We start from the raw sequence: 129,086 nt of genomic DNA, 5'->3' as shown, positions 1-129,086 counted from the left end.
TGGATCATAATAAACTGTGGAAAGCTCATAAAGAGATGGGGATACCAGACCATCTTACCTGTCTCCTGAGAAACCTGTATGGGAGTCATGAAGCAACAGTTTGAACCCTGATTGGTTCAAGATTGAGAAAGGAGTACAACAGGGCTGTCTGCTGTCACCCTGTTTGTTTATACACTGAGCACATCATGAGAAATGCTGGACTGGATGAGTTTGAAGCTGGAATCAAGATAGGCGGGAGAAACATCAACAACCTCAGATATGCGGATGATACCACTCTAATGGCAGAAAATGAAGAGGAACTAAGGAGCCTCTTGATGATGGTGGAGGAGGGTGAAAGAGCTGGCTTATGACTAAATATTAAAAAAACTAAGATCATGGCATCCGGCCCCATCACTTCATGGCAAATAGAGGGGGAAAAGGTGGAAGTAGTGACAGATTTCCTCTTTTTGGGTTCTAAAATCACTGTGGATAGTGACTGTAGCCATGAAATAAGAAGACAATTGCTTCTTGGAACGAAGGCTATGACAAACCTAGATAGTGTGTTGAAAAGCAGAGACATTACTCTGCTGACAGAAGTCTATATAGTCAAGGCTATGGTCTTCCCAGTGGTCACGTACGGTTGTGAGAGCTGGACCATAAAGAAGGCAGAATGCCAGAGATTTGATGCTTTCAAACTGGTGCTGGAGAAGGCTCTTGAGAATCTCCTGGACAGCAAGGAGATCAAACCAGTCACTCTTGAGGGAAATCAGGCCTGAATACTTGTTGAAAGGACTGATTGATGCTGAAGCTGAAGCTGAAGCTCCAGTATTTTGGTCATCTAATGCAAACAGCCAACTCATTGGGAAAGCCCCTGATGCTGGGAAAGATTGAGAAGGAGAAGATTGAAGGAGAAGAGGGCGTCACAGGATGAGATGGTTGCATGGCATCATTGATGCAATGGACATGAACTTGGGCAAACTTCAGGAGATGGTGAGGGACAGGGAGGCCTGGTGTGCTGCAGTCCATGGGGTCACAAAGTGTCAGACAGGGCTGGGTGACTGAACAACAACAATAATATTTATTGAGAGCTAAGTGTCAAGTACTAGGCCAAGCAGCCTATGCACTTTATCCTGATGGCTTCTCATAAACAATATAATGATAGTGGCTACAATTATAATTTCTACTTTAGGAATGATGAGAAAAGAGGCACAGAGAGGCTTAATAATCTTCCCAGAGTAACAAATTACATAGTGGTGGAGGCTGCCAGTTCAGGTCCATTTCCAGAAACTAGTTTCCTAACTAGACTGCAGTCCCAGCCTGGAACATCTTGTCTGTGTGCCTTTGAGTCAGGAAAATTGGTGGGAGCTGTACCTGCACTCATGGAGATGCTTCCCTAAGCTTTGGATGAGTCTCTGTCCTCCCTCTCCTCTTCGTGTTCTGTCCCAGCAGCAGCAAGTGCACCTGAAGGCCATCTTGGCATTTAGTTATCACGTCTCCTTAGGCTCTTCTTGGCTGTGACAGTTTCTTGGACTTTCCCTGTTTTTGATGAATTTGACAGTTTTGAGGAATATTAGCTAGGTATTTTGTAGAATATTTCTCACCTGGGACTTGGCTCATATTTTTTTCATGATTAGATTGGGGTAATGGTTTTGGGGAGGAAGACCACAGGGATAAATTGCCGTTCTCATAGCACATTAAGGGTACATGCTATCAACGTGAATTATTACTATTAATGTTAATCTTGATTACCTGGCTGAGGTGGTGTTTGTCACCTTTCTCTGCTGTGAAGTTACTCTTGCCCTTCTTTGCCTGTGTTCTTTGGAAGGAAATAATTGCACAACCCACCCGAGTCAAGAGTGACGCTCCACTTTCTTAAGGGCATGGTATCCACATAAATTACTTGGAATTCTTCTGCAGGAAAAATTTGTCTCTTCTCCCCCACTTATTTATCAAGTCATTTATGACATCAGTATGAACTCATGAACACTTATTTTATACTTTGTGCTATAATACAATACCACTTTGTTACTCAAACTGTTCCCACTGTGGCTGTTGAGAACTCTTTCTATTGGCTACATTGTTTCTTTGGCATACTTCCATTATTGTGTTTTACTGAGCGCTTTCTTACTTTCTAGCATAAGATGCTCTCAACTTGGTATGAGCCATTTCCCCAAGGAGCGCTGGTTCCTTTTATTGGAAAATGGTATTAGAAACCAGGATCTAGGCACCAGGTATGCTCATTGCTACTGGGATGATCTTGCTTCTAGGTTCTCTCAACTGGCAGAGCAATGAGTATATGTCCTGGGAAGCCATACATGCGAATACTAACCCTTTTATATCCATATGGGCTTACCCTGATAGCTCTGTTGGTAAAGAATCTGCCTGCAATGCAGGAGACCCTGGTTCAATTCCTGAGTCGGGAAGATCCCCTGGGGAAGGGATGGGCTACCTACTCCAGTATTCTTGGGCTTTCCTTGTGGCTCAGCTGGTAAAGAATCTGCCTGCAATGTGGGAGACCTGGGTACCGTCCCTGGGTTGGGAAGATCCCCTGGAGAAGGGAAAAGCTACCCACTCCAGTATTCTGGCCTAGAGAATTCCATGGACTGTATAGTCCATGAGGTCACAAAGAGTCAGACACGACTGAGCCACTTCCACTTCTATCCATATATCAATGAATATGTATGTATGCAAGCATGTATGCTGTGTGTCTATGTAATAACAAGTGTATATACATAAACATGCATATAAACATAAACATATATATCTCCATCTGTGAATTAAACATGTGCATATTGATGTCTTACAATGCTAATGCATTACTGCTGGATCATTCTTGCTTACCTGTGACCTTCCACTACTCCAAAAGTGAGAAGCCTGGCTCCCACCATGTGCCATCCATTTACTTAATCATCATTTCCAGTATACACATACAGTGGTTTCAAAATTGTTAACCCATACACCCATGGAAAACAACTTTATCAGTTACACTACACAACTTACATGCAGGTCTTTTGCCTTTGGTCTCAAAGACTTAACTCATTTTCAAAGTTACTTAGGTCAGCACCCTTTTCCCCTACCTCCTTCAGAGAGGCTGTTTCATACAGTTAGATTATTTTGCCACCATCTGCATTCTATCTGAAATTCCCTGACTGCCTAAATGATTTTTTAAAATTTATAAACTTCAAAGTTTCACTCTTTTGAATGCAAAGCTCTACAGGTTTTGGCAAATGTCTAGTGTCATGCATAGCATCACAGAGAATAGTTTCATCACCCTAAAAAGATCTCCCTTGCTTTAGGCATTCAACCATCTCCCACGCCTGCACCTTACTTGTCTTATTTAACTATATCACAGCCATCACTGCCATAGAAGTATATGCACATTGTCCTCCTTCCCTTTGCAGGTTTATGTTCCTCCACTGTGCTGAGGTACCACTGTTTGTTGATAAATACCTTACTGTATACCTTACTGATATACAGTTGGGTTCTTTTCAGTCTTTCACTATCACAAATAGCCCTGCAATGAATCAGTAGGTACATTTTTGAGTACCTACTACATGACTTTTGTATATTACCTTACTTGATTCTCATTTACCATCCTGCACCCATTTACATGTGAGGAACCTGGGGCTCCTGGGTTGCCCATGATGTCATTACCATGAGCTTCTTGAGGGGTTATGTCTTATTTTCCGTTGCATTCCTGGCATTTTTATTGAATCAATGAGTGACACTCTACTAATAATGGCAGCACAGGGGACTGAGTCCAGGGCTGTGAGGCTGGGTCTGTGTAACCCCAAAGCTGCATTCATTATGGTCCAGCAGCGGTCTCTAAGGTGGGATGTCCACATCTCAGGGAGTGCACAAGATGGGCCCATTTGCTTGTGGAAAGAATATATCAGGATGTCTAATTAGGATTTTATCCTGTTCTTTTTAAAAATGTCCACTTTGGGGACTTCCTGGTGTTCCAGTGGTTAAGAATCCTCCTACCAATGCAGGGGACCCAGGTTGTATCCCTGGGCTGCGAAGATCCCATAGTCATGGGGCAAGTAAACCCCTGGGCCACAACTTCTGAGCCCGCACTCTAGCCAGCGAGCCTCAACTACTGAAGCCTGCGCACCTAGGGCCTGTGCTCTGCAAAAAGAGAAGCCACAGCAATGAGAAGCTCAGGCACCGTAACGAAGTGTGGCTCCCTCTTGCCCAACTAGAGAAAGCTTGCACGTGTAGCAACAAAGACCCAGCACAGCCAAAAATAAATAAATATTTAAAATGTCCACTTGTGTGAATACTTTTTACTTACATAAAAGAACATAGAATATGTGTAGACTTTACATGAATAAGTAAATATTCATTTATGAGACTGTATGCTCAGACTGCTCTGGTGCTAAGAGTGCATGATGAAAACAGTTTGGAGTTACTGCCTTCTAAGATTTGGGGTATTTATTAACTCAACTCCTCCTGTGAAGTGAAAGTGGCTCAGTCGTGTCCTACTCTTTGTGACCCCATGGACTACAGTCCATGGAATTCTCCAGGCCAGAATATCGGAGTGCGTAGCCTTTCCCTTCTCCAGGGGATCTTCCCAACCCAGGGATTGAACCCAGGTCTCCTACGTTGCAGGTGGATTCTTTACCAGCTGAGCCCCGGGGGAAGCCCCAGAATACTGGAGTGGGTAGTCTATCCATTCTCCAGCAGATCTTCCCAACCCAGGAATCAAAACATCCTACAAACAAGATAGTCCCCACAATAAGAATTATCTAGTCCAAAGTGTCAATAGTGGTAAGGGTAAGAAATTTTGCCTTATACTCATCCCAAGAGGGAGAAATGGAGAGAGCAAGAGAGCAGGATGCAGATAAGGAAGTAGGGTGTTATCTCTATCTGTGGATCTAACACCTGTCTCACTACATACACCCAATTAGTGTTAACTGAACAGAGTCGAGGAATGTTAGAGTTGGCAAAGGAGAGGTTTGGGGAATGGGAAAGGAAAATGACAAGAAGAAGAAGTACAGGGCAGGAAGAAGAAAAGGAAAAGGAGGGGATAAATATGGGGAAAAGTGCAGCAGATTGTTTTCCAAGATGATTGCAACAAGATCACCCATGCCCTGCACTTTCATAATGTGACATTGACATTCCTCACATTGCAAGATGGCATCTCTATTTCCTTCCCTTGAATCTGGGTGGGTATGTGACTCCAGCAGAAATAATGCTATGCCATCAATGGTGATATAGCTTCCACCTGGCTTTTTGGGATGCTTTTAGAATCCAGTCAACCATGAGGAAGTGGAGAGGTCACCTGATAAGGCCACATGTACATTTTCTGGCCAATAGGCTGAGGTCCCAACTAATATGCCAGACACAGGAATGAAGTTACCCCCTAGGGGATACCAGTCTTTGAGTCATTCTGCTGAGGCCCCAAACGTCATGGTCAGTCAGTCAGTTCAGTTAGTTCAGTCGCTCAGTCGTGTCCGACTCTGCGACCCCATGGACTGCAGCACAATAGGCTTCCCTGTCCCTCACCAATGCCTGGAGCTTGCTCAAACTCATTTTCATCGAGTCAGTGATGCCATCCAACCATCTCATCCTCTGTCATCCCCTTCTCCTCCTGCCTTCAATCTTGTCCAGCATCAGGGTATTTGGCCAAAATATTGGAGTTGCAGCTTCAACATCAGTCCTTCCAATGAACACTCAGGACTGACCTCCTTTAGGATGGACTGGTTGGATCTCCTTGCAGTCCAGGGGACCCTCAAGAGTCTTCTCCAACAGCACAGTTCCAAAGCATCAATTCCTCGGTGCTCAGCTTTCTTTATAGTCCAGCTCTTACATCCATACATGACTACTGAAAAACCATAGCTTTGACTAGATAGACCTTTGTCAGCAAAGTAATGTCTCTGCTTTTTAATAAGCTGTCTAGGTTGGTCATAGCTTTTCTTCCAAGGAGCAAGTGTCTTTAATTTCATGGCTGCAGTCACCATCTGTAGTGATTTTGGAGCCCAAGAAAATAAAGTCTGTCACTGTTTCCACTGTTTCTACATCTATATGCCATGAAGTGATGGGACCAGATGCCATGATCTTAGTTTTTTGAATGTTGAGTTTTAAGCCAGCTTTTTTACTCTCTTTCACTTTCACCAAGAGGCTCTTTAGTTCCTCTTCACTTTCTGCCATAAGGGTGGTGTCATCTGTGTATCTGAAGTTACTGATATTTTTCCCGGCAATTTTGATTCTATCTTGTGCTTCATCCAGCCCGGCGTTTCTCATGAGGTACTCTGCATTTAAGTTAAATATGCAGGATGACAATATACAGCCTTGACATACTCCTTTCCCAATTTTGAACCAGTCTGTTTCTCCATGTCCAGTTCTAATTGTTGCTTCTTGACCTGCATACAGATTTCTCAGGAGGCAGGTAAAGGGGTCTGGTATTTCCTTCTCCTTAAGAATTTTCCAATTTGTTGTGATCCACACAGTCAAAGGCTTTGGCATAGTCAGTGAAGCAGAAATAGATGTTTTTCTGGAACTCTCTTGCTTTTTCTATGATCCAATGGATGTTGGCAATTTGATCTCTGGTTTCTCTGCCATTTCTAAGTCCAGCTTGAACATCTGGAAGTTCTTGGTTCACGTACTGTTGAAGCCTAGCTTGGCAATTTTTAAGCATTACTTTGCTAGCCTGTGAAATGAGATGATCCTAAAAGATGATGTTGTGAAAGTGCTGCACTCAATATGCCAGCAAATTTGGAAAACCCAGCAGTGGCCACAGGACCAGAAAAGGTCAGTTTTCATTCCAATCCCTAAGAAAGGCAATCCCAAAGAATGCTCAAACTACCGCACAATTGCACTCATCTCACATGCTAGTAAAGTAGTGCTCAAAATTCTCCAAGCCAGGCTTCAACAATACATGACCGTGAACTTCCAGATGTTCAGGCTGGTTTTAGAAAAGGCAGAGGAACCAGACATCAAATTGCCAACATCCATTGGATCATTGAAAAAGCAAGAGAGTTTCAGAAAAACATCTATTTCTGCTTTATTGAGTATGCCAAAGCCTTTGACTGTGTGGATCACAAGAAACTGTGGAAAATTCTGAAAGAGATGGGAATACCAGAACACCTGACCTGTCTCTTGAGAAATTCATATGCAAGTCAGGAAGCAACAGTTAGAATTGGACATGGAACAACAGACTGGTTCCAAATAGGAAAAGGTGTACATCAAGACTGTATATTGTCACTGTGCTTATTTAACTTATATGCAGAGTACATCATGAGAAACACTGGGTTGGATGAAGCATATGCTGGAATCAAGATTTCTGGGAGAAATATCAATAACCTCAGATATGCAGATGACACCACACTTATGGCAGAAAGTGAAGAAGAACTAAAGAAAGTAACTTGATGAAAGTAAAAGAGGAGAGTGAAAAAGTTGGCTTAAAGCTCAACATTCAGAAAATAAAGATCATGGCACCCAGTCCAATCCCTTCATGGCAAATAGATGGAGAAACAGTGGAAACAGTGGCAGACTTTATTTTCTTAGGCTCCAAAATCACTGCAGATGATGACTGCAGCCATGAAATTAAAGACACTTGCTCCTTGGGAGAAAAGCTATGATCAATCCAGACAGCTTATTAAAAAGCAGAGACATTACTTTGCTGACAAAGGTCTGTCTAATCAAGGCTATGGTTTTTCCAGTAGTCATGTTTGGATGTGAGAGTTGGACTATAAAGAAAGCTGAGCACCGAGGAATTGATGCTTTTGAACTGTGGTGCTGGAGAAGATACTTGAGAGTCCCTAGGACTGCCAGGAGATCCAACCAGTCCATCCTAAAGGAAATCAGTCCTGAATGTTCATTGGAAGGACTGATGCTGAAGCTGAAGCTCCAGTAATTTGGTCACCTGATGGGAAGAACTGACTCACTGGAAAAGACCCAATGTTGGGAAAGATTGAGGGCAGGAGGAGAAGGGGACAACAGAGGATGAGATGGTTGGATGGCATCGCCGACTCAATGGACATGAGTTTGAGTAAACTCCGAGAGTTGGTGATGGACAGGGAGGCCTGGCATGCTGCAGTCCATGGGGGTCCCAAAGAAGTGGACATGACTGGGTGACTGAACTGAACTGAGATGAGTGCAATTGTGCAGTAGTTTGAACATTCTTTGGTATTGCCTTTGGGATTGGAATGAAAACTGACCTTTTCCAGTCCTGTGGCCACTGCTGAGTTTTCCAAATTTGATGGCATATTGAGTGCAGCACTTTCACAGCATCATCTTTTAGGATGTGAAATAGCTTAGATGGAATTCTATCATCTCCACTAGCTTTTTTGTAGTGATGCTTCCTGAGGCCCCCTTGACTTCACATTCCAGGATGTTTGGCTCTAGGTGAGTGATCACACCATGGTGGTTATCTGGGTTGTGAAGATCTTTTTTGTACAGTTCTTCTGTGTATTCTTGCCACATCTTCTTAATGTCTTCTGCTTCTGTTAGGTCCATACCATTTCTCTCCTTTATTGAGCCCATCTTTGCATGAAAATTTCCCTTGATATCTCTAATTCTCTTGAAAAGATCTCGTCTTTCCCATTCTATTGTTTTACTCTATTTGTTTGCATTGATCACTGAGGAAGGCTTTCTTATTTCTCCTTGCTATTCTTTGGAACTCTGCATTCATATGGGTATATCTTTCCTTTTCTCCTTTGCCTTTAGTTCCTCTTCTTTTCTCAGCCTTTCTTTTCTTGGGGATGGTCTTGATCACGGCCTGCTGTACAATGTCACAAACCTCCTTCCATAGTTCTTTAGGCACTCTATCAGATCTAATCCCTTGAATCTGTTTCTCACTTGCACTGTATAATCGTAAGGGATTTGATTTAGGTCATACCTGAATGGTCTAGTGGTTTTCCCTACTTTAAGTCTGTATTTTGCAATAAGGAGTTAATGATCTGAGCCACAGCCTGCTCCCGGTCTTGTTTTAGACATCATGGGGTAGATCTAAACCATCCCTGCCATGCCCCATTTGAGTTCCTGACCTACAGAGTTTGTGCGCATAATCCAATGGTTTTGTTAAGCCATTTAGTTTTGGCATAGTTTTTTATAGTTATAAAAAATTGGAACAGGAAGGGTGTGTGAGGGCTACCTTAGGAGAATTGTCTGCTTTATACAGGCTTCTCAGGTGGCACTAGTGGTAAAGAACCTGCCTGCCAATGCAGGAGATATAAGAGATGCAGGTTCAATCCCTGGGTCTGAAAGATCCCCTGGAGGAGGGCACGGCAACCCACTCTAGTATTCTTGCTTGGGGAATTCCATGAACAGAGTAGCCTGGCAGGCTACGGTCCATAGAGTCACAGAGAGTCAGACATGACTGAAGAGACTTTCCACATACACACTGCTTCATATACTAGTTAGGGTAATGATTGCTGCTGTAACATACAAACCCCAAATTTCAGTGGCTCTACACAATAAGGTTTATTTTTTACTCAAATAATTACTCAGTGCAGTGTTCCTGATTGGGGGACAGCCTTCCATTAAATCACCCAGAACTCCAACAACTTCTATTCTGTGGCTTCTCTATTCCCCAGGGCTTGGGTTCATTTGCATCTGGAAAGCAAAACAGGGGAGGAGAAAGTGGAGAAGGCACACCTACTTCTTAATGGTCTTGTTGCAAAAGGGATATATATTTTACTGGAACTAGTCACATGACACCATCTACATCCAAGGAAGGCTGGAAAATGTAGTCCCTGGTTAATCAGCCAGTTTCCAGAAACAGGGACAGGGCCTCTGGGAAGGGCAGCATGGATTTTGGTAGACAGCTGTCACTGCAGACTTTAGAACTCAAATTAATGAATTAAAATGATTTGATCATAATGATCAAATCTTTCTTTCTCTCCACCTCTCTCATTTCCCTTCTTTTTATCTCCCTGGAATAGAGGTGGTGTAAAAGAATGGTGTGTAAGTGATTGCCTTTTGCTGTGTTTTTTTGTGAGGCCAACCCCTACTCAATTCCTTGGTAAACCAAAGGCTACTACAGCATGGTAGTGAGGTGTGTAGAGTCTGGAGCCAAGTTGCCTGGGTTCAAATCCCAGTTCTGCTACTTATTAGATGTGAGATCGTAAGTTACCTGAACTCTCCAAGCCTCACTTTTCCCATTTATAAGATGAGGGTCATGAAAATGATGGCATTAAACTTACAGGGTTGTTGTGAGAACTGACTTGGTTTTGGCTGCGCCTCCTTACAGTAGAAGTGTGGAGTCTTAACCCCTGGACCACCAGGGAAGTCCCAGAATTGATTTTGTTAATACCTGTAAGATAATTATGCTTGGTACATAGTAAGTACCAATAATTGTTAGCCGTTGCTATAGAAAATGGGTTTCCCAGGTGACTCAGTGGTAAAGAATCTGCCTGCCAATGCTGGAGATGCAAAAGATTCGGGTTTGATCCCTGGGTTGGGAAGATCCTGGAGAAGGCAATGGCAACTCACTCCAGTATTCTTGCCTGGAAAACCCCATGGACAGCGGAGCCTGGGGGGCTGCAGTCTTTGGGGTCACAAAGAAATTGGACATGATTGAGCCATAGAAGAATGGTCAGTTTCTGCAGAACCCACCCCCTGCAGGTAAAAACTATCTCCTTACACCTTTTCTACACTCCCTTGTCCAGACATAAAAACAAGATGTTTTCTTCTCTTTTAATTGGCAAGTTATAAAGTAAAAGTCCCTTGAATCAATTTTAGGCTCTTTTATTACCCATCTCCAGCATGATGGGTTTTTTAAATGTCTAAACCAGAGTTCCCTCTGTGAGCAAGGGTTGATCCACTCTGGGGGCATAACTCTGCCAACTGATTTGAAGCATGGTTCTCCTTTGAGAGGTTCAGTAAGGGTGAGGTGGGACTTTTTCATAGCGTTTTTCAAAAGATAGAGCAGAGAAAAAAGGTGTCTTGATGTAGCATCTTAAGTGAGGTCCTGTGTTTCTCCTTAAGGACTCTTTAATCTTGAGATCACAGGTCAATTTTTCAATAGACTGCTACATTTAGTCACCTTGGGGATGGGGTGAACAGTAAGTGCACAACTGAGTCTCTTAGACTTGGAGGAATTCAGGGTGAGTGACTGTTGGAGAGATAAGGCCCCAGATAGGATGATCCAGCCTTTGTCTCTGGGGGTAGGGGGACAGGGGTGGCGACGTGGGGCTGACAGCTCTACATTCTCTTTCATTCTACTTTTCTCTTATTCATTCATCCTCCCATCATCTCTTCTCTGTCCATCTTCAAAATGGAAGACTCTATGCTGGAAGAATCAAGGAAAGATGTCTTTTATTTTTGAAAGGAAACTTTTTAGAAAACCCGAAGTAGGCGAGGAGGGGGAAAGGGACCATCTGCCTTGGATGGCTTGTTTATTAAGTGCTATTTTATGTAAACATGGGGCTTCAAGTATAGAGCTGTAATATATTTCTGAAACCTTTAATCAAGTTTTATTATATTTTGGTAGTACTCCGGAGTCATTGAATTTATTATATTCTGCAGTTATCTGTAATCAGTAATTAGTGTGGATGATTTGGAGGTACTTGAAATTAGTACTGTAGGAAACGAACTTCCTCCTTTTTTGTTGGGGCCCTGGCTGTTTCTTTAAGCATCTACAACCTGGTTCAAATATTTATTACCCATCTGATTCTATTAAAGGGGGGTGAGGAGGTAGGCAAGAGAGAAGGAAAGAAGGCAGTGAGAATCAGCTATCAATAATTACCGCCTTGTTTTCCTCTCATTGCAGAGTTGGCTTCAGACGGTTATTTTTGGAAGTAATACATGGTATCAAGCATCTAATATAAAATCAGGCCTGGGATGACTTACAATTGAATCAGATCACTGTAAGTTGGCTACTCTGGGACTACAAAAATCACAAAGACTCATAACTTAGTGCACCTTTGTCCAGGGTTTGGGGAAAGGGGCAAGAGTGGGGCTGTTCATCATTTGCAGAAGCTTGGGTTCTACAAACCAAGGTAATAATGCAATTTTCATGACATGTTTTTGGACTCATAAATTTATTGCACTAGTATTTATTATTCAGGACTTATTGAAATGTGCTTACATTTATTACAGCTAGTAGCAGCCTTCTCTCTTTCATTTCCATAATATTTGGAGTTGTGTTTTTCAAACAGGTTAACATTCAGTAATGAATCTTTTAAAACTAAGTATTAAAAAAACCTAAAGATCATGGCATCCAGCCCCATTACTTCATGGTAAGTAGAGGGGGAAAAGATGGGCATAGTGACACATTTCCTCTTTTTGGACTCTAAAATCACTGTGGATGGTGACTGCAGCCATGAAATCAGAAGACTGCTTCTTGGCAAGAAAACTATGACAAACCTAGACAGTGTGTTGAAAAGCAGAGACACTACTCTGACGACAAAGGTCCGTGTAGTCAAGGCTATAGTCTTCCCAGTGTTCATGTACGGTTGTGAGAGCCAGATGGTAAAGAAGCCAAAGCACCAAAGAATTCATACCTTTGAACTGTGGTGCTGGAGAAGACTCCTGTCCCTTGGACAGCGAGATCAAACCAGTCAACCTTGAGGGAAATCAACCCTGGATACACATTTTAAGGACTAATGCTGAAGCTCCAGTATTTCGGTCAGCTGATGCGAACAGCAGACTCATTGGAAAAGTCCCTGAGGCTGGGAAAGATTGAGGGCAGAAGAAGAAAAGGGCGTCAGAGGATGAGATGACTGGATGGCATCACTGAAAAAATGGACATGAACTCGGGCAAACTTCGGGAGATGGTGAGAGACAGGGAGGCCTGGTGTGCTGCAGTCTATGGGGTTGCAAAGAGTCGGACAGGGCTGGGTGACTGAACAACAAAGAATCTTGACCACTATTTTTGAAAAATGGAATATAATAGAACAGGTCAGAGGCCATCACAAATAGTGAGGGCAGGTGCTGTTTGTGAAACGTTGCTCATATTTGTGTATGTATCTATATGGGTCTTAATGTAAAGCGTGGTGTTGTTTTCACTAAAGGTTGGAAGGGTTTTTGGTTCTGGACAAGATGGAATAAGCCCACTATAGTTTCTCTGTCAACAGTTACAACTAAATATTCTGGACAAAATACAACTACCTGAAAACTCTGCAAAGTAAACAAGCAGGCAAATTAGGGAGCTGGGAGAAGCTATCTGTAATCGCTGAGTGTCTCAAAAATGTTTTCCTTTTTTTCTTCACAGCTTTGATCAGAGAGTAGGCCCCCTGCAGGGGAGTTCACAGTAGCAGAGTCAGCAAAAACTTCAAGAGAAACCTACAGGAAAACAACTCTTGTTTCTTCTACTCTTCTCACAGCTTTACTTCTGACACCAGACTTGTGTGGGTTGTTTTCCATACCAACCAATTCTCTTAACTCTCCGGACACCAACTGGGTGTCCTGCAGTTCAGTTCTGACACTAACTACCTGGAGTTAGTGCAGACCTCAGAGGTTCCGGGCTCATGCCCAAAAGGATGTCCGTTTCAGATGCCAGTCACACATCTCAGGATACCACCTTTACTTCTGAATAACTAGCTACAAATCAGGGGTTCCCATAACCCACCTCTTCCTCAGGTTTGATAATTTGCTATATCAGAAACTCAAGAAAACAGAACTCAAGGAAACACTTACTTACCTTTACTGGTTTATTATAAAGTAACAGCCAGATGAAGAGGTACATAAATGAAAGTCTGGAAGGAAGGGAGCTGAACAGAGGAATTTCTGTCCCTGTGAAATTGGGGAGCACCACTCTACCAGCATAGGGATGTGTTCAACTGGAATTTCTCTGATCCTCTTTGGTAAGATTTTTTATGAAGGCTTCATCACATAGGCATAATGATCATTAATTCAATCCCCAACCTTCCTCCCTTCCCCAGAGGATGGGTGGTGAGGCTGAAAGTTTCCAAGCTTTTAATCATGACATAATCTTTCTTGTGACCAGGCCCCCATCCTGAATCTATTCAGGAGCCCACCAAGAGTCACCTCATTAGAACAAAAGATGCTCTTACCACTCAAGAAATCCCAAGGGATTTAGGAGATCTGCGTCAGGAACTGGGAGGTCAAGATTAATTGTCAGGAAAAAAGATAATCCTAAAGCCTAACAAAATCCTTGTTTTTCGGTTGCTAAGTCATGTCTGCCTCATTGAGACCCAATGAACCACAGCCTTCCAGACTCCTCAGTCCTCTACCATCTCAAAGAGTTTGCTCAAATTCATGTCCATTGAGTCAGTGATGCTATCCAATAACCATCTCATCCTCTGTCATCCCCTTCTCCTTTTGCCTTCAATCTTTCCCAGCATCAGGGTATTTTCCAATGAGTCAGCTCATCAGGTGGCCAAAGTACTGGAGCTTCAGCTTCAGCATCAGTCCTTCCAATGAATATTCACGGTTGATTTCCTTTAGGAGTGACTGGTTTGATCTTGTTGCTGTCTAAGGGACTCTCAAGAGTGTTCTCCAGCAACACAGTTCGAAAGCGTCAATTCTTTGGATTCAGTCTTCTTTATGGTCCAACTCTCACAGCCATAAATGACTAGTGGAAAAACCATAGCCTTGACTATATGCACCCCTATCTCTCAAAAAAATTAAATGACTTTAGGAGCTCTGTGGCAGGAACCAGAGGCAGAGACCAAATACATATTTCTTTCACAAACCCCATCTCTCTGACCAGACTTGGGAAAAGGGTCGTTCCAAGTCAGAATTCTCATTAACATTTTTTTCTCTCTCTCCTGGACTGGTCCCAAGGGTAGCCCTCAATTCTGGAGCAGTGGTGGCAGCAATATGGGCACCTGAAATTTCAAGAGAAACACTGTCATTCTGGTTAACTGATTGGGAAATGAAGCCTTGGTGAACCAAAGGGGATAGGGAGAATCCAAAAGAGGGGCCAGCTAGAGAAGGGGGGGGTCCCCTAATTTTGTGAGTGAACTGGCACAATTTTTGCATCATCAGAACAAATCCTAAATAGCCGAGCAAAGCCTCTGAAAAACTGAAATGACATTGGAACGACAGCCCACAGCAAAAGTGACAGAACCTGCAGTTTGAACCTAACTGGATTGATTCCCTGCTAAAACAAAACAAAATCAACGTTTTCTAGAGCAGGGGTCAGCACACTTTTTCCATAAAGGGACAGATATCACATAGTTTAGGCTTTGTGAATCATAGCCTATCACAACTACTCAACTCTGCTATCGCTATGCCAAAGCAGCAATAGGTAATATGTAAATAAACAGGCAGGGTCGTATTCCAACAAAACTTTACTTATAAAACAGGAGGAGGGAACTCCCTTGTGGCCCAGTGATTAGGACTCTGCAGTCTTCACCAGGTTTAATCCCTGGTCTGGGAACTAAGATTTCAAAAGCCTCGCAGTGCAGCCAAAAACAATAAAGAACAAAAGAGGAGGAGAGCTGGATTTTTAATAAGACCCGGAGTCTCATTCAGTAGCTCAGCAGTAAAGAATCCGCCTGCAATGCAGGAGACGTGGGTTCAGCCCCTGGGTCAGGAAGATCCCCTGGAGAAGGAAATGGCAACCGCTCCAGTATTCTTGCCTGGGAAATACCATGGACAGAGGAGCCTGGTGGGCTACAGTCCATGGGGTAGCAAAGAGTTACATAAGACTTAGTGACTAAACAACAACAATACTATACATATATATATATATATATAACCATGCCGTGTGGTTTGTAGGATCTCAGTTCCCTGACCAGGGATTGAACCCGGGTCCTGGCAGTTTTAACCACTAGACTGCCAGCTCATTCCCCAGAAATGATTAAGAAGGCAAATTTTATAATATGTATATGCACATTTTGCTACAATTTAAAAAAAAGCCAGTCTGGTAAAAATGGTTAATTAGGTATAGAGCAATGATTTCAATTGCTAGGGATTTCTCATCAGAAATTGTGGAAGTGAGAAGACAGTGGGGCATTGTTGAAGTGCTGAAAGAAAATAACTATATCTAGAGAGAATAAATTCAGGAATGAAGGCAAAATAAAGTCAGTTCTCAGATGAAGGAAAATTTAAGAGGACTACATACTTCCTATAAGAGAAGTGCTCAAGGGAGTTTTTCAGGCTGAAGGGAAATAATAGCAGAGGGAAACTTGGAACAGAAGGAATCAAGGAAGAACATAAACGCTAAATGTCTCCTCTTAAGTTCTTTAAAATATATGTAACTATTAAAAGCAAAAATTGTAACAGTATCTGGTAAGGTTTTCAATGTATCCTGACATAATTTACATAACAACCCTAACATAAAAGGTGAGAATATATGGTTGAGAGGCATCTACGTTTTACTCAAAGTGATAAAATATTAACTGTAGGTAGTTAGATTTGTGTATTATAATCCTGAGAGCAATGTCAGATACAACCAAAAGTGAATAGACATATTACAATGAAATACTAAAAAATATTCATATAACCCAAAAGTGGCAGGAGAGGGGAGAGATAGAAACAAAAAACAAACAGAACAAACAGAAACCAAATAAAATGGTAGACCTAAACGTCAACCACATCAACATCATTTGTAAATGGCCCAAATGCATCAAATTAAGAGACTGTCAGATTGGATTGGAGATCAAGACCCAACTATATCCTGTCTCTAAGAATCCCACATTAAACACAGGTTAAAGGGCTGGAGAAGAAGGTTGGAGACCAGTGGCTTGAAGAGGCCTGGGTTCTCCTCTCTCCAACAGCTGGGTTGGGTAGGACAGGTGTGTTAGGGTCACCACAGAGACAGGCTTGGTATCCTCAGAGCAAGTTGTGGGGCCTCGGGATCTGGCTTCCAGATTCCCCACCTCCAGCTATCAGTTCAAGAAGGGACTTTCACATTCATCACTCAGGAGCCAAAGCTCACAGATCACCTGCTCAATCAAAATCAACATGGATTCTCCTTGCTTCTAAGAATGCTAATTGAACCTTTGCCAAAATAAGGAGATGCTCTGATCGGCTGTAGCTGTGGCTATCCTGGCAAGTTGGCACAGGCTCCAAAGAGTCTGGTCATGTACAATGTGCTGGATGTTCTCTGATCCTGTGTGAATCTCACCTTTTTCATCGTGAGTCTAATAAATTGACTTCTTGGAGTCTGCAGCAGCTTTCAAAATGGTCTCCAACCAGGAAGGGTGAACTGGAAGTCCTGAGGAGAGGTATGAAGGGCTCAGTTACAGGGCCTTAGGTTCTGACTCCAATCCTTGAAGCTTTACAAAGCTGTCTCTGACGTGCAAAGTCCAATCCAAGACAAGCCAAACTCTCAACATGAGATTCACGCCTCTAGGAGCAACAAGGTCACTAGCTGAGGAATCTGTGCCACTCTCTCCTCATGGATGAATAAAAACAGAAATAGGGCCTAGTTAACTGTAGAGGTTCTGATCGCAGAAAGAACAGATAAACTGCAGGTCAGAGCATGCCAAGATTTGTCTGAAAAGTTTTCACGTTTCCTAGTCATGATTAAACATATTTCAGAAAATGCTTAACTTTCTACATAAGTGAAAAACAGAATTTTTTGAATGAAGCCAAGTCTAGGTCAGTTATTTTTTCTACCAGTCTCAGGAACAATGAATGACCTCAGTCCAAATAATATCATATAGAAGTACTGTCCATGTTTCATGAAAAAAGTTAAATTCTAAGTCTGAGCATGAACAATCACTTGAATTTCAGTCAGATCCATCCCCTATGCTTATCAGACAGTCTGGTCTCCCTTTTCAAAAATTCTTATTATAAATAATGCCACTCGAATCCTAGTATCTGTTCTTCCCTTCCTCCATGGTTTCGAATCCTGATTCTGAGCCAGGCATATGGTGTCCTGGAATAGACTAATCCCCTTACCTTGGGACTAAGTCCTAGCCTGTGAGTTGTAAGAGGAGATATTATGGAGCGGCCTTCAGGAACCTTATATAAAATACTGCTCACACATTTCCTACATTTTTTCTCCTTTCTTTAATCCATCTTGTTGCTTGGAAAACAGATGTAGTAGCTGGAGTGCTAGCTACCATCTTGGCCAAGAAGACCTAGAGGAGTCCAGGTTCCTAAAGACTTTGTGAAACACATTCATCATACCAGCCCTGGGTTGCCTACTTTTGGACACTCATGGTAGCGAGAAGTGAATCCCCATGCTGTGTAAACCCAGCTGTTATTTCTGGTTTCTGTTACAAGTGGCTGAATTTAATCCTAATATAGCTTCTAGTGACTGAAACCAAGCAGCACTCTCCAGTGAATCCTAGGGAGACGTTCTCAGTGGAGAAACTACCATTCCAGTCCATTCTTTGTAGAAGAAAAATGCAGTCAACTGCCTTTCTTAAAACATATCACAGTAAGGTTCCCAACAGAAAAACTACCTACCACCACTGAAATCTCAAAAAAACCCAAACACAAACAAAATGACTCCAAGCCAAAACCTAATTAAGACCCTAAGTGAAGGGCCAGTCTGTGGAAGAACTGTCCTCTGGTCCTCACTCTTGATGACCCTTCCTTGGCCTTGGCCTGGGTTGGGTTTTCCTCTGTGAACAATGAGGTTATTGAACTAGATGTCTCCAGGCTTTCACCTAGTGCTGAAATTCCAGTCCATTTTCTAACCTCCATTAGATTATATACTCCTTTTGCATAAATGAAAGAAACCTCAAGTGCTTTTCACAGTGCTTTGCACACGGCAAGGTGCCCTATACACATGAGCGGTGAAGAATCACGAATCACGTTTGCGTCCACAGTATCCGGCACAGAGGAGGCGCTCGCAAGTGTTTACCGACATCCTCTGAGGCTGCCTCCCGCCCTCCCGTCGATCCTGTGCTTGCCCTACAGAAAGCTCGCCCCCCATGCTTACAGGCATCAGCACGAGGAGTCTGACAACAGGAGACCTGAGGTTTGGGGTTACGCAAATCCATGGCAGAAAGATCAGCAGTGGAGGAGGAAATACACTATTTATTTACAGTTCTTTCACTTTATCCACAATTTCCCATACAAACATAAAAACTAAAAAAATAAAACCACCACTTGGGAACACAAGTGTCTTTCTTTAATTAGTCCGGTCGAGGGAGGACCACAGCCCTCTCACTCTGTGAAGGAGGCTATTGAGGCACACGGACGGGGAGGAGAGGGCTGGAAAGAATGCCTGAGAAACAGCTCCCGGTGAGAAATGGAACGTGCCAGCGCCACGGGGGCCACTGGGAGACTCAGGGCCTCGCCCACACGGGGCACCGCCCAGCTTCCGCAGAGGGTGCCGGCTGCCTGCCACCTCCCCCTCCACCAGCATCCAACACAGGTCGCCCACCTCGTGAGCTGCGTGGGGTGTGATGGTGACAGTGGGGGGCACACCAGATGCCTCTCTCTGGGAAGAGCCCCAGGCCCCAGGAACACACAGGAAACCCTCTCCCTTGGCACTGACAGTCAGTCACAGCTTATCTTGAATACAATGCTGACTTGTAAAAAAAAAAAAACGTGAAAACCAAAGCCCTCCCCCAATTCCGGGGGAAAGGCAGGGGGCTAGAAACATGCAGAGGGGCTTCTGCCTCTGCAGCCCTGTCCCTGGGGGCGGGGGGAGCAGCTGGGGTGGAGGGAGGGGAGCTCTGACTGCCGAAGATGGGTGGGGAAGGAACAGGGCAAGTGCGTCTGGAGGCCTGGGGCTGGGGAGGGGAGGAGGAAGACAGGAAAAACTCAGAGACACTGATGCTGGGGAGGGCTCCCGCCATCATCAGATCAGCTCCATCTGTCGGCTGTGCTCACCGCGGCCGACGCCCCTTCTCTTCCCTCACAGGATGGGCGCCCAGGAACCAACCTGGGGGCGCTGAAGTCACCTGCCTGGCAACTTCCTCTGTGCTAGTGACCTAGATTGCTTTCACATGTTGATGCACGTTATAAATATAAAAATCATATCTGCTACAAAGAAGACATATATTTATACATCTTTACCCATATACATAATAACACAATTTACACATAATAATATCTTGGAGTGGGTCATCACGGAAAAAAGGGGGGGGTTTCGGAGAGGTAATAAGCCCCTTCTCCCTCCCCTGACCTGATCCTTCTCAAGGGATGCGTGTATACTTGGTCACTGGGGCCCTTCCCAGCTGGCTGTTTGACGGGGCTGGTCCGGACACATACGGACATTTGGACGTGTAACTAAACGTTGATGGCTGTGTACACCCACATACACACACAGACGCAGGCACACGCACAGACATCTGTGTGAGAAAAGGAAAAATAAAATTCCGAGCCCTTGGCTGTAGGTCTCTCCCCAGAGTTATAAGCATCAGTGCCTCCTCTGACTGAGAACAAAGCTCCTAGGAAGCTGCCCCTCACTGGCTTAGACTTGGGCGGAAGGGGAAGGGCTAGGAGTTGGGGGTAGAGGGGAGGGGACAGGAGTCTTTTGAAAACATAAGGCATTTTTGACCTATGATCAAATCAAACTATGTCACAAAAAAGCAACGGTGTCAGTTGGGGCTGGGAGGCAAGAGACAGCCAGTCCACGTAGGGCAATGTGAGTTGAGACCCTGAGCCTTCCCCTTCTTCTCTCTGGTTTCTCTTAAAGGGGCAGACAACCCTGTACCTCCTTTTCTGTCCTCTCCCAGAGCTGAGCCCATCCACGTGTCATGGAATACTGATAGTGGTCCAGGAGACCCGTCCGGAGACATGGAGTGGTGGACAGGCACGCCAGAAAGTTAAGACCTGGGCGGCGGATGTGAGCTTTTTACAGCAGGAGTGGCTCCTGGCCGGAGTCCACGGCTCGCACAGTGGCCACAGTGATCAGATTGCCATCAGAGATGGGGGCAGCCTGGGTCCCCCTGGGGAGACAGCACCTATCGGCGGTAGTGATTGGGGGCGTCGGCGAACATGTACTTGAGTCTATAGGCCTCGGCAAGGAGCAGCCCAATCTCTTCGTTGCCCCAGTGTATCGTAGGTAGGTTTTGCAGCAGCATGAGGAGACCCTGGAATGCAAGAAAGGACTTTTATCATTTGATCACTGCGGGACTACTGACCAAGGGACCCGCAGGCCGTGGAATGGAGCCCCTTCCTCCTGGGTCACCCATCCCCAGGGTCTGGCCTCCCTCCTCCCCTGTGGCACACGGCCCTTGGCCCCTAGTTCTCCTTCAGGAAGCCCTGAAAAGCCTCTGCTGAGTCTCTGATCCACTAACACCTGCCTCTTTAAAAAGATTATTAAAAAAAAAAAAAACAAAAAAGATTATAAATAGAGGATGACAACAATACATGAGCATCTTTAAAGGAGAAAAATAATCACCCATCCAAATATACCTCTCTTAATTTCAAAGTATTCCTTTTCTGTCTTTTTTTTCACATGCACATTTCTTTAAATAGCTGTAATCATAATTATGATTTTACATGCTTTTTAATCATCCTTTTTTCCTATAATTTTTGTGTTTTTCCGCACAGCCTTCAAAAATGATTATTCTCAATGTTAGTACTCTATCATGTGGCTATACTCTAATTTACTAAAACATTTCCCTTTTATTAGACACTTCATTTATTTCCTTTAAGGGAAAAAACAAAACAAAACACCTTCATGGATAAGACTGCTACAAACCTTTTTGCATTGGACAATCTTTCGCCTAATCCCAATGTTTGCTTGTTAATCACTGTATTTATCCTCTGCTCTGTTCCCCAGAGACTGTCCTCAACCTACCTGTCCAGCTTATGTCCCACTATTCCCAAGGTATGAGCCTCATCCAGCCGGGTCCACTTCAGCCACATTTATCTGCGCCTCCAGGGTTTAATTTAGGTTGTTCCTTTTGCTTGGAACACCTCCTCTTTTTCTCCTCTACCTATCTAAATCCTATTCAGTTTTCAAAGCCCAGGTCCCTCAATCAGCTCCATGGAGAGAGCCTATTAAAGAGGATATTAGAATAAAGAATGAATGTGAAATTTTAGGTTATCTCTATAATTTAGTTACCCTTGCCTTTGCTGCCACTTTGTGTTCTTTCTCTGCCTCTCTTTCAGAACTGGATCTTCTTATTTTTCTGATTATAAAAGAAACAGTAGCAAGACAAAACCCAGAAAGAGACTGACGGATTTGATACAGTTCTGAAACCTCATTATATCAAGGCACAAAAACAAGGTTAAAATACAAGAAAATTGAATACAGGAAAATATTTATAACACTTATAAAAGACAAAAGGTTAATATCTACAATAAAAAAGGAGTACCTAAAAATCAGTAAGAAGAAAAGGAAAACCACTAAATGGGGAAAAAAAAAAACAAACGGGTGCAAACAGGTAATGTACAAAATGCCAATGGCCCATCAACATGCTGTAACCCTACCACTGGCCGATGTGTGCCCTCTAGCAATGCTTTGTAGTTTTTAGTGAAGAGGTCTTGTGTATCTTTTATAATATTTCTTCCTTTAGTAACAGAAGTTTAGCTGGGCACAGAGATACACGGGAACATCACTGCTATGTATGGCCAGTATGATAAGTTCTGGCCAATCTGGGGGGCAGTGTAACTCCTGGGTTCTGCCCTAAACTACTCCTCCCCTTCCTAGAAAACGGTGATGAATGGAGGAGTTTGAAGCAGTCACCTTAGACCCTAAGAATAAAGGTATGTGTTGAAGATGGCAGAGCAACAAGAGAGAAGAAACCCGAGTCCTTGCCACCCTGGAGCCACGTTAGCCCTGGACTCGCACTCAGCCTCTAAATGGAAGAGAAGCAAACAGCTGCTTTGTTTGAAGCCACTGTTATTCTCTGGTCTTAGTTTCAGGAGACAAGTTCATATCATCTTCACAAACTCAGGCCACATCTGTCAAAACCAGAGATGCAGGGACTTCACTGGCAGTCCAGTGGTTAGACTCAGTGCTTGCACTGCCGGGGCCTGGGTTCCAGCCCTGGTTGGGGAACTAAGATCCTGCAAGCTGCACGGTGTGGCCAAAAAACAAAACCCCAACCAAACAAACAATACACCTCTCCCACAAAACAGAACAAAAAAATAGAGGGGAAAAAAAAAAAACACAAAGGGGAAAAAAATAAACCCAGAAATACACATGGTCTCTGATCCAGCAACTTAACCTCTTAGTACTTCTCCTTGGGAAACATTTGCACTCCTGTACAAGGGCCAGCACCGCACCATTGCTTCAAATAGTAGGGAAGAGGACATGAGGGAGGCGCCTGTCAGTACCGGGCACTCAGAGAAAACAACTCTCCAAATTCTGAAATACAAGCAGCACCTATAATACGAAGCAGGACTACATGTGTCAAGGTGCAAAGATACCAAAGACATTTTTAAGGGCAAAAACAAGCAAGTTGCAGAAAAATAGAGTTATGATCCCACTCAGGTAAAAGAGAAAATACAACTATATGTTTGTATATGCACGTATGTATGTAATATTTTTAAAAGGCTAGGTGGTGAAACTGTTAACACTGGTTACCTTTGGAGATGCGAGACTTGCTTTCTCTCATTATATTTCACCTCATTTTCAATTATTACAATAAAGTCTTTGTATATTACTTCTGTTACAGAACATTTTCCCCCTAGTAATACACATTTTGTGGAAGCTTGTTTACTTTGTTGAAAATAATAGAGCACAAAATAAACCACCCTTAACTTCATAATCAAGAGGAAGCTACTTTTAAAGCATTTTGGCATATTTCCTTCCAGTCCTTTTTCTGCACATTTTTATACAGATGAAACATTTTCTCTAAATACTTTTGAATCTGTGTAGCACTTAGCATAAGCATTTCCTCTAATATTAAAAACTCCTTTTAGACATTTTCAATGGTCAAAGAATTTTCCATGATGCAGAAGTACCCTAATTTACTCAGTATCTTCCTGTTTTGAGCATTTAATTATTTCTGGTTTTTCACTATAATGAAATTATAATGAACAGCCTTGTGCATAAAGCCATATTTTAGATTATTTCCTTGGGCTAAATTCCTAGGAATGAAATTACGTGTCAAAGGGCATGAACACTTTAAAGGTACCTAAGACTCATCCAGAAAAAAGTGCTCATGTCCCTGGATCTCGAACAGGGCTTAATACTCTCATTCAACAAACTTGGCTAATTGTAAACGCTGCCCCTGGGTTTCCAAGCCTGAGAATCGAACTGAAAGCCCCAAGTCAAGGGAATTCCCCGGCAGTCCAATGGTGAGGACTTTATGCTTTAGCTGTTGAGTGCACAGGTTAGATCCCTGATCAGAGAACTGATCAGATACAGCGAGCTGCACAGTGTGACCAAAAAAAAAAAAAAATTTAAAAAGATAAATCTGTAAAATGGAATACCCTGCACTCAAGTTATTAATGCTTTCACAGTTTTTGTATAAGCATGTACTCATGTAATGTGCAAAAAATGCAAAAATGGGAAAAAATTATACACATCTATGCATTCTGACCTTATGGAACATCTACTATATTTTGTACCAATGACAAAAGGAGGTTACAAAAACAACATATTTCACAACACCAAATAGAAAAACCTGAACAGGACTTCCCTGGTGGCGCAGTGGATGATGAGACTCCGCCTGCCAGTGCAGGGGAGATGGCTTTGATCCCTGTTCCAGAAAGAGATTCCACATGCTGAGGAGCCAGCTAAACCTGAACGCCACAACTACTGAAGCCTGCACGCTCTAGGACCCGCGAGCCACAAGTGACGGGCCCCTGCGCTGCAACTGCTGAAGCCCTGCGCCCAGAGCCTGTGCTCTGCAAGACAAGACACCACAATTAGAAGCCTATGCACAGCAGCCAGAGAGCTCCCCGGCTCTCCACAACTAGAGCTGTGAGTGCGGAGACGAAGACCCAGCACAGCCAAAAAAATAACTGAAATACAGCGGTGTGCACATGTCAGGTAAGTAAATAAATAAAAACCTTAAAAAAAGAGGAAAATCCAAACAAACTTTCTGGCCAACCCAATATACAGAGTATTTCCATTAAGGGTTATGTTCAGACAGTATGTATTTATTCACACAGATCTGCATGGCAAAATGTCTGGAAGGAGATATATCACTTTTGTATAGTAAGATTTCAAGTACCTTCTTTTTCCTTATTGGCATTTTCTAATTTTTCTATAATGGTTTTTGTTAGTCGCTCAGTCCTGTCTGACTCTTTGAGACCCCGTGGACTCCACCAGGGGGACCCCACCAGGTTCCTTTGTCCATGGAATTCTCCAAGCGAGAAAACTGGAGTGGGTATCCATGCCCTTCTCCAGGGGATCTTCCTGACCCAGGGATCAAACCTGGGTCTCCTGCACTGCAGGCAGATTCTGTAATGGTTACATACACTTGAATAACTCATAAGCAAAAACAACCAACAGTTGATGTGTCTATAGGAGACTATTTTCTTCTAGGAGAGAATCTACCTGTAATTTCCAGTTTTTCTAGTCTTGCTAGAAACCTCCCAGAAGCCCTGAAATAATTCTACCCTTGAATATGTCAGCTTCCTACTACCTCTCCCACTAACAGTTGAGGCTTAGGTGGGAGGAACCATTCTGCCACCTGGTGGCCGTACCCAGGAACTGCAGCTCCGCCCCCCCACAGCGCTGTAAAAATGGGAACCCGGTCCATGCATTGATAAATCAGGGATAAAGAAGTAGAAACTGAATTATCACGGGTGGGAAAAGACGCTGTCAATTACAAATCAGGTACGTTAATCAAGGGGTAGAGAAGAGACACTGCTGGGGTGGGGAACCGAACATGTGTTACAAAGCCAGCTCATGGGAGCATGAAGCATTAATAAACAGTCGGCGAAACACCACAGGTGTGAACAGACGGCTTATGGGGCAAGCAGCTGACAGTGATTACAAGTGAACGAGAAGAGGCGGTGGCTTTCAGAGAAGAAAAGTTTGAAATGGATAGAGAAGGTACCTGCTGAGAATCCAGATTCCAAGGGAAAAAGAAGAGGAAGGATGAGTCATGTGTGAGGGGGCGGAGGGGAAGACAAGGGGGCCGAAGGAGAAGGGGTAGTGGGGAATAAGCAGAGTCCTTGATAAGAAAACGTGCAGGGGAAACTCTAATATTAGAGAATGTTCAACAGATGGAAGAACTGAAGAGCAAGAGGGGACCATCAAGGATAATCACCATCATAGTGGCAATTACCGTTTATTGAGCACTTACTACTCACCAGATGGGGGTCTTTACATGTACTCTAGCACATTTAAGCCCCATATCAACTCTGTGAGGCACATCTTACTATGCCCACTTTACCTACAAAACAAGTGAGTGTGAGGAGTTAAGGAACTTGCATAGATCACATAGTGCTGGGCTAGGATATGAACCTGGGTAATCTGGGCTTCCCTCGTGGCTCAGACAGTAAAGAATCTGCCTGCAATGCAGGAGACCCTGCTTTGATCCCGGGGCGGGGAAGATCCCCTGGAGAAGGAAATGGCCACCCACTCCAGTATTCTTGCTTGGAGGATCCCATGGACAGAGGAGCCTGGTGGGCTACAGTCCACAGGGTCGACACGACTGAGTGACTAACACCAGACTCGTCTGGTTCCAGAGTCTGTGCTTATAACCACTATGCTAAACACCGTGTGCCTAAAACAAGAGAAGTGGGGCACGATGCAGAAGGGATGGAAAGAAAAGAAGCCACAGAAGAAGCTGCTGAAGGAGATCTGCAAGAGCTGATTAACGTTACTTGGTAATAAGGGCCACGGACAACCAAATAAGACGTGAAATAATTAATAACAGAGAACTTAAAGGTCACAGAAAATATATACCATTAAATATGACACCGTGGGTGGAATCACCCAGGAAAACTGGCACATTCTTTGCAAACGTTAAATGTATTCAGGCATGTAAAAATACTTTCCTAGTCAAATAAGTTTTCTGTGTGTGTGTGTGTGTGTGTGTGTGCACTCAGGGTTCTTTACCTCTCATTGTGAAAAATCACTTCTGAGGAACTGAAACCCCAGAAGGTAACCATGACAAAAACATGTTAAGTGCTTTTTTCTTCTTTTTCTGAAAATGGTGACTCAAAGGCAGACTTGTAGACTTGTGGCTCGTAAGGAGACAGAAGGAACATGCAGCCTCTGAAGGGAATTGTTCTAATCATTGCCTAAAAAAGTAAAGTTATACAACTATATTCAAGGACATAAGACAAAGCACTACTTTAAAACTAGGATGACTGAACAGTTAGGTGAAAAACAGCTGAAATAGGAAAGGGAAACAGACTTAAGAATAATCTGAGCTGGGACAAGGATCCATCAGTCCTGGATGCGCCTGGTTATCTGAATATCTTGAATCACAGGGTTTCCTGTTTTACCTTCCACAATGTCTTTGCTGAAATCTCAAATCAGCATTCTCACAGAACTAAATAACAGGTATCATTCTGTTAGGATTCCAAATTTCACTCCAGAAGCCATCAGGATTGTGAATAAATGCCAGGCCTTTCGTTTTCCCATCATCAGGTTTCTTTACACACTGGACTCCCAGTTTTTCAAACCTTTTACAAGCCCCGTGAACGTCAGGAACAGCGATTTCAATGTGACCGAATCCCCGAGGGCCTGAACCGCCATTGTGGTAACTCTGATTTCAGTGTCTGCACTGCTCCAACTGTGTGTCAGCTCAAGGGCAGCTTTTCCGGAGATGGCCCAGGATGCATCTTTTATTTCTCACCACACCACGTAGTATGTGGAACTTCCCTGACCAGGGATCAAACCTATGCCCCCAGCAGTTGGAAGCGTGGAATCTTTACCCCTGGACCACCAGGGAAGTCCTTTCATCTTATCTTCTGAGTGTCTTTTTTGCCTTCCTAAACCAAGGAACTGGAGAAGGAAATGGCAACCCACTCCAGTATTCTTGCCTGGAGAATCTCAGGGACAGAGGAGCCTGGTGGGCTGCCGTCTGTGGGGTCGCACAGAGTCGGACACGACTGAAGTGACTTAGCAGCAGCAGCAAACCAAGGAACGGTGAAAATTTCCCAGTGGGAAAACCTAATTCTGGGAGTAGTCTCATTCCAACAATTCTAGCACAAAAACCCAATGACTTCCTAGGATCCCTAATTCGCAGCATCGTCTGCTGCAAGAGGAAATCCTCCCTGCTGGGATCTGGGTCGCAGCAGCAGCTGAGGGTGGTCTTGTCCGTGAGGCGGCTGGATGCAGGCTGTGGTTCTGCCACGGCCTCACTGCTATATCGAGGTCGCCAGGAATGCTGCAGCCACCCACACTCATCCGGCCCCCTAAGTAAGTATTCTGAAACAAATCCCTCTTGTTTTGAGAATCAGTGAAACAATTCCCTTGGTCTCAATAAAAACTTCCAAGACACGTCCTTGTTATGTAAACTTTTTCAGCATCACACTTATTCATAGGTTTCCCAGCATCAAAAGTACCCAGGACATTTAGTACAAGACTCCCCCTAGAGAAAGTGGAGTCCCCCTCCGATGTTTGTTTTGTTTCTATGTCGAGGAGTCGTGGCCTGCTCTGGGTGGAAGATCTTTAGTTCCCAGGGTACTAAAATCCGGGCACTTTCTGGGGATGATTCAAACTGCCGATTTACTGGATGTCTCTGAAGATGGGGCCTGTGTTGTGGGCAATGTTCCACAATCCCACCCTTGAGTTTCTGCAGAAGTGGTGGGTGGATGCCATCTGGTTCAAGGGCTTTATTTACTCTTAGTTGGGTATTCAGGCTTGGAACAGCCCACAGGCTTACCACTATTTCATTTAACAACTCTGACCTGTCTCCTGCAAAAGTCACTTTCAGGGTGGGAATCTCTCCAAGGTTTTCTTCTATAAGATGAAAGCAAAGGATTGAGACCAGCTGCTCCTCTGGTTTAAGGGTCATCAGCAGGTCCCACCAACTCCTCTGCCAGTTCCCTTTTTATGTATTTAAAGGAACTCTGGTTATTAGTCTTGGAGCTCCCTACACAGGGCTTCTAAAGGTCACTTCTGAGCCATCTGAGGGCTTGTCAGCGCCTGCCCTGACATCTCTGTGGGGTCCCGTGCTCTCCTGGACTCCCAGAGACGCTGCTTTTCCCCGAGGAGAATTTTTAGGTTACATGTGACCAGGCATTTGTTCAAATGCCTGTTCTCTCTGACTTACATTAAATAATGTATCTAGGAAATCACTACCTCCATAATAGCGGAGGAGGGGGAGGAGGATGCAAACTGAGCCCCGGTGGCCCAGGAGGTCCCAGACCAGGCCCCGAGGGAGCAGCAGGACACACAGTCCACGCCCAGAGCCCGGCTTCCGGGGCTCCCCCATTTGAGTCAAGCCAATCCTTGACTCCCTGGGTGACCCTGGCTTAGTCACTTCACCTCAGGTGTGAGTAGGCACACACCGTAGTCCTACTCACCGTGACTCAGTTTCCCCATTTGTGAAATAGGGGTAGTTACTACAACGTTTCTTGTGGGATGGCTGCAATGAGCTAACACAGAGAAGCACTCAGGATAGTCCCTGCTACATTAAGTGCTGCAAAGCCGCTATTATTAGATTGAACCTTATTAAATTGCCAATACTTGACTGTGTGATCTATAGACAATGTCATAAAATGCAACTGGACATTATCATCATTATTCTATTCAGGCAGCCCAGGCTGAGGGCCAGAATCGCCAAGGCCCCCTCTACCAGGAAAGAGCCCTGGCCCAGCTCTGCCGGAAGCCCGTTTCAAGCAGCCTACGGCCCAGAGGACCGGGCCATTCTGCCCCTACGGCCCCCGTGCATGGACATGCCTGAGGTTCCCTTGCTCAGAGGTCTCAGCAAGGAAACCTGTTGGAGTGATCCTCCTGTGTGTGTTTTCGGTCCCCCACCCCAGGCAGTGTGACCCCAGACAACTGCTCAGCCAGGGAGAAGCAGGTGTCCTTCCCTCTGGGGGCTCACCACGGCCGGGGCACCGCCCTTTGCCCCTGCACCCTCTGAACCCTCTGAACACCTCCTCCAGCCCCACTTGGTCATCCAGCTTGGTCTTACCCAGGATTAGCCTAGTAGAGCTAAGTTCAAAGTCACTAAAAGACTTGGGTTCCTGAAGCTATCCTCATTTCACTGCTTCTTAGACTCAAGAGTACACTGCAGGAACTAATAATATTAGGGTTAATAAACTCACTGCTTTGAAGGCCACAGGCTGAGTATTCCATTCTGACAGCTTCAAGTGCAGCAATTTGTATAATCCTCATTAACAGCTCTAGAAGGTAAGTACTCTCATCCCATTTTTCCGGTAAGAAAACTTACAGGGCCAGGTTAGTCTGCTGAAGGCTGCAGACCTAGAAAAATGGCACAGCCAGGATTCGACCCCGGGCAGACAGGTTCCAGAGACTGCGGCTTAACCACTGGACTATTCTGCATAGCCCCCAACTTTAGAAGGGGGCGGGGGCCGCTGGTTCCCCTGGCATATGCGGCACTGGCTCCCTTTACAGCTGGGTCCCTTCCCCTGCTCTTTAAGGGTGATACATGCCTGGTCTGCCCAAAGTGCCGCAAACTCACTTATTTCTGCACCTACTTCACCTGGTTCTTCTTTGAGTCACTCAGCTTTCAGCCCTAAAACCTCTCCCATGGGCTGGGCATGTGAGGCTCTCTGGGACACCTGTATTCATGGACAGAGCCTCCTCTCTGTTTTAGCTGCAGGCGGCCCATCAGCAGCTGGGCAATGCGGGCTGTCTTTCTCTGCAGAGGTCATGGGCCCGCATCTCCCAACGCCACACGATGCTCTCCTGCCCTTGTTGTGTCTCCTAAGGGACACCGATGGCCTGTCCAAGCACAGCCAGGCACCCTTCCTCTTTCATCATTCATAGAATTACAGATCTGTGGAGTTGCGGGGACTCTGCAAATTATCGTTTAATCACCCATTCCATTTTGTCTCAAGGAAAGAGGGGAGATTCCTCGATTGAGGAGGACTAGCTGAGGTGTTAATGAGTCAACAAAAAGCCCATTGTCATTCTGTGGGTTACTGCAAAAAGGCCTCAGATCCATCAGATAGAACATCTCTATGTCTAAGGTAGTTTTAAAGTCTCAGACTACGATCCTGTGCTGTCGATGTTGTGAACTGCTACGCACCATTCCAGGAGTCACCTCCCACCCCTCCCAATCCCCGAGCTAATCTGGGAAGCGCTTCTATCACATGTGACAAGGCCCTCCGAGCCTGGCTCATGATAAACCAAATTACACTGCGGGCTCCCGATAGCTGCACCTCCTCAACCACAGTATCGAAACTGACAGCTCACCCAGCGCGTGCCCAGCCCAGCCCAGCCCTTGTTCATCCCGGGTGCCGCACATGCTTCTGGCTGGCAGAAGCCTCAGCGCTTTGCCCGCCACCCTGACACCTACCCGCAGAGAGGCCCACTCCTCCCTTTCTCTCCCAAAGCCCTTCCCTGGGCAAGTTGGGTCCTGTCTTTCCACCTATTTGCGGGACAGGTTTCTTATGCTTTAACCACCTAACACCAGTTACAGAGTGGGCCTGCCTGGGGGTCACATGGAGAGGCTGCTGTTCCTGAGAACGCCCGCGGTATTAGTTAGAACCTAGAAAAATACCCAACTGGCTATTCTCTGGCTTTCCCCACCTCGCATTTTTTAAAGGAATATATGCCCATTAAAAAAAAAACACCCCCACGCCCCCCAGTTTAGCAACATACAAAGCAGAAAAATAAAAGCCCACTGCCGCTGCCCCAAGAGATTATGACCACCAAGTGCCCTCCCTCCCCGGTCCTCTCTGCAGACGGCAGAGCCTGGCAGCCGTTCCCCGCAGTCCCCACGCCCCGTCCCCTGCTCCTGGGCCCCTGCAGCAGCTGGCTGGCTCCCACCACTTCTTCAGTCTTCCTCGCATCCCCACCTCGGGTTCCAGGACACTGCATTCCCACTGGCCACGCTCCCCCCCCCCTTGCCTGACCACCTCTCCTCCTTGACCTTCCGTGAGGGGGGCTGCCGGGGCTCAGGCCTGGTTCTCGTGTCTCTTCTGTTCACTCCCACCTCCTCTGGATTTCATCCAGGGGCCCGGCTTCAAGGACCATCTAGCCAGAGGCTCCTAAACACACATGTCCAGTCCAGACTCCTCTCTCCTTCAAGCCCAGACTCACAAGATTTACTTCCCTACTCTACCTCTCCATTTGGATGTCTTAACGGTGTTTAAAATTCATCATGCCCCAAAATGAACTCCTGATCTTCCTCCACAAACCTGCTCCTCCTATAGCCTTCTCACAAACTGTGGGGTCACCCTGACTCATCCCTTTGGTATACTCTATACCTGATTTCTCAGGAATTCCTGTTGACTCTGCTTACAAAGAACATCCAAGGCCTGGCCACTTATCACATCTCCACCCCCCTATCCAGGTGCAGGCCACCCTCGTGGAGCCTCTGGGGTGGGCCCCAGCATTCGCTGGCCTCACCTGAAGCCCACACTAGAGGGATCCCCTGAAACTGTAAGTCAGATGATGCCCCTCCTCGGCACAAGACCCTCTCTTGGATCCTCTTCCACTCGGAGTAAAAGCCAAAGTCCTGACTCTGGCTATAAAGCCGCCATGACCTGAGTCCCTGTGACTTCTCCGGCCTCTTTCTAACTCTTTCCTTGGGCCACTCTGCTCCAGGCCATACTGGTTCCACAGACAGCTCAGGCACACTGCACCCTTACTGCCTCTGCATGGCTGCTCCTGCTGCCTGGACGCTCTCCCCGTGGACCCCCAGATGTCCACGTGGCTCCCTCAGCTTCTCCCAGCCTTTGCTCACATGTCGCCTTCTCAGTGAGCCTATCCTGACTACTTTATTTGAAACTGCAACCTGTCTCTTCCCTACCACCTAGTAATCCCTTTATCCTTTATATATATATATATATATATATATATATATATATATATATATATAGAAAACAACTTATCTACTTAAAAAAATAAAAATTTATCACCCTCTAATATTCTTCTTATTTTACACTGCTTTTGTTTACTATGTCTCTCCCCAGCTAGAACGTAAGCTCTAGAAGAACAGAGCTCTCTGTTCTACCTTCTCTATGTCTTACTCCCTCAGTGGCGCTGAGCACACTGCAGGCTTCAATAAATGCTCGTCACGAAAGACTGGAAGGCCTCTTAGACCTGCCCAGGTGTTCTGCAGCCTTTCCGCTGCTAAGACCCTTTCACACTGAAGAAGTCTGGGCCCCCAGAGCTTCCTGCTACGCGGGAGGGGCACCCTCTTCTGAACATCCCCTCACCTTTCCTCTTCCCAGTCAGGTACCTGCTGCGGCACCTTCTCGCTGCACAGCCCCCTGATCGGGATAACGCCCCCTCTGACGCGCACCCCCGGTGCAGGCTGAGCGCAGGCCCCTCACCTGAAAGTCCTCCTCATCCAGGATCTCTTTCCTCCACTTGATCAAGAAAGCTGCACACACGTAGAGATGAAAGTGGGAGAACCCTTCTGGTTCAGACTGGGAAGGGGAAAAAGAAAAACAGAAAGAGTTAGGTCTCCAAGCCCTGATGAGAAGTTGGCTCCAGCCCTCTCAGACCCATCCTTCTGCGAGGGGGGAAAGCGGAGCAGCAGCCCTTCCGTGGCTGGGTGCACAGCGGCCCTGCCCTCAAGGACAAGGCAGACAGAGGCGGGAAGGAGGTGGGGGGGAGTTCCGAGCGGCTGCAGCCGGCAGGGAGCCGGGTGCCTCAGGGACAGCCTGGCGTGTGTGTTTGTTGGGGGGAGGTCTCCCCATACCTGGTATGTGTCCCACAGGCGGATGGTGCAGCGAAGGGGAAGCTCCCGCATCAGCAAATTGTTCATCCAACGGAAGGCAAACTGCAGGTACTCCACCTCATACCTCCTGAAGTGATTATGTACCTGCTCTGAAACAGGAAGGGTCATTGGCCCCCGAGCGCAACCGAGGGGATCGGACCGTGACTCACATAAACCAAAAAGGCAGTTTCTGCTTCCTTTTTTTTTTTTTTAAATATTTATTTATTTAGCTGTGTTGGATCTTCACTGCGTCATGTGGGATATTTCACCACAGCACTTAGGCTTGGTTGCTCTGTGGCATGAGGGATCTTAGTTCCCCGACCAGGGATTGAACCTGCGTCCCTTGCATTCCAAGGTGGATTCTTAACCGCTGGACCACCAGGGAAGTCCCAGTTCCCATTGCTTTTCAGCTGTTCCCCCTGGGGAAGCCTGGACTAGAGGGGCCAAACCGGCACCTGAGTGTCCGGCATTTGATCCCACCACCTCACAGCAACGCTGCTTGGTTAGCTCAGCCCCGCACATAGGAGAACTACTTGAATATCCCACAGTGACGTTTTGGGGGCCTTTCTTCCTTTGCAGGGCTGCTCGAGCCATCAAGTGGGGGAGACATGAGGCTCTCTTGGCTGCTTGACCTTGTTATGCATCACAGAAGGAGACGCAACGGAAAAGAGCTGTGTGGGTCACCTTGGCCACCCTCCCACCGGTGAGGATTCCTCTTCAGCATCTCTGACAGATGGCAGCCAGCAGGGACTTAAACAGCCAGGGAAAGAGGTTCACCGACTCCACTCAAGGGCAGCCTCTCCCACTGATTAAGTGATTCACCACAAAGAGCTTTGCCACATTCAACAGACACCAGCTCCCCCCACAACTCCCACCCCATGGTGTGGGCGTGGTGTTCTGGAACAACCCAAACACACCTGACCCCTGTTCCATATGGCAGCCCTTCAGATACTGCCTGATAGGATTTAAAAAAAAAAAATCACCATCCTCCTCAGTTCTCTAATCTATAAATGGGGATACTCATTCAAACCTCAGTAAGTCTGGGGGTGAAAAAATGAGAAAATAAAAGTGTCCACAACAGCACCCTCATGTGGTAAATACTACAGCTTTTGAAAGAGTAACTATCAATAAATGGTTATTTCTAGGGAGCAAAATTTAAAGGAGGAGGAGAATTTTTACTTTTGCGGTTTTTTGGAATTGTCTAAATTTTTATACTCAGTATCACTTCTATAATTCAAAGCACAAAGATATATACATTTAAAAATATACTATATCCTAACATACTATGCCTTTATTTATCAGATATTTTTGATGGCAGAAGACGAAAAAACAGGCCAGACCAGACAGTGGAAAAAACTACAGCACAGGCCCTCTGGAAGCCGGCCCCTGTCAGACAGCTCAGCATACGCCCCGTCCTAGGAGCCAAGTGAGGGAGGCAGGAGAGCTGGGTGTGGGCTCGGCATGGAGCTGACTGCTGGGCCAGGCAGTGGGGCAGAGAGATAAAAGCATCCCACATGCAATGCATGGGAAAGAGCAGCAAATAATCAAATCAGCTCTAGGGACTGAAATCCTAACTTGTAAAAGGAAGCTGGAATGAATGGAACAAATCAGGGAAGGTTTTCAAGGGAAGAGAACCCAGGAAAGGAGAAAGATATGCAATCTCCATATTGCAGGGGGTGGGGGGGAGGTGGGGGCAGGGATGAGGAATGCACTGGTGAAGCAGAAAAATCCATGATGGAAAACCAGATAATGGAACTTATTAGTTGTGTAGCAACTGATAGAATTAACTGGCGCTGGGCATTCCACTTAACAGAAGACCTTGCTGTTAGACCTGTACGTGATCTTCATGAAACTTAATTTCAACTTCTCTCCCCGGGCCTCAGTTTCCTCATTAGTCAACGGCAGGGCTTCCTGACTTGCCTTCAGTTCTAACACTTCAGGATCTCACGGTGGGGCCAGGACTTACTGCAGGGCTCCTGTTCCTCAAAGACATTCTGCTTCGGGAGGCTACGACTCCTGTTCCCCACTCAGACCGGTCACAGGGAGCTATGGGATGTCCTGCTGGGGTACCAGGCGCACCTGAGGACCCTACATCGAGCCCAGAAATCCTGAGTCACATCACAGCGGGAAGGACGAGGTCAGACTACAGACTTGGTGCTAAAAGCAATGGAGAACATGGGCTTTCGGAGCAGAAGCGGGAGGTGACCGGAACAGAGCTCTGGAAAGACGGAGGTGTGTGAGAGATGTGCGAGAGGGTCGAGGATGGAGGAGGCGAGTGCTTCTAGGAGGAAGCTGGCTGGACCAGAGCTGTGGCTAGGGCCATGAGGAACAAAAGGGTGAATTTCAGGAGAGATGCTGAAGGAGGATTGGCAGAACCTGGTGACAGGAAACAAAGGCGAGAAAAGAATGTGACCTAACAGCAGAGTTCTCGCCTCACCTTCCCAGTGAGAGTGTGGAAGGATGTCAGTGCTGCCAACAGCACTGAGTGAACTGGAAGGGGTCACGGCCAGGACAAGGGCCGAGGAGACGCCCCCCGCCCCCAGCACCAGCATAATCACACTGTGTGTGAGTCACACTCGTGTCAGAATCACACTGCTAGAGAGTTCTTCCTCTGAACCTACCATCGATCCGACTGACAAGCTCTTCCAGCGCCTTGACCTTCTTCTGGATCCCTGGTTGTGCAAAGGTGTAGTTATCCTGCAAATAACACAGAACTGAGGCCGAGCAGGGAATAGCACACCGTCGGGCCACCCCTTCCCCAGGGTTACTGAAACATGTTTCAAAGCACAAGCTGTTTCTCCAAAGCTGCTGCCAGCAGCTGCTGTTGTGGGGAACAAAGGAACCTCACAGAACAGCAGAGTGCGGGGAAAGGCATGTGCTTTGGAGGCAAACTGCACGGCTGGGAGCACAGCAGAGCCTAATGAGAAACGCAGAGCAACACGGAGACTCCCCGAGACTCCAGGGGACATGAGACCATTGCCTTTTTTTTTTTTTTTCGCTGCACAGCACAACTTGCAAGATCTTAGTTCCCCAAGCAGGGATCAAACCTGTGTCCACAGGAGTGAAAGCACAGAGTCCTAACCAGTGGGCCGCCAGGGAAGTCGTCTAGGATCACTGCCTTTTGAAAGCTGTAAAGCTAATGAATGAAGTAAAGATGGATGGAACAAAAGGGGAGGAGCCATGCTGGGGCCGGTGGCGGGGAGGGTGCTGTCTGATGCAGAAGAGCAACAAGGAACCCAAAGGGAGCCCCAGGCAGGGCATCCCGAAAGGGCAGAGTCGCTCACCTGGATTCCGTCCAGCAGTTTGCTCATGCACCAAAAGCTGTCGGCTTCTATGCTTCGCAGCATGTCCTGAGACAAATTGGTCACGTCAAAGTTCTCCACATCCTCTTCTGTAAAACAAAAGGTGAAGAAAGTCCAGAGGTTTTCTCTAAAAAAATGGAGAAAGACAGAGTCTAGTATCTTCAACAGGTCCCTTAAGGCCCGGAGGGAGCCAGCTCATGTGAGGCCAAGGAGCAGGGGCCTGCCCCTCCCGTGCCCTTGCCAGGTGGGCAGGCGTGTCCCAGGAAGGTGCTCAAGAATCTCATGACAGCACTGGACAGGCCATTTCTCACACCGGGTTGGCTGGGTCCAACACATCTTTCTCTTCCACTGCATTTTTCATTTAGTTTGAGGGAAAAAACCAAAAAACTTCAGGCCTCATGTTCAATGAGCTATATCCAGCCCCCTGGAGATGGTCTGGAAAAATTCTTTATTTCAGAAATTCAGTGAACTAACATACTCCCTCTTATGGGCAGTGAGAACAGCTGGGATCAGGGAGACCCCACAGGTCCTTTTAAAGACAGAATCCCCCCATTCTGACAAGGCAGACACAGGGCCTCACGCCTCAGAAGTGAGTTGTATAAAGGAAGATGGCCCAAACCCATGAAAGCGTCCAGGATTTAATTTCACCAAGCTGGCAGTTATCAAGCTGGGTTCTGCAAAAACCTCAATCCTATAGGATACTCAAGTAAAAGAGGTTCCATGGACAAACACGGCTGAGAAACGTTGCATTATATATCCTCATCTTGGAGAGTCATAAAAGGATTCGAGAAGCTGTTAGGAATTCTGCATTAAGAAAATCTCCTTCATCTGGCTCACTCAGCACTTCCCCAGTTTCTTCAGCCTTGGCATCTGCCCATGAGCGTGTCATGGAAACCCCACACTGAGTGACAAGAGTGACAGGCTGTCCATCCGGTCTGAGATGTGAGAAGAGAGAACACAGGAGTCTTCTAGAAGAAGGAATGTGTGATGGTTCCTTCCTGTGGGAGACAAGGTGGACAAGACAGGCCACCTCAACCCACAGGCCCCGCATGCCTGTTAGAGGCCACACACGGACACGTGCGGGCCCTTGCATTCTGTGTCAAAGGCAGCTTCTCTCCTTGGAGCCCTGTTTGAAAATAGCATGTTCACTGCAGTCCCTGGTGCCGCAGAGACATGACACAATGTATTTAGAATCCAGCCCTTTCCTTTATGAGAATTATCACTCTATCAAGACTTACAACTGGACTTTCTCTGGATGCTGTGGAACAACTCTCTGATTCTCCTCCTATATAATCAGTGTTTTTCTAATGGACCTCAAGAGCTGTAAAAACCCTTTTGGGGAGGGTGGGGTGCTTTGTCAGAAAAGCTATGAGCCTGGCAACAGTGTAAAAACTCCACAGTTAATACAAGTAAAGTGTTGACAACAGACCCTGGTACACAGTAGCCATGATATGGTTAATTTTAGGTGAGGTTTATTAGGAATTTGTAATGACATGGGGAAGCATGTCACAGCGTTGAGGGAAGGGAGTAAAGTACAAAGTTATTTATGGTTTACTCTCAACTATTGTACATATAATATTTATGTGTTTGTATAAGCACAGAGGAAAAACAAAATATATCACAAGGGTTTACAGTGCTTATTCCCAAGGTAGTAGGGATAAAGAATTTTTATTTTCTTTAAGCCTTACTATTCAAAATTTCTAAAGTATAACTTTTAGTCAAGAAAAAATGCACATGATTCTAGAAAAAAGGAGCTACCATGGACTACATCTGCCTTTTACTACCAAAAGAAGAATAAGATTTTGTAAAACAACACTGAGCCTGCAGAAATGAAGACTTCAGATAATATATAAAGGTCTATTTGAGAAACCACACCAAAAAATCCTTCCATGAAATACCATCTTTCTTTTTTTTCTAACTTAACCATTTATGTAGTGGGTGTTTTGACAGAGTGAGGGGTGGCCATATGTATACTATTAATTTAATCAAGTGATACTGGGCTCCAAGACCCAGCTTAGAGCCTTCCTTTTTCTTTTTGCTTCATCTTCCATTTCTAAGATCCCTCTGTGTTGCTGTTCAGACCTCTAGTTCACTGCCCCACACAGGCCACCACCTCTTTACCTATCTGTTCCCCGCCAAGGATGGATACCCAGGGGCCTCCAATACCTACTACCACAAATAATGCCTGGAGGAACCATATGAGAACTGCTGTGGGCCAAAGGACCTAACCACGGGTACCAGCAGACCACTCTCCAGGAGCAGACCACTCTCCAGGAGCAGGCTCCCTGCAGTGCGCTAGGGAACCACGTGGGCTCTCCCCTTTACTGAGTGTGGCTGATCACACTAACCAGCCCAGGCAGTAGCTTCCCTTCCTCTGTAAGGAAAGATATAAAAAAAAAGAAGCCCATAAGGAAGGCTCGAGAAAAAAGCTCTCCCACTATTTGTACGTGTTTCACAAATGAAGATCCTGAGTTCCACAATAATCTGAAGGGTCTTGTCCTAACTGGGCATGCTACCATTCCAGGACACTGCAGCAGAAATGTCACTGGGGATGGAAGCCACACACAGCAGAGTAACTGGGGGAGAGAGCCAGGCTCCCTGAGTACAATGGGGAGCAGGCTGCCACATGAGCCCTGGGGACCTGTGGCTTTTTTTGTCAGAACAGTCAGCGGCCAGGAGCACTGACTCTGAAGCCAGGCCGTGCAGCTAAAATCCTGGCTCTGTCACTCACAAAAGCTCTGTGACTTTGGGCAAGTGACTTTACTTCCTAAGCTTTAATGCTTCCTCTCTGAAGGTGGTAACATCCTACCACCAGTGGGGCACATTGTAAGGATTAAACAAGTCAATACATGAAAAGTACGAACAGTGCCTGGGATAAAATAAGCATTACGCAAATGTTAAGTATTACTGTCATTAAACTCTCTGTTATTTGAGATCTCTGCTATTTGCAACCAAACCTAACCTAATTCCAAACATACCTTAAAAAATAAAAGACAAATTTCAAAGCTTTCCATTTCCACCTTTGGCTCTTAAGGAAGAAAATCGAACAACATGAGGTTCAAGCGGATAAGAAGCTGCTCTCAGTAACTGTGCCAGTTCCCAACCTTAGCTGTCCCGGGGAGAAGGGGGTCAACAGAGGACGCTGAACCCTCTCTTGGGGCCTCGCAAATTGGGAGCTGTCCTTTCCCAGTGTTCTGCCCTCACGCCCCGCCTGTCTGTTGACTCTTGGCTTTCACAGACAGTAGGGGAGCTCACCAGCACTTCAGAGAGTGGGAGGAGGGTTTAGTTCTAGACTTCTGCCTGCTGGGACGATAAAATTCACACATTCAGTCAAAAACTGTGAGCTAAGTGCACCAGCAAAAAGCAGCAGAGAAAGGGAGGCCCACATGCTCTCGGGAAGGGCTTCATTCAGCATAAACAGTCTGTTCAGAAGGATCATTAAACATCCCACTTGAGAAAATTCAACATATAATTGAAGCTGGAATGGGAAGCCACGCCAGCAATGCCGTCTCAGATGAGGGCAGCGTCTCTGGTTGTCATTATGGAGCATTCAGCAGCCAGGACTCAGACTGGAGGGAATGAGATTTTTAAGGGATATTTTATGGCTGTTTTAAGAGGCAAAGCATCCAAAAAGAGGAAACCCAACAGCTCTTTATAAAAATCGAATTGCCCACTCTAGGCTCGACAAGAACATGCTGTCACGCCCAGCGTTATTACCCGATAAATGTACCTGAGTGGTGGCCCCAGTCAAGTGTTCATTTTTCTCACAACTCCAGATCTCGGGCCTAAAACTAGCCTCACCTGTGCCTCCAACACTCCCCAACAGCTTTGGGAAGAACTGGTTTTGCTAAAACTGGAAAGAGTAACTCGTCCACTCGGTGCTTGAGGCAGTTCCCAGAAAGCATCTGTGATCGCAGGGCAACTGCTAGATTTTGTGATCTGTTGGGTCGGAATCAACCAGCCCGACCTGGAGACACAAGAAGATTCAAGGCTCCAGACTACAGACAGCCCTTCTATTTTCCAAAGCCTCTGGCTTACCTGATTCCTGTCTGTTTTTTTAACTGGACTCATGAGAAGAGCTTGCATAATATTTTCTGACCACAAAAACAAACTGCTTGAGAAAAGGAAAAAAATAAATATTTTCAGCCACACATCTAAAGAACCTCATAAAAGAGGAATTAAATCTTTTATCCAGAAAAACAGTTTTAAGAAAAGTGCCAAGGAATTCATCCGATCACCTGAATGCAATAATTTTAAAGCGGTTCAAGTGCTATAGAAACTTGTTGGGTATTACTCATCTGGCATTTTTCAGGCAAGTATCTGTGACAAGGCCGCCAGAGCTGAGTATGGACAAGGCGGAGGACTCCTTGGTTAAACCCAGTGAAGTCAAACCACTTGACACAGAAAGGACAGTGAGGGCAGGGAAGAGGTTTCTACAGAGCAGAAAGCCACGGGAGCGGGTCGTTCTGTTTCATGAGAACCCTGTTCCAGACTGTTTGGGAGGAGACATGCTGTTTCCAAGAGAGAGAGGCAGCTGACCACAGAGCCCTCCCCGACACGGTGCTGGTCAATGAGGGCAGCGGCTAAAAGGTAAACACCAACGCAGAACGATCTCTGGCCATCCACTGCTCAGCGTGGGGCACCTGGCTAAAACGAATTTTAAAAACCAACACACCATCAAACCGACTCTCCTTTCCTGAGGTTCCTGTATTACTTCTACTTTTATTTAACGAACACTAATGGCTGCTGGTTAACTCAGCCTCTTGGTGCCTGGATTACAGGAACCCAAACTGTGTGAGTATTTGAGTTAGAGGGGCAAGGGAGGGGTCAGGTCCGGCACACACTTGGCCTTCTAGGACCTGCCCAAAGACCACCCACAGAGCCAGGCAGCATGTCACCAAGACTCTTGTATGCCAACAGGCCCTTGGGAGTCCAGGGTCCCCAGAGCCCGTGGTCAGCTGCCCACAGGCTCCTTGTCTAGGCTCAAACGTCTTGACTATGTTGGCTACCTCAATTTCTCCTGTCACAGCGTCTCACCTATGCTCGGGTCAGATAAGAGAGACAGCGAGTGAGCACGCACACGTCACTTGGCTCACTCCCAGGGAGATGGCAAGCCACAGCTTGCCCTTGGAGCGCTTACCTCTACGAGGGAGGAAATCCAGCCCTGGACATCCCACCAAATGCTCACACTGCTCTCAACTGCCCACTGAAAGTAACCCTGCTCAGCACTCTGACTGGGCGTCTCCACATAAATGTCTGTTGCTGGAAAGAGCCTCAAATATTCCTTGTAGCACGTACGAGGCTGCTTCGTCTATGAAGATGGGGCCAGGAGGCACCTTGAGGAAGGGGGTAAAGTGCCAAACAGGGTTGGGGCTAAAAATTCAGCATCAGCCCCACTCCCCAGTTCCCTCCAAACTCAGAGCACGAGAATGAAAATTGGAATATCTTTATTCTAATGACTCAATTTATATAAAGTTTCAGTTCAGTTCAGTTCAGTCGCGTCTGACTCTTTGCGACCCCATGAATCGCAGCACGCCAGGCCTCCCTGTCTATCACAAACTCCCGGAGTTTACTCAAACTCATGCCCACCGAGTCGGTGATGCCATCCAGCCATCTCATCCTCTGTCGTCCCCTTCTCCTCCTGCCCCCAATCCCTCCCAGCATCAGGGTCTTTTCCAACGAGTCAATTCTTTGCATGAGGTGGGCAAAGTATTGGAGCTTCAGCTTCAGCATCAGTCCTTCCAATGAACACCCAGGACTTATCTCCTTTAGGATGGACTGGTTGGATCTCCTTGCAGTCCAAGGGACTCTCTTAGAGACAGGCAAAACTAACTGAGGTGTCAGAAGTCAGTAAAATATCCATAGTTACCCTTGTGTGGGTGAGAAGGACTATATGCTTTTATTTTCTGTGAATAAATATCTAGAAGTGATAGGCAGGGATTTTTTGTCCACTTTGTTTATGGTCGTATCCCCTGTGCCTAGAGTGGTGCCTGAGTCAATAAGCGGTGTAAGAATCAATAAGTAACTGCTGAAGAAGTGATGGTGCTCCACCTCTACTCCTTACGAAAGAGAAGAGACGAGAAGAGAAGGGAGGAGAGAGAACTTTTGGCTAAGTCAGGACAGTATCAAAATGCTGTGATTTACTGCCCTCCAGTGGCCAAGGCCAGCAAAGCTCTACTATTTCCTGAATATCTTAAAACACTATGAAAATTTTCATTCTCTCATTCATTCAGTGCTAAAGAATCTGCCTGCCCATGCAGGAGACACTAGAGGCACGGGTTTGATCCGCAGTCGGGAAGATCCCCAGGAGGAGGGAATGGCATCTCGCTCCAGTATTCCTCCCTGGAAATTCCATGGACAGAGGAGCCTGGCGGGCTATAGTCTGTGGGGCTGCAGAGAGTCAGACACGACTGAGTGAGCACTCACTCTTAATTGAGACACATATGGAATATATGGACACCAAAATGAAAGCACCGGGAATGTTAAGATGTTTCAAATAGTCTCTGGCCTCAAAGAATCATAAAGACCGGCGGCAGATGGCAGGAGGGAAACACCATAGCTGGTGTGGTAGAATCCTTCAAAGGGGAAATGCAGAGTTACGGAAAGAGTGCCGCTGGGGTGCTGGTGGGAGGAGGAAGGGAGGAAGCCTCAGGGCAGGCTTCCAGGAGGAAGGGGAGCCTTAAAGAACGCACATGGATTAGCCCAGGGATAAGGAAGTGGTACAGGAGAAGGCTTTAAAGATGTCAGTTGTGGATTTCTGCCTTTAAGAGGTGAGGCAGAAGTAGAGGACACAGGGTCTTGCACAACAAGCTACAGAATGTAGACTTTTTGTCTGTGCTGTGTGGCTTGCGGGGGTCTTGGTTCCCTGACCAGGGACTGAACCCGGGCCACGGCAGTGAAAGCCTAGTATCCTAACCATTAGGACACCAGGGAACCCCCGAGAATCTGGACATTTTTAACTGCAGGTGATGAGATGCTAGTGAAGGGTTTTAAGCAGAGGGGCTGAACAGGCAGGTCTGTGTTTAAATGGTGTGAAAGATGGTTTTGAAGGGGATAAAAACCAGAGATGGGAAAACACACCCGGCCATTTCAGCAATGCAGGCCTGAGCTAGAGTGGTCATAGGAGGAATGGAGAGAGAAAGAGATTCAAGAAATAGAACATGAAACCATCAGAGCTTTGTAACTGATTGGATATGAAAGAATGAGAAAAAAGAATCATTAATACAAACAAGTCTTAGCATTTCTGGGCTTCCCGGGCGGTGCTAGGGGTGAAGAATCTGCCTGTCAATGCAGGAGACATGAGAAATGCATGTTTGATCCCTGGGTGGGAAAGATCCTCTGTAGTAGGAAATGGCAACCCACTGCAGTATCGTTGCCTGGAAAATTCCAAGGACAGAGTCTGGCAGGCTACAGTCCACGGGGTTGCAAAGAGTTGGACATGACTGACTACGCATGCACACACTTAGCATTTCTGACTTAAGAGACAGGAAATGCTGGCAACTGAGAGAAAAGGATGGCTGGGCATGGGGAGAAGAGGAATTTAGTCAAACACCGAGTCCGAGGATCCAAAGGACAGCAAAGACCGTTGTCGTCCATAAATACCTACTACCACCTCCTCCTCAATGAAAGGGCACTTAAGGGTACTGGCCACCTGGGATACAGACTGTGTTTTCCAGGCCCACTTGCAGATGGGAATCACCGTAAGACCCAAGTTCAGATGAATCTCTCTGAAGATTCAAAACCAAGAGTCATGTACTTGGGAAGTGTCTTTCAATGGAAAGAGTATGTCTTTCTTTCTTTCCCCCTCCATGTTGGCTGGAATATAGATATGACGGCTAGAGAACAAGCAGCTACCTTGGATCACGAGTAGGAAAACACATGCTGAGAATGGCAGGACAACAAAGACAGGCTGTATCTCTGATATCATGGAGCCTCGGACTACTCACCTCCTTACTTTTAATGTGGGAGAAATAAACTTTTCTCTCTTGCTTAAGGTACTGGTATTTGGGGTTCCCTGTCAAGTATCCAAGCTAATCCTAATTGGTCATTTATGACATGTCATTGTTCTTCAGTCACTAAGTCGTGTCTGACTCTGTGACCCCCATGAACTATAGCACACCAGGGTTCCCTGTCCTTCACTATTTCCCAGAGTTTGCTCAAACTCATGTCCATTGAGCGAGTGATTCCATCCAACTTTCTTATCTTCTGTCACCCCCTTCTCCGGCCCTCAACCTTTTGCAGCATCAGGGTCTTTTCAAATGAGTCAGTTCTTCACATTAGGTGGCCAAAGTATTGGAGTTTCAGCTTCAGCATCAGTCCTTCCAATGAATATTCAGGACTGATTTCCTTCAGGATTGACTGGTTTGATCTCCTTGAGGTCCAAGAGACTCTCAAAGAGTCTCCTCCAGTACCACAGTTTGAAAGCATACATTCTTCAGGGTTCAGCCTTCTTTATGGTCCGATGCTTACATTTATACATAACTCCTAGAAAAACCATAGTTTTGACTAACCATAGCTTTGGGCTTTGTGGGCAAAGTGATGTCTCTACTTTTTAAAACTCTGTCCAGGTTTGTCATAGCTTTTCTTCTAAGAAGCAAGCATCTTTCAATTTTGTGGCTGCAATCACCATCCACAGTGATTCTGGAGCCCAAGAAAATAAAATCTGTTACTGTTTCCACTTTATCTCCATTTGTTTGTCATGAAGTGATGGGACTAGATGCCATGATCTTAGTTTTTTGAATGTTGAATTTTAAGCCAGTTTTTTTCATTCTCCTCTTCCAACCTCATCAAGAGGCTCTTTAGTTCCTCTTTGCTTTCTGCCATTTGGGTGGTATCATCTGCACATCTGAGGTTATTGATATTTCTCCCAGTAATCTTGATTCCAGCTCGTGAGTCTTCCAGCTCAGCATTTTGCATGATACATTCTGCATAGAAGTTAAATAAGCCAGGTGATAATATACAGCCTAGTTGTACTCCTTTACCAATTTTGAACCAGTCTGCTATTCCATGTCAGGTTCTAGCTGTTGCTTCTTGACCTGAATACAAGCTTCTCAGGAGACAGGTAAGGTGGTCTGGTATTTCCATCTCTTTCAGAATTTTCCACAGTTTGTTGTGATCCACATAGTCAAAGGGTTTAGTAGAGTCAATGAAGCAGATATTTATTTGGAATCCCCTTGCTTTTTCTATCTTCCAACAGATGCTGGCAATTTGATCTCTGGTTCCTCTGCGTTTTCTAAATCCAGCTTGTACATCTGGAAGTCCTTGGTTCACATACTGTTGAAGACGAGCTTGAAGGGTTTTGAGCATTACCTGCGACATATCTGAGCATAAATGTCATGCAGGGAACATGAGTCAGAGGTTTTAAGACTTCCCTTCTGGGACTTCAATTGCTACTGTGCTTCTAAGAAAAACCTGAAATGAAAATCCTGCTGTAGTACTTCATGCAGAGAAGGGGGAGAGTTATTCATTAGTGTTTCATTTTGCAATGAAAGAAATCACCAGCCATCGCTCTTCTTTTGAAAACAGAACATGTCATGGGTCCCTCTCTTCCAGACAATTCCTCATTCACATCGCTTACACAGTTGCTGTTACACAGTTTATTCTGGTGATGACTCTACTATCAATTACATTATGTTCTGAATTAGATCAATAGTGCCATCTAAGTCCAAAAGGGTTTTGGAGAGTCTGGAGGTATTTAACTGTCTCAGGGGTCACGGTCCAGAGACTGTATCTCCCCAAGGGTGACCCTCCAGCACTGTCACCGCTGGACCCAGACACAGCTGGCTTATCCACAGAGGACCCACTTCAATGCGAGCTGTGGGTTTCAGCAAAAAAAAACCCACAAAAACGGGAACTGACGGGGAGGGGGGCTAAGTTAGGTACAGAAAAATTCTCTCAACAGAGGGGAGTCACCGGATCTCCCCATTTTCAGCTATTTTACAACAAATATGACACGAAGCATGAAGCAAGCTCAGGTGCTACTTTATAAAAGTAACGGAGAAGAGGGACTTCCCTTGTGGTCCAGTGGTTAAATATCTGCCATTCAACGCAGGGGATGAGGATGATCCCTGGTCAGGGAACTAAGATTCCATGTGTTGTGGGCAACTAAGCCCGTGCGCCTCAACTATGGAGCCTGTGTACCCTAGAGCCTGATGCAGCAAAAAATAAATAAATACATATTTTTAAAAATGTTTTTAAAGAGTAATAGAGAACAGATAGCAGAGGAGAAAGGAGAGAGGCCAAACAAGGTCCTGTGGGTCCCACAGCTCTTCTAGGGCACATCCTCCATGCTACAGCTCAGGCAGATGAGGCGGTGGGCGAGGCTGCCTGGGGACACCTGCCTGGCCTGTTCCCTGGGTGAAGGATCCCGGAGGCCTCCCGTAGTAGGGAGAGTCATAACAAAATACCTTTCACAGCAGCTGCCTTCCTGGGATACGGCACTATTAGAGCAAGGGAGAAGAGCAGCATTATTCCTCAGACAAGGGAACTGCTCTTGGAGGCCACAAACAATGCTGAGTCTGTGTTCAGGAAAGGTGTTGAGGCTGGAGAGAAGTCTGTATGCCTTGTTTCTTTGAAGCTTAATTTATATCCAGCAACTGATGAACAGATAAATGAAATATGGTATGTTCATACAATGGAATACTTATTTGACCATAAAAAAGGAGTGAAGTACTGACACAGGCTACAACCTGGATGAATCTCAAGAACAAGTTAAATGAGAGAAACTAGACATAAAAGATCACATATTATAGGATTCCATTTTGATGAAATGTCTAGAAAAGGCAAATCCACAAAGACAGAAAGTAAGAGCGGGTAGGAGTAGAGGGGGTTGGGGGGGCTTGGTATTGATGGATATAAGGTACAGAGTTTCTTTTGGGGTTGATGAAAATATTCTAAAATTGACTGTGGTGATGGTTATACAACTCTATAAATATACGAAAAATTATTGAATTGTACATGTTAAACGGGTGAATTATATGATATATGAATGACATCTCAGTAAGCTGCTATAAAAAAAAAAAAAAAACCCACAAAACTAATTTGTAAAATTACTGCATCTCCAATAAAAATTCTTCTTACCTCCTGAAGTAGGTAGGTTCCCTATTTCCTGAACTAGGCAAGTTCATCTGGAAGAAGAGTCAAGACAATTTTTTAAAAAGGATGATGAAATAGACCAGTCCTGAAATACTAATAAAACACCCTCTAAAGCTCAAATATCCAAGTTGTGTGGTACATGCATAGTACGTGTGTGTGTGTGTGCGCACGTGTGTGTGCGCGCGCGCGCACACTTGTGCGCGCTCATTCATGTCTGACTCTTTGTGACCCTGTGGGCTGCAGCCTGTCAGCTGACCATGGAACTTTTCAGGCAAGAGTATCCGAGTGGGTTGCAATTTCCTACTCCAGGGGATCTTTCTGACTCAGGGATTGAACCTGCATCTCTTGAGTCTCCTGCTTTGGCAGGCAGATTCTTTACCACTGAGCCACCTGGGAAGATGCATAGAAATAGAGATAAATGGAATAGAAACAAGCAAAACCATGTAAATAATGGAATTTATACTATATTTTGAAGAGAGATTTCACACCAGTGAAGAAAGTATGTACTATATAAAAACAGTGATAAATAATGAAGTATCCAGCTGGAATAGTAACTTTAAATATCAACCCCACTGTGAAAGAAAATAAATTTTACTAATAGAATTTAAAAATCTAAATGTAAAATCAGAGCCACAAGAGTACTAAAAGAAAACATGAAAGAGCATCTTTATAATATTGCGGTGGGGAAGGTAAAACTTCCTAAGCAACATACCAAATCTAGAAACCTCAGAGGATGCGGTATTTCTCTCATGTCATGCTTTGCAATGACTTACTTCTTTGTGAGCCCCTCAGCTCCCCACTAGATGGGATGCTCCATAAGGGGGCTGGGCCCACACCTGTTCCCTTTATTTGCTCTATCCTCTGGCATAGAGTAGAAGCTCAATGAACACCTGTTGAATGGACAGATTTGACTACATAAAAATTAGGAAGAGCTATATAAGGAGACATAATAAAAGTTGAAAAGATAAATGATGATCTGGGAGAGGAAAAAATACTAGGTTGAACCATAAAGAATTCCCACGGAGTGGGTGTGTCAAAAAAGGTTGAATGCTAGCAACACATAACAGATGAAAAATGAGTATATCTAATCCACATAAAGCTCTTAAAAAACGAGACCAACAGTACAATAGAAGAAAAAAAAAAGTGTAAATATCTGAACAACCAGATGACAAAAGAAACAAATGCCAATACACAAAAGATAAACCACCTCGCTGACGAGTAAGTGGCAATAAAAACTGAAACACAAACCGCAGTTTATCTGCCAGACTGGTGAACCACAATTAGACTTGCTAATAAGGATGTGAAGAAAAGTGCACCTAAACATTAGTGGTTGGAGTACAAACTGCCGTAAACCTCTCTGCAGTGTAAGTTAGTGGCATCTATTAGGCATGCTTTTAGGACTAGCAGATTCACTTCTATGGACGCTCTTTCAGAAAAACATGTATTTCAAGACAAAGGTATAAGAAAATATGCATAAGGATATTCATTAAAATGTTACCTATAATGGCTAAAAATTATAGACCATTTAAATGCCCTACCATAAAAGAACTGCTCACTGCACTATAGTAAAGCTAAATGAAAATAGATGGAATTGCTGAAAATGACAACACAGACCTGTATGTCAGAACCTGGAAAGCTGGCCAGATACTTGTGAGTGAAAGGAAGAAAGATTGAGAAAAGTATGGATAGTCTGATTCTATTTTTCTGGGCAAAACAAAGAAAAATAACATGCAGGTCTGTTCTCATACAGGAAAAGGGCTGGAAAAATACACATCAAAGGGTGTTATCTCTTGTGGTGGAGGGTACGGGTGGGGTAATAACACTTCTTTATTGTTTTGATCTTTTTTTTTTAAACAAGCAAGTACTTCTACTGTAGTTTTTTGCTTATTTTGGTTTTTTGTTTGAGGCAAGGAGTAACAAGAAATGTGCCGCATGCTTTGCAGCAGAGAATGGAGAAGATACATCTAAACTGCGATACCTTCAAGTCATACAAAGAGCACAAGTGAAAGTGAAAGTCGCTCTGCCGTGTCTGACTCTGCGACCCCATGGACTGTAGAGTCCATGGGATTCTCCAGGCCAGAATACTGGAGTGGGTAGCCTTTCCCTTCTCCAGGGGATCTTCCCAACCCAGGGATGGAACCCAGGTCTCCTGCGTTGCAGATGGATTCTTTACCGCTGAGCCCCCAGGGAAGCCCAAAGAGCACAAGCATTCAGGTTAAAAGATGGAGGCTTGAGTTTGGGAAACTCATTACATATCTGAGTCTTCGATTTCTCATACTTGTAAAATGGGTTCATATATCTACTCTAAAGAGATACTGGGGGCTACTAAAGGAAATCAGGTCAAAGTACTTTGCAAATGGTAAAGTGTTTTAAAAATCATTGTAATATTACTGGTTGGCATGGCAAAGTCCCAGTTTGAAAACTGGGAAAATAACAGAGATGGATGGGAATTGATAGATTGAGACTTAAGAGATATATCAACAAACCAGTAGAATGTGTGGACCTGATCTGAACCTTGATTCAAACAAAATGTTAAATATATTTATGGACTCAAGAAAACTTGAATACTGCTGTACATCAGACTATATTAAGGAACTATTATAACTTCGCAGATGTAATAATTACATTATGGCTGTGAATTTCTTTAATCATGATCTTTGAGTGACACATATGGAAGTATTTATGGATGAAATTATATGTTGCTTCACATTGAGATTTGCTTACTCACAAAGGTGAGTGAGTGAAGAATTGACAGAGGTGTGAAGTTGGGTGGCAAGTGTATGAGGGTTTATGGTATTATTTTTTTCTACTTTTACATATGTTTAGAATTGTAATATAATTAAAGCTTTCGTAAAACATGAATGGGCTCCACTTTCCTAGCTCTGGGAGGAGGCACCAAAGACCTATCTGAAGGCTGCTGCAGAGGTGAGGCTGACTGCAGCCTTACTCAGAAAGGCCTCCTTGCTGAGGAGGGGCAGAGAAGCCCACACTTCGCTGTGTAAACGCTGTGGGTGAGCAATGATTCCACTGGTCAGCAGGTGGGGCTGACAAACCAAACACAGATCAGAATGCAGTCAGACCTATCAGAGAAAGGCACAGCGCACAGTGGGGCTGACGGAGTTAAGGTAGTAATGGGATGGGTGCCTATAGAAGGTGGAGGAAAATTGGGGACAAAAAAAAAAACACACAAATGACAGCTCACAAGATAATTAACAGCCAACTAGAACTGCAGCTGCTGAGGATTTCCTAAACGAGCATAATATCTGGCAATGCGGCATGCCAGCCTCTAGACCTCAAATGTAGATTAATGAATGGATTAATATCTTCCTGGGCTCATCCTTGGGTTCCCCTGGTGGTTCAGTGGTAAAGACTCCATCTGCCAATGCAGGAGACCTGGGTTCAATCCCTGGGTCGGGAATATCCCCTGGAGAAGGATATGGCAGCCCACTCCAGTATTCTTGCCTGGAGAATCCCATGGACAGAAGAGACTGGTGAGCTACAATCCATGGGGTCACAAGAGAGTCCGGACACGACTTAGCAACTAAATAACAACAAGAAGGCTCATCCTTCAATACCATTTCAGAAAAGTACTCCTGCAAGAATCAAATCCCAAAGCATCAGCTGCACTGCTCTTTATAATTAAGTTACACACACAGAATGAAGGCACTTGCAAAAACTGATCAATTGATAAGAGAGGAAAATAAAAGTTCTCCAGCAAAAGCTTTATTTATATGCTTTTGCTTAGGGTGACTTGACAGTGTGGACAAGAGTGTGATTTTCATCTTTACTCCCAGGTCTGCCCTGGTCGCTGTCACTTAAGGCAGAACAAGGAATGACATCATTTGGTTGCCTTCCTTTTGAAATCACTAAAAAAAAAAAAAGCTACCTCATGAAAGCCCAAAACACCATCCCTTTGGTCCCACCAGAAAACCTGCAAGGGAAAGATCAAGTGAGACATCTCTCGTGCCCCCCACTCCAAGGGACTCTAAGCCAGCCCCCTTCTCATGACTGACCTACCCCCTGAGATGGCATCATCTCATTACCTACCACCCCCAGGGCCTGAAGAGAAGGGTTCTAGTCCCAGCTCTGCCACTAATGAGGCAAGAAAAGGGGCGGAGGAGACGGACAGTTTCCTAAAATCCTTTCCCACGTTCCGATTCCCACATGAGCTTCTTTTTGACCGATAAGAGAACAAAAACATCAGGCCGCATGACAGATGGGTTTTCCCGTGAATCTCGAAGCACAAGTGTTAGGGAATTGAACGGTCTCGTTTGGCCTCAGAGACAAAGCAGAGCAGGCCTCTGACCTGCGTCCATCCTGCCTGGACGCCGCCCTGACTTCGTGCTGTGAGTGCAAGTCTGGCAGCACCACAGATAAGACGGGGCTGAATTTTTAGACTGTGGAGCCCCTGGACGGGGTCTGGCCCACCCAGCCCCAGGCGTAACGACATTCCAAGTTTTTCACAACAAAACAAACAGCATTAACATGAAACCAGAGATGCAATTTGCTCACAGATTGATGACGATATCAGTTTGCATCCTGGGATTATAAGTGGAACCCCGAAATGGAATTTTTGAAGTCTCACCCGTGCAGGGGATACGCTGCCTGGACCTTTGCCCAACTGGGACTCCAGATGTGCTGTGACACGGCACTTCCAGGGCAGTTTGAGTTTATGGATGTTGGTCAAAACCCAACTTGATGATGTATCCTCTGCTGTTTCTATTTCTCTTTTCTTTTAATGTTAGTATATTGAAAGTAAGCGATATAATTCTCTAATAAATATTGAAAGTGAAAGTCATTCAGTCATGTCCAACTCTTTGCAATACTATACAGCCCATGGAATTCTCCAGGCCAGAATACTGGAGGGGATAACCATTCCCTTCTCCAGGGGATCTTCCCAACCCAGGGATTGAACCCAGGTCTCCCTCATTGCAGGCGGATTCTTTACCAGCTGAACCACCAGGGAAGCCAAAGAATACTGGAGTAGGTAGCCTATCCCTTTTTCAGGGAATCTTCCCGACCTAGGAATCAAATTGGGGTTTCCTGCACTGCAGGCAGATTCTTTACCAGCTGAGCTACCAGGGAAGCCTAATAAATACTGGTATTGTTTATTTGAATATAACGAGTGGCTTCTTTTGTTAACAAATCCTTTGAACCTGAGACAAAAGTGAAAACTTTCTGCAAAACAACAAGAGATTAAGGGAATCAACAGGAGAAGCGGAGAATCCTCAACGCCTTTTGAGACTGCCTGATTTAGGCCTGGCTGGAGTAGTGTGGCTGGCACTGTAAGAAAACCTAACTGCTGGGGACTTCCTTGATGATCCAGTGGTTAAGAATCTACCTGCCACTGCAGGGTACATGCATTTGATTCATGGTCCAGGAAGATTCCACGTGCCACGGGGCAACTCAGCCTATGTGCCACAACTACTGAGCTTGCCCTCTAGAGCCCATGAGCCGCATGCTGAGTCCACACACCACAACTCTAAAGCCCCTCGCGCTGGAGAGCCCGTGCTCTGCAACAACACAAGCTCCTGAAATGAGAAGCCGGTGTACCGTAACTGGAGAGTGCTGCAACTAGAGAAAGTCCACAGACAGCAATGAAGACCCGGTGCAGCCATAAATTAATGAACTCTTTAAAAAGAACTATCTCCCTTAAACTTAAAAACAAAAAAAAGTAACAAGAACACAGTGAGGTAAGGGGCGAAGAAGGAAGTGGGAGAAACCAAGGTCCTGGAGCTCTCCCTGGCCCATTTCATCGCCTCCAACGTGAGCTGGAACCTGGCACCACCCTGCCGCCTCTGCAGGCCCATACCCTGCTCCTAAGATACGGCGTGTGAATGAACGCATGGAGGCCTGATGTATAATCTGAAATTCCAGCTTTCACAGGTGAGGGCCTGTGTTAGAGTCAAGTTCAAAATAATCCTAAAAGAACCTCAGACGAAGGATCAAACCATCTGTTTATGGTGGAACATAAATATGCCAACTTGGCCATTCTTGTGGCAAAGCAGGTCTTTTTAGCAGAGATCTGTGACCATCTCGAGAGATAAATTCCAGGCTGCTGTTGCTGTTAAAACAGGTTCAGCTGTGTATTCTAAAGCCACTATCTCTTTTTTAGCAAGATGTGCCCACTGGCTGCACTCTTGGGAAAAACAAACAGACCACAGATGAAAAAAGAGCAAAAGCTTGTTCAACTTGGGACTCATGCTTCTTACCCACATATTCTGAGAGGAAGACGACAAAGAACGGAGTGACCAGGTCATTAATTCCCTGGACATACCCACTGGCGGGGTGTCGGATGGCCCAAATAAATAGAATTCTTTCGAAGATCTAGGAAAATGAGAAAGAAAGATGTCATGACGTTAAATCATGGGGATACTCTCCCTCCCTCCATTTACCTCCCTCACAATTTAACTCAGCACTGCCGCAGAATTTGTAGGAAAAATTTAAAAATTACTGTGGGACAAAGGAAGTCTGTAAACACAGAAAGTTTCTAAGATACAAATTGCTTTTAAGCAGGAGTTGGTAAAGAATCCATCCGCCAATGCAGGAGATGCAGGTTCGATCCCTGGGTCAGGAAGGTCCCCTGAAGAAGGGAATAGCAACCCACTCCAGTATTCCTGCCTGGAAAATCCCACGGACAGAAGAGCCTGCGAGGCTACAGTCCATGGGGTTGCTAGAGTCGGACATGACTTAGCAACTAAAAAACAACAACAACAACAGGTACTTCTTGCCCTTTGCTTCTCTTTCTAGTGTCTAGTCATCGTGATATAAATTTGGGAAACAGAAAGGAGAGTGACATGGTGGCTTAGGGAAAGGGTTGCTATGGATGTCATTAATTCAGGCCACTGTGCTCATTTATAGATGCTGTTTCTCTATTTCCAGGAGCAAGTTATCGGAATATCTAAGTTCTGATACGTTTTCTAAATCTCTTTTGCTCATTACAGTACAGAGAGGAAATCTCTTCTCTATCAACCCTCCTCTTTCTCCCTGCTGAGATGGAAGGAGACCTAGATCTGGATTTACTTCTAACCCAGTCTGACTAGGAACCAGTGATAGACAATACATGCAGGAAGTCATTTCACACATCAGGATGCAACCCAGATGTTTGCTGGGGATAGGAAGTCAAATGAACCAAATCCTACAGCTGGGAAAGCCTCTGGGGTTGAGTTTATTAGCCACAAGAGGCCAGAGACTTAGTCTGGAGAGAAAGAAAAGACCCTTATGGTTCCCTTTACAGAGTCTCTTACCCTCCTCTCTGCTTTCACTAGACCCTCAGGGCTTCCCCCTGTCTTCTCTCTACCTGCTGGCACTCGTTCTGGCTTCAGCCTGTTGACCACAGCTCCTGGGCCCAACACATCCCTCAGACTGGCTCTGACTGGACTGTCTCCTGTCTCTGGACCACACCAGAGGGATGACAGAGGTGACGATGACCATGTGCAGGGCGGACAGGAGATGAGGGGGCCTCCACTGCATGTGTACTCTGCGGAGCCCCATCAGTCAGCTCTGCGGGCAGAATGAAGAGGCCTCCCGGAGGTCAGGCGCGAGGGAGCAAAAACTTCCCAAGGAGAAAAGTGAAAAAGAGATGGTTGTATGGTTTTGGAGTTGGTTAGCTAGTATAGGAGAAATGTGGAGAAATCTAGAGACAAAGGATGTCTCCCAGCCCAAATCCCGTGCTGAGTATGCCTTACAGCTGGCCAAGCCAGCTGAGAAACACTCCCATCATTAACACCCCTGTCCTTGCAGGCAGTGTGAGCAAGGCCCCGTCTGGAAGGAGCTGGCCTCTCTGCCTCCCCTAGAGGGGCCTGCTTGCTCCCTGGGGCTGAGGGGAAGGGTGTGGCATCCTCATTTGTGTCAGGCCCAGCATTCCAATGGGGCCCCTCTGACATTCTTTCCTCTGCTGCTAAACGCCCTCCTCCCTCCCTTGAAACTAGGGCTCAAGCAGACCCACCAGGTTCAGGAAGCTCTCAAGAGTTTCCCGCCCCACTCTGAATCCTCACACACCCAGTGGCCCGTGTCTGACTGGACGTCTCTATTAAAAGCTCCTCCAGCTCAGCCCTTTTGAAAGACTTATCAGCGCTTCTATTTCAAACTATCAGTTCCTCGTAAATACACACATCTCTGGTGAGTAAGTGCAGGGAGGCTAGCCATTCAGAATCAGGAGACCTGCAGTCATCCATCTCTAGTAAGGATGGGACAAGCAGACATACACGCCATGCAAGTGGAAGTGCCAAAGAGATGGGAACTGAAGAGCGCCAAGCCTGGTGACCTGGGGAGACCATGGAATCTTCACTACAGAACAGGGCTGGGACAAGCCTCTCTGCCTCTGAGACACCTCTGCTACTAGTGTGGGTAATTCTCACTATTCTCAATTCTCAGGTATCTTTCAGGTTTGTAAAGCAAGTCTCTCAATATTCAATGTTACTTAATTTTCTGCTCTCTGGTTGGCAATTTATTCTGTTTATGATGGCTATAGTCTGCTAGATGGAAAGGTGATTCAAGGAAAACTGGAAAGACGGCAGTTTGAGTTTCTTTCTCTGTACGCCGGTTCCACTGCCTGGAGAATCCTTTTAAACGAAGTACTTTGCCCTATCTCCAAGTTTAAAGGATGCATGCACAGGTGAAAGATCTGAACATCTTCAAGTTAAAACGAGGAATAAATAGGGCTGAGCCAAGGGAAGCTGAAAGGGAGACACAAAGATATCCTGAGTGGGTTTTCACCTTCCTTTGAGCTGATTCTTACAGGTAAAACAACGGCATGACCCTCAAAACCTTCTTTATGCTACTGGTAAGTTATGAGGGATCCCATCATTAGACACATCTATATTTAAACAGAATTATGAACATAATCTAAAGTCAAAAAGAAATTATTTTGAGCATTTTAAATCACATTCTTTACTCTGAGGATGAGTGAAAACATAATTCAAAGAGCACTTCCACCCAGAGTCCTAGCTACTATTAAGTCGTAAGGAAATCCCTAATCTCAAGGAGTTTATACTTCTTGCTTGGTCAAAAGATAATAGTCCCACTGAAACCTTTCATGTGCTTTGCTAACTGCTAAATTGTTAGGTCTCAACGTATCACTACTAATTTGACTTCTGGGTATGTATCTGAAAAGAATTTAAAATAGGGACTCAGATGCTTGCACAGCCACTTCCATAGCAGCACTGCTCACAATACCCAAAAGGTGGAAGCAACCTAAGTGTCCGCTGACAAACAGCAGATCAACAATGTCTTACATACATACAATGGAATATAAGCTTGTTTTTAAAAGGAAGGAAAGTCTGACAACATGAATGAACCTCAAAGGTATTATACGAAGTCAAATAAGCCAGTCACAAAGCGACAATTACTGTATGATCCCATTTATCTGAGGTACCTAGAATAGTCAAACTCATAGACACAGGAAGCAGAACGGCAGCTGCTGGGGAATGGAAAATTACTGCGTCACGGGTACACAGCTTCAGTGTGGGAAAATGAAAAAGTGTTGTAGAGACGAATGATGGTGATGAATGAACAACAATATGAATGCACTTAATGTCACCAAACTATATGCTTAAAAATGGTTATGACAGTAAATTTTATGTTTTGTATCGTTACCAGACACACACACACACACACACACACACACACACCAATCACTACTCCCAGCTTTATCAAGTACGGCAAACACAGGACTAGGAATTCTAGCAGCTTCCAGTCTTCATTCGGTCACCAGGTGGACTCTGACTCTGGGCAAGTCCCTTAACCCCTCAAAGCGCTACTCAGCCCACAGGTTTGTTATGAGGACCTAATGGGAACCCACAAGAAAGTGCTCTGAAAGACAGAAGCTCCATCTGCAGAACGCAGGGTACCATCAGGATTAGCCATAGCGCCCAGAGGCTGGAGGCGGGGCCGAGCACTCCCCCAGGGACAGCGCTGCAGAGGCTGTGGAGTTGGGGGCGGGCGACAGTGTGAAGCACTCCCTCACCTCCTGCACAAGAGGCTGCTGGAACAATGGAATGAGAGGATTCGTCCTTGGAATGTCAATGTGAATCTGAAAGAGAGAAGCCGTTATCCAAAAACACAAATGCCACTTTGTTCTTTTGAGAAGTTATTTTCTTAGGATCTGGGAATCAACGGGAGTAAGAATGAGAGTCAAATTTACCTTTAGAAAGAACTTTAGAAGGCTTTAGAAACCTACCTGTCCATGTGGAATACATTCCCATGACAGCAACACCTAACTGAACAGTAATGAAACCTCCCTGAACAAACCACTTAACACCAAACAGCAATAGGCTTCACAACTCAGGAGAACCAGCTGCTTTCCCCTATTGTCTGGCATCTGTTTTACTCTGGGCCTGTACTTAAATTTAACAAATAGGATCAAAATGTGTACACCTCTTTCAGATTCTTAATCCTCAGCAGTCTGTAAGAACTAAAAGAGCTCGGGAAGCTCCAAAACTGTACCAGGACAGGGAACCAGAGGGAGTTGGCGTTGAATGACTGGCACTGAAAGTTCTGGTTTCTGTTACCAAAGGTGTCATGCTGATTGGTTTTTTGGTATTTACCAATGTCTAATAACCCACCAGGCTTGCCTGGTGGCTCAGCGAATAAAGAACCTGCCTGTCAATGCAGGAGACACGAGTTCAATTCCTGGGCTGGGAAGATCTCCTGGAGAAGGAAATGGGAACTCACTTCAGTATCTTTGCCTGGAAAATCCCATGGGCAGAGGAGCCTGTTGGGCTACAGTCGATGGGGTCGCGAAGAGTCGGGGACATGACTGAGGGACTAAACCACAGCAACAGCCCTAAGGACTGTATCAGCAGCGGCTGAGCCTACTTCAGCTCTTGGGGCCCACTGCAGACAGCTGCCCACACCCAGTGTCTTCCCCTCTGCAACCATCAGGCCCCTTTTCACACCTTCCACCTTTCCACAGGCTGTACGGACCACTATGGGCAATGGTAGGGCTCTCCCGGCTAAGGCTGCTGACGGCTATGGCTCCTACAAGACAGACAGACAAAGCCAAAGAGGCACTGCAGCTGTCAGAAGGACACGGTGATGTCACAGGCCAGAGGGATGGACTCACTGAGCGAGCTCATCCTTCATCTTCTGTCCCAGCACCCTGACTATTCTCGCAAGGGTCGTCTGTGGACCAGCAGCGCTGGCATCGCCTGGGAACTCATTGGAAGCGAAGGGCTCACTCCAGATCTCCTGAATAAGAATCTGCATTTGATCACAATCCCGAGTTGGAATTTTATCAAAATCCTAAGTGATTTTTATGCATATTAAAGCCCAAGAAGCACTGCTACTGACCAGGGACTCCCCAAAATCTATCTATTGAAAATGTCTAGGGACTTCCCTGGCAGTTCAATGGTTAAGATTCCAAGCTTCCGCTGCATGGGTTTGATCCTTGCTTGGGGAACTAAGATCTCACATGCCGTGTAGCACAGCCAAAAAAAAAAAAAAAAAAGAAGGCTAAAATCAGAGCTATTGAATTAGAAAGAGGGGATACAGTTCTGGGAATAAATTTAATTCCTAACCACTGCAGCCTGAAGACTTGGCAAACCTGTACCCCAAGAGCACTTTCCAGGAGCCACACCTGAGGATTATGGCGAGTGGGCAAAAGGGCAGCAGGTGATGACGTACCTGTCTGTAGGTATCCTGGTGATGTTCCTCATTTCGGGAGTCATAATACTGCTCAATGAAGCCAAAATACTCTTCCCGCTTCCGCTGCAAGGTCAACTTCCTCCTCTCAGTGTTTGCTGGGAGATAACCCTGTAGATAGGACCACTTGTCAGATGGGGACAGGCACTGGTTGGATGAATCCTTAACTTTTATTTTAGCCTGAGCAGTGGCTTTGAAACTTTCAAAGGAAGGGAAAGAAAGCTGCCAAGAGGACAAGGGTAAATCCCTTTTTGGTTTTGGCCACCCAGGGTTTGCGCTTTCCTCATTCAGTGAGACGCACGTGTGGGCAGATAAAGCCCGGCCGGGTTTCTCGGGGTTATGTACTCCTGAAGCCCCGGGCGTGGGTCCTGCTGGGGAGCACCGCAGAGCTCCGGGCCTGGCACAGTAGAGTAGCGAATGTAGGTCAGTGGGAGGGAACTGGACCCAAGTCAGGACTCCTGGGGCTGTGTGTGTGTGAGGCAATCCTTCCCAGGGTCACAGAGAGGTGGCAGCCTCCGCGGCGCATCTCAGTGGCGAGCCGTGTGAGCTTGTGCTAGTTACATAATTCTTTTCCGCAGTAATGTTGAGAATTACCAGCTTAGGAGGCTGAATGGAATCTGTGACACAGCAGCTGCAACGTCCAGACACAGAACTTCTGGCAGCAGCCCCTCGCTCCTGGCCCCAGCTCTGGGCCATCCCTGGTCTAGATCCCACTCTCAATTCTGACATCTCTTGTTCCCCTTCCATTCTCACCGCAGCTACTTCTAATAGCATTTGGAGTTCTTAGAAGAAGCAGGGGCAGTGACTCCAAGGCTGTGCAAGTCGGGGGTGGGGGCCGATTAGGAGTGAGAGTCGTCCTCTCACAGGCAGGGAAGGGACACGTCCACAGAGCAAGCAAGCGCCTGGCGAGCCGGAGCTGTGCGGGGCCCACCTCTGTGTATCCTCACAGCACCTGGCATCATGCCCGCTAAACAGCTTGCCCTCAATAAATCCTTATGAATGAATGGATTTTATGAGCTCAGGAGATCAGAGTGTTCCTACCACAGCGGCTGGCACAGGGCTCCGTGACTTAGTGAACGTGTGACGACTGTAGGCTTCTGAGGGAGGCCCGTTTATCAACTGTTCACGGTTGAGAAGTGGGTTTCAACCCCCTTAGTCATTCCTACTGAGAAAGGAGGGAAGCACAGGGAAAGTGGGACCTGCCCACATGAGAGCTGGCTCACCCAGCCTCACTGGACGCCTCCTTGGTGCTGAGAAGGCGAGATCGGGACTATCCACACAAACCTATGCTCTTCTACACGAGTGGGAACAAACTATCGAGGATGTGATTCTTTATGCAGAGACAGGACTTCAGTCCCATATCGGCTAGGATCAGAGAAGTCTATGGGGCAAGACCGATGTCCCCAGACCAGCCCCAGCAGGCAGGCGGGGCCGTGTGAGGCTTGCACTTCTCTACCCAGTGGGCAGAACTCACCGACAGGAGTCTCCAAGTTACAGGCCGAACCTCCCTGGGAACCCCCGGCCAGCTACACTTCCTCAGCTCATCTGCAAAAAGACGTAGGTGTGGTTGGACTTAGCCCTTCCCATGGGGGCCCTGAAACGAGCCTCAGCCAGCGCTGCCTGGAGCCTCCCAGCGCTTCAGTAGGATGACCACCATCGCCACCGCCACCACCACCGCCAGCTACCGACAAGCACCGGTGAAAAGCCCAAAACAACAGCCCTGAGCAGCCAAGGTCATAGCTCTGCAGCAGTGATCCAGTCAGCTCAGAGATTAGAGTTAGAGGGAGGAGGGAAGACCAGGAGGTGTGGATTTCAGGAGGAATCGCCTGGAGGTAGAGGAGACTGAAGCCAGAATGGGTGCACTAGGGTCTACAGGCCATGGAGTCCAGTCCCGCCTAACTTGGCCCCTGATTTCTAGTTAATGTATTTCTGACTGCGATACCTGCGTGTCACTTCAATGGGCACCAGATCAGGAGATGCTGGAAAAGTAAAAGAAGGAAGAATAAAGAGCAATAGCTTCCGGGTCTCTGAGAATTCCAGTCACCGAGAGGTCCGAGCTTGCCCGGGGCTCACGGGGGTGGGGGGGACTCACCCAGGTCGGTGTTGTGGCTGGAGAGAAGCTGACGGAACTTTTCCAGGCGCGTTTTCTCCCGGACGGTCATCGGGGGCGCCCCAGAAGCGTTCTGGTCTGAGATGCGGGCGACGAGAGGGATGACGGGTCGGAGAGGGAGTGACTGCTGTTTGTGGAGCGGGTTCCTCAGGCATGAGTCACCTGAGGGGTCGTTTGAAAGAGAAAGAGGACAGGCCGTGTGACGAGCGCAGGTCCAGAGACAGCTCAGACCTGACTGCTGGGCACGGGGCTCCTCCAGAGGCGCGGCTGCCAGGTCGCCCGCAGTGGGGCTGCCAGCCAGTGGGTGGAGACCCAGCCGCCCTCCGACAGCTCAGGGAAAGGGCTGCGTGTTTATCATACATACCAAGGCACCTTCTGCGCAGAGACTCCAGCTACTGAAGCAAATCTGACAGTTTTTTTGTGACTTCAGGGGAAAAATCTATTGTTTTCTTTTTATCCCAACCTGGAACTTTTCTTGGTGTCTAATAGTGAGTTTGGGGCTGGGGGGGTTGGCAACATAGTCAAAGGCAGTATTAGACTTCCCTTTCCACGTCTCAGAGCACGTAGAAAATGACACTTTAAAAGCACACCACGGAAAAAAAAGGTGATGGCTGCTCTCCGGAAGCCCCAGGCCCCAGCCAGCTGCCCCAGGGGCTGAGAGGGTCAGTACTCCTCACACAGCTCTCACCTGTTTTTGGCCCAAACACGAGAGGCTCTGGCCTAAGGCTAGCCCTCTGTGCTTCGACATTTCTCACCAAAATGAACTGGCTTTTAGTTCTGCCGGGATTATGACTGAAATAACAGGCACACGGACTCGAGCTGAACTCTATGTCTGGTTCTAGACACTTCGGAACAACATGGTGGCTAGGAGAAATGAGCAGGATAGCGCTAACATTTACTGACTGCTTACTAAGGCACTGAACTGGTCACAGTTACCTATGTTCTCTCATTTGATCCTTATAACATACTACAGCAGGAATTTACCACAATTTTGAGGGAACTATAGCTCAGACAGGTTAAGTAATTTGCAAGGGAGAGCTGAGTTATCTTGGGTCTGTCTGACGCCAAAACCCTTATTTATTTTACTCCCCCAAACAAAACTCAGTTTTAAATTCTGACCATCTTTTCATGACTGTTTCATATTCTTTACATATTTGGGCCTTAGCAAGTAGTCGTCACAATTAAACAGGGAATTCTCATCAACCAGCATTAGGAGGTTTACAGACTCAACGGCCACAGGGTACTCGGTCTGGATGCCTAGTGTGACATGGGGCTGAGAAAACGCAGACCACACACTACAGAGCTGAGACTGAAGACTGCTTCCGGTCATCAGTGACTGCCTGACCGACGCCCGCAGGAGGAGCCCCGTGACGGGAGCGCGCCGGGTGGTCCTTCCTGCACAAGGGCAGCGCGTCAGGGATCGTGGTGGGGCCTCCCCTCACACTGGGACCCTCTGGAGACCCTCGGTCTCATGTGAAGACACTTTCCACATCCAGGAGCTGTGGTCACCTGGGGGCACTGAATGCCTGTCTGGGCGCATCACTGGGGCCCAAATCAGAGATGCGAAGTGACTGTGGAATGATTTTCCAGGCCTTACAGCCTCCTTTCTGAAGACATCCTTGTCTGAAACTGTAAAAGAAGTTCTCCTAGAACAGGAGCCAGGACACGCACCAGGGCTCTGATATTCCACTTCCCTTTCACCTTTTACCACAGTCAGCTGTTTCAACTCTCCCCAGCATGAGGGCACTTCCCCCTCCAGCTCAGAATTGACTCCCATAAAACGCTTTAGGGCAACATGAGACACAGCAATGGATACTAAAAAGAGATGTCTCCAAACATCTCATAAAACCTCCATCCTCTCAACCGGTTACTGCTGCCAGTTTCCCGAAAAGAAGGTGGGATCTCCTCCTGCGCCACCCAAACCTGGGACTCCGTTCCTGAGGAACAGCAGAGAGACGACCTGCTGCTAGGGGCTCTTCCCCAGAGCAGAGGAACGGTGCCAACCATCTCTGAAATTCAGCCACTAACAACTTCAACTCCATTTAGTCAACACACTTCAACCTGACCAGGCCCAAAGAAACGTGAAGCAACCACACCATAAGTGTTCTGGACCTCAGCACAGGGAAAGGAAGGAGAGAAGGGCAGGCAGCCAGGGGGTGTCGGCAGTGAAGCCCCGGGTCCCAGGGCCAGGCAGCCATCCGGGCGGCGGAGCGAGCACACTGCCCAGTGAGGTTCCCTGAGGGCCCTCAGGCTCCAGCTCGCTTATGGATCAGCCGGTGGACGATCTGAGGGATGCCCCGCCCCCCGCCAGAACCTGTTTTTATTTAAAGTGCGCTCTGCTGAAAAGGCTGAGCCTATGGCGGGGAGCTGGACGGACTTACTGGAATTTCTGGACAGCTGGGCGTCGCTGCTGGACTTTATGACCTTGTAGCTGGCAGGTACATCGGATGTCGTTGACTGGGACCGTTCTGGTTTCACCCTCAGCTTGCTGTGGTTTTCCAGCACTTGGGCAGCAGTCGCCAAAGCAACTTTTGAGTTCAGAGTTTGGAAAGCAGGGGACGAAAAGTCCTCTTCCTCGTCATCACCAATGTCCCAAGCATCACTGGTGTTCCGGGCAAACTCGTGAAAACTGGAGGCCTTCTTACTTTTCAGAGGAACCGTGCTGACTTTTGACCGTTCTTTAATGAAGCTTTAAGAAAGGAGACATTGTTACCAAGGAACAGTCTGACATATCCAACCGCTTTTTCTTAACAGATTATTAACAGTATTACAAACTATCTCATACACAATCATTACCCTCTTCAAATAAAAAATATCCATATCCATTCCTTATCTAGAAGCATCTAGACCAGCATTATCCTGCAGAACCAGATGAAACAAAGACAGCATAATTCACCAAATATTCCACGTGCTCCTCTATACTTCCCAGTCCCTGCACTTAAGTGAGGCTACTGATTCTGGCCAATAGGCTGAGGAGAGAAGTGAGGCAGTCCCTTCTGAGCCAAAGTGTAAAGAACAGGTGTGGGTTCTCCCTCTTTTTTTTTTTTGCCACGCAATGGGGCATGCAGAACTTCCCCTGCCAGGGATCGAACCTGTGCCTCCTGCAATGGAAGTGCAGAGTCCTAACCAGTGAACCACCAGGGAAGTCCTACGTGAGTTCTCTGTAAGCCTTCTTCTGCTGTGATAACTGGCGAGGCTCCAGGTGGTGGCACCTCCTTCGGCCTGGATGACAGAGTGACTATGTGGAGCAGAGCCTGCCTTCCACACCCACTTTACCCTCCCTTGGTCTGGAAGCATGGGTGAGAAATGAGCATCTGTTGTGTCAATCCACTGAGATTTCAGAGTTAATCTGTTACGGCAACATACCCTAAAATATTTTCTAGAGCAGGACATCTCCTGGTAGAACAGGAGATAATTTTAGGTAGCCCACGTGTGTATTATTATTAAACATTGAGTTTCAAAATGAACAAGTGGTTCTTTTTATTCTGTTAAAAGTCCTGCTGCCCTTGAGGAGGGATATGAGTTTGACAACACTCTGTCTTTAGGATTATTTTTTAACAAAGTGAGGGCAGCCTCAGGTTCAACATTTTGTAAGCAACAGGATCTGGCTTAGAATTTAATAAGACTATTTCGTGTTTCACTGTATTTCTAAGGTTATTTTCTACTTTGGTTTTCCACTTACAGAACAAATAAGATTGATTTTAAAAGTAAATCTAATTGAGTACAGAAGTATTTTTTCAAGTGCATTTAATAAATAATAGTATAAAATATTGCAAAAAGTCGTGAAGATGGTACATGACTTGAGTTTGGGAAATACTCAATTAACTTGTTGAGGAAAGAGAGCCTAGTCCTAAGGGTCAGGAAGACCATTCCAGTTTTCCTGGAATTTCCTCTTTTTCTTTTTCGGCTGTGCCATGCGGCATGCGGGATCTTAGTTTCCCGACCAGGGACTGAACCCACGCCCCCTGCAGTGAAGCATGGAGTCTTGATCACTGAACCGCCAGGGAAGTCCCCCTGAAGTTTTCTTCTTTCTGTGAATCCCTTAAGGTCTGGTGGCCCTTATTCTGGTTCCAGGGGACTACGTGGTTGGAATGTTTCTATAATTTAGTCTTATCTAGCATCCCTCATATCCCAAGGAGGGAATCAAAGAATACAGCCTCCTGTAAATTTACACCTGAGGACTGGAAAGCAACATCATTAAAATGCCTCACTATTTCCCTCGGCAAGGCAGGGCAACTCTAGTCTAAAAACCAGGCTCTGCCAGAAGAGCTGAAGTCCCCCATTTCCAAGAGCTATTCTTCCCTTTAGGTAGAGGAGGCTGGTCTAATACCTATGACACCTCCCAAGATATGTCCAACAGTCATTCTGAAAGATAACTGTTGTTAGCATTGATAAAGACAGACTGGTAACTCACACAGCTCATCGGAATGACCCTATTATTAACACCAAAAAAGGAGTAAGATATGACAGGCATATTTTCAAACACTGGCCTCGCACAAAGGAAAACATATCACACAAGATGCAAGAGATAACATGAGATTACACAATGTAACAGTTCAAACGTGATGGAAACGAGAAACCATTTTCCACTAAATTAGCAAAGGTTCAAAGACGCATCCTCTTGGTGCTGACCCAGGTGTAGTGAGACCAGCTCTCTAACAGCACAGGTGGGGGTGTATGTTGTACCACCTTTCGGGAAACAATCTAGCAATACACCTACCATAAGCCTTAAAATGACTCATCATCTCTGACCATAAGAAAATAATCAGACAAGCACCTGTTGTGTAGCACATGGAATCTGCTCAGTGTTATGCGTCAGCCTGGATGGGAGGGGGGTTTGGGGGAGGATGGTTACATGTATATGTATGGCTGAGTCCCTCTGCTGCTCACCTGAAACTATCTCAGCACTGTTTATCGGCTATACTCCAATACAAAATAAAAAGTTGAAAGTATGAGGGAAAAAAAAAGAATCAGAGTCAAACAAAGGTGATCTGAAGCAGTTTATAATGGTATTATGTACTTTGGTTAAAAACTGCAAACATAAACATCTAGAAATTACAAATGATGAAATATACTATGGTTCAGCCACCAGATGCCACTGAAAATCACATCGTGAAGGCTATTTAATAACACTAGAAAGTGATCTCAATAAAGTGAAAATTGAACCAAAATTATGTATTTTTTATGATCTCTATATTTCTTAAAAAGTATGTGCACAGAAAAGATCAGGAAGAAAACGACCAGAAACGTTAACACTGCTTATCTCTGGGCTGCGGAATGATAGGTGACACTTAATTTCTATACCTTCTCTGAATTACTCATGTTTTCTACAATGAGCATATTATTTTTATTAATCACTGGAAAAGGTTGTTTTGTTGGCTCTCGTCAATCCCCAAAGAAAGAGTACTTCTAAATCTACTAGAAAAAAAAAATAAAACTGAGGCAACGCAGCACAAAAATCTGCTCATCCGAAATCCACCCAGGAGCCAGAGGTAAATTACTCCTCTGTAGACCCGCTGAGGCTGTACATTCTGGACTCGTCACTGTGACGGCTTCTCCTCTATGAAAGGGGACCCAGATCCACAGCCTGCAGTAGTCACCTCAGAGGGTCCGCTGTCAAGAACAAACAGGCAGATGTGTCAGAAAGAGCTGCCATCAAAAAAGAATGGAAAAAAGCACAGGAGGATGTTGTTTTCCTCCTTGGAGACCACGTGAACCTCAAGACTGCGCATGCTGAATCCAACAGAGTGATATGAAGTGCTTAGGAGGGCAAGGTTGTTATTTGTTTTCCTCTTGGTTGATGTTTCCTAAATACCCTCTTGAAGTCTTAAGGATTCTTTACGGCTCTATGGCTGAGTCCCTTCATTGTTCACCTGAAACTATCACAGCATTGTTAACTGACTACACCCCAATACAAAATGCTTTTGGTAAATAAAATCTTAAAAAAAAAAAAAAGGAATTCTTTGGGGAATTCCCTGGTGGTCCAGTGGTTAGGACTTGGCGCGTTCACTGCCGTGGGCCCGGGTCCAATCTCTGTTAGGGAACTGAGATCCCAAAAGCCACTCTGCATGAGCCAAAAAGAATTCTTTAAATAAACCATGAATCAAGAGGCTCAAAATCAAGCTGAATTTTAAATCACGTCAAAGAACGGACTGGATACTGCTAGTCTAACACTGGATGAAGCAATATGCGCACCCTGGAAAGGATTAAAACACTGTACCAAGAGGTGGGTCATGCTGAGAGTAGGGTCTGATAGATGCTGAGCTTTCTACACAAGTGAAGAAGGTAAATTAGCTGAGTGGTGGGTACATGAGTGTTTGTTATCTTTTTCCTTTAATCTTTTTATGCATTTAGAGTTTTTCATTATACATTTGAAGCAGATGAAGGTTCAAAATAAGTGAACTAGAATAAGAATTGGAATTAAAAAAGAAAGAACTGGAATTACTCAGATGAACACTTTGCAAGTAGACACTGGAAGGAAACATTCCAACACAGTGGAGAGGAGAGGAGGGAGGAAGGAGAGGCTGCCTTTCCCTGTGGCGAGAAGACATGAGAGAGTCCAAGCTGCCCATTTACAGTCTTCGAGAAATTAGAGACACCTACCTCACAAGAGCCCAAACTCAGTCATCAGCCAGTTAAAGAAGTCAGCTCTGTCCTTAGGAAAGAGACCTTCGTGGAGGAGGGTGTTGGCATCACCTATAGGGGGAGGAGTCTGAGGACAGAATAAGGTTGTAAGAACCGCTCTCAAGAATGAAAGAGGAGGGAATTCCTTGGTGGTCCAGGGGCTAGGACGCTGTGCTTCCACTACAGGGGCTCAGGCTCACTCCTGGTCAGGGAAGTAAGATCCTGCAAGTCACGCAGCACAGCCAAAAACAAACAAAAAAAGAGGAGCGTGACAGTGACGAGGTACCTCTCAGAGGAAGCAGAAAGAGCTACAGACCTGCAACAGTGATGGGAAGATTTAAAAGCTTCGAAGCTTTTCTAAGTTTATTAATATTGTTCTCCACAGGGAATAACGTAACTTCATACATACATGGTTCCACTGTTGTACCCAACTCTTTTGCGACCCCATGGACACATGGGCCTGCCAGGGTCCTCTGTCCATGGGATTTCCCAGGCAAAAATACTGGAGTGGGCTGCCATTCCCTTCTCCAGGGGATCTTCGTGACCCAGGGATCAAACCCGTGTGGCAGGCAGATTCTTTACCACTGAGCCACCGGGGAAGCCCGTATATACACAGTGGTTAACACTATTGGCTGTTCACTAGGTGCCAGGCTCTGTACTACCATTTATACACAGCCATTTTTCTTACTAAGGCTCATTTATAAGCCTATGGAGGTACTATTATTATTATTCCTATAGACAGATGAGGAAACTGAGGCTTCCTGAGGTCATGAGCAGGCAGCAAAGTCTGGGCCCAAATCCAGGTATACCTGACTGTAAAGCCTGCCTATACTTTCTAGGCCTGGAAGAACTGGTTAAAAAGATGAATCAAATTGAGGACGACTAGGATCTGCAGCCTGGGAAGGGGAGTTACCAGGCAAACTGAGCACATTACACCACAGCCATAATTCCCACGTGTCCACGGCTGACAGCCTGAACTCTCTGTAGGGAGGCTCTGCTCTCTACATGAAACAGGCTGTGTGCGTTCGTAGCCAGAATGGGAAGAAGCCACATCTGGGGATGTCGTCCTTGGAGGAGAAACCTCTCTCTTCCCCTTGACCCCAGCAGTCACAGTAAGAAGCGAATCCAGGTGATTCGAGCTGGGAGTGCCTCTGGCATACAGGCTGCCTCATTTTAACATGGTCCCAACTTAACCGATAACTAACCCAAGGCACAATAATGCCATAGTGTGGCTTTAAGTTTAACCAAAATTATTTAAACAGAACTACACCAAAGTTACAACCAAACTGGCCTCGTAAAAACACCTTCTTCCAGCTGTATGCCACATTATGGTTTAAAAAGCACTTTCAAAGATACCTCATTTAATCCTCACAACAACTTTTTGAGGTAAGCCTTATTATTTCTACTTCATGGCTAAGGAATCTAAGGGTCAGAGAGGTTGAGTAATTTGCCCAAGATCATGGAGTTAGTAAGTGATGCAGAAAAAGAGATTCAAGAAGTACAGGTGACACTAAAAACTCACAAACACATAATGAATGACCCATTAAGAGAAACTCAGTTGTTTGATGATTAATAACTTGTTAAATGGTAACACAAACCAAAGGATATTTTGGAGGAGAGTGGCTACAGGTTATAGGGGTTAAGAAACAAAAGATCAATAACTCTGCAATTGGATTAATACTATACTGTTTTTACTGATATGGCTGTTCACTTAGTAGAAATATGACAGATTTATTTGACACTGGTAAGGGATGTAAGCAAGTGGGGAATTCAGTAAATCCAGTTATATCAATAACTAGAGGGGCTTTGCGTGAACTAGAATTATAACTCAGAACTAGGATATCAATTCAGAAAACAATAAATTTAGAAGCCTGTCATACCATCAGGTGGCCAATGGGGCCACTCTGCGGTAAGACTAGTTTTATCTGAGCAATAAAAATTATTGCAGGCAGTATTACCACTAATGGCAATAATTTGGCAAATGGAAGTCAATACACACAGACGGGGAATGACTGGTTGTGCTTGTGCAGTTTAGATGATTGAAGATCCAACGTAAAGGCTTCTGCTGTGATGAGGATTAACCACTCAGTAATTAATGGTCTAAAGTGGAATGATAATCATGTATCAGAGAAAGTAATAAAAATGTCCCAACAAAGGTACTAAAATAAGCACAATAAATGTTTTATAGTAACAATCTGGAATTGTAAAATGGTCCAGCGCAGACCCACATGTTATCTCTTACTGTAGAGTGCTAATACCAAACCACCATGTGCACACACACAAAAAATAGGGGATGCAATTTATTCGGTGACAATTATATTCCTCCCAAATTACAGAGCTAAATAACTACTTCTACTGGTCGCATGAATGCAATTCTGCTGAATGACCAGTGGAAACATTCATGGTTTTATATTGTTAACAGGTGCAAAACAAGAGTGTATAAAGTTTGCCTTTGTAGTTTGGGATATGGTGATATTTTAAGACCCATCCTAAATACAGATTTCAAGGAAAACTCAGTGGATGACAGGTGCAGGCAAGGTATGGTGACTCTGAACCAAACATAAAATAGGATAGTACATCCCACTGCCTTACAAACATGGACAAATCCTGGCAGTGAACAGAATTGGGTAAAAGGAACAGAATACTCGACTCTGACACTTAAATTATAAAGACCGTGATGTCAGGGTACTGAGCTGGTGTCTCTATAATTCTCCTGTCTTTCCCTCAGGTTACAAGTTAACTGTTAACAGTTTTTGGCACCTTATTTTCACATTAACACATGTAAAAGCAGGCAATGTGAGTGGAGGCAGAATGTGGCTTTCTTCACAAAATGATCTCTCACTGACTGGAAAAGAAAATCCTGCTAAAAACCCTCCTTCAGGAGACTTTCTTTTATAGCTCACTGGCCAGAACCAACAAGATGAGCCCATCACAGATTAGTCACTGGTAATACCAAGGAATTATTATAAAAGGCTTAAACTAACCCAGATGCCTACTCTAAGTACACTGTTGCCTGTTCAAGAGCTGAATGAAACTACGGTCTTGAGCAAGGAAGAAGCAGGGGCCAGGAAGGCGGCTGGGTAGGTAATTAACAGTGCCTGCCCCACTGGCCAACAAACCAAACGGTCCACTGTGAGTAAAACTGGGAAATAGAACTCATCATGCTTAATGGAAATATCACGCAAATAGCACAGAAAACATGTATCCCCTTGAGAAGATCTAATACAAGATACATACTAAGAAATGTTAAAGAAAAACCTACTATCTAAGTAAATGGAGGGATTTCATTCCTTCTTTCCGTAAATATTTACTTAGTACCTTAGGACCTAAAATAAGGGCAATAAATGTTTTATAGTAACATTTACTGAATTTTCTTTTCTGCTTGTCTGTGTGTTAAGGCACACTGGTGAACAAAACAAAGTCCCAGCCCTCAGAAAGCTTACACTGGTGATACCTGATTAAAAAAACAAAACGAAACTGCATTTTACAGAAATGAATAGCAGTCATGCTTCACAGTATTTCAGAAGACTGTTCAGTTCAGTTCAGTCGCTCAGTCGTGTCCGACTCTTTGCGACCCCGTGAATCGCAGCACGCCAGGCCTCCCTGTTCCTCAACTGTACCTTCTACATATTGGCCAAATTGAAAAAAGAATGGGTTGGTGGAATTAGAGAAAAGTTCACCACACATTCAGCTAAGTTATTAAAAGAATATTAAAATATTGATAACGCATATTTGTAAGGTATTTTTCTAGGTATTCAAAATACTTTAATGTACATTCTCTTTACTTCCCCACTGACTATGAAGGAAGAAAGGGTGGCTATGATGACACAGGCCCCAGAAGGATGAAAATCTAGGTCTCCTGTACTTCTTAAATCATTCAGCTTTCACTATGAATGACATGATTTCCTAGAGGTAAGACTCTAAGATTAAACCTGCAGAAAGAGAGAGGCCAAAGTTCTTAGAACATGTGAGAAGATGACCCATCATTTAAACTTATTGTGACTGAACGATGGCCTATGAGGGAAAGGTGTGATAAAGTGATAATTGGGGGTATGAATACACACCCACACATCTGGGATTTAACTATGGCTCTTCTGTGTTTGAAAATAATTTATTAGAATTTTGCTAGGAGAAATAGCCTCTAGGGAGCTTTTAACTCCACTGTCTGGCTGGGTTTCCTTGAGTGTGTCAAAGAAAAAAAGGACCTGGAGAATGCCAGCTCCATAGTTAAGTTCTATTTGCCCTGGTTCTCAGACAGTAAGTAAGGAAGAAGGGAGGTGTATCTATCTGTCTATCTATCTATCTATATATATATACAGAAGCATGGTCTCCAGAAGCCAGAAGATCATCAATCAGCCAAGTTTAGGACAATATTTACCAAATAAAGACCTTCTCACTGAACAGAGACAAACCCTATATAAACCAACTTCCAACATAAGACAAAGATCTCTGATGTAACTTAATTTTCCACTTAGTGACAGACTGCTTAGAGGTAAGAAGACTGTTCATCTTCTGATCCAAAACAGAACAGAGGAGAAGCTAGAAAAGGTCGAAGCGGAAACTGTCACTTCTACAAAGTAGGGGAGGGTTCCACGGGTTTTAGAAGAAGTCCATGCATGAGAGGAAAAATATCTTGACTTACTTTTTGGTGAGCCGAGGGTCCAGAGGAGGGTGCTGTGCTCCATACACGGGCTGGATGCTAAAAGCGAGAGAAAAAAGGAAGACACAAGTTGTCAGGAAGGTAGATATGTTGGGTGAGTACCACCTGCATCACAACATTGGAAGGGACTCTGAGACAGGTTACCTCCAAGAACAACTATGCCCAAGCCGAAGGATGGCAACCTACTCTTTAAAAAAAAAAATTCATCTTCCCTGGTGAGGTTTCAACCCCCTATGCAATTATCAGGAAGTTCTATCCGTGAAGGCAGCATGGGAAGGCTTACAGTTGGAGAGAATACAGTTCAAATGCAGGTCGTGGCATCCACTATAAACTTTCACTAAACTACCTGACCACTTTGAACACGCTTTCTTATCTGTAAAACTGGAATATCGCCTACCCCAAAGGACCACGTGGACCACACGACAGTGAAGCACACCACAAATCAAGGGAGGAGTGACCCAGGGGTTCTCACAGCCGCTGGCAGGGGTGTAAACTGATAGAACCACTTAGAAAAAGTCTGGCTAACTGAGGAAGAACAAAATATGCATCCCCTAAGACCAAAGACATATATATATATATATATATATATATATATATATATATATGTCTTTAGAGAGACAAAGATATGTGTATCAGGAAACACATATAAAAGTGTTTATAATCTCAGATATGCAGATGACACTACCCTTATGGCAGAAAATGAAGAACTAAAGAGCCTCTTGATGAAAGTGAAAGAGGAGAGTGAAAAAACTGGCTTAAAACCCAACATTCAGAAAACTAAGATCATGACATCCAGTCTCATCACTTCATGGCAAATAGATGGGGAAGCCATGGAAACAGTGAGAGATTTTATTTTTTCGGGCTCCAAAATCACTGCAGATGGTGACTGCAGCCATGAAATTAAAAGATGCTTGCTCCTTGGAAGAAAAGCTATGACAAACCTAGACAGCATATTAAAAAGCAGAGACATTACTTTGCCAACAAAGGTCCATCTAGTCAAGGCTATGGTATTTCTAGTAGTCATGTATGGATGTGAGAGTTAGACTATAAAGAAAGTAGAGCACCAAAGAATTGATGCTTTTGAACTGTGGTGTTGGAGAAGACTCTTGAGAGTCCCTTGGACTGCAAGGAGATCCAACCAGTCCATCCTAAAGGAAATCAGTCCTGAATATTCATTGGAAGGACTGATGCTGAAGCTGAAACTTTGATGTTGAAGCTGAATCCAATACTTTGGCCACCTGATGCAAAGAGCTGACTCATTTGAAAAGACCCTGATGCTGAGAAAGATTGAAGGTGGGAGGAGAAGGGGACAGCAGAGGATGAGATGGTTGGATGGCATTACCGACTCAATGGGCATGAGTTTGAGTAAACTCCGGGAGTTGGTGATGGAAGGGAGTCCTGGCGTGCTGCAGTTCACAGGGTCACAGAGTCGGACACGACTGAGTGACTGAACTGAACTGATGGCATTATGGATCCTTTTAGCTCCAAACTAGAAATAACCCAACTGTCTATCAACAGTGAAATAAACTTCCATGTGTTTATGTAATAAAACACTTTATAGCAATGTAAATAAATGGTGTAAGGTTGCAAGTAATGTGAATGGATCTTACAAATGTCACATTGAACAAAAAAAACAAGCAAAGAATCAAAGAGTAAATACTGTATGATTCTATTTATACATATTTCACAAACTGGCAAAAATGATTTCTATCCCTTAGGGATCATCCATACTAGTAACACAATAAAGGAAGCACGGAGTGGTTAACATAAAAGGATGTGGTTATCTCTTGGTGGGGAAGGAAGGAGGTGTGATAGAAAACAGACACGGGGGCTTCCGGGGCGTTCACTTTCTGACTATTTATCAAGCTTATCAAGTTACCATACCACACAATTGTTTCATGTACTTTTCTACAGTAGTTCACAGTTTAAAAAAAACAACAAGGCTGATTCATGTCAATGTATGACAAAACCCACTGCAATGTTGTGAAGTAATTAGCCTCCAACTAATAAAAATAAATGAAAAAATAAATAAATAAATAAATAAAACAAAAACAGAGTCACCTGAAATAACTGTATACCAAGCCAAACTGTTGTTTTAAGCACATAGGCAACAGAAAAGCATGCTTCAGCATGTAAGAACTCAGGGAATCTGGTTTCCTTGACTCCTTCCTGAAGAAACTACTAGAGGAAAAACTTCAATTAATAATATAATAAATGGAGAAACTATGGCAGGGCAAAAGGCTGGTGGTGGACAAGACTCTGCCTGCCAATGTAGGGGACACAGGTTCGATCCCTGTTCTGAAGAGACTCTACATGCTTCCACACGCCCCGGCGCAACTAAGCCCGTCTGCCACAACCACGGAGCCCAAGCTCTAGAGCTGGAGAATCGCAACTACTGAGCACACACGCTGCAGCTCCTGGAGCCCGCCTGTCCTCCCAGAACCTGGACTCTGCAACAAAAGAAGCCCCTGCACCACAGCTGGACAGTGGCCCCCACGTAGAACCAAGACCCAGTGCAGGCAACAGTCAATCAGGACGTAAATTTTTAAAACTGTAAAGATTGAGCCTTAAATTTGAGGCTTTCTGGTTGCAGAAGAGAAGGCAAAAATAATGTAATTGGCAAAGGTTAGAGTGGGATGGAGGAAAAGTGGACTGAAATAAGTAGACTGATTTCCTCATCTTTTACTGACAAGGCTCAAAAGATACTTATAACTGGTAGTTCAAGCAATATATAGGTATGTTGTTGTTGCTGAGTCTCCCAGTCGTGTTTGAGTCTTTGTGACCCCGTGGACTGCAACATGCCAGGCCTCCTTGTCCTTCATCATCTCCTGAAGTTTGCCCAAGTTCATGTCCACTGCACTGGTGATGCCATCCAGCCATCTCATTCTCTGATGCCCTAATATACAGGTATGTTTAAAGATATAAAACTAAGAAAAATAACTGTAATCAACTAAAAGCAGGTGGGAAGGAGGCAGGAAATAGTACTAATTTCATCATTACTCATGGTAGGGAGTCAACAGACACTGTCTGAAGAAACATGGTATAAACTTACACACAATCACTAGAATAACAAGATAACTCTTTCAAATCATCAGAACCTACACCAGAATATACCCACCTCCCAAAGCAAGTACAGTCCTGATAATGAAAGTTTTTTAAAAGAAAATATTAAAAATAGAACTAAAACCAAATATAGCAGTCCCTCCAATAAATATATATGGGTTGAACTTATCTATTAAAAGAAAAGGGACTATTATCAATGGGACTGGTAAAATCAACTACAGTACATCTGTTAAAAAGAATGAGGCGGGACTTCCCTGGTGGTCCAGTGGCTAAAACTCCACACTGGCCATGCAGGGGCCTGGGTTCGATCCCTGCTCAGGAAACTAGATTCCACATGCCACAACTAAGACCCAATGCAGCCAAAAAAAAAAGAAAAGAATGAGGCAATTCTATACCCACTGACATGAAACACTCATTGAAAAAAAGATACAGAATTATATGCAAAGTAATAACTCCATTTTGTATAAAAATCTTTAAAATAAAATATATCCACATACTTACATATGATTATGTTTATGTATTTACAGCATACTTCTGAAAGAACACACAAGACATCAGAAGCAGTGGTATGGAGGTAGAACTGATGATTGGAGGGTCCTGTGGCAGAGAGTAAGTTTTCACTCAAACCTTTTTATACCTTTCTCAATTAGTATTGTATACATGATCACCTTTCTAAGAAATAAATTAAGGGGAGAGGGGATCGGGATGGGGAACACATGTAAATCCATGGCTGATTCATGTCAATGTATGGCAAAAACCACTACAATATTGTAAAGTAATGAGCCTCCAACAAATAAAAATAAATGGAAAAAAAAAAAAGAAATAAATTAAGCAATCTTAAGAGTACTGGGAAGTTTAAATGGGATAATGTGTAAAAAGTCCTTCAGCACAATTCCTACAGGTAGTTAAGCAATAATAGCTGGTGATGAGGTAAATGCTGGCATACACTCAGTGCTTAAGAAATGTTGGTTTTCTCCCTCCCCCAGATTTTTGTAATTTATTCTTTACTAACATTTAGAAAACAGAACAAGTAGGTTTACCAAGTACCTACTTTGACATAAAGACGTGATCCTAAAGTTGCGTTTAAATAAAAATGGAGTCAATCTGATCATTTTCACATTGATTTCACATTGATTCCAAAGGGAATATTCTTGTATAAATCTTTAGCTATGACTAGGGCCCTGACCTTTTTAGTAGTAAGATTTCTGAACATCTTGGAAGGTTGTTAAGTAATTTGCAAAAAACCATCACATGTACTATTACAGAAATACAAACAATGCTACTTGAATGTGTTTACAGTTTCCCAGGCAGAAGAAAAGAAGAGAGAAAAGAAGGATTAAAGAATACAGGAAAGTTTGGCTGAGAGAGAGAAAGCTCAGATAAAACAAACAGCACAAACAAACTAGAAAACCCAAAGGGCAACTGATTTGTATTCAGCATCTGCAAATAGTCTTAGGTTGAGTGCACTTGAACTCTCTAAGTCCATAAGCTTCTATGTTAGCAAAATAAAAAGATCAGAGAATAAACTCTGCAGGAAGATGTTACTGGGAAAGTTGGGTTGGGTGACTGAGTAGCAGAATAAGACAGACTCCTTAGATTCTCTCCATGAAACAGTGTTACCACCTGCCAGTAACACAGCAGAAAGAAAAGCAATCCTAATGGTGCAGGTTTAGGAGCTAAAGGCCATCAATAATCACCCAGGAAAAGGACCTTAACATCACTGTAGACTAATTTTTAAAGATGTCAGCCCAGAGTGCTGGCATAGCCAGAAAGGCCAAGATAAATGACGGACTTTATCAGCAAAGGTATCACAGCCTAAATTGAACTTATTTCTGAACTAAAACCATAACGTATTTGTTAACATTTTAATTAACATATTCCTGAACTAAACCATAATGTGTCTGTACCTGGGACACTCTGGATAATTTATCAGTTTATTGAATCTCAAAAACGAGAGGCAAGAAGTTAGAAAAGGAAGAGAAGCCCAGATGACTAAATGAAGGCAAACTGCAAGAGCCTGGTGATTAAGGTGCAAAATTTCTGGGCATGTATAATTCACCTATCAACCTGTACAATACTCTTCTACTAGACCCAAACTCAACTCTAGAGTAGGTTGGTCTCCACACACCCTAACCTCAAACACGAAGCTGGGCTCTTCTCCCCGTTTCACTTTAAGAATTTTATCCATCCTGAAACAGTCCTTCAAATTCTACACCCTCTGCCCCATGAGACCTTCTCTGAACCTATCCCCAGCATCCACTAACCCATGCATGCCTTCACTGATTCCCTAAAACTCAGAAATTAAGGCTTATACTGCTTTTAAAGAATAAACTATTTTTTAAGTAAACTAGATTTAGAGCATAATATAAAGTATACCCAGGTAGGTGCTCAACACCTACATAAGAAATAAGATATTATGGAGTCGAAACCCCAGCACAACTCTTCTCAGGAAACCATGGAGTCTGGCATTTTTCATCCTCATTTTTGTTTTTATATTTTCCATGCATGTAACCCGAAACAATATAGAATATTGTTTTGCATGTTTTAAAAACTTCATATAAATGGCATCACACCATATTTATGACTTACTTGGATGCTAAATCATAAATGCTACTTTAAATCTTACTTAATTTCATGGTTGGCTGGATGATTTCTCCAACACACATTTAAAAAACATTTGCTTTACCACAAGAGTAAAAGGCATTTAATTCACATTTTCAAAAACAAAGAAAAGTATAGAGAAAGATATAACAAACACCCACGAACCCATCACTCTGACTTAACAAATAATTAACGCCTGTCACATTTCTTTTTCTTTTTTTTAATAAAGTGTTAAAGAGACTTCTGAAGTTCCAGGTGCAGTTCCCAGTCCGGTTCCCCTGCCTACTGAAGAGATAACCACTATCCTGAAGTGGATACAAAATCCTTCCCGTCTGTCTTTATACTTTTACATATATTCATGTATCCATAAACATGCAGTATCTTTTTTTATGTTTAAAACTTTTACATGAAAGACTGCACACTGTACATATCGGTCTACGTCTTGCTTTTCTCACTCAACAGTGTGTTTTCACCCAGCTCCACTTCTCAGTTTTTCTGATTACAAAAGTAACATATGCTTAAGTGGAAAAACCAGAAAGACAATAACACTGAGCATTCTCTCCAGGGGGAAGCTGAGCTGCCAAGTACTTTCAGATTCCACACAGCAGCGGTGGGGCCATGTCTTTTTCTGTGGTCCCCTCACCACCTGGCAGAGCATGACTTAACAAAACTCAGTGAGCCAAGCCTGGGACGATGGAGAACCCAGCCTCTGTTTAAGTTGACTCCTGTCTAGCTACACCTCAAAATGAAGAGGCAGTCACACTGTATCTCAGAGAAACTAAAGTGCACATACAGAGAAAAGAAGGCCATGGGCTGCGCCACAAGAAAGGAAAAAATGAAGCAGAAGTCTTGGTCAACCTCCATTGTTCCCCTCAATAAACCAACACTGCAGAACGTGTTGGCATAGCTGGCTGCCGTAGTTGGAACAGTGCAAAAAGCCTGATAGGAAAAAAGATCAACAGGTGTTTGTTCAGCACAGGCAGAGGAGCTAAAGCAAACAGGGCTATTCACTTTGAAGCCAAACACGCTGGCAGTCAACGCAGGGTCAAACGCTCACTCGATGGAAGTCTTCCAGAACTGGGGATCCACGCTGCTGCGGTGGTAATTTAGCATCTCCTAGTCACTGACTTAATCAGTAAAGCATTTCCAAGCTAAGAATAGGTTGTAATGTACCTGCTCAGACAGGCTGGGACCATTACACTGAGTCTACTATCAAATTCTTTAATGTTATGAAAAACGACCAAATGACAGAGAAGGTTTCAGTTAAAAATCTACGGGCTCCTAAGTAATTCAAGGGATCAGGCACTTCTCAGTGTCACTGAATATTAAAAGAGCTCCTTGACTTTAATGATAAACGTGCATATGTGCTAAGTCATTTCAGTTGTGTCTGACTCTTTGCGACCCTATGGACCATGGCCTACCAGCCTCCTCTGTCCATGGGATTCTCCAGGCAAGAATACTGGAGTCGGTTGCCATGCCCTCCTCTGGGCGATCTTCTGACCCAGGGGTTGAGCACCCATCTCTTATGTCTCCTGCATTGGCAGGCAGGTTCTTTACCACTAGCACCACCTGGGAAGCCCATTTTTGCTTAAAAAGAGGGAGAAGCCCTTCCTAGAAGGATTGGGGATGAGACTGTGGGGAATTAGCCAGGGTTTGGCTCACATTTGTCTCTTCTATTCCAAGTCTCATCCACATTTTCACTGGAAGCGTCCATACTCTTGAACCAGATGAGGTGCTTGGACAGAGGGTTATTTACCATCTTAGCAGAGACTGAGGGAAGGGGGAGACAGCAACAGAGTGTGGACCAGGAGTCAAGAAATTTGCAGTGTGATTTGGGGCTACTTTCCCTCTCTGGCCTCGGTTTCCTCATCAGCAGTGCTTTCAGGGTTGAATGATAACATTCTATAATTTCGTGACACTCAAACGTGCGGTGGGGCCAGAAATTCACCACTTTCAAAAGCATAAGATAGAAAAACCTACCTTCAGTGCTCCCTGCCCACCCCCAAGCTATTCTTACCTATCAATCATGCCTCTGTGACTGACAGAGCAGAAGAGAAACATTCAGTGACATGAGTTGGAATTGGCAAGTTTAACATTCAACTTCAGAACCAGTAAGAGCCTCAGAGCTCACTTAATCCAGACTTCATTTCATAGATAAGGAAATTGAACATGGAGTAGTTAGCATGTTGTCCTAAACTGTGACTTTTTCTGAAGATAGGATACCACTATCTTACCTGACCACCTAAGCCAGAAACCTGAGGGTACATCCCTTCAGCCCCTCTATCTCCCTCACTCCCCAAGTCCAGTGATTTACCAAGTCCCAAACTTGTCCTTTATTGCCATTACCCCAGTCAAAGACCTCATGGCCTATCCGTGTACTAACTGCAGCAGACTCTTAACTACAGCTGATTTGAACAATGGGGGTTAGGGGCACCGACTCCACTCACAGCCCAACCCAGGGATCGAACCCAGGTCTCCCGCATTGCAGGCAGATTCTTTACCAGCTGAGCCACAAGGGAAGCCCCCACTCACAGCAGGGAGACCAATGAGGAAGGTACAGCAGTGGTCCAGGCAAGAGAGGACTCAGTTTGATCCTGGAAGTAGGGAGTAGAAGTGATGAGAACTGCTCATATTCAGGATATATTCTGACAAGCCAACACAGAACCTGCTAATGAACTGGATGTAGCAGGAAGAGAAAGAGAATGAAAGACATTAGGATTTTTGGTCCGAGGGACTTGGTGAATGGCTGGACCATTTACGTGAGACTGGAGAGAGAAGATTTGCAGGAGTGGGCAGATGTGGAAATCAAAAAGTTCTGCTTGGATGCGTTACATGAGAGATGCTATTAGACAGCAAAACAGAGATGCATTAATTGTTCAGTATCCAGGGACTTCCCTGGCAGTCCAGTGGTTAAGACACCATGCTTCCACTGCAGAGGGCACAAGTTTGATCCCTGATCCGGGAACTAAGACCCCACAGGCCACACTGTGTGGCCAAAAAAAATTGTTCAACATCCATTTGGGAAAAGCATCCAGCATCAGAAATCAGGTTTCTTTCAATCTAATTCAAGGCTCTTTTCTCAGTGGTTCTCAAAGTGCAGCTCCCAGATTAGCAGGAGTGGTACCCTCTGGGAACTTCTCAGAAACTCAACTTCTGGTGCTCCACCTCAGATGGACGGAATTAGAAATTCAGAAGTGGGGCTTGGCAATCTATGTTTTAACAAGCCCCTCCAGGTGACTCATTAAAGTTTGAGAAGCACTGCTCAAAATCATACCCCTCATTGCTAATGAACCTCTGGCAGTCACAGTGACCCTACATTAGGCTCTTTTGTGCTTCCACAAACCCTCTGCCTAATTAACAACAGGCAGTATTTTTTCCACCCAGGACTCACTGGGGGGCTCCAGATGTGCCACTGATCAAAGTTCTTCAATTCAAGTTTCTGAAACTAGAGCGAGGAGGAGAAACAAATAAAAATAGAAGCTACTGTAATCACAACTAGCATTTTCATAATGGCTTATGTTACTGAGTACCTTCTACGCACTTTCTATGCATTACCTCATTTAATTCTCATAACAGCCTTATAAGGTACTCACTCTGCCCTCATTTTACAGGAGGAAACTAAGGCACCAAGAGGTTAAGTAATTTGCCCAAGGTCACACAGAAAGCGGCAGAGCTGAGATTTGAAACCAGGCAGTCAGGTTCCAGAGCTTGCATTCTTTTCCATGCTTTCTCCCTTTTTGGAGATATAATTGACACAAAATCTTGTGTAAGTTTAAGATGTACATTCTATTGGTTCGGTACCCTTACAGTCTCTCTCTGAAGTTTGGTCCACAGTTGGTTGAATTTGTGGATGGATGCAAAACCCATAGATATGCACCTCATATAAAGGACTTGAACATCTGCAGATCTTGGTATCCAAGGGGGTCCTGGAACCAATTCCCTCCCAGACACTGAGAGACAGCTCTACTGCAATATGATTACTACCATCGCACTGGCTAACACTTCTATCATGTCACATAATGAACATTTCTTCTTTGTGGTAAGAATAATTAAGAGCTAGTCTCCTAGCAACTTTGAAGATTATAATACAGTGTTGTTGACTATAATCACTATGCTGTCCATTAAGTCTCCAGAACTTATTTATCTACTAGTTTCAAGTTTCCAGAGCCTGTATTTTTAACCACATGGTACATACTGCCTCCTGCCTTCCTAGGCATCCACACAAGGACCATTTGATATATTAAGCACACGGGGCTCTTATGAATAACTGAGAGCACTTATAAAGATGCTTAATTCCATCAAATGACTATATGAAGCAATTCCACTTCTACATATAGTCAAAGGAATGGAAAACATACTTTCACACAAAAAAACCTGCACACGGATTTCACAGTTTTATTCATAAGAGCCAAAAAGTGGAAACAGCTCTAACGTCCATGGATAAACAAAGCGAGGTGCATACATACAAGGAATGTTACTCAGCCGTGAAAGGAATGAAATTCTGATACATGCCACAATAAGAATGAGCCTTGAAAACACTACACCTAAAAGAAACCAGTCACAAAAGGCCTCTTACTACATTATTCCATCTATGCAAAATGTTCAGAATAGGTAAATCCATATAAACCAAAAGATCAGTGGTTGCCAAGGGCCAGAGGGAGTGGGGGGGGGGGGAGGAGGAGTGACTACTAATGGATATGAGGTTTCATTTCGGGGTGATGAAAATACTCTGAAATTAGTGTTGATGGCTGCACAAAACCATTTATACTCTAGATGAATATACTAAATACCACCAAATTATATACTTCAAAAGGGTAAAGTTTCATGATATGTGAATTATCTCAATAAAGCTGTTATTTCACAAAAGGATGCTTAATTCATTTTGAACTTGAGGCTATTTTACTACATAAAATTCCTATTTGCTATAATTAAGGTTGCTGGATCATGATCAAAGAAACTGGAAGTCATCTGCTATCATTCTGGATTTTTACCTTTCAATTTGCAGAGAGGAAGCTAGCCCCACTTCTAAGTTGCCATGGACCGAGACAGTTATCTGTGTCACTGCTCCACCCAGACAAAGTTTTTCTTCACTATGACTGAGAGAGTACAAATGCAAGAGTTCTATTCTTGAGAAAATGTACTAATACTTTCCTTACATCAAAGCACTTTTTTATTTTCTCCCATAACCTAGGGCTTCCTTGCTAAAAGCACACAGTTGAGCAATATTTCTCTTCAACAAGCAAGGTACTAAAAACCATTATGAATCATGGCAACATTTTAATGTCTTAAGATAAACAATGAACATAAATACCTCTTACTGGAATGAGGATCAGAGAAACATTCTTTTAAATGTATACTTTCTCTAATAATAACAGCAATATTAATAACTAGTATTTATTGAGCAACTATAATGTGCTAAATATAAATATTGTTTTAGGTTCTTTACAAATAAGATGTTTAATTCAATCCACACAGGAATCCTGAAGAAAGTATTTATATCCTCTTTTCACAGATAAGGAAACTGAGGCTTAAAGAGATTAATTGTCCTTGCTCACACAGATAACACTCCAATAATAATCCAAAGCTTTCAGAACTCAAATGTTCTCTCCTCTATCCTTTCATATTCCTCTTCAAAATGAAAAAGGAAGCCACAAACTTGAAGAAACTGAAAAGATTCCTCTTCCTATCTCACAAAAAATAGTGCTCTGCAAAAAAGATGACTGCTTCTACAATCCAAAAGAGGAAATATAGAAAATAAACACTGTTAGTAACAACCAGCAGTTGGTAGGCACAAAAAGACTATGCCATGTCCCACACCTCAAATACTGCTTCCTGATTTAACAGTTTTCCCATAGATTCTGATGATCACTTTTGATGTCAAAATTTAATGATCTCACCATGGAAAACCCCGGAGAACAGCAGTTAGCCAGACTGGAGAGCTCCCTAGACCAGGAAGGAAAAGGAATCAGTAGGCAGGAAGTGGTGCCTACCTAAAAACACAGAAGTCTTTAGCATTAGCGCTGTTATTCCATATTTCAATCTGAAGTTATTTCTGAATTCCCTTACCTTATTTTTTACTATATTAAGAAAAACTGATCCCCGACTATCTAACAGGATCCTATCAATAAATAAGTCCACTATATAGCCACCACTGACCCTGACTTCTCTCTTGCTATTGATAAAACAAACCAAAAAAGCTACAGGTTTAAAGAATTATCAAAAGTTAGGAAGGGTAGCACATGGGGTACAATCAATCATGAATTTCATTATCAAACAGACTGTGCCTGGCCAAAATCTTAAATTTAAGATTGAAACATACACTCCTCCTTTTATTTCTCAGCACTACCCCCAAACAAATTGAAACTATAAACCAACAGTAGACTGATGAATGGACAATTGTTAAGAGTCTCAACGTATACCAAAAAGGGGTGGGGCAGGACTGGAGATTATTTTAGAAATAATCTGTTCTCCACCTAAACAAATCTAGAATGAAAGAATTTAATGCATTTGCACAAGAAGTACATTACCAGGCAGAGGAGAAGAGGCCACTGGGGTATGACAAATCCTTAGAAAATGCTAAAGAAATCATCTCGATTCTAAGTTACCCTGTAATAATTCCTAATGGGAAAGGACCAACTCAAGATATCTTAAGTGAGGTCGAGTTGAAGAATTTTCCTCACTTTTCGTGTCCACCCCCCAACACCCCCGCAGACAGTCTCAACCTCCCACCAGAACCTTTCTAGGAGTCCAGAAGAAACAGTCGTACGTGCAGGAGTGGGGGAGCAAGTGAAGGGGCCATCCTCGTGCAAACAACCACCTGTTCGTGGTGAAGACCCCCGCCCCCTCAAGAAGGAGTTCTGTTTAAAGTAGAAGCACCTCTGAGGATAGCCTTCCAAACCCAGAACCAACACTGATTACTCACCCAACTCCACTGTCCCCTGTGCGCGAACTCCGGCCACCTCCCGGCTGAGGGAAGCCCCTCAAGAGCCCGACGCCCCCGGACCCGGGTCTGCTCCCACACCCAACCATCTCCAAAGCTCGCCGCCCACTCCTTTGCCTGACAGCCGTCCTGCCGCCACCAGGCAGTCCCAGCTCCCCTCCGCCCCACGCCCAGGTTCTCCAAACCAGCATTCTTGGATCGCTGGCGCCCCAGGCCCGCGGAATTTAGGGCTTAGGATTTAGAAGGGTTTGGTCCAATCTCCTCTTCCTCTCAGCGTCCTGGGCTCACCTCCCCGGCAGCTTGGCGCTCCTCTTCCAAAACTGCTTGCTATTCTCGGCGGCCATTGCTCCGGCCCGGGGAAGGCCTTGTAGGCGGGCCAGGGGGTTACCCAGTGAAATGCCCCCAGGACCCCGCAATCGCAGGGCCAGCTCAGGCCGCTTCCCCGCTGCCGGTCACCCGCTCCCAGCTCCCGGGGGCGCCATCTTGGATGTGGGCACCCCCCCCAACCCACCGCCGCTGCCATTGGTGGGCTGCGCAGGCTGTGGGAGACGGACCAATCGGGAGCCAGAATCCTGCAGGCCGCTGAAGCCGAACAGTGACGTCAGGGGCTGGGCACACAGGTGAACCGAGAAGGCGGAGCTTGGACGAGCTGGGAGGCGGGGCTGAAAGTTCCTTCGCCTGGGCCGGGGAAGAAGCAGGTAAAGAAAGCGAGCTATGGGAAGAAGGAGAAGGTGCTGTTTTCTTTGGGGGTGATGAGGTTCTTGAGTCAAATGTTTTTTGAAAAGAGAAAGCATATATATTTATGTATATAAATCTTTGACCTAAATATAAGGGCCCAAGTATTGGTTGCTGCCCATTTTTAACATCTCCCAATTCAACGACACTCTGGTTATTATCCTCCCCACTACCCTCGTTCCGTTCGGACTCTGATTTTTTTCAATCGGTGGAGGAAAATCAATAACTGACCCCGACGGTCCAGCGTTGTTAACTGTTCAACACAACACGTGACTAACGGTTGGTTCATAAGAGCCTCTCTCTCCTCAGGTAATTGATCCCTGTAAAAGGACTTGTGCCATGCCTGAAATTCAGATGATCAAATCTCTGTTTCAACCAGTAACCGTCACTTTCTGACCAAGAGAACCTAGATGCGGACAAACTGTTCAGGAAATATTCTTCTTTTATCTATCCAATTCAGACCGCCAATGGACATCCTTAATCCCTTATTAATCTACTATAAATCTTCACCCTTGATTTTATTTTCGATCCAGTTTTGAATTAGAATGATTTTTAATATTAGCATTTTGAATCCTTTGAAAGTCTTGTCAGCGTTTTTTGCCCTTTTTGAGTTTCTGTCCTTGTATACCACAGTGATGGGGGGCCCGGGGAGGGGGGGAGGGCGGGCAGCGCATGCTAGTCCAAAGTAGTTTCTGTCCCATCAAAGGACTCTTGAAGTGGGCTGATTGTTCCTCACCCCCGACTCCTGGTTATTGCTAGCACAGTCCTTGCACATACTGAAAGGTCTAAGGACCTTTTTTAATAAGCCCGCTAATGGCCTCTTTCTTCATAGACATTACCCCCATTTTTAAGCTGTTTTTGTCCCCTAATTTCACAATCATGAGATTTCATGAAAAGGGCTATTTTAATTTTCTCTGAATGCTTCATGTTTTTGTAGACGTTCATCTTGTTTTGTCTCAGATATTCATATTTATAGACATATCCCCCATCAAACAAAAGTCCCTCTATCCTTTTAATCATTTTAGTGGCCTTTCCTTGGCTGTTGTTTTTCATAGGATGCAGTGACTAGCACTGCATACTGAGATCCATAAGGGAGTTCCTGAGGTTTTTGTTGAAGCTGAGGTTTTTGTCATTATTCTGAAACCACCAGAACTTTTACTGGCATTTTGGATTTTACAAGAGCTGATGTCTTGAAGGAATAACCTACAGCAGTTTCTGATCCCTTTCCTTGGGGGCAGCTGGCAGTCCAGAGTTCATTATCTTAAAGATGTCACCTGAATTGTCTCCTCCTATGTGAACTGCTTTAGAGTTGTCCACATAGCAAGTCATCTGCCACTTTCCAGCCTAATCATATAGCTTTAGAAATGTTCCAAGAGACATTCCCAATTGACTTGACATTTCACTATGTGGAAAGCAGAGTATAATTTGTGTACCTAGAAAAGTCTCAAAGTATTCCTTTTTCTTAATCATTTATGAAATGTTAAATAACACTGATTCCCAGAGGATGCTATTAACATTGTTCAACCCTGAGAAGCCATTAATATTCCTACTTTTTATTTTCTACTTCTAAGCCAGTTTCCCGTCCAAGACTAAAAAAAAGGAAAGAAAAAAGTTGTCTAGTGATAACTTTTAAAATTGTCTTTGTTAGAGAAGTTGAAATCCTTGAGCCTTTTTTCATCACCACCACCACTGTGACCAACCAAATGTAAACCAACCACATCCTTACAGCAGCCTGCTGGTAGGCCTCTTTCTTTCATTCTTGTCCCTTTAGAGTCTATTCCCCACACAGCAGAGGGGGAGAGAGAGAGCCCGTTAGAATGTCAGTCAGGTTATATCACTCCTCTGCTCAATACCCTGTAATGGCTCTGTCTCACTTGGCATAAAATTCCAGCTCCTTAAAGACTCTCTATGGTTTAGTTTGACTCTCTTCCTTGCTTAATCTGCTCCAACCACACTTTACTGGCTTTTTGTTGTTCCTTGAACACTCCAATCATGTTCCTACCTCAAGGCTTTTGCATTAGACACTGCCTCTGCTTGGGAGTCTTTCCCCTCAAATATCTATTTTTTTCTTTAAAGTGTTACCCCTACCTGCCATATTTTATACCTGTTTCTTGTCCATCTCCATCCCCTAGAATGTAAATTCCACTAAGGCAAGGATTTTGTCAGTTCTGTCTCTGCTCTTCTCACCTAGAACAGTGCTTGGCACACAGTAGGTGCTTAATATTTGCTGAATGAGAGAATGAAGAGTATAAACTATTCTTGTCTTTTGGTTCTATGTTGTTCACGTGCGTTTTTTGTTGGAAAAGATGATAGAAACCATTTTTCCAATCCCTGGCAGGTGTGTCCACCTTACCAAAGAGCCTATAAGCTTATTTATGCTCTTTGTTGAAAAACAGCCTTCCTTTCCTGGGAGAGAATGTCCTCTTCAAACCCTTTTGCAGCTTCAGAGGGATGAACTTGTACCTAAAATGATGAGGGACAGAGGTCATCCACCTAGCCACCTGTCCATCAAAAGATGATAGCTATGGCAGCAAGACCACCCTCACAGCAAACTTAAGGTGAAAAATCATTGGTTTGAGGTTTCCAAGGGGTGCATGGAGCACTTTTGGTAGAGACCCTTAGTGATATGCACTGACTGGTCCATTATACTGGTGCTTCTTATACTTTTTAAATATTTATTTTTGGTTGTGCTGAGCCTTTGTTGCTGCATAGCAGGGGCTGCCTTTTGTTGCGGTGCGCATGCTTCTCATTGCAGTAGTTTCTCTTGCTACAGAGCACAGGCTCTGGAGTGCCTGGGCTCAGTAGATGTGGCCCAAGGGCCTAGCTGTCACATGGCATGTAAGATTCTCCCGGACCTGTGTCCCCTACATTAGCGGCTGGGTTCTTAACCACTGGACCACCGGGGAAGTCCCTCTCATACTTTAATGTACATGTGAGTCACCTGGAGATCATGTTATAAGTCTAGATTCTGATTTAGTAGGTCTGGGGTGGAACTTACGTGATAGAGGATGAGATGGTTGAATGGCATCACTGACTCAATGGACATGAGTTTGAGCAAACTCTGGGAAATGGTGATGGACAGGGAAGCCTGGAGTGCTGCAGTCCATGGGGTCACAAAGAGTCAGACACGACTGAGCAACTGAACAGCAGCAACGGCCGCCTCCCAGGTGACCCCGATGCTTGTAGACCTCACTTTGGAGACCTTTTGCTCGTGAAACAGAGTGACCTATGATCCTTAAATTTGTTTCAAAATTTATTTATTATTTTGAAACTGTAAGTAGAAAACTCTCAATGAATATTGTCTGGCTGCAAGTTTTTAATTGTTCCCTCTTTAACTTCATCTTCATTCAGAAGAGAGTAAAACAACTCAGATTGGAGCAAAGTAGGGTTTGGAGCAAAGGGAATGAGCTATGTCTGGATTGAATGTGGACTCAAAAGAGGTGATTCTATCTCAATCCTTAGAGAACGTTCCATGGAAGAGTTAAACCGAGAATGGAGACATGGAGGGTAGGAAAAAGACCCGAAGGACCTTTCAGAGTAACAGCTACAGAGGGAGATAAAAATCAAGAAAAAAAAAAAAAAAAAGCCTTTGGACTAAGTTCCAAAGAGATCACTAAAAGTGAAAGTGAAGGGTCTGACTCTTGTGACCCCATGGACGATAGCCCGCCAGGCTCCTCCATCCATGGGATTTTCCAGGCTAAGAATACTGGAGTGGGTTGCCATTTCCTTCTCCAGGGGATCTTCCCAACCCAGGGATCGAACTCAGGTCTCCCACATTGCAGGCTCTTTACCATCTGAGCCACCAGGGAATCCCAGAGATCACTAGCAGACTTTAATCTCAGAGTAGGAGTCGAGTGGACCCTGTGCTGAGAGAAGAGTTAAGAAATGAGAGCAAGAAGCAGCCTTCACAATGTACTGCAGAAAGTTGGACCCCCAGAGGAATGGTGAGGTCAAACTGGAATCTAACTGCAAAAGGGCTTGTTCAGCACCTAAAGAACCACTGAGAGAGTCAACTGAGAGAGATCAGTTATGTCAGGGAAGGCAGAAGGCCAAGCAAAATGACTGAAGAAGCAAGAGGTTACAGGAGTAAGGAAAGAGAGAATCGAGTCTGAAGGGGTGGAAGGAAGATAAAGCATTTCTTTCCTAGGAACTTATTCTAAGAAAGTCAGTCAAAAAGAGGGAGGGGGAAAGCTCTGTATACAAAGGTGTTCTTTGCCTTGTAACCAATAACAAACGGGGTAAATCAAAAGATTGCAAAAGGTTTAAACATGAGAAGGTGGTTAAACAAATTATGGTGTGTGGTTTGTAAACTTGAACCATGCTATGTCATTAAATCTTGCAAATTTGCATGCTACATAGCACGTCAGAGAGGTTTACGAAGTGATGTCCAGCAGGGAAAAGGCAGAATGCAAAAAATCTTTGCCGGATTTCAATAAAAATACATTTGACTCTTTTATCAAAGAGTAGAAGAAAACATGGAAAATTTTAGCAACTTTTGTTAGTAGAATTATGCATCTTTTTCTTTCTAGAATTCTCTAATGCTACCATATTTTTATCATTATAAAATATATGTCATATAATAAATTAGGGGGTGCTGAGACTTCCTTGGCAGTCCAGTGGTTAAGACTCTGTGCTTCCATTGCAGCGGGTGTGAGTTTGATCCCTGGTCAAGGAACTAAGATCCCACATCCCACATAGCAGGGCCAAAAAATATAATTAAGTAAGTAAATAAATAAGTTAGAGGGTGGCAGACTTTTTCTATAAAGCGCCAGGCTGTAAACAGTTTTCAGCTTTGCAAAATTAGCAAGGCTGTGTTCCAATAAAACTTCATTTGTAACTACAAAAATTGGAATTCTATGTGATTTTCCCAAGTTACAAAATATTCTTCTTTCAATTTTTTACAAATATTAAAATATGTAAAAACCATTCTTAGCTCACAGACCATGCAAATATACTGTACCAGATTTGGCTACGGGTGCAGATTGCCAACCCCACAGTAAAGAATAAAGAATAAATAACGTTTGAGAATAAGATTAAGAAAAAACCTTCCAAATCCCCATTTTGCCCATCCTTGATCCCATTCCCCTCCCTCTCTCCAGTGGAAACCACAATCCACTCTCTTCCATGTTACACACTTTTACTATATGTGCGCGTGTCTATAAACAACATGTTTTTCATGTTTTGAAACTTTATAAATAGCAACACACTGTACATATGCTTCAGCAACTGGCTTTTTTCACTCTGCATTCTGTTGATACAAGGAGCTCTTGTTTGCTCATCTTAACTGCCCTATTATGTTCCATAATGTAAATATTCCTCAATTGTCATCGCCAGTTATTTCTATTTTAAGCTGTGCTCAATTAACATTCTTTTACACATTACCATATGTACAATTTTCTCTAGTGTGGTGTTTTTTAAAGGACAGTTTGTCAACTGTTAGAGTGAGTTGAAATACATTTAAAAATTGGAACCTTTAATGAAATAGAATAAATGGGGACATTTATACCTGATTGGAGAAGGAAATGGCAACCCACTCCAGTACTCTTGCCTGGAAAATCCCATGGATGGAGGAGCCTGGTAGGCTACAGTCCATGGGGTTGCAAAGAGTCGGACACGACTGAGCGGCTTCACTTTCACTTTCACTTTATACCTGATACACAAAATTGACAATGTTGTGTCAATTATACCTCAATTTAAAAAAAAAAGAATAGACAGGATTAGAAAAGATCAGAGTGTTGCATGTAATAGGAAAAGGCATTATTGTGCAAAAATTTTATTTCCGCTTTTTACACACTTATACATATGTGTGTATGTGTGTACTTGATTATAATGTAAAACATTTATCTCAGTAAGAGATTGTTGTCACAAAGCTTGAAAAACCACTGCTTTTAAGGTGCTGAGCAAGGGATACCCAAGAAAAACATGCTGGATCATAGAATATGCACAATTTCTACTTAACTGGATACTGAAAAATGCTCTCCAAAATGGTTTTTCCTATTTATACTTGTCCTCACGGCAGTGGCTAAGAGTTACCACTGCTGCACATCCTCACCAGTAGTAGGTTTTTCTCATGGGATTTTAAATACACCACATACACAAAAGATTGTATAACACTAATGTGTATAGTTTAATGAATAATAGTAACATTTCCCTGAACGTCCCCCACTCCCCACACTATGCAACAGGACATCACCAGTACCTTAGATGCCTCCTGTGGGCATTTCCCTGCCTTCAAGTGTAGCCACTGTGCAGAATTTTGTATTAAACATCCTCTGTGTATGTATATTTTCGACCTGTTTTTGTAACCTTAAATAATGTGTTGTTTATATTAATAATTTAATGATATTGTATGGTATTCATTCTTCCTGTTGCTTGCTTCTTTTAGGCAACAGGATGGTTTTGAGATTTATCCATGTTGATAGATTATAGCTGTAATTCACTCATTTTCACTGCTGTATAATATTCCATTTTATAAATAGCACCACTTACCTATGTCACTACCAGTGAGTATTTAACTGTTCCAGGTTGACCTGCAGCCCGAAGCATAGTGAGAAAAATAGATGCTTGTGGTTGTAAACCACTGAATTTTGCGTCACTAGGGTGGCCATAACTGATTATTACAAAGTGAAATGGAAAAAAAAGTAGAAGGGGAAAGAGAGCTAGGAGTACCCTTTCAAGAAACTTAGGAGTGGGGAATTCCCTGGCAGTCCCATGGTTAGGGCTCAGCACTCTCAGTGTCTAGGACTGTGTTCAGTCCCTAGGTGATAAGATCCCACAAGCAATGCAATATGGCAAAAACAAACAAATGAGAAACAGCTTAGCTGTGAAGAGATTGAGAGGCTAGTTTCTTCCTCTTCCTCCCCCTCATCATTGTTGTTCTGTTGTAGTTCTTTATAAGGGTATGATATAAACCCCTTTCCCATGTATGGAGAATTTTTCACTCTCTGAAGCCTTGTGGGAAGCAGAGCCCACCTATCAGGATTGTAGCTAGAAATGGCAGCTACTTACTTTTCCGCCCTTTCTTGTGAACTAAATCAAGTGCACATGTCATAGGCGCTGCTAATGAAATTTTCCCAAAGTATACTTTGAATCAGGAGGAGCTTATGATGCAAAGAAAAAAGAGAACAAGAGAATTCATTCTTGGTGAGCAGTAGCAGTTGTGACAGCAACACCCAACTTCAGGAAAAACCTCTGGCAGCGGCCATACTAGAGTCTTGTGCCAGAAGGCCTCTCAGTGTGACTTTGGCATCAGACGCTCATCACTGGCAGTGGCCTGGCTCCGTGGCATGATATTGGCTGCCATCCTGTAAGCAAAGCCTCCGAATATGGTGTGATAGATGATGGTATTAACGCCCTAATTCTTCACCTCTCCCTGCATCCGTGTTATCTTGTGGGACCTTCTCATTCTAACTCTGGACTCAGTCTTGTGACTTGCTGTGATCAAGGGATTTTAGGAAGCATTATACAAGCAGAGGGCTTCCCATGGGGCACTAGTGGTAAAGAACCTGCAGGCCAGTGCAGGAGACATAAGAGACTTGGGTTCAGTTCCGGGGTCAGTAAGATCCCCTGCAGGAGGAAATGGTAATCCACTCCAGTGTTGTTGCTTGGAGATTCCCACGGACAGTGGAGCCTGGCTGGCTACAGCCCATAGGGTTGCAGAGAGTCGAACTCAACTGAAGTGACTTAGCATGCACCCACGCATACAAGCAGAAACTTGGAAAACATTCATGTGGCTGCACTTGCTCTCTGTCTTAGTCTGTGTGCAATTATATAACAAAATTCTACAGACTGAGTGGCTTGTAAACAAGAGATATTTATTTCTCACATTTCTGGAGGCTGGAAGTCTAAGATCAGAGTGCCAGCATGACCTGGTTTTGGCAAAGGCTGTCTTCTGGATTGCAAACTGCCAACTTCTTGCCATGTCCTCACACAGAGGAAGGAGCAAGGGATCTCTCTGGTACTTCTTCATTCAGGAAGGCTCCACCCTCCTGACCCAATCAATTCCCAAAGACCCTACCATCTAATACCATCTCATTGGGCATTAGGCTTTCAACATATGAATTTGGGGAGGGCAAAAGCATTCAGTCTGTAGCACCCTCACTGCTGGCCTCTGCCATTGCAACATGTCTAGGCTAGCCTGTTGGATGATGAGAATCACGTGGACCTAGGCCAAGTCTCTCTGAGTTATCCCAGCTGAGGCCATCCTAAGTCAGCCAACAGCCAGTTGACCCTCAGGCATATGAATGAACTCAGCCAAAATCAACAAAACTGTCTAGTCGACCAACAGTTGACCCCAGATGTCAAGTAAGTCCAGCTGAAATCAGCCCAGCTCAGCCCAGCCCCAGAGAAGCTGAACCCCACAGACTTGTGAACTAAGTACTGTTCATTGTTACACGCCGCTGAGGTTTTGTGGTTGTTTATGTAGCATTGTTGTGGCAATAAATAACTGGCCCTTTGCACACATCTATGAGCTATGACTTTTCTGCTTAAATCAGCCAAGAGCCAGTATTTGTTGCTTGCCCTGACACCAAGACTGAATGCAAATGAGAGAGAAACACAGGGTCAAAGGAGAGATTGTTTGAGCTGGAGGAGACTTTGGCATGCTTACAGGCAAAGGATTGGAGGCAGTTGTGTTTGTTAGGACATAAGTTTGGGTGCAAAATAACAGTGCTTTAACCATGACAGAGGGCTTCCCCGGTGGCTCAGCTGGTAAAGAACCCACCTGCCAAGGAAGGAGACTCAAGAGACAAGGATTCGTTCCCTGGGTCGGGAAGATCCCCTGGAGGAGGGCATGGTTATCCACTCCAATATTCTTGCCTGCGGAATTCCATGGACAGAGGAGCCTGACAGGCTACAGTCCATGGGGTTGCAAAGAGTTGGACACAAGTGAGCGTGCATGTGTGCACACACACACACATAACCATGACAGAAGTTTATAGTTTCTCTCAGTCATGTAAGAGCCTAAGTATGAGTGGCGGCCCTGCTCTGTGAATCTTCAGAGGCCTAGATCCTTCTGTGTTTATCATGTCCTTGTCCAGTTGGTCCAAGGTCACCCTCTGTTCCCCCCACTCCATCCACATTTCAGCTGTTGGGAAGAGGGAAAGGAAAGATGACTTTCTCCTTAATACATGGCGTGTGCATGCTTAGTCATGTCTGACTCTTCGCCACTTGATGGACTGTAGCCCTCCAGGCTCCTCTGTCCATGGGATTCTTTAGGCAAGAATACTGGGTTGCCATGCCCTCCTCCAGGGGATCTTGCCGACCCAGGGATCAAACCCATGTCTCCTGCATTGCAGGCGGATTCTTTACCCCTGAGCCAGCAGGGAGGCTGGTCCCATTCATTTCTCCCCCTTTAAACCTATTCTCAGGAATTGGTTATATGGCCACACTCAGCTGCCAGGGAGGCCAGGAAAGGCAAACCTTATTCTGGCCATCCATGTGTATATCTAAAAATCCTGCTTCTGTGGAAGGAGGGGAAAACAAATAATAATAGTTCTTCCCATGTCAATGAGGAAGAAGGGATAATTAATGGAACAGGATCTCTATGGTTGACTTTATTAGCAATTTCCTTCCTCCTTCCTTGGGAAGGGGACTCATTTGTTTTGGAGAGGTGGGGCAACTGTGTTCCCAGTTGGCATGAATCATGATATGTCTTAACCAGTTATGGCAATCCTACTGAGCTTGTCAGAAACTGATTTCCACAGCCTCCCCTGCAGTGTTGGGTGACCCTGTGACCCAGCTCTGGCCAGTGAGCCAGGAAAAGAAGGCTACTGGGGGGTTCTGGGAAGTGGTTTCCTTCCTATGAAAGAGACAAACGCAGAAGAGAGCTTGTTGGTGCTCTCCTGCTTTTGGTACCGATGTGAGACTTCTGACCACAAAAGAAAGGTCAAGAGAATCACAAATGCCAAACCAGAGCCCTGGCACCTTCTTGAGGATTCACATGACCTTGAGGGATGAGTATGAGTGAGGCAGGTGGAGAAGGGGAGGAAAGACATCGGAGGAAATGAGGGTATGATATACACAAGAAGGAATGCACACAGGTGTTCCTGGAAAGTTGGAGTGGAGTCAGATGGTGAGGACTTTGTAAGCAGCAGTGTGATTTATTGTCCAAATTGCCTCATTCGTAGCTGGGACAGGTTTCCTGTTTGTTGACTGATTTACCACAAAGCATGACAGGCATCTTCCTTTTCTAGGTTTGAGAGGACTGCCCATCTCTTCCCCTATCAGAGAGTTAAAATACTTTTGTTTTGGAAAATCTAGGCTCTCAAAGGCAGAGATCTTGATTATGTGGGTGGGTGGGGATATAGATCTGAAAAGATGAGGGAGCAGGGAATCACTTCTGACTCCTACAGCGAATGGGGTTTCCCTACCCTCGGGGAATGGAGAAGTGCCTAGTTCTGCCCACCTTGGGACCCAAGTTTGACCTCTGAGTGACAGGATGATTGATGGGTTGGCTGCGTGGACCCCAGGCTGGGGACTGAGCTGTGAGCCACAGCCTTTGGAGCTATGAGCAGTGGGACCACTAAGGCTAGGACATCAAGCCTCTCATACCCTCACATGACTGACCACACGGCCTGAAGTCCAGAGCCCTTCCATGAGATTCTAGAATTGGGTGAACCTGGGATTTCAATATGACTCCATCAAGGGGAGAGAGAAAAACACTTTGAGATAGAATTTCTCCCTAACTCCTTAAGACAACTGAGTCCAATTTTATATTATCTAAAAAAAAAAAAAAAAAAAGAAGAGGGGGCTTCCCTGGTGGCTCAGTGGTAAAGAATCTGCCTGCCAATGCAAGAGACATGAGTTTGATCCCTGGTCCAGGAGGATCCCACATGCCGCAGAGCAGCTAAGCCTGTGTGCCACAAATATTGAGCCTGTGCTCTAGGACCTGGGAACCACAACTGCTGAGCCTGTGAGCCCTGGAGCCCATCCACAGCAAAAGAAGCCACCACAATGACGAGCCTGTGCTCTGCAACTGGAGAGTAGCCCCCACTTGCCACAACTAGAGAAAAGCCCACACAGCAACGAAGATTCAGCATAGCCAAAAATAAACAAGTAAATAATTTAAAAAAATAATAATAATAAAACTGCTTTCTCACACTAGAGTGTCCAATTATGGTACAAATTCCTTCTGTGGTATACAAAGCCAAAGGAGAGGGAGTGAGAAGGGTTCATAAATTATCTCAGCAGTTCTTTTTTTTTTTTTTTTTTTTAAGTTGATAGATTTATTTTAAAGAGAATGTAGAAGATATATCTCAAAGAACTCAGGCTCCTATATATGCAAAGTATCCATTTTCATTTTTAAAAATCCAATTAACTTGGCCTGATACTGCCAGGCTAGGAGGAAATCCAGCCTCCATTATGACCAGAGCTCCTCTGGCCCTTGGGGATGCCTCAGAATCCAGAGGTAGAACCTGGTGCCGGACACAGGGGCCAACCTTTTACCCACGGCCATCATGGGGCTGCTGGCAGCTGCCTTGTGCAACCCACAGAACAGAGACTTGAAGCCCACCAGCCCCTGTTTCAAACCCCACGTAAGGTGTAGGCAATTTTACTGAGGTGTTAAAAAAAATTCTTGAGGGAATTCCTTGCTGCCCAGTGGTTAAGACTGCACTTTCGCTGCTAAGGTTAAAGGTTCCCCAATCCATGATTGGGGAACTAAGATCCCACAAGCCGCGTGGCAGAGCCAAAAAAAAAAACAAAATTATGACAAATATGTTCTAAACCAGGGATGTACATTTACTTTTGGTGGGAGCGTGAATTTGTAATAAGCATTTGGTGTTTTGCTTATAACTAGTATTTTTATAATTATACATATGTAGCTCTGGGACTTCCCTTCCTATACGGAGTGTGCAGGTTTGAGCCCTGATCAGAGAGCTAAGATCCCAGTGCCTCATGCCAAAAAACCAAAACCTAAAACAGAAGCATTATTGTAACAAATTCAATAAAGACTTTTTAAAAAAATGGTCCACAGGGACTTCCTGGTGATCCTTGCTGTTCTGGGGACTCAGGTTCAGTCCCTGGTCGGGGAGCTGGGATCCCACATGCTTCAGAGCAGCTGAGCCTGAACACCACAACTGTTGAGGCCGTGTGTCTCAAAGAAGGACCTTGAAAGACTCAACGAAGATTCCAAATGCCACAGCTAAGATCCAAATGCAGCCAAATAAATAAACAATTTTTTTTTTAATGGTTCACATAAAAAAAAAAAAAAAACCTTTTAATTGACATAGGTGACTTAGGCTCTTCTTTTTCTTTTTTATTTATTTGGCTGCACTGGGTCTTAGTTGCAGCAAGTGGGATCTAGTTCCCCGACCAGGGATGAAACCCGGGCCCCCTGCATTGGGAGCACGGAGTCTTAGCCACTGGACTGCCAGGGAAGTCCACTTTATAATGTGCTCATTGCCATTGTTATTTCCCTGCCTCAACCCAATAATGCCAGAGATCCAGCTGAAGGGAGCTGGTAGCAACATCCTCTGTTGGAATCACAAGTCAAATTGTGAAAAGAATGAAAAATATTGAGGGAATTCCTTGGCTGCCCAGTGGTTAGGATTCTGCGCTTTCATTGCTAAGGATAAACGTTCAATCCTTGATTGGGGAACTAAGAACTAAGATTCCCCAACTAAGAACTAAAGTTCTTACCATAATTGTGTAAGTCTAAGATATTATCAAATGAAAGATGCATTAATATTTCAAATATCACTGAGAGAAAAATACTGTTAATTAAATTATGCCTTCATGCTTTCTTGCCATTTTGTATTTTTATTTTCTACTTATCAAAATGATTTTAGACTTATTTATCTTTTATTTATTTTGGCTGCACCAAAGACCTGCATGAAAGGTCTTAGTTCCCTGACCAGGGATCAAACCCATGCCCCCTATAATGGGAACGCAGAGTCTTAACTACTGGACTGCCAGGGAAGATAGTTTTAGATTTATTTAGGTGTAGATTTTTTGGTATTTTTTTTGTTTATTTATTTAATTTTGACTGCACTGGGTCTTTGATGCTTTGCAAGGGCTTTCTCCAGTTTTGGCGAGTGGGGTCTACTCTTCATTGTCATGCACAGGTTTCTCAATGCAACCGTTTCTCTTGATGCAGAGCTCGAGGGCGTGGGCTTCAGTATCTGTGGCTCACAGGCTCTAGAATTTGGCCTCAGTAGTTGTGGAGCATGGCCTTAATTGCTCCGTGGCATGTGAAACTTCCTGGGCCAGGGATTGAACCCATTTCCCCTGGGTTGGCAGGTAGATTCTTATCCACTGAGCCACCAGGGAAGTCCCTAGACAGAGATTTTTAAAATCACATATTGATATTTATAAAAATATTCAACTTTAGAAGTAAGTAATCAATAAAATACAAAAAGATGCTCTCTCAGTGTTGACATCCTTAGCATATTTGCTTTTGTCCCTATGCCTGTTGCCTCATGGTAACAAAATAGCTGCTGAGGTTCTAGGCATCATACCACATTCAAGCTAAAAAGAATGAAAATGTAGAGATAGTGTTACCTCAAAACTGAGTTTGCTTCTTGGTGGGTGCCAATAGACACAACCAAGCCAAAGATTGGGAGAAGGAAGGATTTATTATTACTGGCAGCAAATAAGAACACGGGATCTTTTCCAAAGCAATATCTCCCTGAACAGCGAATTGGGGAAGTTTTAAGCTCGGGGTATATGCATATTCATGAGAGGGCTTGAGCAGAGGAGAATTCAGCATAGAACTGGGGCCAAGGTTGACAGAGTCCAAGCTTTAGTTGACCTAAAGTAGACTTCTGTTAGCAAAGAAGAGGAAATGGGTATTGGGAAGGAAGCTGAAGATATTTTCTGCAACACAACTTAATAAATAGTAGTTTTACATGCATAATAAATAGTAGTTACCCCTTGGCATAAAGCAAAAATGACAATAGCAAAAACTCTTATATAGTACAATGCTTACCATGTTCCAAACACTGTCCTGAATATTTTAAATATATTAACTCGTTTAAGCCTCACAGCAACCTTAGAAGGTAAATACTGTTATTATCCTTGTTTTATTTTAGTGTTTTTTTTATCATACTTCATATGCTCACGGTTAGACTTATCATAATCTTTGGTGCATGACATAGCCCTAACTGATCTATGCATAACTCCTTTATTTACTTTAAAAATATTAGTTCTTTTTAATAAAGTAACATTTACCCTCAAATCCTCTACCCAAAGTAAAATTAGGATCTTGACAGTAAATCAGATCTGACTATATAATCTCCCCAGCCCATTTCACTTCCTCCCCTGACCCAAGGTGATGGTCGTTTAGAATCCTAAGTTCATCATTCCTTTATTTTCCTTATATAGTTTTGTAGTTTTATTGCATCTATATATACAGTCCAAAAATTGTGTATGTGTGTGTATAACATACTTATAGTTGCTTTTATTTATTTATTTATTTTTCTATAGTTGCTTTTAATTGTATATCTTCTTTTGGTACTTTTTCACTTGCTATTACATTACTAAGATTCATTCCAATTGTTCTGTGTTGCTACAGTAATTCATTTTGATGACTGCTTAACATTCCATCGTGTGAATATGTAACAGTTTATTCATCTTCAAACCATTTTTTACTGAAGTACCTATTATGTTCTTAGTGATTTTTTTTTTCTTTTCTGGTTATCAACTGCACTAATTCTATCATATCCAGGATTACTAAAGGCCTCATGTAATTTGAGCAGTTTTCTTCATCATTTTTAATCGCTGCATGAGATCTTGCAAGACTCGCGATGATGCTTTGCAAATTATTTGCTTTGTGTCATCAGCTATTTACATTGGGCTCTCAGATAGAGGCTGAACAATAAAGACTTGATTTGATGGGTTTGGGGCACACACAGAACCCTTAGTTGCAGCCTAGAGGAATGTTGCGGTGATAGGGGAAAATGGGGAACATGAGTTCATTGGTGAGTATTTCCTTGTTATGATCACTTTTCCTTCCCTGGTCAGCCTGGCAAATGTGGAAGTTTGGATTTTGACCACTGAGATAACAAGAATCCCCTGCACCTCAGAAAATTCCCTAACACTCCTGACACAAAAGGTAGACTCCATTTCTCCTCCCTCTGAAAATGGCCCAGCCTTGGTGATTCACAAGAATAAAGTGCAGCTTTGTTTACAATAGCCAAGACATGGAAACAACCTAAATGGCCATCAACAATTGACTAACTAAGGAAAATGTGATATATATATATGTATATATATATGATATATACATATATATAATATATATCATGGAATACTATTCAGCCATAAAAAAGAATGAAATGATGTCATTTGCAACTACATGAATAGACCTAGAGATTATCATACTAAGCAAAATAAGTCAGACAGAGAAAGATAATACCACATGATATCACTTATGTGTGGAATCTAAAATATGACACAAATGACCCTAGCTACAAAACAGAAACAGACTCACGAACATAGAGGACAGATTTGTGGTTGCCAAGGAGGAGAGTTGGATTGAGAGTTTGGGATGAGCAGATATAAACTATTCTATATAGGATGGATAAACAAGGTCCTACTGTATAGCACAGGGAACTCTATTCAATATCCTGTAATAAACCAAAATGGAAAAGAATATGAAAGAGAATATACACACACATACATAACTGAATCACTTTGCTGTACATCAGAAACTAACAACATTGTAAATTAACTATACTTCAAAAAAAGAGAAAAGAACAGAGTACAGTAGAAGCAACTTCCAAAGCCAAGTTTAAACAAGGTGCTACAGCTTCCCCTAGTTCACCCTTCTGGGGACATTCACTCTGGACAAGCCAGTCAGCAAGAGGTGAAGAAACCCAAATGAATCCACACAGAGAGACCACATGAAAAGTCCTATAATGGAGAGGGACTGAGACCCCCAACTGACAGCTGGCAGCAGTCACCAGACATGTGCGTGAATGAGTCTTCAAGGAGAGGTCCCCCAAATTCATGAGTGGTGACAAGATCTCCCGGATGTGTCCCATCCAAATTCCTCATCATGCACAGTGTTAAGCTAACCTCCAGAGACCCCCAGGCACAGAATCCACATGCATAATAAATAGTTGTCTTATTTGTCTTATGCTACTAAGTTTTGGAGTAATTTGTTATGTTGTTGTTGTTTGGTTGCTAAGTCATGTCAGAAGACTTTGGCGACCCATGGACTGTCGCGCACCAGGCTCCTCTGCCCATGGTATTTCCCAGGATATGATACTAGAGTGGGTTGCCATTTCCTTCTCCATGGGATCTTCCCAGTCCCAGGGTCCAACCCTCATCTCCTGCATTGGCAGGCGGGTTCTTGACTGCTGAGCCACCAGGGCAGCCCATACTTTGTTATAATAACTAGTAAAATTACAGAAAGAGAAAAAAGTAACGAGTACACCCAAATTTAAAGATGTGGGGACTTCCCTTGGTGATCCAGCAGTTGAGACTCTGAGCTCCCACTGCAGGGGGCATGAGTTCAATCCCTGGTTAGGGGACTAGGGAACTAGGATCCTACAGGCTGTGTGACACAGCCAAAAAAAAAAACAAAATTGTGGAGGGAATTCCCTGGTGGTCCAATGATTAGGACTGCATGCTTCTATTGCAGGGGGTACAGGTTCCATCCCTGTAGCTGGGGAACTAAGATCCCACAAGTTGTGCAGCAAGTCCAAAAAAAAAAAAAAAAGATGTGGAAGCCGAGGCCTGGCAAGGATAAGTACACAGTAAATGGAGAAGCTAAGCAGAAATAATATTCTTGCCTGGGAAATCCCATAGACAGAGAAGCCTGGCAGGCTACAGTCCATGGAGTCAAGAAAGAGTCAGACAGAACTTGGCGACTAAACACCAGCTTATACTTTAAAATGGTTAAGGTGATGAGTTTTATGTTATGTGTATTTTACCACAGATAAAAATAAAATTTAAAAACTTATATAATTCCAGAAAGTGTCATAACCATGCTTGTTTCATAATGTGGTTTTTTTTTTGTAGTTCTGTTGTTTCTGCTGGTTCTCCCAGTGCCTTCCTTGTTCCTTATATGCTCAGTTATTTTTCACCATGTACTAATCATTGTCCCTGAAGAATTTCTAAGGGAGTTCTTTAAGGACCAGCACAAAAATGTATCCCTCCAGAGGGGATGTGAGCTTGTTTCTCCCAGGCACTTAGAGATACTTCCAGTTTAGGGACTACTTTGTTTTTTATTTTATTTTTGGCTGCACTGGGTCTTCGTTGCTGTGAACAGGCTTTCTCTAGTTGTGGCGAGAGGGGCCTTCTCATTGCAATGACTTCTCTTGTTGCAGAGCACAGGCTCTAGGACACACAGGCTTCGGTCCTTGAGCTTCATAGGGCCCTGGCTCAGGACGTGTGGTGCAGGGCTGAGTTGCCCTGCCGCATGTGGGATCTTACCAGACCAGGGATTGAAACTGTATGCCCTGCATTGGCAGGCAAATTCTTAACCACTGGGCCACCAGTGAAGTCCTAGGACTACTTTAAACTAGATTTATTACTTAAACGTTTTTATTTAAATACTTCATGGAATTTGGGCTACAAATCTGTAAAAAGTTAGTTACAGTGATAGTGTCTCAAGGAGAGTTTTCTCCTGAAATGTTCAGTTAGTACTAAGTTAACTTTCCTTGGAGTCTGCTGGGAGAAGATGGGGGCAAGTTTACTTCTGATTCCCCTTTACTGTAATCATAACCCTTTGGGGCCACGACTAATACAGGGAAGGCCTTCTAATAGACACCCCACCTTGGTGGACACTGAGCTTTAATTTCATTCCACGTTATGCTGCAGAGTTCTCAAAAGGAAATTCAAGTTTGCCCAGATTGGCAAAGGGGCTTCCCAAGTGGCACTAGTGGTAAAGAACCTGCCTGCCAATGCAGGAGACTTAGATGTGGGTTTGACGCATGGGTCGGGAAGATCCCTGGAGGAGGGCATGACAACCCACTCCAGTATTCTTGCCTGGAGAATTCCATGGACAGAGAAGCCTGGGATCACAAAGAGTCGGACACCGCTGAAGTGACTAAGCACGCACACACAGATTGGCAAATATCCTCAGAGCAAATTTGACTTTCATGCTTGCTTACCTGTGCCAGTTCCTGAAGTCCTATAGTCTTTTGTCTCCTACTTCCTGTCTTGTCAGCGGTTCTGTGCTTTCAAGAATATTTAAAAACTATTTTATCCAGCAGTTTTTAGTTTTGTTTTTTTTTTTTTTAATCAGCAAGTTGGCTCCACTAACCTTAGCAATCAGAAGTCCCTCTACTTTATCTTTTCTTTCTTTTTATTGATTTCTGTTCTTTTCTTTGTTTTCTTCCGCCTATCTTTTTTTATTCTTATCATTGGTTGGATTTTTTTTCCCCTAACTCCCTGAGTTGAATGCTTAGCTCATTATTGTCTTTTCTTTTTCCATGATAAGGCTATTCTATTTTAAGGTTTTAAATTTCCCTTAAAGTACACCTGTCATTGTATTCCTCAAGTTTTGATACATAGTGGAGGAGTGATTACTCAAAACCTGATGTTTTCATCCACTCACCCAGCAAGGCCATTGTGCTGCTACCCCGACTTTCCTCCTGAGAGGCCTGCACTGAAGGTCTGGACAATGTGGCCAATTTTCCCCATCAGGGGGCAGCAGTGATAACCCAGGGCAAAACTGGAAGAGACAAAGAGCACAATTTAACTTCTTTATTCAGTATTTTAGGCTTCCCTGGTGGCTCAGATGGTAAAGAGTCTGCCTGCAGTGAGGGAGCCCCAGGTTCGATCCCGGGATCGGGAAGATCCCCTGGAGAAGGAAAAGGCAACCCACTCCAGTATTCTTGTCTGGAAAAATCCCATGGATGGAGGAGCCTGGTCGGCTACAGTCCATGGGGTTGCAAAGAGTTGGACATGACTGATTCTTTCTTTCTTATTCAGTATTTTCCAATACTGGCTACAGATGAAAATCACTAGGAAGTTTTTAAAAATGCTGATATCTGGGTCATACCCAGAGAATGTTCTAGCTGGTGTGGGGTGGGACTGTCAGTGATTACAACGTGAAGCCGGGGTTGAGAACCACTCCTCCAATTAATCTGCTCACTGCCACCAGCCTGGGACTGCCTCCTCCTTCCTCCCCACTCAAACTCCCAAACAGTTTTAAACAGCCTGCTGTCTTCTCCAAGCTGTTACTGCCTGGTGTCCATATTTCTCTCTGTTGTTTCTCCAGGTGAATTGGGGGAAGGGGGCAGAAGCCCTGGGTAATTTCCCACATTGGCAGGAATCAGAATTATCCCGGCCCCCGCTATTGTCTGTCTTCACGGGAGGTCTCAGCATGAAACAGCAGCACTGGTGTGGCTTGACCGCCAGAATGGGCTCCCTGTTGTCAGGGGTCTTCACCATCACTGCTGTGGACTTGTACCTCATCTTTGAACAGAAGTACTTAAGGAGAAACAATTGCACTGAGCATGCGTCACAGATCAAGAGCACAAGTATCCTGATAAAACTGTTCATCATCTGCTGGAGCCTGACTATCGTCGTCTTCCTATCTTTCATCACCATCCTCGTCAGCTGCTTGCTGCTCTACTCAGTGTACGCCCACATGTACAGGGGCCTGGTAATCTACATTGTTTGGATCTTTTTCTACGAGACGGTAAACATTGTGGTACAATGCCTTACCAATGACGACTCTTCCGTTGGAGAGGTCAGAGTCATGCGCTGGTTTGGTCTGGTGTCCCGTATATGCATGCACTGTTTCTGGATGTTCTTTGTCGTCACTTACGCCTACATGATCTACAAAAATAAAAACCAGGGCAATATCATCTCCTACAACAGACGTATTTCCAGCAGCAGTGGAGACTTTCGGCGGAAATCCAAAATACTCAACTTTTCCCGCCGCTACAGTGAGTAACATAGCCCTATTCCACGATGGCAGGTTCTCAAGGTAGTTCATTTTCCATCTCATTCACTTTTCAGCAAGTAGAGACTCCACTGCCACTCTTTTGGGGGAGATACTGCCACTCTTTTGGGGGAGATACGGTGAGAAAAGGGATTACCATCACAACTGGAACACCTTGCTCATAGAGGATGTTTAATTAGAAGACATTGTTATTTATCAAGCTCTCCTTGACTTCCTCTTTCCTTTTCTTGTCAGTACCACCTTATTGATCAAAATGAAGAGAGGCAGGGATGAAATGAAGCTGAATTGCAGTCTGGCAATCCTTTGATCTTGCTGTGTCTTCATCAGCCTTCAATCCACAGCTCTCTGACGCAACCCTACAGGCAAACCTGTATTTATATCTCAGATTGTTGTAGCAAAAAATATATTGTTGGGGTCTTGAGGTGGTTTTTTGCTGTTTTTCTCTCCCTGTGTCATCTATACTATATTCCAGATAAGTAAAAGAATAAAAATAGAGCCAAATCATACTTCATTTTCTGTCTTGACCCCTCCATCCTCTCCCCCAATAAACACGGTCAAGGAGCACAAATGCACTTGTGATTAATCAAAAGCTATTTGTTAAACTCTTCTGTCTGTCACTGTGCAGGACACACTGTGTCTATCTCCACTGCAGGAGGATACAAAAAAGTATAAGATATAATTCCTGACCTTGAGGATTTTGCAGTTTAGTGGGAGAGGTTAAATCATGTTTATGTTTATGAATTGATTAGCCAACCACATAAGATGGTACAAGATTACACATTATCACATATCAACAACCTTCACTTTGAGTTCAGGGGTCAAGAAATGTCAGAAGCAGTTTAAGAAGCCAGGATGGAAGATACATGAGGAAACCTCTACTTCAAACATTATAGACATTATGTTAGAGGTTTACTAATAGCTTTCTTGAGGTATAATTGATATACAATATATAGCACAGGCTTCCCTGGTGGCTTAGATGATAAAGAATCCGCCAGCAATGCAGGAGACCTGGGTTCAATCCCTGGTTTAGGAAGATCCCCTGAAGAAGGAAGTGGCAACCCACTCCAGTGTTCTTGCCTGGAGAATCCCCATGGACAGAGGAGCCTGGAGGGCTGCAGTCCATGGGGTCCCAAAGAGTCGGACATGACTGAGCGACTAAACCACAACCACAACAAATGCATGTTTAAAGAATACAATTTAGTAAGTTTTGGCATAGGTATATCCCAGTGAAAACCATCACCATAATTCATACGCATGAACATGTGTATCACCCCCAAAAGTTTCCTCTTTATCCCTATCTCCTGCCACTTCCTGCACTACCATCCCCTACCCTGCCACCACAAAGCACTGATTTGCTGATTTTCTCTATATGTTAGTTTGTATTTTCTAGAACTTTACATTCATTCATGTCATTATGTGTATTGCTAGTTCATTATTTTTTTTAATACTTATTTATTTGGCTGCCCTGAGTCTTGGTTGTGGCATGAGGGATCTTTAATTATGGCATGTGAATTCTTAGATGCTGCATATGGGATCTAATTCCCTGACCAGGGATGAAACCCAGGCCCCCTGCATTGGGAGCTTGGAGCCATAGCCACTGAACCACTGGAGAAGTCCCTATAGCTCTTTCTTTATTGCTAAGTAGTATGCCATGGCAAGAATGTACTACAGTTAATCCATTTGGTCACTGAAGGACATTGAATGGTTTGTAGTCTGGGGCAATTATGAATAAGAATGGTATAAATATTTGTGTATAAAACTTTGTGTGGACTTAAAATTTCATTCATCTGGAGTAGTGCTAGTGGTAAAGAACCCTCTGGCAATGCAGGAGATATTAGAGACAAGGGTTCAATTCCTGGGTCCAAAAGATCCCCTGGAGGAGGGCATGGCAATCCACTCCAGTATTCTTGCCTGGAGAGTCCCATGGACAGAGGAGCCTGGCAGGTTACAGTCCATAGGGTAGCAAAGAGTCAGATATGACTGAAGCAACTTCAGTTCAGTCGCTCAGTTGAGTCCGACTCTTTGCAACCCCATGGACGGCAGCACTCCAGGCCTTCCTGTTCATCACCAATCTTCCAGAGTGTACTCAAACTCGTCCATTGAGTTGGTGATGCCATTCAACCATCTCATCCTCTGTTGTCCCCTTCTCCCACCTTCAATCTTTCCCAGCATCAGGGTCTTTTCAGATGAGTCAGTTCTTCACATCAGGTGGCCAAAGTATTGGAGTTTCAGCTTCAGCATCAGTCCTTCCAAAGAACACTCATGACTGATCTCCTTTAGGATGGACTGGTTGGACCTCCCTGCAGTCCAAGGGACTCTCAAGAGCCTTCTCCAACACCAAAGTTCAAAAGCATCAATTCTTTGATGCTCAGCTTTCTTTACAGTTCAACTCTCACATCCATACATGATCACTGGAAAAACTAAAGCTTTGACTCCGTGGACCTTTGTTGGCAAAGTAATGTCTCTGCTTTTTAATATGCTGTCTAGGTTGGTCATAACTTTTCTTCCAAGGAGCAAGTGTCTTTTAGTTTCATGGCTGCAGTCACCATCTGCAGTGATTTTGGAGCCCCCCAAAATAAAGTCAGTCACTGTTTCCACTGTTTCCCCATCTATTTGCCGTGAAGTGATGGGACCAGCTGCTATGATCTTAGTTTTCTGAATGTTGAGTTTTAAGCCAACTTTTTCACTCTCACTTTCATCAAGAGGCTCTTTAGTTCTTCTTCACTTTCTGCCATAAGGGTGGTGTCATCCGAATATCTGAGGTTATTAATATTTCTCCCAGCAATCTTGATTCCAGCTTGTGCTTCATCCAGCCCAGCGTTTCTCATGATGTACTCTGCATATAAATTAAATAAGCAGGGTGACAGTATACAGCCTTAAAGTTCTCCTTTCCCGATTTGGAACCAGTCTCTTGTTCCATGTCAGTTCTAACTATTGCTTCTTGACCTGCATACAGATTTCTCAGGAGGTAGGTCAAATGGTCTGGAATTCCCGTCTCTTTCAGAATTTCCCACAGTTTGTTGTGATCCACACAGTCAAAGGCTTTGGTGTAGTCAATAAAGCAGAAGTAGATGTTTTTCTGGAACTCTCTTGCTTTTTTGATGACCCCATGGATGTTGGCAATTTGATGTCTGGTTCCTCTGCCTTTTCTAAATCCAGCTTGAACATGTGGAAGTTCATGGTCCACATACTTTTGAAGCCTGGCTTGGAGAATTTTGAGCATTTCTTTGCTAGCGTGTGAGATGAGTGCAATTGTGCAGTAGTTTGAGCATTCTTTGGCATTGCCTTTCTTTTGGATTGGAATGAAAGCTGACCTTTTCCAGTCCTGTGGCCATTGCTGAGTTTTCCAAATTTGCTGGCATATTGAGTGCAGCATTTTCACAGCATCATCTTTTAGCATTTGAAATAGCTCAACTGGAATTCCATCACCTCCACTAGCTTTATTCATAGTGATGCTTCCTAAGGCCCACTTGACTTTGCATTCCAAATGTCTGGCCCTAGGTCAGTAATCACACCATCGTGATAATCTGGGTTGTGAAGATCTTTTTTGTGTAGTTCTGTGTATTCTTGCCACCTCTTCTTAATGTCTTCTGCTTCTGTTAGGTCCACACCATTTCTGTCTATTCTGCCTGTCTTTGCATGAAAAGTTCCCTTGATATCTCTAACTTTCTTGAAGAGATCTCTAGTCTTTCCCATTCTACTGTTTTCTTCTATTTCTTTGCATTGATTGCAGAGGAAGACTTTCTTGTCTCTCCTTGCTATTCTCTGGAACTCTGCATTCAGATGGATATATCTTTCCTTTTCTCCTTTGCCTTTCGCTTCTCTTCTTTTCTCAGCTATTTGTAAGGCCTCCTCAGACAACCATTTTGCCTTTTTGCATTTCTTTTTCTTGGGGATAGTCTTGATCACGGCCTCCTGTACAATGTCATGAACCTCCATCCATAGTTCTTCAGGCACTCTATCAGATCTAATCCCTTGAATCTATTTCTCACTTCCACTGTATAATCGTAAGGGATTTGATTTATGTCATGCCTGAATGGTCTCGTGGTTTTCCCTACTTCCTTCAATTTAAGTCTGGATTTGGCCATAAGGAGTTCACGGTCTGAGCCACAGAGGAGCTTCCTAATTCCCACAAGCCTGACACCAACAGGAGTACCCTCTGTGCCACCTTAAAGCATAGCTGCCACTGAAACCGCAGAGCTACCTGAGAAGTATCCCAGGTCAATAACGCCCCCACTTCCCAAGGATGTGCTCACCTTTAGCTAGCGAGGCCAGAGCCCACGTGCCTCGACTTCCAGCTTGTTGCTTGTTCACCCATCACTATTACTGTTAGCTCTTCCATTTACATCTAGTGGCTTGAGGATTTGCCCCAGGACAGCTCTGCCATCTCATCGGGTATCGCCACAATTTTTTTTTTTTTTCCCCTGCAGCCGATGTTTCTGGTAAAACAAGTATAAAATGAATGACAGGAAGTACTCCATCGTGACAGGCACCTTCTGTTTCCTCAACACTGTCCAGTTCCTCATCTTTGAAGTGAATGAGGTTGCCTTCTTTGGCTATGAAGAGACGTTCAGTGTCTACCAGGAGACCAGGTCTGAGCTGGTCTCTTGGGTTGTGACCCACAAGAAGAACATCAGCGTCGGCCTGTCCACCGTCACCCTTCTGGTCTGCTCCTTGCTCCTCTACTGCATCCACACCAAGAACTACGTGGGCATGCTCTGCTACAGCGTGTGGATTATCATCTATGAGCTGCTCAGCCTCTCCATCATCCTGCTCACCAACAGGGCCATCAAAGAGCAGTTCAAGGAGCTGAGGTACCTGCGCTTGACCTTCCAGATCTCGCGGATGCTGCTACACTTGTTCTGCGTGCCGTTCGTCACCAAGTATGGATACTCCATCTTCAAGGACCCCAGGGCTGTAAGCAAGATTGGCCAACGCAGACGCTCTAGCGTCAGTACCGTTGAGTCGTGGTCACCCGTCAGGATGGGAAGCTTGTACTGCAAGATGAACTGAACCGTGCCAGGAAGAAGGAAGTGAGGGCAACAGCACCCCCCAGCGATGGCTCCCACTTCCCTGCCTGCCTTGGGTTGGTTCTTGCTTACCTTTTCAGGGTTCTTGAGTTTTAAGTGCTTAAGAATGGCCTTTGGGGGTGGGGGTGGGGGAAGGGAGGACTGCGTGGATCAATTATCATACATGTGTGTGTTTGTGACTTGTTTCAGCCTTTAATTGTAGACCGCCTTTGTGTTTATTTAAGCATCTCTTTGGTGTATGCTGTGGTCTCTCTCAGTACCCTGCTCTCTGCACATCCGAAGTTTCTAACTTTTCTCTTATGGATTGCCCCACTGATGCTTAGTTCTGCTGAGTCCTTTATGAGTCCCTTAGTTTCTGCTACTCAAGAGAAAAATCTGTGCTGATGGGACTGTTGGATATCAGTGCTGACAGCTGGTCACATGTGGCTATTGAGCACTTGGGATATGGCTATTAAAATCCAGGAATCAAGTTTAAAACTTTATTCCACTTCAGTTAGTTTCCATTGCAAGAGCCATACGTGGCTGGCTGGTGGCCACCATATCAGAGATTTTCAGTAATCTGCAGCCTCATTGTCCTCCTGACTATTACCGTAGACCCCCTTTCCAGCTTCATGCATCACTCTGCTTTCCTCATGATGTTCAAAAAGCAGTTCCTCATGTTGGTTCATAAAATGGCAAGAAGAATCCCCATTTAAGAAAGTTCCATGATTTCTCAACCAAAGCACTGTTGACATCTTGGCCTGGATAATTCTGTCTCATAGAGGGCTGTCCTGTGCGTCGTAGGATGTCTAGCAGCCTCCCTAGCCTCCATCCACTAGATGCCAGAAGCATCCCCCAGCCTTGGGACAAACAGAAATATCACCAGGCAACCCAGAACATTCTCTGGTGGGGGGGCAAAACTGCCCCCAGTTGACAACAACAGTTTTCAAGAAATGTACCCCAAGCCCACGGAGAGCTTGGGCCACTACTCTAATGGAGAGCATCTTTTACTGGGAGCTCTTTACATTCACCTCCGTGTATAATTTTAACCCTAATGTTCCCATTTTATGACTTGATGAAATTTGAGACTCAGCACTTAACTGATACGATCAAGATCATACAGCATCAAAACTCAGCGTTTGAATCTAGATCTTGTGACTTCTCACGGGAATGTCCTACTCGGTTCCCTGAAGAGCTCTTCAGTTTCCGTCCAGTCGCTCAGTCGTGTCCGACTCTTTGCGACCCCACAGACCGCAGCACACCAGGCCTCCCTCTCCATCACCAACTCCTGGAGTTTACTCAAGCTCATGTCCACTCAGTTGGTGATGCCATCCAACCATCTCATCCTCCGTCGTCCCCTTCTCTTCCTGCCTTCAATCTTTCCCAGCATCAGGGTCTTCTCAGATGAGTCAGTTCTTCACATCAGGTGGCTGAAGTATTGGAGTTTCAGCTTCAGCATCAGTCCTTCCAATGAACACCCAGGACTGATCTCCTTTAGGCTGGACTGGTTGGATCTCCTTGCTGTCCAAGGGACTCTTAAGAGTCTTTTCTAACACCACAGTTCAAAAGCATCAGTTCTTCGGCACTCAGCTTTCTTTATAGTCCAACTCTCACATCCATACATGACTACTGGAAAAACCATAGCTTTGACTAGATGGATCTTTGTTGGCAAAGTAATGTCTCTGCTTTTTAATATGCTGTCTAGGTTGGTCATAACTTTTCTTCCAAGGAGCAAGTGTCTTTTAGTTTCATGGCTGCAGTCACCATCTGCAGTGATTTTGGAGCCCCCCAAAATAAAGTCAGTCACTGTTTCCACTGTTTCCCCCATCTATTTGCCGTGAAGTGATGGGACCAGATGCCATGATCTTAGTTTTCTGAATGTTGAGCTTTAAGCCAACTTCTTCACTCTCCTCTTTCACTTTCATCAAGAGGCTCTTTAGTTCTTCTTTGCTTTCTGCCATAAGGGTGGTGTTATCTGCATATCTGAGGTTATTGATATTTCTCCAGGCAATCTTGATTCCAGCTTGTGCTTCACCCAGCCCAGCGTTTCTCATGATGTACTCTGCATATAAGTTTAATAAGCAGGGTGACAATATACAGCCTTGACGTACTCCTTTCCCTCTTTAGAACCAGTCTGTTGTTCCATGTCCAGTTCTAACTGTTTCTTCTTTCTTGCCAAGCTAAGAAGGGGCTCTCCTTTTAGAATAATTCCTTTTCCTTCCAAAAATGTTGGAAGTGAAGTTGGGGACACTGTTTTGACCACACTCCTCCAAACTGACGGCAGCCCACTTTTACTGAACACAATTTGTGCCTGGTAGTATTTGAACAACTCGCTCAGTTCTTCCCACCACCCTGTGCACAGATTTAGATCCAGGCCAGGTCCCAGAAGGGTTTCCCAGGTGGCACTAGTGGTAAAGAACTCACCTGCCAATGCAGGAGATGCAAGAGATGTGGGTTCGATCCCTGGGTTGGGAAGATCCCCTGGAGGAAGGCACAGCAACCCACTCTAGTATTCTTGCCTGGAGAATTCCTTGAACAGAGAAGCCTCGTGGGCTACAGTCTCATGGGGTCACAAAGAATAGGACACGACTGAAGCGACAGAGGAAAACAACAGAATGGGAAAGACTAGAGATCTCGTCAAGAAAATTGGAGATATCAAAGGAAAATTTCAGGCAAAGATGGGTTCGATAAAGGACAGAAATGGTATGGACTTAACAGAAGCAGAAGATATTAAGAAGATGTGGCAAGAATACACAGAAGAACTCTACAAAAAAGACCCAGATAATCACAATGGTGTGATCACTCATCTAGAGCCAGACATCCTGGAATGTGAAGTCAAGTGGGCCTTAGAAAGCATCACTACGAACTAAGCTAGTGGATGTGATGGAATTCCAACTGACTATTTCAAATCCTGAAAGATGATGCTGTGAAAGTGCTGCACTCAATATGCCAGCAAATTTGGAAAACTCAGCAGTGGCCACAGGACTGGAAAAGGTCAGTTTTCATTCCAATCCCTAAGAAAGGCAATCCGAAAGAATGCTCAAACTACCGCACAATTGCACTCATCTCACACGCTAGTAATGTAATGCTCAAAATTCTTCAAGCCAGGCTTCAGAAATAGGTGAACCGCGAACTTCCAGATGTTCAAGCTGGTTTTAGAAAAGGCAGAGGAACCAGAGATCAAATTGCCAATATCCGCTGGATCATCGAAAAAGCAGAGAGTTCCAGAAAAACATCTTTTTCTGCTTTATTGACTATGCCAAAGCCTTTGACTGTGTGGATCACAATAAACTGTGGAAAATTCTGAAAGAGATGGGAATACCAGATCACCTGACCTGCCTCTTGAGAAACCTATATGCAGGTCAGGAAGCAACAGTTAGAACTGGGCATGGAACAACAGACTGGTTCCAAATAGGAAAAGGAGTACTTCAAGGCTGTATATTGTCACCCTGCTTATTTAACTTATATGTAGAGTACATCATGAGAAACGCTGGGCTGGAAGAAGCACAAGCTGGTATCAAGATTGCTGGAAGAAATATCAATAACCTCAGATATGCAGATGACACCACCCTTATGGCTGAGAGTGAAGAGGAACTAAAAAGCCTCTTGATGAAAGTGAAAGAGGAGAGTGAAAAAGTTGGCTTAAAGCTTAACATTCAGAAAACTAAGATCATGGCATCTGGTCCCATCACTGGTGGGAAATAGATGGGGAGACAGTAGAAACAGTGTCAGACTTCATTTTTTTGGGCTCCAAAATCACTGCAGATGGTGACTGCAGCCACGAAATTAGAAGACGCTTACTCCTTGGAAGGAAAGTTATGACCAACCTAGATAGCATATTAAAAAGCAGAGACATTACTTTGCCAACAAAGGTCCATCTGGTCAAGGCTATGGTTTTTCCAGTGGTCATGTATGGATATGAGAGTTGGACTATAAAGAAAGCTGAGTGCTGAAGAATTGATGCTTTTGAACTGTGGTGTTGGAGAAGACTCTTGAGAGTCCCTTGGACTGCAAGGAGATCCGACCACTCCATCCTGAAGGAGATAAGTCCTGGGTGTTCATTGGAAGGACTGATGCTGAAGCTGAAGCTCTAATACCTTTGCCCACCTCGTGCAAAGAGTTGACTCGTTGGAAAAGACCCTGATGCTGGGAGGGATTGGGGGCAGGAGGAGAAGGGGATGACAGAGGATGAGATGGCTGGATGGCATCACCGACTCAATGGGCATGAGTTTGAGTAAACTTCGGGAGCTGGTGACGGACAGGGAGGCCTGGCGTGCTGCGATTCATGGGGTTGCAAAGAGTCGGACACGACTGAGCCACTGAACCGAACTGAAGCGACTTAGCATGCAGGTCCTAAAATGACCACCAGATGGCAGTCAGCAACAAGCTTTTGCTTAGTGCTGTTTGCCTTCTAAACCAGATCCTCTAGGGGTGGCTGATCTGGGACTTAGGGAACCTCAAGCTGATGGCTGAGGATTCGTAGTGTGTGTGTCTCCGCTCTAGTCTTACAAGGGGTGTGTGTGTGTGTGTATGTGTGTGTGTGTGTGTGTAGAAGTGGTGGAGCAAGAATCAGAGTTCTAAGAATCAGCTCAACTAAGAGTCACCTGCTGCCTCAGCTACAAGGCTGTGCTCCCCCTTGACACCAAGGATCCTTGGAAAGTGTTGTGTCCATCTCCACTTCCCAGCCTCTGGTTCTCTCCAGAATCCCTTCCACTCCACCGTGACCACTCTTGTTCTTGTTTTTTAATCTTTATCTGTGTATTTGGCCGAGCCGGGTCTTAGTTGCAGCACGTGGGATCTTCCATCTTCGTTGCGGCATGCGGGATCTCAGTCGAGGCATGTGGATCTAGTTCCCTGACCAGGCCCCCTGCAGGGATTCTCAGCCACTGGACCACCAGGGAAGTCCCGAAACCACTCCTGTTCAGGTGACCTCCACACTACCCAGTCCCGAGCTCAGCCTTCTCTTGCCAGACCTCTCCATGGCTTTTGACCAGCTGATCCCCCTCTGTCCTGCAAACAGGTCTCTCTCTTGCCCTATGAGACACCAGGGTCACCCCTCTCTGTTTACCACCTACGTCCCTGGCCCTTCTTCTCCGTCTCCTTTGCTGGCCTCTCTGTACCTCCCTGACCTGCAAGCACTGGCAAGCTCCCGGGCTCAGCCCTTGGTCCCCCTTCTCTCCTCCATCTCAGTCATTCCTGGCTCTCCTTGTCCAGGCCCCTCGTAAGTAGCCTCCATACAGACATCTCTGGTCTGACCTCTCCCTGAAACACGTGCTCGTTGGTCCCGTTGCCTCCATACTGTGGCAGGTGCCCCTGCGTGGTTCCCAAAGGTCCCTGCCAATTGATATTCACACTCGTCAACTCCCCTTGAGTGCGAGCTGGACTAGCAACTCTCTTCTAACCAATCAAACACAGCGGAGGTGATAGGATGTCATCTCTAAGATTAGGTTACAAAACCGCGATGACCTCAGGGTGGTTCACTCTCTCTGAGGGAAGCCAGCTGCCGCACTGGGAGCATCTGGAGATTCCAGCATGGTCAGTAGGACATTGCTAACCAACAGCCCCCAGGGACCTGAATCCTAGCAACAACCTCCTAAGTGAGCTTGGCAGCAGACCCTCCCTTAGTTGAGTCTTGAGGGGGCCACAGCCCTGGCCGGACACCTCCACTGCAGGTGAGAGCCCCCAAGTCAGAAGACCTGTGCCATTTGCCCCTGGGTGTCCGATTCACAGAAACTGTGACATAAATGTGGGTTCTCTTAAGCTGCTAAATTTGGGGGCAATTTGTTACCAAGCAGTTGATTACTAATACATGCGCCCAGGTGGCGCTAATGGTAAAGAACCTGCCTGCCAATGCAGGGGACGTTAAGAGACTTGGGTTCGATCTCTGGGTCAGGAAGATTTCCTGGAGGAGGGCATGGTGACCCACTCCATGGATAGTATTCTTGCTTCGAGAATCCCAAAGACAGAGGAGCCTGGTAGGCTACAGTCCATGGGGTCACACAGAGTTGGACACGACTGAAGTGACTTAGCACACACGCACACATATCTCAAAACATGTCGAGGGCTTCCCTGGTATCTCAGTGGTAAAGAATCTGCCTGCCAATGCAGGAGACATGGGTTCCATCACTGATCTGGGAAGATCCTACATGCCTCAGGGCAACTAACCATCGAGCCTGTGCTCTAGAGCCTGGGAGCTGCAACCTCTGAGCCCATGTGCTGCCAACTATGAAGCCTTCACACCCTAGAGTCCATGCTCTGCAACAAGAGAAGCCAGCTCAACAAGAAGTCCACGTGCTGTAACTAGGGAGTAGCCTCCACTCCCCACAACTAGAGAAAAGCCCACGTGGCAGTGAAGACCCAGCATAACCAAAAATAAATGAAAAGGTGTCACAATCCGTACTGTGGTTTTCCCCCCAAAAGCTGCCTTAACTTCCAGTCTGTGTCACCTCCGCCCTTCTAGTTGCTCAGGTCAAGGACCCAGGAATCATCCTTGGGTTCTCTCTCTCTCTCAGCCTTTATCCAACCCCTCAGCAAACCCTCCCAGCCCCACCTTCAATGTGCACTCAAATCCCACCGCTGCTCCTCACCTTCGCTGGCCCCGCCCCGGCCCAGGCTGGCACCATCTTTCGCCCAGGTTATTGCAGTAGCAGCATCCTAACTGGCCTCTCTGACACCACTCTTGCTCCCTCTTCATCAGTTCTCCACCCAGCAGGCAGAGGGATCCTGTTGAAACCCAAAGCAGATCTACTCTGCTACTCCCATCCCGCCAGGGCCCCCTGCCACACTCGAGGAAAACTCCTAAGTCGTCATCATAGTGTTGAGAGCTGAGTGATCCATTTCCCTGTCATCTGTCTGACCTCCTTCCTCACCACCCTCCTCTCCCTCCCTCTGCTCCAGCTGCCCGGGCTGCCTTGCAGTTCCTCTTACGCACCCAGCACACTCCAGCCCCAGGACCTTTGCACCTGTCTCTTTCTTACTCCAGGTGTCCACTGGCTTCCTTTCTTGTTTCTTTCGGAGGTCTGCTCCAAAGCCATCACAGAGGTCTTCCCTACCACCCCATGTGAAGCGGCCTTTCCCCCACCCCCTCCAACCCACTTACCCTGATTTACTTTTTTTTTTTTTAAAGACTGCTTTATTGTTTTTGTTTGCCTCATGACTTATGGATCTTAGTTCCCCGACCAGGGATTGAACCCTCGCACTCAGCGGTGAAAGCACAGAGTCCCAAGCACTGGACCACCAGGGGATTCCCCACCCTGTTTTACTTTTTCCTCAACACATATTATCACCTGCCTTACTGTATATATTGGGTTTGGTCAAAAAGTTCTTTCGGGTTTTTCCGTAACAGAAAAACCCAAATGAACTTTTGACCAGCCCAATAGTATGTTCCCCCCAAAATGTAAGTGCCATATTTTCTTCAATGCTATTTTCCCGGCACCTAGAACAACACGCCCCGCACACAGCCGGTGCTCGATAAATATTTGTGGGATCAGTGGACCCACCCCCTCAGCAGAAGAAGGTGTTCCTTGATTTTCAAATGATGCTTATGGTAGCTGGGCTGGCGAGGGGCAGATTATGACCGCTCCTTTGACCTCCTCTCCCTACTCCTTTTTTTCTCCTCTCACTCACGTCTGGAGACCATGGTGAAGACTGTGGATAGTCACAGAGTTATAGGTGGGGGATATCCACAAAGGATACAAGGTCAGCTTCCTTGTCCCTTTCCTCCTCCCCTAATTCTCTCCCTGTACCAGCTGCTGGCACTAGAAATACCGCCTCATCTCCCAGCCTTTCGAACAATGCAGGAGTCCCTGGGAAAGGCGGAGCCCTGGCCTCTGTCCCCACCCCCGTGACAGTCCCTGACTTTCCATCTTCGCTTTCTTCACCACGTTTGCCGAGTATCTACTGCATAGAAGGCCCTGAGCTAGGAATGGGGCATGCCCTGAAAAGTAAGTCACAGCCCAAAGGACTGTGGACACATTCCAAAGGACTCCCAACCTACTGAGGCGTCCTTGAGGGGCCATTTGGACCCCCAGTACGATCGGTACTGAGGGGGAAGCCCTGGGGGGCCACAGGAGGAGTCCCAACTCTTAGAAGTTGGAGAGTCAGGGAAGTCTTCCTGCAGGAGGGGACCTTTAAGCTGAGTCCTATAAGAAAGTTTGATTGAGACCTGAGAAAGGAGGAGAGGAAATGGGAAGTGGGAGCTCGAGAAGGTGCAAATCCCCCTGGGATAGTAGAGCTGTCCTCTCTTTCGCGGTTTCCACACGAGGGTGAAGGCTCTGTACAGGGGAACAACGGTGTCAGGAGGAAGCAAGCAGGTCGGAACTTCCCCAGAGAAAAGAGGGTCTCCCCTTTTCCCACGGCCTCTGCTGGCCGCTCCCAGGGGCGCCTGCTCTGAAGCATGACAACCACGGAATATTTCTGAACATCTTTCCCACCTCACTGCTGTTACCTGTAAGTCCAACGTCCTACGGAGGACAGACTTCATTCTGTGTTGACTTTTCCCCACCGGTTTCAAGATGTGTAAATGTTTCCATAGGTCTTACTTCTTTTTTCCTCCTAGCCCTGGGTCTCCATTTCCCCTGCTTTCTTTTCACCCCAGAAGTCCCCACATCGAGTGTTACTGTTAGCCTTTGAAGCCCTTATTTTCCCCTTTCTTCAGTCTCTTCTGACTATCAGGGGTCTTGGTGCAAAGGCTGATGCTATTCTTTTCTTGTTCCAATTACCCTGCCCCCCCAGCAAGTGGTTAACAAGGGCCCCTGAGAGCCAGCCGCCAGGTGAGCCTGCCCTGGTGACGACGGCTGAGCTCCCGACCCTGGGGACAGACTTTCACTGAGCGAGCTGCCCCGTGAAACCCTCCTCAGCTTCCTTCCTCTTCCCTCTGCCCCTCACCACTTGTTAGTAAAACAGATTTTTTTTTTTTTAACCATTGAAGTGTTTAAATTAAAAATACATAAATTAGGATTTTCTTCCCCGGCAAACAGGTTTTACAAATAGCTTCTGACTGTATTAATTTTGTTTCATAAACAAGGGCTTTGCTTTAGGTGTGTCTGTTTGTGCATGTGATTTTGTCTGTGTATCCGTGTTTGGGAAGGTATATGTTTGTGTATGTTGTGTGTTTGCATATTTATGGAGAAGGAAATGGCAACCCACTTCAGTATTCTTGCCTGGGAAATCCCACAGACAGAAGAGCCTGGCAGGCTACAGTCCGCAGGGTGGCAAAGAGTTGGACACGACTGAGTGACTAAACAACAAAAACCAACAAAAAGGCGGAGGTAAGCAATTATTTGGTGATTGTCAGAAATAGCTTACATATTCAAGATACAAAAAGATTGAAAAAATCATTAAGGCTTTATATTTTTCTAAAATCTTCTGCCTCCTACCAATGCTTCATTTCCCTTCCAAAATACATCCTACAAGGGGAAACACTGGATGCATCTTATTTAAAAGGGGATGTTTGGGGATTTCCCTGAAGGTCCAGTGGTTAGGACTCCAAGCTTTCACTGCCGTGGCCTGGGTTCAGTTCCTAGTTGGGGAACTAAGATCCCACAAGTTGTGCAGTGTGGCCAAATAAAAAATAAAAGGGGGACTTCCCCGGTGGTTCAGTGGTTAAGACTCCATGCTTCCAATGCAGGGGGCGTGGGTTTGATCCCTGGTTGGGGAACTAAGATCCGACATGCTGTGTGGCAAAACCAAAATAAAAAAATTAACATAAGTGAAATATATGAAAGGGGATGTTTGTTTTTCCTCTTATCCCAACAGCATGACACATGTGTATTTTATGAATGATATGCAGAATGGAACTTCCATCTGTCTTGCTTCTCAAACAATTGGGAACAAAAGAATCCCATTCAAAAGAACTGGGAGAAAGCAGTTGTAAAAAGTGTCCAAGCAACTAGAGGTCCTCTGGAGTCCACTAGTAGACACTTAGCAGCTTCTTTTCAAGGATTCCCAGCTTCCAGCATTTTCCTCTGCCCAGGCTGAGACTCCTACTGGCTACCTTGACTCAACCTGACCCCACCTGCTCCTCACTCTGATCCAACAATCACTTGCATTTTCTGGCCTGATTGAGATGATTTTATTTAGCATTGGAACACTTTTGTGCAATAGCCACCCTCCTTCTCCACATTCTGACAACTTGGAACATACTTTTGCTTCCTAAACATGTGCACTCACGCCTTCTTTCTCATTCATCCATTCATCAAAATGCAGGGCTTGTCAACTATGTGCTGGGCTTTGTGCTAAGAAGTGAAACAAAAATAAAAAACAAGATACAGTCTTGGCTCTGAACCAAGAAGGGTGCCCGTGAGGGAGTAATTACAATATTATATGATAAATCAGGTAACAGAGGTAAGTCCAAAGTGCTATGTTCTGTTTCTCAGTGGTTCATTCAACAAATGTTTATTGAGCACAGGCATGTTAGATGTTGGTGCAGGAATGAAGAAAATGAAGTTCCTACTCTCATGAAACTTGCATTCTGAGGACGGAAGACAAGTGATAAGCTGGTGAACAGGTAAGTGTTTATATAATAAATTCATGGGACTTCCCTGGTGGTCCAGTGGTTAAGACCCCAAGTTTCCAATGTGAGGGCTACAGATATGACCCCTGGTTGGAGAACCAGGATCCCACATTATGTGTGGCATGGCCCCCCAAAAAGTATAAATAATAATATCAGCTAGTAATGGGTACTAGGAATAAAATTAAGCAAGGTGATATAATAGGGTTTTATCCCAGATAGTGAGATTTAGCCATTCTTAGTAATTCTATCCTCTTGTGATTGACTGTTTTAGAAACAGGCCCAAGACCCAGTGGAGAGGGGCATCTAGGAGGTCTTTGAATGACGAATGTCCCTCTGGGGAGGTGGTGCGTTACAGGATGGAGAAGATCTGTGAGAAGGGACTTCCAAGCAGAGAGAACAGCAAATGCAAAGATCCAAGCACAGAGAACAAGTTTTGTTGTCAAACTCATGTCCATTGCGTCAGTGATGTCATCTAACCATCTCATCTTCTGTCTCCCCCTTTTCCTCCTGTGTTCAATCTTTCCCAGCATCAGGGTCTTTTCCAATGAAGAGTTGGCTCTTCACATCAGGTGGCCAAAATATTGGAGCTTCAGCTTCAGCATCAGTCCTTCCAGTGAATATTCAGGGTTGATTTTCTTTAGGATGGACTGATTTGATCTCCTTGCTGTCCAAGGGACTCTCAAGAATCTTCTTCAATACCACAGGTCAAAAGCATCAATTCTTCCACTCTCTACCTTCTTTACGGCCCAACATCAGTACATGACTACCAGAAAAACCATAGCTTTGACCATACAGATCTTTGTTGGCAAAGTGTTGTCTTTGCTTTTGGATATGCTGTTTAGGGTCATCATAGCTTTTCTTCCAAGGAGCAAGCATCTTTTAATTTCATAGCCGCTTAGCATGTTTTAGGAACAGCCAGAAAGCCAGTGAGTGAGCTCACTTACCAGAGCTCAGTGAGTGAGGGGATGGGGATATATGGATCAACTGGTCCAGCTTCCCTCTCAAGCCCTCCATTGTACCTTCCTGAGTATCAGAGGGGAAAGCTTCAATCAACTGCCTCCCTTGTGGCTGTGATCCTGAAGGCTGGCCGTGGATCGTGAACTTGGGAAGGCAGAAGTGAGGCAGAGGCCATCGTCTTGCCACCTTTGACTGCATCTGACAAACAAGATCGTGAGTCACCCTGTTTCTCTGCAGCCATGTTCCAGTGATCTGTCGCTAGCTTGTGGGCAGCTGTAACCTCTTGATCCCTGGATTATTACTGTGGTGGAGTTTTTTGGAAATCAGTAGTTCCGAAAGTGGCCTCCTGATTGCCACCTTCCGGAGGAGGGTGGCGGCAGCAGCTCTCTTGGCAGGCAGGTTCAGCAACGTTTTTGCAGAGGTCATCCCAGAGACCTAGTACAGAGCCGCTTGTCCTCTTCCAAGGATTTAGAAGAAACCAGTTCATTTTTCAACCTCCTTTTGCCTCAAATACCTGGAAAGGTCTCTGCTTTCCTGCATTTGGCCCTGAGATACACGGGGGTTTGGGAAACCCGGCTCTCCGCTTTGGGATGTGTGTGTACATTAGTCACTCAGTTGTGTCTGACTCTTTGTGACCCCGTGGACTGTAGCCCTCCAGGCTCCTCTGTCCATGGAATTCTCTAGGCAAGAATACTGGAGGGGGTTCTCCACGGGATCTTCTCGCCCAGAGATCAAACCCAGGTCTCTCACATTGCAGGCAGATTCTTTACCATCTGAACCATCAGGGAAGCCCCCTTTGGGATCAGCTCAGTTCAGTCCAGTCACTCAGTCGTGTCCGACTCTTTGCAAGTCTCACCCCACACTTAAACAGAGAAGTACCCACTGAACTCTACTTTCTGTTTCCCAGGGCAGATTCAACTTCATATTCATAACAAAATATTTTTCCTCACTACCTCAGGGCAGTTTAAACTTGGTCAAACAATTGTTGGCAGTCTTAATAAACAACTCCACCAGTTTCCCTTTGTCTGCCATGCTTGATGAATTGCTCAGAGAATTTAAATACACATGGCAGGCTTGGTTTCCTTTGGCTCTGTCTCCCTGAATAGGTTACACTTGACTAGGTGTTCATTGACCTGCCCTTTATTACGATTCCCATGGGTTAGCCAGATATGGAAATGACACTGGTATGGATTTCCAGGTGACTTGCCAATTAAAGTCAACATTTACGGAGTGCAACCTTGAGCAAGTGTTATACAAAAAGCACCAGGGGAGATGTGAAGCTTCCCTTTAGGACTTCCCTGATGGACCAGGGGTTAAGAACTTGCCTGCCAATGCAGGGGACACATGTTCGATTCCTGATCTGGGAAGCTTCCACATGCCACAGAGCAATGAAGTCCACGTGACACAACTACTGAGCCCTGCGCTCTAAAGCCATTGAGCCGCAACTATGGAACCCAGCAGGCCACAACTACTGAAGCCTGAGCCCTAGAGTTTGTGCTCCACAACAAGAGAAGCCACTGCAATGAGGAGCCCTCCAGGCTCCTCAACATAGAGCAGCCTCCACTCACTACAAGCAGAGAAAGCCCATGTGTAGCCACAAAGACCCAGCACAACTGAAAAATAAAATAAATAAATGACATAAAAATTTAGAAAAAGAGCTTCCCTTCAGGTGCAGACAGAGACAGTCTAGTAGAGAGAAATAGATAGACCATAATAACTCATGCTGATTTGATTCTCACAGCGATGCCGTGGACTAAGCGTACTGTTTTCCCCATTTTACAAATGAGGACACTGAAGTCCAGGCAGGTTATGTCAGTCTCCGAGAATCATACACAAAGTGGCACTGCTGGGAGTTTAACCAGGCAACCTGGCTCCAGACATCTGCAGTTAATTCCAACTACTGTGTGAGGCTCAGGGAAAGCACTGGGGGAGGGGAGGGAAGCAGAGTTCGAAATAATTCAATCTAAGGGAACCCAGGCAGATTTCATCACCCCCCAAAAGAAATCTCCCATTTACGGTCAAGTTCAGCAAACATGCATTGGACCTGGACTTTGTGCTGGGTCTTGAGAAAGGTGCTGGTGGTGTCAAGATGAATGAGACCTGCTTTCCTGCCCTTGAGGGCTCACAAGGTAGGGGGAGAAGCCAACCGCTAAGAACAGTAATTGTGAGAGCCGGCCGCGATGACAGCGTAGGAAGACCCTGAGCTTGCCTCCTCCCACACACACACAAAAATCACAACTATTTACAGAGCGATTTTCTGTAGAGTGTGAGAACAACCTGAAGACTAACAGAAAAGACCGTTTACAAATAAAGACATAGAGAAGTAAGCACCGTGAGACGGGTAGAAGAGGCAGACTTGCTGTGTGGTTAGGACCTGCTCCCCTGGGTAGGCAAGCCACAAACAGAAGGACGACCAGTGGTTCTTTCCAAGAAGTGAGGGTCCAAGCCTCACGTGGGGTTCCCCCTCCAGGGTTCCTGCAGTGGGAAGATGAGCCACCAGAGTGTCTGATGTTTTGTTTATTTTTATTTGTTTTCAGAACATGTGACTTTAAAGGACAGCCAGGCTTACTTCCAGGAGAGCCGGAGGGATATAGGAAACGGAGACTCTGCTCTTACAGGTCGTGTGTGACATCTCACTGTGCATTCCCCGGGCACAGGCAGTAATGTGAAAGGAGCCCGCGTCAGACCCACCTGCTGACCCTGAGAGCACCTGAGAGAGGCAAGAGGCAACTGGGACTCCCCCTGGGCATACAGACACTGGTGGAAGGCATTTCGGGGGGATTGTTCCACCACAAGCACACGGGTGCTTGGCAAATACCACCTTGTCCTCTCTCTCATCTACTAGCACCGGGTGGTGGGGCAGGGGGCGGGCAACACCAGCTCTGAGACCCTTCAAGCCATGTACTCTGCTGCCCTGGGATCCAACCCCCACCCCCACAACCAGCAGGCCAGCAGCCGCCGCATGAGCCAGGGCCTGGCAGCCAACCAGGCCAGGAGCCAGCCCCCACTGCCAGCATGCCAGCAAGGCTCAGTCCCACCGCAAGAGGGGGACACGTGCCGCCCACATAAGGGGCACCCCCAGAGCATACAGGTTTGATGAGCAGAGGGGAGTGTGCAGCCGGGACCCACAGGACATCTCCAACATAAGGCCACTTCTCCAAGATCAGGAAACGTTAACAGCCCCAACACATAGAAACTAGGCACAGAGAATCAGGCAAAATGAGGAGACAGAGGAAATATGTTTCAAACAAGACAAAAATCTCAGAAAAAAAAAGAACTGAAAAAAGTGGAGATAAGCAATCTACCTGATCGAGAGTTCAAAGTAATGACCATAAAGATGCACAATGAACTTAGGAGAAGAATGGATAAACATAGTGAGGATTTTAACAAAGAGTTAGAAATACAAAGAAGAACCAAAGAGAGCTGAAAAATACAATAACTAAAATTAAACAAACACTGGGAGGAATCAACAGTAGATTAGATGATACAGAGAAATAGATCAGCAAGGTGGGAGACAGCAAAGTAGAAATCACCCAAACTGAATGGAAAAAAAAAAAAAAAGAATTAAAAAGCAAAGATTGCTTAAGAGACTTAAGAAACTTGAGATAACAGCAAGCATACTAAAATTTGAAATACAGGGGTCCCAGGAGGAAAAAGAAAGCGAGAAAGGGACTGAACTTTTTAAAAAATTACTTACTTTTGATTGGAGGATAATTGCTTTACAATATTGTGTTGGTTTCTGCCATACATCAACATGAATCAGCCATAAGTGTACATATGTCCCCTCCCTCATGAAACTCCCTCCACCTCCCACTCCATCCCAGCCCTCTAGGTTATCACGGAGCGCTGGTTTGAGCTCCCTGCATCATACAGAAAATCCCCACTGGCTATCTATTTTACATATGGTAATGTATATGTGTCCATGCTACTCTCTCAATTCGAGGGACTGAGAAATCTGAAGAGATAATAGCTAAAACTGTCCTAACCTGGGGAAGGAAACAGGCATCCTATTCCAGCAAATAGAGTCCTAAACAAAATGAACCCAAAGATGTGCATGCCAAGACACACTGTAATTAAAAAGGCAAAATAAAATGGCAAAAATTAAAATTAAAGAGAGAAATTTGCAGCAGCAAGGAAAAAACAATTAGCTACATACAATGGAACTCTCATAAAACTATCAGCTAACTTTTCAGCAGAAACTTTGCAGGCCAGAAAGAAGCGGCACAATATATTCAAAGTGATGAGAGGAAAAAATCTACCACCAAGAATACTCTACCCAGCAAGGCTGTCATTTGGATTTGAAGGAGAAAGAGTTTTACAGACAAGCTAAAGCTAAAAGGGTTCAGCACCACTAAACCAACTTTATAAAAAATGTTAAAAGGACTTCTCTAAGCAGAAAAGACCACAACCAGAAATATGAAAATTACAGTAGGAAAAGTTCTATTGGTAAAGGCAAACATACAGTAAAGGCAGTAGATCAACCACTTATGAAGGCACTAGAAAGGTTCAATGACAAAAGTAGTAAAATTATCCACAATAAGTAGTTAAGAACACATGAAACAAAATGATGTAAAATATGAGGTCAAAAAATTTAAAAGTGAGTGAGGAGGGGTAAAAATACAGCATTGTTAGAATGCATTTGAACTTACGAGATCATAAACTTTAAGTAATCTTATGTATATATATATATATATGTTGTTGTATACAAAGCTTGTGGTAACCACAAACCAGAAAAGACACATACATACAAAAAGAGAAAGGGAACCAAACATAACACTAAAGATAGTCATCAAATCACAAGGGAAGAGAACAAAACAAGAAGGGAACCAAAAAGGGTTACAAAAACAACCAGAAAACACAAAATGGCGGTAAGCACATACATATCAAGAATTACTTTAAATATAAATCGACTAAATGCTCCAATCAAAAGACGGAGAGTGGCTGAAAGGATTAAAAGGAAAAGACCTATATATGTGCTGCCTACAAGAGGCTCACTTCAGATCTAATAACACCCAGGCTAAAAGTGAGAGGATGGCACTTCCCTGGTGGTACAGTGGATAAGAACCTGCCTGCCGAGGCAGGGGACGTGGGCTGATCCTTGGTCCGGGAGGACTCCACATGTCAAGGAACAACTAAGCCCGTGGTCCACAACTATTAAGCCCAAGCTCTAGGGCTCATATGCCGCAACTACTGAAGCCTGTGTGCCTGGAGTCTGTGCTCTGCAACAAATGAGAAGCCACCACAATGAGAAGCCCATGCACTGCAATGAAGAGCAGGTCCTGCTTGCTGCAACTAGAGAAAGTCCACATGCAGCAATGAAGACCCAGCACAAACAAAAGTAAATAAATTATGAACAAGCAAACAAAAAGCGTGAGTATGGAAAATGGTATTCCTTTCAAAAGGAAATGAAGAGAAAGCTGGGGTAGCAATACTTATATCAGAAAAAAGTTGACTTAATAAAAAGAAGACTGTAGCAAGAGATAGAGAAAGACATTACATAATGACAGAGATCAATCCAAGAAAAAGATGTAACAATTATACATGAACCAAACATAGGAATACCTAAATATGTAAAGCAAATATTAATAAACAAAAGGAGAAATTGACAGTTACACAGTAATTGACAATTACACAGTAATTGACAGTAGAGTAATTGTAGGGGACTTTAACACCCCACTTACATCAATAGATACATCTATACAGAATTGATACACAGTGGGCCACAAAACAAGTCACAATAAATGTAAAAAGATTTAAATCATATCAAGCATCTTCCCCCATCACAATGATATGAGACTAGAAATCAACTACAAGAAAAAAATTGAAAAACACAAATGTGGAGGCTAACAGTATGCTATTAACCAATGGGTGACTGAAGAAATCAAAGAGCACATCAAAAAAATACCTAGAGATAAGTGAAAATGGAATCACAATGATCTAAAACCTATGGGATGCAGCAAAACCCATTCTAAGAAGGAAGTTTATAGTAATACAAGTCCACCTCAGGAAACAAGATAAACCTCAAAAAAAAAAAAAAAGAGCAGACCCAAAACAAAAACCAAACACAATCTAATCTCACACTTAAAGGGACTAGAAAAAGAAGAGCAAATAACACCCAAAGTTAGTAAAAGAAAAGAAATATTAATAGTAATGATCACATCAGGCCAGAAACCTGCCATAAAGCATTGCTGTGGCAGATTTCTATCTTCTAGAGGTCTTCAAAATATCAAGATTCCTGCACCTGCCTGAAGAGTCTTTCCCAGTTACTTGACAAGGCTGCTCGGAATACAAGAGTCTCCAATTTCTGGGGGGACCAGGCAGAGAGAAGATAAAAATGTTTCAATTTTACCCATAGGTATAGTTTACAAAATTGCTGTTAAGTCATAACTAACTTGAGGGAAAGGACTTCCCTATATCTGGGAAACATAGTTCAAAACCAGAATGATTTCATGAGACTTCCCTGGTGGTCCAGTGGCTAAGACCCTGAGATCCCAATGC

The 129,086-nt window shown here is 44.7% G+C and overlaps 3 protein-coding genes, 1 long non-coding RNA gene and 1 pseudogene across 4 annotated transcripts; 3 read left to right on the top strand and 2 right to left on the bottom strand.

The window, feature by feature from the left end:
- Positions 1-18,811: 18,811 nt before the first annotated feature.
- TBC1D22B (TBC1 domain family member 22B) lies at positions 18,812-86,009 on the bottom strand. The gene is made up of 13 exons (XM_061146600.1): positions 85,802-86,009; positions 72,892-72,948; positions 64,007-64,314; positions 61,608-61,787; positions 60,990-61,060; positions 59,498-59,626; positions 57,840-57,905; positions 54,085-54,199; positions 36,761-36,867; positions 36,098-36,173; positions 33,459-33,586; positions 33,088-33,183; positions 18,812-20,837 (listed from the first exon to the last, which is right to left on the bottom strand). The coding sequence occupies exons 1-13, from the start codon at positions 85,855-85,857 to the stop codon at positions 20,709-20,711; spliced, it is 1,518 nt and encodes a 505-aa protein (XP_061002583.1). The 5' UTR covers positions 85,858-86,009; the 3' UTR covers positions 18,812-20,708.
- On the bottom strand, positions 26,831-31,036 carry LOC133059970 (lactoylglutathione lyase-like; annotated as a pseudogene).
- A 19,515-nt stretch (positions 86,010-105,524) lies between the features above and the next one.
- On the top strand, positions 105,525-106,100 carry TMEM217 (transmembrane protein 217). Its single transcript, XM_061146067.1, has one exon. The coding sequence runs from the start codon at positions 105,525-105,527 to the stop codon at positions 106,098-106,100; it is 576 nt and encodes a 191-aa protein (XP_061002050.1).
- A 4,467-nt stretch (positions 106,101-110,567) lies between these two features.
- TMEM217B (transmembrane protein 217B) lies at positions 110,568-111,122 on the top strand. The gene has a single exon (XM_061147779.1). The coding sequence runs from the start codon at positions 110,568-110,570 to the stop codon at positions 111,120-111,122; it is 555 nt and encodes a 184-aa protein (XP_061003762.1).
- A 9,183-nt stretch (positions 111,123-120,305) lies between these two features.
- On the top strand, positions 120,306-125,308 carry LOC133059024 (uncharacterized). The gene is made up of 4 exons (XR_009693472.1): positions 120,306-120,387; positions 121,527-121,625; positions 122,159-122,801; positions 125,126-125,308. It is a non-coding gene; the product is annotated as an uncharacterized LOC133059024 (long non-coding RNA).
- The last annotated feature ends 3,778 nt before the right edge of the window (positions 125,309-129,086 follow it).

The sequence above is a fragment of the Dama dama genome, chromosome 7 (assembly GCF_033118175.1).
Source record: "Dama dama isolate Ldn47 chromosome 7, ASM3311817v1, whole genome shotgun sequence".
NCBI classification, from domain to species: domain Eukaryota; kingdom Metazoa; phylum Chordata; class Mammalia; order Artiodactyla; family Cervidae; genus Dama; species Dama dama.
The sequence above is the reverse complement of the archived record's forward strand: the minus strand, read 5'-3'. Positions and strand labels throughout refer to the sequence as shown.

Coding starts and splice junctions, on each gene's coding strand:
- TBC1D22B (XM_061146600.1), bottom strand. CDS start 85,857: ATGGCCGCCGAGAATAGCAAGCAGTTTTGGAAGAGGAGCGCCAAGCTG. Junction 72,949..85,801: donor AGCGCCAAGCTGCCGGGGAG/GTGAGCCCAGGA, acceptor TCTCGCTTTTAG/CATCCAGCCCGTGTATGGAG. Junction 36,174..36,760: donor AACTGCTGGACGGAATCCAG/GTGAGCGACTCT, acceptor TGTTATTTGCAG/GATAACTACACCTTTGCACA.
- TMEM217 (XM_061146067.1), top strand. CDS start 105,525: ATGAAACAGCAGCACTGGTGTGGCTTGACCGCCAGAATGGGCTCCCTG.
- TMEM217B (XM_061147779.1), top strand. CDS start 110,568: ATGAATGACAGGAAGTACTCCATCGTGACAGGCACCTTCTGTTTCCTC.